Raw genomic sequence first — 141355 nt, 5'->3', positions numbered from 1 at the left:
AGAGGAGGAGAGGGGGTCAGGATGGTTCTTTCTGGCAGGGAGGATTGTACCTTTGTGCTTTGTGCTTTCTGGGCTTAGTATTGCTTAAAGTTTACTCTATTGTGGGTGGTTTCAAGGATTCTTTGAGTTTTCCCCCTACCCCAACTGATGCAAGTTTCTCACCTGTGGTTCTCTTGATATGGCGGAATCTACCTCCTTTCTGATACCTTTCCCAGGCCCTAGGCATCTGGCTACTCACTTTCTACTTCTTTATGCTGAGGTCCCCTGGCCTTCCCAGGCAGCCCGCCTGACATGAAGCTAGTGCAAACCTACACTGGCTTTCTTCCATATGTTGCCTTATCAAATGCCATAGCACAAGCTGTAGTCTCTTGGTTGTGGCCATAGGTCATTTCAGCCAGTGTCCTACCCTTTGTTTCTCTGGTGTGACTCAGACACCTGCTACTATGTCTCCACAAAACCTTGGGGGTGCATAAAAAGCTCTATGGGAGGTATTCTTAAAGCCTTTCTGGTGACTTGGAATTAAAAGAGCACAGCAGTTGGGGCACCTGGGTGACTCCCTCAGTTAAGTGTCTGACTCTTGATTTCAGATCAGGTCATGATCTCATGGTTCTTGATTTTGAGCCCTGCATTGGGTTCTGTGCTGACAGTGCGAAGCCTGCTTAAGATTCTCTCTCTTTCCCTTTCTCTCTCTACCCCCTCATCTCTCTCTCTCAAGGTAAATAAACTTTAAAAAAGAAAATAAAAGAGCACAGCATTCTTTAAAAATGAGAGAGAAAAATGGCCAAAAAGTGGTTGGTGACTCTTAAAACTCTGACTTTTTTAAAGGTAGAAAATGACTAGGAATTTGACATATTTTTTTGCAGGTGATTTTTGAGCACATCTTCTTGAAAGTACAAGTTGATTGGTCTCACATGCTCACTTTAGGGTCTCTCTGAAGGTCTTGGCCAAAACTTTAATTTTAATACCAAGTTACACATTTTTTTTTTAATTTTTTTTTCAACGTTTATTTATTTTTGGGACAGAGAGAGACAGAGCATGAACGGGGGAGGGGCAGAGAGAGAGGAAGACACAGAATCGGAAACAGGCTCCAGGCTCTGAGCCATCAGCCCAGAGCCTGACGTGGGGCTCGAACTCATGGACCGCGAGATCGTGACCTGGCTGAAGTCGGACGCTTAACCGACTGTGCCACCCAGGCGCCCCCAAGTTACACATTTTTAAATAAAAAGTCAAGATATATAAATAAATAATATATACATATATCATATATATATGATATATATATATCATATATATATATATATCATATATATATAAAAAGTCAAGCCAGATAGCCTGATTTCAGCTTTATGTGCACATATAAAAGATAGAATAACATACACCAATATAGTGGGGTTAGTAGAAATATTTCATTGTCTTCTTTGTATTTTTTTGTTTTAAGAATTTTGTAAGCTGGATCTAAATTATCTTCTAATCAAGGGAAGACAGCACATTTTTAAAAACACATTTTCAAAATAATTTTTTTTTCTGCAAAAGGAAGGCACGAAGTGTGAGATGGAGAGAAACCTTTTAGCAAAGCCAGTGTTCAGCTTAGGTGTGTGCCTTTTGCCGAGTGGGTAGAGGCAAGGAGGAATGAATAGACAAAGAGTAAGGAAATTCTATGAGCACGTCTTCTTGCTTCACAACTCTGTTTATACTTCTTGGTCTCCAGCAGCAACTGGAAAGGGGAAAAACATCCTGACAGTGTATATTCAGACACATACGGTCAGCATCATGAAGCTCTGGACGCCTCAACTCATGACATTCCTCTGTATGGTGCTACTGTCTGTGCTGGGAGTGATAAAAGAAAAACACAGCTGTAGGTGACTAGGCTGGGCTGGGGAGTCAAAGGGGTGGGGGGTACTGTGCTTGTTCCTGGATAACTGAAGGGGTATTGTGTCTAGCACATCTGACTCAGGACTCAGGACCTTCCCTGGAACACCTAGTGGAGATTCAGAGACTTTCTTACGCACAGAGTCCAAGAAGTGTCCAGGTTGAGGTCCTTTGATGCTTCCTCTCCAACCTTGAAAGTGGCAATGGGTACCTGTCACCTTTTATGTACATTTCATATGTTATAAGGATATAATATTTTCCCATGTCAGGCTACCATAATTTTTTGTACTTCCAGAAGCTCTGTGTCTTCACTTGTGTGTACTTTACTGAGTCCCATATGGGGATTTCTTAATATATACACTTAGTTTCAGTGGCAGGATCTTTCTGAATATGAAAAGATAGAGAAGAGACATGAGATGTGGCCCTAGTGGGGCAAAGTTGGGGGCCATGTGACGAGAAAATGGAACCAGTCGAGGGTACCAAGAAAATTGAGTGAGAGAGAGAATTTGGTGAGAAGCTGTTCTTAAAGGTGGAGTCAGCAAGGGAGAGAAGAAAAAGAGAAAGAATCTGTTCCTTACTCTCCCTGGTCTGGCTTCCCACACTGGGAATTAAGTATGGTAATAAGGCTAGAGGCTACCTTGGGCCCCTCCTATTACAGAAATGTAGATTTTATAGGACGACACATGAACATGGGGGGTATGAGGAGTCCTGTCTCCAGGATGCTTGATGAGGGCCCAGAGGTCTGTGGGAGCAGAGAAGGCAGAGATCTGTGAAGACACAATGAGGAAGCTCAGCAGGGGGATTTTCTCATAAGGCAGATGGATAGTCAGGTGGGGCTTGGTGGGGCTTTGATTCTAGGAGGGGCTGTTAAGCTCATGAAGGACTTCTCTTCCCACCTTGGCTATGTAGCCCCTGTGAGCCTCTTCCCATCTCATCTCAATTACAGGGGCTGAAATGTTACTTGAGGAGTGCTGGGGACAGCCAAATGTCCTTGAATGCACCAAGAAGTGTTCTGGAACCTTTAAATGTATAAACAAAAATCACACATGCTGCTGGACCTATTGTGGAAACATCTGCTGGAAAAATAAAGTGAGTTGGGAGGTGTGTTTGGGCATGGATCTTCACTGATTCTCAGATGCTGTTATTCATAAACAGAAGACCGAAGCACCCTAAATTCTAGGCACAAAAATAGTGGAAGACAATGTACCCTAAACCTGGACAGCAGTTCACTGGCAAATAAACCAAGATACCAGGTTGGGGCATATTGTTCATTATATAATCAATGCCTATGTTGTTCTCATTATATTGCTCAATTGTTTGCTCTTTTCCTGATTTTTGTCCAAATTTCTAACCATTGCCTCTATAGTCAGACCTTTCTATGAGCCCTTTTGGCTCAGCCCGGCCCCAAATCTCTATGTTTCTCTGTTCAATGAACCAAACCCACCTCCCCACCTCAGAAGTCGACTTTTTCTTGTTACAAAAAGTACTCCTGTCCCAGGGTCTGCCATAGATGGGTAATATTAAGCTTGGGAATGAATGCTTGTTCCTCAGAGTTCCCTAACCTCTGAGTGTATAACCTTTCTGTCTTACAGGAAATCTTTGAAAGACATCTAAAACCCTAATCTCCCAGCTGGACACCAGTCTGTTCTCACTGAGGGCTGGGCAGGAGCAAATCCTTGACAAATAAACTCATTTATCAACAGTGGCTTTTAGCTTTTTCAACTCCATTTCACTACTTTTTTTTTTTAACTTTATTTTTTATTTTTTAAAATGTACATCCAAATTAGTTAGCATATAGTGAAGCAATGATTTCAGGAGTAGATTCCTTAATGCCCCTTACCCATTTAGCCCACCGCCCCAACAGATCTCAATGCCTGGCCTCCCTGGGCCCTCTCCATTGTCTGCAGCCAGGAAACTGTATCCCTTGTAAGTCATGGATTGGGTGAAGCTACCCCCCATAGAATCTACACTCTGAGAACTCAGCAAAGTCTGAGACATCCCGCAGACCCTCTCACTCCCCAGGATTTGTAGGGTCCAGAGAGGAAGATGACCTGTCACCTTCCCCCCTCTCTCCTGTGCCTGTCACTGTGTCCAGGACCCCTGCCCCTTCCCAGAAAATACCACTTGCGCTATTTCCCTTCCGCTGCCACCATCCCGGTCCCTCTGATGAGAACTTCGACTTGACTGTGTACACCCCAAAACTCTCTTTCCCAGGGCCCTTTCTTTCTGTACCCATTCCCATCAATATTACTGGATGTTTACAGGTCACAGAAGTACAGAAATCCAAGAATAGTTGTTTGGTTTCCCCAAGTGATTCTCAGCCCTGATGTACCTTTCACTACTGAGTGTACTGTTTAGTGTCTGGGTACTTGGGATGGAGAGTCAAAAGACATAGTTTCCCCCTCCACTCCCATCAGTGTTCCTGGTGCTACGTAAAGGGGCCAGAGGGCTATCGTTTGGGAAGACCCAGAATCTTCATAGTGCTGTGGTCAGAGTGATGAGGGACCATAAGGCAGGCTGAGGGCCAAGCACAAGCTAGCATTACCCCCCACCCCCAGGTGGGATATGAGATATTCCTCAGACACTCCTAACTGCACAAGTACAAAGGAAAGGACAGAAAACAAATGACTAACTGATAGAGATCACAGTCATACAGGACATGGGTCTCCATCAGTTTACAAATATCTTAGTAAACTAAAATTTAAATAAATTTAAAAAATTTAGCAAATTTATCAATAGCCTAGTCTCTAGAAACCTATAGACTCAGTTTCCTGGAGTCCCTAATATCACCCTCCCCTCCATAGTGATGTGGGGAAGGATTAAAGGCAAGAAGGAAATGGCAGGTAAAATTAAATTTCTTTATAACCTGCAGCCCATCGACAAGTACTTGAGGCAAATATAGAGTAGTACATTTCTCCAGGAACATTTGTCCTAGAAGGCCCTACCGCCTTAATGCTTTGCTAGAGGGAAAAACAACCTTAGCTTGACAATAGCTAGGCCTCCAGTAATCTGTGAGTCTTTAGCTTATGAAAGTCTCTTTGCAAACTTCCCTTTTGACTTTACCTCCCCCAAGTCCATGGTTCTACACAACCCCAGTGAAGCTCTTCCTGCCCACTGGTCCTGTTCCCGTGCTTTAATAAAATCACCTTTTTGCACCAAAGGCATCTTCAAGAATTCTTTCTTGGCTGTCGGCTCCAGACCCCACGAACCCCACCATCACCCCAAAACCTCATCAAGAGCAGAATGTGCTGAAAGGCTCCAATTCCCAGGTCTCCCTCAGAAGGGACACAGCCCCTCCTGGCTCCCTTCCCTCCCCACCCCCTTAGTCCATCACCTATTCTGCATCCTGTTCAGTTTACGGTGCCCTCCCTGGGCCTGTAGCAGCAGCACAGAGAGGAGAAGGATGGGCAGCAGAGCCTGGGTTGGCATGACTCTGGCCAGAAAGGAGAGCTCTCAGTCTGCCACAGGCTTCTCTGGAGAGCTGGGTGGTTATCCTGGGCCCTTCCTGCTTCCACTGGCTGCTCAAGGGGCCTTTTCCCCCATCCCCTATGCCTGTACCTGACCATGGCCTGTTCTCTGGGACTTGGGCTTCTGCAGACAAGTCCTCCTCTCACGTGACTAAACCCCTCCCTTGCAAACAATTATTTTCTACTTTAATTATAGTGCCTTAGAGCTCAGAGTTATCCAAAGCACAAAGACTCAGGGGCTCAGGGCTGGGCTTTGTTTTGACCCTTAGGGATAAGAAGGACTTGGAACTGGAACTGGATTGAGTGAGGGTGGTTATTCCTTCATGACAAAAGAGGTAGAGAAGAACAAAAGGTTAGGGACCCTCAAAGGAAGGATCAGGGAAGGAAAGCATTTTCCTCTTGGATATCCAGGATATTACAGGGGAGGAAAGCAATTTTTCCTCTACCCTTCTGGGTTCTGGTTTGAAACCCCCCTGCAGTAAAAGACAGATTAGCAGGAGAAAAACAAACTGAATTTTCCTAACGTGTATACCTCCAATATACATGGGAGAGACCAGGAAAACTGAGTAACTTCCCCAAGTGGCCCAAATGATCTCCTCAAAACCTGCTTCAGCTGAAGACAAAAGATGTGGAAAGGAAGGGGAAGACCAGTTATGGGAAGTCACCAGGAAAGGCACTATGAACAAAGGTATGGTTATGCAGATTTCTGCTACAGGCTCCATTGATAAAGAATTTCTAGGGGTTGAAAGTCACCCTTCTTTTCCACTTAACAGAGAGGAAGACACGTCTACAAATGGAGACTTTCCTCATATGTGTAAATGTTTCTTATGAGGGGGAGCAAACTTTGCCAACCCAAGATCTGCCTCTATGGCATATTGATTATTTTACGCTGGTTATTTTTAAGAAATAGCAGACACAGGTGAAACTCTGAAAACTGAATAGAAGTTACCATTTTGTAAGAGATTGTTTAATGTAATCCCGGGCCATTGAGAGATGGAAGGGAGAGAAGATGTGTTGCTCCAGGTGAAGTGCTGCTTCAATTTGGAGTTTTGACTTTCTTATTTCCAGACACCTTCTATTTCCCTCCCTTTGAACATCTCAAGGAATTTTGTTCAGTTCATCTGGAGTATTCCAAAAAAGGAAATAACTTTAAGGGAGACAGTTCCTTGACAGTCCGAATATCAGAACTGTATACTTTTTGTCTCCTCCTTCTCTTTCTACTTGAGTGCCCATGTAGCAGGAGAGTAGAGCCAAAGAATGCATGCCCAGCTGTAGATAGTACATCCTAATCATCCTATAAGTAGTTGCTTTTCCTCTGAAGGGGCTCCAGAATTCCTCAGCCTCTGCACCAGCTTGTCTGGTCTCCAGGGCCATACACAGCAGCACCGGGGACTTCACTTCACCATCATGGAGGCACTTCAATTCCTCCCGGAGTAGGAGCCCATTTCCTAGATCCCTCCTCTCCCTTTTTCTTGAGGACCTCATTTTGGTAACATACACTCCACAGGAGCTTCCTGAGAGAGCGTGTGAGAAAGAAGTAAAATAGAGACTTTTAAGCCTCCATTCTACATTACTATATACTTCGGTTGGTATTTCAGTTCAGATTAGTTTTGAGCACATGATGACTACAACAACAAAGAAAATAGTGGCTTAAATAAGATAGGTCAATATTTGTTCACATGGAATATTCAGGATTTAGGTGTCCCAAACAAGTGTGGAGACACCACAAAACGATGGAAGATCCAGGCTGCTTTGCCTCTTTGCTCCATTGTCCTTGGCATGAAGTTTCCATTTCCAAGCTCACCTCATGACCTACCAGGACTAAACAAGATATGAAATATCACCCTCAGCCAAGAATAAAACTCAGACAGTTAATTCAAATGTTAAATCAAAGTAAGAAAATTCAAACCATAGCCAAACTAGATGGAAATGGAATATAGTATTACTCAAAACTGGATGAGGAAAGACTCTGTGGACTTAATAATAAATATGGTGTTGTGGTGCAGCATTTAAAAATTTTTTAACGTTTATTTATCTTTGAGAAAGAGAGAGAGAAACAGAGTGCAAGCAGGGGTGGGGTAGAGAAGGGGGGAGGCACAGAATCCGAAGCAGGCTCTAGGCTCTGAGCTGTCAGCACAGAGCCTGACACGGGGCTCAAACCCACAAATCATGAGATCGTGACCTGAGCTGAAGTTGGAGGCTTAACTGACGAGCCACCCAAGCACCCCCATGGTGCACCATTTTAAAAAAATATTAATCTAGATCCTGTTTTTTCTACTTTGCAATTCCTTATTTTTCCATCAAGGCCTTTGACCACGAAACTAGAACATGAAGCTGAGGTTTATTTCCCCAGGGAGAAGGGATCACAAAATAAACCAGTGAGGATAGTCATGTTCATGGATGTGAGGTCACAAATAGTTTTGAAAGCCATTACTGGTCATTGAGAGAGAAAAGTTGTTTCTCTATGTTTGTCTTGCGTTTGAAATAACAAAGGCTCAGCTTTGGCCATCACGAGTGTGGAGTCATTCCATAACCTCAGAATTCGGGAAAAAGCTAAATAATGTAAGAATAGATCTTGTCCACTGGGAAGGTATAAGCACTTGGAGAGAAAGGTGGACACCAGAAGACTGGGTTAGGATAGAAACAGAAACATCCAGATAGGTTGGAAATCCCAACACAAAAACAGGTCCACCAGGTAAACAGGGTATTTGAATATGAATATTTGTTTCCTATGGCTGCTGTAACAAGTCACCACAAATTTAGGAGCTTAAACCACGCAAATTATTACCTTACAGCTCTGTAGGTCGCAAGTGCCACACAGGTCTCTTCTGATTGCAATCAAAGTGTCAGCAGGGCTGCGCTCCTAAGCATTTCCTCTCTAGATGGAAGGACCCATGTCTGTGTTCATTTATTTATTTAATTTTTAAAAATGTTTATTTATTTTTGAGACAGAGAGAGACAGAGCATGAGTGGGGGAGGGGCAGAGAGAGAGGGAGACACAGAATCCGAGGCAGGCTCCAGGCTTGGAGCCGTCAGCACAGAGCCCCACAAGGGGCTCGAACTCGTTAACCGTGAGATCATGACCTGAGCTGAAGTCGGACGCTCAACCGACTGAGCCACCCATGCACCCCCTGTGTTCATTTAGATCGTGGGCAGAATTGAGGTCCTTGATGTTATGAGACTGAGGTCTCCATTCCCTTGTCTGCTGTCAGCTGAGGGCTGTTTTCAGCTTCTAGAGGCCACTCACATTCCTTGGCATGGGCTGTGTTCCTCTATCTGCAGAGCCAACAAAGGCCAACTGGGTCCTCATGCTTCAGGTCTCACCTTCTTCTGCAGGCCTCTGACTCACTGCAGTCAGGAAACATGCCTGCTTTCAAGGACTCATGGTTATACCTGTCCCATCTGCCTCCCATCTCAAGGTCCCTGCTCTTCACCATGCCAGGTCAGGTTGTCCCAGTTTCCAGGGACTAAGACATGAGCATCTTTAGATGGGCCTTTATCCTGTTTACCTCTGCTTGCACTTAAAACCTCACTAAAATGATGAAGAAGAAAAAAACCCCCACCTTAAGAGGTGAGGAAATGGTAAATGAGCATTTTCAAGGAATTAAAAGCTGGAAAGCAATGGCTAACTAGTAAGTATCTTACTTCATTAGAAAACATAAACCGTCCCTCCCCATATGTTCATCTGTTTTGTTTCTTCAATTTCACATATAAGAGAAATCATATGGTATTTGTCCCTCTCTGATTGACATATTTTGGTTAGCATAATACATTCTAGTTTCATCTACATTGTTGCAAGATTTTATTCTTTTTGGTGGCTGAGTAATTATCTATCTATCTATCTATCTATCTATCATCTGTCCCCCACATCTGCTTTATCCATTCATCAGGAGAGCACTGGTGATGAGCACTGGGTGTTTTATATAAGTGATGAATCACTAAAATCTACTCCTGAAACCAAAACCAAAACAAAAACCAAAACCAAAACCCAACACCAAAACCAAAAACCAAACCCAGATTCCCTGGGGTATATGTCCAGATTCTTAGGAGTTTAGGGCAGGGGCTGGGTGAGGAATGCAAACCCAGCTGATTTAGCCAAAGAATCACAAAATGTCTGAGAACTGAAGCCATCAAGTGTCTGAAGGTGGGGATGTGGATGTGGTTGAAAAAAAGGTTGTTGGAAAACCAGAACAGTCAAAACTTGCCTTTATACATTGTCTTTATCTTCTGTACGTAAATTAAGCAGTCTTTCATTCTTCTCAAATCTCTTGAAACTCTTCTCAACTCTTTGAAATTCACCTTCTTCACAGAACTACCTCCTTTGTCCACTGCCTTCTTCTTGAGATATTTGAGGCTATCCATCACAATTTGCTGTATCAACCCGGTGCTTGACTCCCCCCGCATGGTGATTGTGCTTAGCAATCTACGTATGTATTTTACTAGCATTAAAAAATATCATGCCATGCTCTGGTGACTCACCACAGCTTTCTAGAGCCTACAAAACTTTCATAATTCATTTTCCTGTCCACAGAGGAATCATGTGGTCTTTTATGTGTTCACCATCCTCAAGTGCTGAACACTTAGCAACTTTTTTCCTAATATGGTGGGTTTTTCCAGTCCCCCTTGGCTCATGCCAATCTCATTCATAAGGTTTAATTTGTGTAGAAGATGTCTTCACTTAGTAATGTGCGGAAGATGAATCGATAATGCACAATATGTGTAAATAATGTGAGTGTGGAACAAGCTGAAGTGTGCCGCAGGGACTATATATACTTCCTCTTGCCTGGGTTCACGGAGAACTTAAACATTTTTGCAGGCACAATTCCTTAGAGGATTTGTTTTAAAAATCTGGATAGATATGATGCAGGTAAAGTCAAACTGTGACTTTTAACCTCTCCAATGTGTCCACACTTGGACTGTTTTTTTCCCAACAGTGTGATGGAACATCTCTGTTACACGTCCGGACTTCCACAAAGCTTGTCATTTGTGGGTGATTGTCTAAATAAGGGTTCTCCCCTGGCTCCTGGACTGTGGCCAAGAGGGGAGAGTGCCAGTTCACAGGCCACTTCAGGGTGTCATGCCAAGACCGAGGTCTCTATGCCTATGACCCAACCTATGGGTGAGACTCCTTCACCTCCCTTCATGTACGGAGCTTGATCCCACAGCTTCCACAGAGGTACTTCTGTCTGTGGGTGGATGCCAAATTGTTGTAGGGGGACGATTCAAGCAGGGGTGTCTTATTCAGCCATCTTGCTGATGTTACTCCCTAAAAATACCTTAATGGAATTGAGGGATACAAAGTTAGTGTATCTCCAAAAGTTGTAAATTAAGTATGCTTTAAAAATGAAATGTGCTGTTATCATTTAGGAGCTAATTCTTGAGAAACACAGAAAACGTAGGGGAAATTCAGGCTTAGAAAAAATTGTTCCACTTCAAAGTTTGTGATCAATTTTTAAAAGTCTCTGGTGATCTTTGGGGCGCCTGGGTGGCTCAGTCGGTTGGGTGTTCGACTTCGGCTCAGGTCATGATCTCGCGGCTTGTGGGTTTGGGACCTGCCTTGGGCTCTGTGCTGACAGCTCCGAGCCTGGAGCCTGCTTCAGATTTTGTGTCTTCCTCTCTCTCTCTGCCCCTCCCCATCTCTCACTGTCTCTCAAAAATAAGCATTAAAAAAAATTGTTTTTAAAAGTCACTAGTGATTTTTAAACTTTACTTTCCTTACATTTGATATTCTTTAATGGCTCTTAAAATACAGCAAAATACTTTTACAATAAATACCTGTTTTTTTTTAATTGACACATCAATTCTAAAGTTACCTTTCATGAAAGGCAAATGACCCTATTATCTGACTAGCTAATGGATAGCTTATCGTATCTTATTATTTTTGTTGTACTTTTCTGTGTTTTTCAAATTTCTAAAATAAGAAATGATAAACTTATGAAGAATTCATTTCTTTTTTTTATTTTTTTATTTAAAAAAATTTTTTTTAAACGTTTATTTATTTTTGAGACAGAGAGAGACAGAGCATGAACAGGGGAGGGGCAGAGAGAGAGGGAGACACAGAATCTGAAACAGGCTCCAGGCTCTGAGCTGTCAGCACAGAGCCCGACGTGGGGCTCGAACTCACGGACCGCGAGATCATGACCTGAGCTGAAGTCAGACGCTTAACCGACCAAGCCACCTAGGCGCCCCATGAAGAATTCATTTCTGCAACGAGAGGAGGAGAAAGCATAAGGAGAAGGCAAGTAGCTCAGGAGACACCCGTGCCCAGCCAAGGAGTGGTGCGTGGAGGAGAGGAGGCAGAACCAGAGGGGGCAGTGAGAGACCAGTCACGTGTTTTCCACACCCCAAAGCCCTTCGCTACCCCCAGCAGGACCTGGTGAAATCCTGGGTCTCCTGCCAGGCTCACACTCAGACATCCCGAGTTCACATCATGAAGGGGTTGTTTCTCCAGCTGCTGATACTCTACGGCCTGGTGATCTCGCCAGTGGCAGGAAGTCTTAAAGACAAAACTAAGACTACAACTAAGCCTCCAAAATACAGTAGGTATTCTGGTTGAGCTTCAAAATGAAGAAGGGGTTGAAAGCAGAAGAAATAGGGACTGACTGACATATATGAAGGCATTGGTTCCTTTTATAAGCCAGGATGCTGAGGAAAGTTGAATGTGCACTTCTTAAGTTTGAGGGTCTCCTGATGTTTCATGTAATGATGTTTTTATGTGTGATGCGGGGACTGTGGTGGCTACATGGTGTTTTGTTGAGGAGGACCTTAGCGGTGGAAAGCTCCACAGGGTACAAAGCATGTATGGAGGGTGCCAAGATTGAGCCACCACGAGTTCGTGTCCTCCAGTCGGGAGTTCCAAGGGTGAGTACCACATTGGGAAAAGGTTACTAAGTATTTCTTGAAATATGCCCTTTGCTTGGGGAATTGGATATTTTGGAACATTGGGCATGGGGAGGAGAAATAAAATGTGTGCTGGATTAAGAGAAGTTTGGAATCCTTGGGTAAAAGAATTGAAATCAGCACAATTGAGGAGAGAGTTGTGGTTTCATATCTGGTAGCAAAAGGTTCTGAGGAACAGCTAGGTTTGGAGGGCTGTCTCACCCGGACACAAAAAGTACAAGACAGTTCTTTTTTCTCTGTAATCCATTCTCCCAACCCTGTAAAATGAGAGCAGGTGGCAAGAGGATCTCTTGGGTCTCTTTGTTCTGAGAATTGTGTTTCAGGACTCAGGTCCTGTGATGTTAAATTCCACGGAGATGAGTTCACAATTGCTGGGTTTGTTAGGGGGTGGGAGATGGATTTTGACTCTAGGAATGGAAAAGGCTACCAGATCGCTGTACAGGTAGAAGAGGAAGAGAAACCAATGGAATGGGTCCTGGGGCCTTACAGGGGCTGATAACAGTGAGAAAAAGTCTTCTTCTTGGAGTCATTGCTAATGTGTTCCTTCTCAGTTAAACCAACACTGAAACTATCAATATACATGGAAGTTCCCACCTACTCTAGTTGCCAAAGAAATTGTGAATATTACTCAGAGTGTGGTTTCCGCTATGAATGCTGCTATTCCGGTTATGGAAAAATCTACATGAAAATTCCAAACACTGATAGGATCTAACAAACACCCCTCTCTCGCCATTCAGTTGTCAAAAACTATGCACCCCCTAACTGAAGGGATGGACAGAAGGAGAATATGCCTCCCTCGTCCTGTTAACCAGTCCACCTGGGGACCCCCACTTTTTTATCACACCCCAAGCCCCAGTTCTTTACTTGCAGACTTACCTAATTTAGCCAAACCTCAGAAGGTCTGACATTTATGTGTCTTTGCTCACTGGACTTAAAACATCGGAGAAAAGCCTTGTGTGAGCATCTCCTAAGTCACAGAAAATATTCTTGCCCCCAGGGTTTGGGAAGATGTTACACTTAGAGAATGTATTTCGCCAGACTGTGTGACCACTGACTACCCTCCCCTTCTCTCTTCCAGAGATCAGCACTGAGAATTATGCACCCAACCCTTGGCCGGAAGTTACTATATATCCCATAACCATCCCTGAAAGCCAGGAACAGACACCAGAGGGCCATCAGAATAATACTGCCTGATGTCCAGTGGGACCTTCTTCTTGTTGCAACTGGAAAGCAGGGAGAGGGTGGAGGAGGGTGGGTCCCAGGACAATGTCTCTCCTACTTGACAGCACTCTTCTCTGAACCATTATATCATCAGCCTCAATTCCTTGACAAATAAACTATGGCAGTAACCCAGAACCTCTGTCTCTTGCTCTTTCGTCCAAGGACAATTCACTACCTCCACCTTTAACCTAAGTCCCCAATCCCTGCCTCCCAGTGCATTTCCCACCTTCACAACTTTCAGAAGCTTGTTCTCCTTAGCCAAGACGACTGAACTCTCTTAGTTCATTGATTAACATCCCTGCGGAAAACTGCTTATGTGTGGGATGTTCTTTTGGCTATAGGAAACACTGTCTCTCTGGGTTCCCCATACCTTGGTGCAGCCTTTCTTTCCTTATTTCAGGCCAGTGCTTCTAGAAGGGTCCTACAAGTGGCCTCCCTTTTAACTAATCCAGGGAAGTATAATCTTCCTTAAAGGTGACCATGCCCATGGTTTACAATTGAAAGGAAATGCCATCGGCCTCTCCAAGCTGTTCTCTCTGACCTCATTTGTTACCATTATTTACTCAATCACTTGGAACGTGGAGGAATTTTTTCAAATTTAAATACTCCTAGAGAGCCTACACTGTGCTCAAACTGTGGCAAGGGCCACTCCTCACGAGTGCAGGTGTGACCAACTCTATCTGTTGGCATATAGCCCAAGGAAGGGTTAAGTCTTAGGACAAGGAAGCAGAAACCAGGTGGGGCAGGCAAGAAGGGATGAGGGGGGCATATAGTCGGCGCCTTAAGGTATAAATACCCTGAGGTTGTTACATGTCCAGGTCATGGTGTCAGGTTTCCTGGAAGAGGAGATGCTTGGTCCTACCTTGAGAGATAGAAAAGAATTGGGGTAGCTCAGAATGAAAGTTAGTTTTCCTCCATGACAGGGTTAAATATGGACTTGGGGGGAAAGGAAGGGAACTTGAGGGAAATGAAAGGTTGAAACCCTATCCTCCTCCTGCCCCCAAAACCAACAGGTGAAGTTGCAGACAAGGTTGGATTATGGATTTGGTATTAAGCTCTATGACCCTCGCATATTCAAACTGCCAACTTTTCCTTTTGGGTCCCTGTTGTTATACCCATAAAACCTGCAGAGCACAAGTATTGTTTGCTAAAATTAACAGAGGAAAACAAACAGACACAGACAGGTGGCTGAAACTACTCAGTCTGCTCTGAAGGTTGATGACAAACAGATACGTAGACTTCAGTGTCCCAGTGCCCCTGTACTCAAGTTTCCTGAAATATATACAAGTTAAGGGCCAGAGATGTGCTTAAATAGGGGTTCTAGTGGGGAATAGGGTTTGGAGGGGTACTTTGCAGAAAGACTATTAGCTGAGATGGGTTAAGGAGGACAGGTCTGTAGTGTTCTCCTGGATTAGCAAGGGATGATTGCCTTAAGACAAAACCAATGAACTCTTTCATGCTAAGCAATTAGCAAAAGGGAGCATTTGAAAAAACTCTGGGGCCTCCAGGCAAAGAGGACACTCTTAACCATCAGGTGCATTAAGGAACACACTGAGTCTTTACACTCTGGTGGCTCACTTCAAAGGCCAGAGTTAACCCACACTGAAAGCAGAAGTGGGAGGTGATTAGTATCTAAATGTTTGGTGAGGAGACACCCAAGGGATCTCATTTGGATTTCCTGGAAGGACTGTTCCCAAGGTAATGGGCCTGCCATTTTCAGAAGCATTATGGACCAAGAGACAATTTGAACATGCTTCCCAGTAGCTGATAGGAAGATACTACAAACCAAGGTACAACAAACCCAGTAGCACAAGTTTGAACAACGCAAGTAAGGAGTCTATCGAAAAGAATTCATAAATACTGTGGAACATACATTCTTTACAAGAGCAAATGAAACATTTAAAAAAAGGAAAACTGAGGCTTGGGGCGCATGGCTGGCTCAGTCGGTAGAGCCTGCAACTCCTTATTTCCGGCAAGTGAGTTCAAACCCCATGTTGGGTGTAGAGATTACTTAAAAATAAAATCTTTAAAAAAAAAAAAAAAAAAAAAGAAAGTAAAACTGAGGCTCAGTGAGGTTCAGTGGCTGAGCCAAGGCCACATAGCTGGCAAGCGGGGGATCCACAATGTGAACTCAGGTCCAACCTCAAGCACTGCTTTTGACCATTCCATACCACTCAGGAGTAATCTCACACAATCTCATCTAATTCTCACAGTGACAACAAAGCTGCCAGGTAGGTGTATCATTTCCATTTCCTAGATGAGGAAACTGAGGATCCGCATACAGCTACAACAGTAAGTTACCAAGCCAGGACCCAAAACCAGTTGTCACTGAGTTTGGGGCCATAATTGCCATTCCGAACAGTCCAGGCATTGCTGTAACATTCAGAGAGGATACAGGATTAGAATTCTGGTGGCGGGGGTGGGAAACGATAAATTGCTACAAGTCTTTCCCCTTAGGCAGCCACGTAATATGGTTCAGAAGATCTGGAAAGGACTCCTGGCAAGGTCTGAAGTTCCACCAATAATATAGGCGCATTCTGGGCATGATGACGTTCTCTGTCTCTCTCTTTCTCTCTTCCTGTCTGCCTCCCTCCTCTCTTGCTGTTTTCAAATTGCATTTATGTATTTATTCATTTAATTTCTTTAACTTTATTTATTTATTTTCAGAGAGACAGAGAGAGAGAAAGAGTGAGCACCCACGAGTTGGGGAGGGGCAGAGAGGCAGGGAGAGAGAGAATCCCAAGCAGGATTCTCTCCGCAGACAGCGGGGGACCAATCTCACAAACAGTGAAATCAGGACCTGAGCCAAAATCAAGAGTCAGATGCTCAACCAACTGAGCCAGACAAGTGCCCCTCAAAACGCATCTTAGTTTGAGAGGTAACACTGTATGGCCTTATCAGTTCTTCACATCACAAAATGAAACAGTACATAAGGACCAGGAAGAGACATATGGAAATGGGATTGAATGAGTGGGGGAGGGTCGTCTATTTATGAGGTGCTCTAGGAGTATCAGAAGCTAGGCTTGGATAACAACAGAAAGGAAATGAGGGATCCTTTGGTTAACCCTTGGTCATCTGGGACTTTCTTGCTCCTGGACCCAATGGGACATCTCAGGCCCTCCTGAAAGTCTCCTACCATCAGTTTCTTGCCATCAGTGGAGCAAGAAAAAGGTGTTCTCTCGTGTCTGGGGTTGCCCTGGGAATGACAGTGGGCAGACCAGCCCTGCAACTGTTCCAGACAAATCCCTGTGATCACTGATATGTGACCTCTCATGTAGGAGTAACACAATGGGCGAGGGTCCCGGTGGGACATGGACCAGTGCCGGGACAGAGTGTGGGGCCAACAGGAGGGTTCTGGGCTTGAAGGGCCTGCCGTACTCTCCACGTGACCTCAGACAACCCCCTTCCCCACCGTGTATCTTGATTTCCTCATCTGTGAACTGAGGGAAGTGTGGACCATCTGCATGGTTCTCAGCACACCCTCTGTATCTCTGTCTGGCTTGTGCCTAATCCCCACGCCTCTTGTCACCCCACACAGGCACCTTCCTGTCCACAGTTCAGTCTTCTCCCCAAGGAATGTAGTGTTCCTGCTGCTTCTCTCTCTCTCTTTGGAGGAGACATCTTCATCACCAATGAAAAGAGTCAAAGGTGGGTTGAGGGAAGCTACAGCTGCCCCTTCTTCAGGAGGCCTTCCTGGGACTGAGAGTCAGACAGCAGGCAAGGACTCATGTCGGATGAAGGAACTTCTACTGTGGCTTCAGAGGACTAGCTCTGCTCACCCACCCTCCCCTGCTCCCCTAAATTACTCCTAGAGCACCTAATAAACTGACAGCCCTCTCCCATTCACTCAATCCCGTTTCCATATGTCTCTTCCTGGTCCTTACATACTTTTTCATTTTGTGATGTGAAGAACTGATAAGGCCATACAGTGTTACCTCTCAAACTAAGATGCGTTTTGAGGGGCACTTGTCTGGCTCAGTTGGTTGAACATCTGACTCTTGATTTTGGCTCAGGTCCTGATTTCACTGTTTGTGAGATTGGTCCCCCGCTGTCTGCGGAGAGAATCCTGCTTGGGATTCTCTCTCTCCCCGCCTCTCTGCCCCTCCCCCACTCGTGGGTGCTCACTCTTTCTCTGTCTCTCTGAAAATAAATAAATAAAGTTAAAGAAATTAAATGAATAAATGCATAAATGCAATTTGAAAACAGCAAGAGAGGAGGGAGGCAGACAGGAAGAGAAAGAGAGAGACAGAGAACATCATTATGCCCAGAATGCACCTATATTATTGGTGGAACTTCAGACCTTGCCAGGAGTCCTTTCCAGATCTTCTGAACCATATTACGTGGCTGCCTAAGAGGAAAGACTTGTAGCAATTTATCGTTTCCCACCCCCGCCACCAGAATTCTAATCCTGTATCCTCTCTGAATGTTACAGCAATGCCTGGACTGTTCGGAATGGCAATTATGGTCCCAAACTCAGTGACAACTGGTTTTGGGTCCTGGCTTGGTAACTTACTGTTGTAGCTGTATGCGGATCCTCAGTTTCCTCATCTAGGAAATGGAAATGATACACCTACCTGGCAGCTTTGTTGTCACTGTGAGAATTAGATGAGATTGTGTGAGATTACTCCTGAGTGGTATGGAATGGTCAAAAGCAGTACTTGAGGTTGGACCTGAGTTCACATTGTGGATCCCCCGCTTGCCAGCTATGTGGCCTTGGCTCAGCCACTGAACCTCACTGAGCCTCAGTTTTCCTTTTTTTTTTTTTTTTAAGATTTTATAAAATTTTTTTTGTAAGTTTATTTAGAGAGAAAGAGAGAATGGGGGAGGAGCAGAGAGGGAGAGAAAGAATCCCAAGTAGGCTCCACACTGAGAGTGTGGAGCCCAAATCTAACTCAATGATTTGTGAAATCATGACCTCATCAGAAACCAAGAGCCATTTAACCGACTGAGCCACCCAGGCGCCCTTAAGATTTTATTTTTATGTAATCTCCACATTCTATGTGGGGCTTGAATTCACAAGCCCGAAATCAAGAATCGCATGCTCTACTGACTGATCTAGCCACAAGCCCCAAGCTTCAGTTTTCCTTAAAAGAAATATAACACATCTACTTCATAGACATGAGAATTAACTGGACTATTGTGGAAAGCATGGTGACTAGCATATTAGTACTTAATATATTTTAGTCACTAAACAAATAATTTACTGAATGCAGAAACGTATTTTTAAAATATTTAAAATATATTTTAGCTTTTGAGTTTCCTGTATAAGACTTTGTATATCATTACTTTTGTTCCCCCAAAAGATTAGCCAAGGCCCTAGGATGCCTTAAATTCTTATAATCAAATCACCCTTTTGGTGTGAAGTTTTACACCTGTTAACCCAGTCTTGGGAATTCATTGGTTAGATTAGCCTGTAGTCCGTTAGTAGGAATCAGAGCTCGGGCGGGGGGGGGCGGGTACAGGGCGAGATGCAGACCAAAGGTTGCCAAATATAATACAGCACGTCCGGTTAGAATTTTCATAGAAGTATATCCCATGAAATACAAGGACCATCGTTATACTAAAAATTATTTGGTGTTTATCATTCAGATTTAGTTGGTCAGCTTATATTGTTATTTGCTAAATCTGGCAACTTTATTTTTTTTTATTTTTTTTTAAGTTTATTTATTTTTGAGACAGAGAGAGACAGAGCATGAATGGGGGAGGGTCAGAGAGAGAGGGAGACACAGAATCTGAAACAGGCTCCAGTCTCTGGCTGTCAGCACAGAGCCCGACGCGGGGCTCGAACTCACGGACCGTGAGATCATGACCTGGGCCGAAGTCGGACGTTTAACCAACCGAGCCACCCAGGCGCCCCTAAATCTGGCAACTTTAAAACAGTGGATTCATTTTGATTTGAGGAGGATCTGTTTGGGCAAGAGACTACAAAACATGGGTCCTATGGGGAATGAGCAAATGCGTGTGGGGGACTTGCCCAGTGGCCCTAGGCAACGCGGCAGACGTGGGAGGCATGGGCACTAGGGCGCTGTAGGAACAGCAACGAACCAGGAATGAAGAGACTTTGAAGCCATGCCATTTGGGGCTACTCTTATGTCAGTCTACCCATGTGAAAATGACGAGATTCAACTCAGTCAGTCCTGATCATGCTGGCGCACACGTACCCCTGAGGGCGCAGGAAGGTTTTCCGGAGGGTACACAGGCACGGACAGATTTCAGGACATGATGTCCTGCTTCTCAAATTCCGCATTTACTTCTTCCTGAAGTTGGTCTGCCTGAGAAAGAGCCTGCAGTCTGCCTTTCTCCTTTTCTGTCTCGCACAAAGCCCCGTGCTGCTTCCAAAAAAGGAGGGGTAGGGACCATACTTCTTACCTATTTTTTTGCATGTGTCCAAAGTGTAAAAACTGAGTTACAAACAAAGGAACACTTTGAGAGTGCATTTCCTGAGGACGCTTCCCAAAGAGCAAAGCAAAAATGTGCGGGTAGGCAATACTAAGAGGTTGGTCAGTACCCTGTTTCACTCAGGTGACAAAGTCACAGTAAGTCGTTGTGCCTTTAGCTCCCTCTTCTAGAGTTAGAAATCCCAAGAGTGATGGCACATATCCACAGGGATGTGTATGAAAACATTAATTTCAACTGAAAAATGAAGTCAGCTGTATTGTGGGAGAAAGTGGCCTGATTTGGCCGATTGAGGACTGACTTTGCCAATTAGTGGATTTGTTTAACATTTTCCATAAATAAAGTGAGTTAAATCTGTGGCATAAATTTTTTTAATGCTTATTTGTTTATTTTAAGAGAGAGAGAGAGAGAGAGAGAGCCAGGGGTGGGGTGCAAAGAGAGGAGACAGAGAGAATCCCAGACAGGCTCTGCACTTATAGCTTGTAGCCTGACGTGGGGCTCAATCCCACGAGACCATGACCTGAGCCAGAATTAAGAGTGGGATGCTTAACTGAGTCATCTAGGTGCCCCCCCCCAATTTTAAAATGTATTTAAAGCATGCAATAAGATAAAAGCATTTTATAAAATATATATTATGGAAGGTCTATCAAAGTTAGTAGTATTCAAACTTTCCAACACTTACAGTGCATCAGATTAAACAATGTCTCTACATAAAAGAGTAACAAGTCTAATTAATAACATTATTGATCATTTGGTAAATACTGGTAAAGCCTTTTTGGTACTTTCCAGAAATTGAGAAAGTCATGTGTGATTTGTGATCAGTATCCTAATTCCTAGGAAACAAATTCTTTTCAAGTATAAGGTTTCCAGTTCTATGCCTTGTAAACATAGAAAGGGGATTTAAGTAAGCTTTTATGAATATTTAGATTAGATCATTAAAAATAGTTTTTTATATAATCGATTCTCGGCCTTTTGGCTAAGATCAAGTATAAAAATAGTTTTTTATTATAGAATATTACGTCATTGGGGGGCAATGATCTGGAAGTTACAAGAACCACGTGACATACCTATAACAAAACTTTTGTTCCCATGCACTTACGTATCACCAAGAGATGCATTACCTATAGAATTATGTTTATCAATAAAATTTTGCCAATCGATAATTTCAATGTATTTACTTATATGGTCACTATTATAATGTTATCGAAGTAACAAATGGAATGAAAAATCAGTCCATAAGAAAACATTTTATTCCTAGAGTCTCATGGTCCCAGGAATTGAAAACTTTACATTTTAATATACATACATGTGTTTATGGCATAGCAGTATGAAAAGATCATGATTAAAAGGTTTTTGAGCATAAGATTATATTGCATTAGATTGTGAGTCTGTGGGGCAATAAGAATGGAAATATGAGTTCTACGAGAAGGAGAAGAGTTTTAAAATGTCTAACTTTTCAAGAAATGATTTCCATATATTTTTTCCTCTTTGTTTTTTTAATTTTATTTAATTTTATTTTTTTCAATATATGAAACTTATTGTCAAATTGGTTTCCATACAACACCCAGTGCTCATCCCAACAGGTGCCCTCCTCAATGCCCATCACCCACTTTCCCCTCCCTCCCACCCCCCATCAAGCCTCAGTTTATTCTCAGTTTTTGAGAGTCTCTTATAGTTTGGCTCCCTCTCTCTCTAGCTTTTTTTTTTCCCTTCCCCTCCCCCATATATTTTTTAAGTGGATGATTGTGGGTATCAAATTAGGATGGTATTTTGGCTCCAAAGGATTTATTTTGAAAGTTATGTTGCAGTGTTTAAAATATTAACACTCACAATATGTTTCATAATGCATTTGAGATTCCCTCATGTTGTGTGTTGTCTGGACCTTCTTATTGCTGAGTTATGTTTCATCGTATGGAGGTACCACAGGTTGTTTATCCATTCAGTAGTTAACGCACACTTGGGTTGTTTCCAGTTTGTGGTGATTATGAATTAACTCCCTACAAACAGTTTCATACAGGTTTTTGTATGAACGTAAATTGCCATTTCTCTTGGGTAAGTACCAGGGAGTAGGCTTGTTAGGTTATGTGATAAGTATATGGTTACAAGAACCACCAAAATGTTTTCCAAAGTGGCTGTGCCATCTTGCATTTCCACTAGTAGTACAGGAGAGCTCCACTTGCCTCACTTACTTGCTAGCATTTAAGATCGTAAATGTTTTATTTTAGTCATTCTAATACATGCGTAGTGGTACAGTTGTGAGAAATTTTAAGAGATGAAAGTAATTTGCTTGGATTTCTGGGACCATAAGATTCTAAGTCACTTAAAACGATGGTGGGGATATTTTTCCTATTTCCCAGCTGTCCCTTTGACAATGTTCCAAACCCAGTGGGCTCCTCATTTCTTGAGCCTGGGTAGTCAGAAGCTTCCCCAGAACCCCATCATTGAACCTACCTCTTTGCCCAGCTTCCCCACATGGCAGAGGTTGCTCTTTGCAGTGAATGGAGGAGCGTTTTGCAACTGAAAGGTCTACAGGTGGTCAGGAGCGAGGGGAACAGTTGAATTTCCAGGTTACCATTTTCAGAAACTACAGGTAAGGCCTCACTATGATTCTATCACATCCCATAACCCCCTACTGCTCCCCCCACTCCCAACCCATGCCGGGAGTACACCCAGCCTCAGGTCCCACTTCCATGGCTGAGAGCTCCTTCCTCACATCTTCCTCCTCTCAATGGCACGGCATGTCTCCTGCTTGGCTACTCAACCAACAATGTGCCTTTTGCCTCAGTCACTTGGCAGACCTTGAGGAGGACAATTAGCTCCATGGATCTCCTTCATACACCTTGTCCCACGCTTGGGCAGAGTAAGCAGATGCTTCCTCCAAAGACGTGATCTTCTACATAACTCCTATCCAGTGATCTACATTCTGATACTGAATCTCGCTAAGTGTGGCATGCAGAGCACTGCCTATCTCCACAGTGTGTTGTTTAAATATCTTAAATCTTTGTAATTTTTTGTCTCTTTGACTATCAATAATTCGGAACGGTGTGTGGAGGGCTCTCACTACAACGATTTCTCAATTTATGTCTGTAATTGCATCGGTGTTTGTTTAATAGATCTTGATTCTATTGATTTAGGTAAATGCAAACATTGCTGGTGAATGGAATCTTTTATCATTATACAGTGACTCCTCCTCTATCCTGAGAATAAACTCCTCTTACAGTTCTGTATTTCCTGATATCGATCTAACTATACCATCTCTTTTTTTGTTTGCATTTGCCTCGACTTTTCCCCCTCAGTTTGCTTTCAACCTTTCCATGCACTTGTGTTTCATTTTTCAAACCGTGTAAATCTACAAAAAAAAAAAAAAAAAAAATCAGGTCTGCCAGTCTTTATCTATTAATTGACATTTATGGCCTAATTACATATGTGGGTTCATTTCTACAATCTTATTTTGAGTTATCTATAATCTATGTTTATTTTTTGCAGATATTTGCAGTATTCGCAAATTCATTTTGTGTGTTTGTCAAACAACTCAATAACAAGAAAAAGAATAATCCGATCAATAAATGGACAAAGGACTTGAAAGGACATTTCTCAAAAGAAAACATACAAATGGCCAATTGGTATATGAAAAGATGCTCAACAACACTAATCATCAGGGAAATGAAAACTACAATGAGATATCACCTCATATCTTCTTAGAATGCCTATCATCCAACATTCATAAGAAAACAAGTATTGGCAAGGATGTGGAGAAAAGAGGATTCTAGTGCATGTTTGGTGAGAATTTAAACTGATGCATCCACTGTGGAAAACAGTCTGGAGGTTCCTCAAAAATCAGAAGCAGAACTACCATATGATCCAGCAATCCCACTTCTGGGGATATCATATCCAAAGGAAATGAAAGCGCGATCTTGAGATATCTGCACCCTCATATTCATTGTAGCACTATTCATAAAAGCCAAGACACAGAAACTGTCTAAGTATCCATGGATGGATGAATGGATAAAGAAAATATGATATACATGAATATGATTCAGCCTTAAAAAAAAATCCTGCCGGGGCGCCTGGGTGGCGCAGTCGGTTAAGCGTCCGACTTCAGCCAGGTCACGATCTCACGGTCCGTGAGTTCGAGCCCCGCGTCAGGCTCTGGGCTGATGGCTCGGAGCCTGGAGCCTGTTTCCGATTCTGTGTCTCCCTCTCTCTCTGCCCCTCCCCCGTTCATGCTCTGTCTCTGTCTGTCCCTTAAATAAATAAAAACGTTGAAAAAAATTAAAAAAAAAAAAATCCTGCCATTTGCAACAACATGGATGAATCTGGAGGATATTATGCTAAGTGAAAGAAACCAGGCACAGAAAGGCAAATACTACACGATCTCACTTACATGTGGAATCTCAAAAAGTTGAACTCATAGAAACAAGAGAGTAGAATAGTGGTTTCCAGGCATCAGGGGGTGTATGAAAGGGAAGATGCTGGTCAAAGCAGACAAGCCTTCAGTTAAAAGATGGGTAAGCTCTGGGGATCCAAAGGATAGCATCGTGACTGTAATTAATAATACTGTGTTTAGGAGAGTAGACCTTAAGTGTTCTCAACACACATAAAAAAAAAAAGGTGATTATTTGAAGTGATGAATATGCAAACTAGCTTGATTTTGGTGATCATTTCACAATATGTACCTATATCAAAATTTATGATACCTACCTTTAATATACCCAATTTTTATTGGTCAATCTACCTCAAAAACCTGGACAGAATTTTTTTAAGTTTATTTATTTATTTTGAGAGAGAGCAAGTGGGAGAGGAGCAGAGAGAGAGGGAGAGAGAGAATCTTAAGCAGACTCCATACCCGGTGCAGAGTCAACGTGGGGCTCCCTCTCATAGCCCTGAGATCATGACCTGAGCTCGTATCAAGAGTCTGATGCTTAACTGATTGAGCCACCCAGGTCCCCCTGACAGAATTTTTTAAAAATAAAAAGAAGGGGGGTGTCTGGGTGGCTCAGTCAGTTAAGAGTCTGACTTCAGCTCAGGTTATGATCTCACGGTTCATGGGTTCAAGCCCCACATCAGGCTCTGTGCTGATAGCTCAGAGCCTGGAGCCTGCTTCGGATTCTGTATCTCCCTCCCCTGCTCACGCTCTGTCTCTCTCTGTCTCTCAAAAATAAATACAAAAAAAAAAAAAAAAAACTTAAAAAAAAATAAAAATAAAAAGAAGTTTCCACTGGGTATTCAGAACTGTTTAATTGTTTTAAGCCAGCATGTTGAAAATTTATTTCTACTATCTTTATGCTTTTTTTGCTGCTCTTGAGTAATCCTCAATGATTCAAACAATTTCTTTCTTTTTGCTTTTTATTTCAGTTATATATTTTATTTCTAGATATTCTACTTGGTACTTTTTCAATACTCTGGTGATTTTTTTAAAGATTTTATTTTTTTAAATTTTTTTTTCAACGTTTATTTATTTTTGGGACAGAGAGAGACAGAGCATGAACGGGAGAGGGGCAGAGAGAGAGGGAGACACAGAATCGGAAACAGGCTCCAGGCTCTGAGCCATCAGCCCAGAGCCCGACGCGGGGCTCGAACTCGCGGGGCTCGAACTCACGGACCGCGAGATCGTGACCTAGCTGAAGTCGGACGCTTAACCGACTGCGCCACCCAGGCGCCCCAAGATTTTATTTTTAAGTAATCTCTAGCCCCCAACATGGGGGTTGAACTCACAACCCCAAGATCAAGAGTCACGCTGTCTACCAATTGAGCCAGCCAGGTGTCCCTTAATTCTTGTTCTGCTTCCTAGTCCCTAACAAAATCTATAGTAGTGATGGGCAGCAGGTGGAATAGGATTGGAAGGAGAGAAAACTCAGAGAGGGGAACTCTTTCTCTGTTGGGTCAGCTGTAATTCTAAGAGAGTGGGTGAACCCCTGGTGGGTTGCCCCTGTTTCTCTTTTCTGTCTTTGTTCTCTGCCACTTGGCTCTGGATATGGATATAGTTGCGGAAGGGCCTGGCAATTCAGGGTAAACAAAGCCTAAGCTGTTTGGAACCTTGGAGAAACAGAAGGCACTGGGGAGATCACCAAGGGAAAAACTTGAGAAAGCAAACACATACAGTTGTTTATGTATTCCTGGGTTCACCTCTAAGCTGTGCATACTGACATACTTTGAGAAATGAATCCACAGATACACCACCACCTAGGTCCCAGACTAACCACTTGGTGGTGCATATCCAGGGAGGCAATAAATGAACTACAAACAAAGCTTTGAAAAGCTGAACTGACATTGGAATACAACCCACTCAAGACAGGTTAAGCTCTTCAGCCTGAACCTAATCATTTCAACTACTTTTCAAAACACAATATCAACCTTCTCCATTCGGTGTAAGTAAGACTCAGTCTTATAATTTTCAGAATGTCCAAGATATAATCCAAAACTATGTAGCCTATGAAGGAAAATGAAAATATCAACTCCTGTGGCAAAAAAAAAAAAAAAACTACCAACAGACTCTAGTTTTGGGATGAAATAAATGCTGGAATTATCTTTCAAAGATGTTAAAGCAGCTATTATAACAATTCTGAAGCAAGTAATCATGGTTTCTATCCATTGAAACTGATGGAAAAATAGAATGTCTTGGGAAAGAAACAGAAAACATAAAGAAGAAGGAAAAGGAAACTTAATAAAAACATAATAATTAAGATTAAACACTCACTGGATGGGCTTAATATAAGAATGCACATGACAGAGAGGAGCAGTGACCTTGAAGACTGACCCATGGAAACTATCCAATTTTAATAACAAAAAAATATACTAAAAAAAGATACACAGAGCCTCAGGGACAATAACCAAAGTCCTGACATCTGTCACAGTCATGGAAGGAGAAGAGAACAGTACAAGGCTGAAAAAACATTTGAGGAAATAATGACTGAAAATTTCCGAGTATGTTGGAAGACACAAGCCTATAGACTCAAAAAGCTTGTGATGAACATGTAAGATTGACTCTCTCAGCAACTTGCAAGTATGCACTACACTATTATTATCTATAGTCAACATGCTGTACATAGGTCCCCAGCACCTGTCAGTGAAGAACTGTGGTGGGGGTGGGACCAGGAGTGTGCAGCTGCACAGCTAGAGGGCCATCTATAGATGAGTGCTGTGGTACAGGCCAGTGACCGAAGACAGGGCCTGATCCAGGACCACAAGCAGCTGCAGGGGCCATGGGGGTGAGCATGCCCTCCTGGACTTCACAGTTTCCCCCAGCCATGTGCATTACGTGGTGGCCTGTGACAGCTGGAAAGGCCAGCCCAAGTATGCACCCTTTGGTGGGAGTCAGCCATGGGGGTCTAGACTGGCATCTTGCAATTGCACAGCTGCAGATGTCTGGATCAGCTACCAGTGCAGTTACTGGACTCCAGGAGGGCAGGCAGTAAGGAGTTGGGAGAGACTCAGGTGGTTGATGACAGTGAATGCAAATAATCGTGTGGCAAAAGCTAGTGAAATCTGCAGGAGTCTATTGTGGCCATGCTGGCCATTGGTTTCTTCAGTGGAAAATCTGCTGGGTTTGTTTGCAGGGCAGGTCACTATTTACCACAATCACTGCCACTGTGTGGCTGCTACTGCTTTTCATCCCTGTTCCTAGCTGTCTCTAAATGTCTCAGCTTTGCTGGTCTGTGTGGGGTGAAACTGAAGCCCAACGTTTGTGTGATACCCCAGAAGGCTAGGGGTGGGGGCAGTGACTCACTCTGCTTTCTCCTTCTGTGGTGAGGGGAGCTTTAATGGGAGACTTCCCCTTGGTATGGAGCAAGGCCAGCTGGGGGATGGGATGACATAGGCGAATGTAGCTGCCCTTCCGTCTCTTCGTACGCAATTACTCTCAGGTGTATGTTCCCTGTTTTGCTGAAGTTTCTACATGGACTCCAGAGCTTTCCCAGAACTATTTCTGTTCCTGGATACTTGTGTAATTGTTGATCTTTGTTGGAGGAGAGAGGCTGGGGTCTCATATGTTGTCATTTGGTGGACATCCCTCTGTATGCATATGTTTTGAGATGTCATATTTTCATTTTTGGTTTGAAATATTTTCTATTTCTATCATGATTTCACTTTGGCTCTTGACTCCTTTTAATTGCTTTGCTTAATTTTTAATCATATGGAAATTTTTTCTAGCCATTTTACATTACTTATTTTTATTTACTTCTACCATGATCAGCTTGATTTCAATTTCCTGACATTTGTTGAGACTTTTTAAAAAATGTTCCATTTGCTCTTGTATATTCTGAATTCTTTTTGAGAGAAGTTAGTCCCTTATTATTTGTGTTGTTCAAATCAAACAACATAATTTAGATAATTACTGGGTTTGTTTTATTTTGTTTTGTTTTTTCTTCCTATTATATAAGTTCCTAGGAAGTATGTTCAAATTGCCTGTTGGTCCATAATTCTCCTGGCAATGCCAGTCTAGTTTACTCGGGACCAATCCTTCCAGGAGAGCAAAGAAATCCCTTGTGGGTTACCCAGCCCCATGGCTGGATACAAATAACCTCCCACTTCTGCTTTCAGTGTGGATTAACTGTGGCCTTTGAAGTGAGACACCCAAGTATAAAAGCTCAGTGTGTTCCTTAAGCACCTGTGGCTTAGAGTGTCCTCTCCACCTGGTGTCCCCAGAGTTTCTTTCAATTGCCTTTTTTTTTTTGCTAATTGCTTAGCATGAAACAGTTCATTTGTTTTGTCCTAAGGCAATCACCCCCTGCTAGTCCAACACTACAGACCTGTCCTCCTTAACCCATCTCAGCTAATACTCTTTCTGCAAAGCATCCCTCCCATTCCTATTTCCCACTAGAACCCCTGTTTAAGCACATCTCTGGCCCTTAACTTGTATATATTTCAGGAAACTTGAGTACAGGGGCACTGGGACACTGAAGTCTACGTATCTGTTTGTCATCAACCTTCAGAGCAGACTGAGTAGTTTCAGCCACCTGTCTGTGTCTGTTTGTTTTCCTCTGTTACTTTTAGCAAACAATACTTGTGCTCTGCAGGTTTTATGGGTATAACAACAGGGACCCAAAAGGAAAAGTTGGCAGTTTGAATATGCGAGGGTCATAGAGCTTAATACCAAATCCATAATCCAACCTTGTCTGCAACTTCACCTGTTGGTTTTGGGGGCAGGAGGAGGATAGGGTTTCAACCTTTCATTTCCCTCAAGTTCCCTTCCTTTCCCCCCAAGTCCATATTTAACCCTGTCATGGAGGAAAACTAACTTTCCTTGTGAGTTACCCCAATTCCTCTCTATCCCTCAAGGTAGGACCAAGCATCTCTTCTTCCAGGAAACCTGATATCATGTCCCAGATATGTAAAAACTCCTCTGTATTTATTATACCTTAAGGCACTGACTATATGCCCCCCTCATCCCTTCTTGCATACCCCACCTGGTTTCTGCTTGTTTGGATCATAAGACTTAACCCTTCCTTGGGCTATATGCCAATAGAGAGTTGGTCACACCTGCACTCATGAGGAGTAGCCCTTGCCACAAACCTGAACACATTGTAAGCTCTCTATAACCTCTAAAGGTTGCCTATTCTTTCTAGGAGTATTTACATTTGAAAAAATTTTTCCAGATTCCAAGTGACTGAGTAAATAATGGTAATAAATGAGGCATCATCTGAGAGGACAGTTTGGAGAGGCCAAAGGCATTTCTTTCCAATTGTAGACCATGGATGCTGCCACTTTTAAGGAAGATTGTTAAAAGGGAGGCCACTTGTGGGAACCTGCTAGAATCACAGGCCTGAAATAAGGAAAGAAATGGGGCCCTAGGTGGCTCAGTCAGTTGAGTGTCCGGCTTCAGCCCAGGTCATGATCTCACAGCTCATGAGTTCGAACCCCACGTCGGGCTCTGATGCTGACAGCTCAGAGCCTGGAGCCTGCTTCAGATTCTGTGTTTCCCTCTCTCTCTGCCCCTAACCCACTCGCATTCTGTCTCTGTCTCTCTCAAAAATAAATAAACATTTAAAAAAAAACAAAAAAGGAAAGAAAGGCTGCACCAAGGTATGGGGAACCCAGAGGGATGATGTTTCCTGTAGCCATAAGAATCTCCCACACATAGCAGCCTTCTTCAGGGATGTTGGTCAATGAACCAAGAGAGTCCAAGACTCTTGGCTAAGGAGAATAAGCTTCTGGATGTTGAGAAGGCAGGGAAATCCACTGGGAGGCAGGGGTTTGGGGCTTAGGAAAAATGTGAGGGCAGCGAATGGTCCTGGGATTATAGAAGAGACAGAGGTTCTGGGTTACTGCCACAGTTTATTTGTCAAGGAATTGAGGATACAATGGTTCAGGGAAGAGGGTTGTCAAGTAGGAAGACATTGTCCTGGGACCCCTTTTCTTTTCTCCTCTCATTTTCCAGCTGGGACAAGACAATGGTCCCACTGGACTTCAGCTAGTATTATTCTGATGCCCCTCTGGTGTCTGTCCCACAGCTCTTAGTGGTGGTTATGGGATGACATGTAAGCACTTCCCTAGGGCTGGGTGTATAGTTCTCAGTGCCAGTCTCTGGAAGAGAGAAGGGGTAGGTAGTCAGTGGCCACATGGTGTAGTGAAATACATTTCTCTAAGTGCAACACCCTCCCAAACCCAGGAGGCAGGAATATCTTCTGTGGCTTAGAAGATGCCCAGACAAGGCTTCTCTCTGATGTTTTAAGTCCAGTGAGCAAAGACACATAAATGACAGACCTCCTGAAGTTTGGATAAATCAGATAGGCCTGCAAGTAGAGAATGGGGGTTTGGGCTGGGATGAAGAAATGGGGGTCTCAATGTTGGTTTGGGCACTGGGACTAGGGAGGCATAGTCTCCTTCTGTCTGTCCCCTCACAATTAGGGGGTCCATAGTCTTTGAAAACTGAATGGCAAAAGAGTGGTGCTTTTAAGATCCTACCAGGTTCTGGGTTTTTCATGCAGGTATTTCCACAGATAGAAATGCAGCATTCATAGCCTATATCACAATTTGAGTTAAGCTGGCATTTTCTTCAGCATTTGTAGGCATTAGGAATCCAAGTGGCATTTTCTCAGATTTGCCTTTACCATAACTGAGAAGGAACACATGAGCAATGACTCCAAGAAGAAGACATTTTCCCATTACTATCATCCCCTTTAAGGCCCCAGGACCCATTCCATTGGTTTCTCTTCTCCCTGTCCAGGCATCTGGTGGCCTTTTCCATTCCTCGAGTCAAAATCCAGCTCCTATCTCCTAACGAATCCAGTAACCATGAAGTCACCTCCATGGAACTTAACATCACAGGAATAGAGTCCTGAAACCCAATTCTCAGAACAAAGAGACTCGAGAGATCCTCTTGCCACCTGCTCTCATTTTACAGGGTTGGGAGAATGGATTACAGAGAAAAAAAGAACTGTCTTGTACTTTTTGTGTCTGGGCAAGACAGCCCTCCAAACCTAGCTGTTCCCCAGAAACCTTTGCCATCAGTTATGGATATACAATTTTCCACTTTATTGCTGATTTGAATTCTTTACCCCAAGAATTCCAAATTTCTCTTCAATAAGCATGTGTTTTATTTCTGTACCCCACGCCCAATGTTATAAAATACTCAATTCCCTAAGCAAAGGGCATATTTCAAGAAATACTTAGTACCCTTTTCCCAATGTGGTAGTCACCCTTGGAACTCCTAACTGGAGGACACAAACTCCTGGTGACTCAGTCTAAGCACCTTCCACGTGGGTTTTGAACCCTGTGGAGGTTTCCACTGCTAAGCTCCTTTTTTTTTAAAAATGCCATGTAGGGGCGCCTGGGTGGCACAGTCGGTTAAGTGTCCGACTTCAGCCAGGTCACGATCTCGCGGTCTGTGAGTTCGAGCCCCGCGTCAGGCTCTGGGCTGATGGCTCAGAGCCTGGAGCCTGTTTCCGATTCTGTGTCTCCCTCTCTCTCTGCCCCTCCCCCGTTCATGCTCTGTCTCTCTCTGTACCAAAAATAAATAAACGTTGGGAAAAAAAAATTAAAAAAAAAATAATAAAAAAAATAAAAATGCCATGTAGCCACCACAGTCCCCACAACACACATGAAAACATCATTACATGAAACATCAGGAGACCCTCAAACTTAAGAAGTGCACATTCAACTTTCCTCAGCATCCTGGCTTATAAAAGGAACCAATGCCTTCATATATGTCAGTCAGTCCCTGTTTCTTCTGCTTTCAACCCCTTCTTCATTTTGAAGCTCAACCAGAATACCTACTGTATTTTGGAGGCTTAGTTGTAGTCTTAGTTTTGTCTTTAAGACTTCCTGCCACTGGCGAGATCACCAGGCCGTAGAGTATCAGCAGCTGGAGAAACAACCCCTTCATGATGTGAACTCGGGATGTCTGAGTGTGAGCCTGGCAGGAGACCCAGGATTTCACCAGGTCCTGCTGGGGGTAGCGAAGGGCTTTGGGGTGTGGAAAACACGTGACTGGTCTCTCACTGCCCCCTCTGGTTCTGCCTCCTCTCCTCCACGCACCACTCCTTGGCTGGGCACGGGTGTCTCCTGAGCTACTTGCCTTCTCCTTATGCTTTCTCCTCCTCTCGTTGCAGAAATGAATTCTTCATGGGGCGCCTAGGTGGCTTGGTCGGTTAAGCGTCTGACTTCAGCTCAGGTCATGATCTCGCGGTCCGTGAGTTCGAGCCCCACGTCGGGCTCTGTGCTGACAGCTCAGAGCCTGGAGCCTGTTTCAGATTCTGTGTCTCCCTCTCTCTCTGCCCCTCCCCTGTTCATGCTCTGTCTCTCTCTGTCTCAAAAATAAATAAACGTTTAAAAAAAATTTTTTTAAATAAAAAAATAAAAAAAAGAAATGAATTCTTCATAAGTTTATCATTTCTTATTTTAGAAATTTGAAAAACACAGAAAACTACAAAGAAAAATAATAAGATATGATTAGATATCCATTAGCTAGATAGGTAATAGTGTCATTTGCTTTTCATGAAAGATAGCTTTAGAAATGATGTCCAATAAGAAATATATATATATATATTTATTGCAAACGTATTTTGCTGTATTTTAAGAGCCATTAAAGAATATCAAAATATAAGTAAAGTAAAATTTAAAAATCACCAGAGACTATTTATTTATTTAATATAATTTACAGTCAAATTGGCTTCCATACAACAAAGACTTTTAAAAATTGATCACAAAATTTGAAGTGGAACAACTTTTAGTAAGCCCGAATTTCCCCTACTTTTCCTGTGTTTCTCAAGAATTCACTCCTAAATGATACCAGCCCATTTCATTTTTAAAGCATGCTTAACTTACAATTTTTGGAGATACACTAACTTTCTATCCCTCAATTCCATTAAGGTATTTTTAGGGAGTAGCATCAGCAAGATGGCTGAATAAGTCACCCTTGCTTGAATCGTCCCCCTACAACAATTTGGCATCCACCCACAGACAGAAGTACCTCTGTGGAAGCTGCCGGATCCAACTCCGTACACCAATGAACCCAGAAGGAGTCTCCCCCATGGGTGGGTCATAGACCTAGAGATCTCAGTCTCTGAGATCAGAGACTCTGAAGTGGCCTGTGAGCTGACTGTTTTCTCCCTCAGCCACAATCCAGCGGCCACCGGAGAACCCTCATAGACAATCACCGCAGATGACAGAGTTTTGTGGAAGTCTAGGCATCTAACAGAGATGGAACAGAGGGAATTACAGATAGATGGATGCAGGGAGCTTGAATCAGGCATGGCATGGGGGTTGTTCACCTACGACATTCAGAGAAATTTATTGTGAATGAGAATAAACCTTTACTGTGTTTACTGATATTTTTAAAAATCTCTGCATTTTGCCAGAGTCATGAGTCTACTTACATATGTTAGTACCCATGGTGGGAGGGGGACAACTGTTGATTGTTGTAAAGAGAGAAATTGAACCACAGGAATGAAGTATAAAACAAGGCAGAGTCCTCAGGTTGGTTATCAGTTTATTGGTCAAGGACTCGAGCCTTCTCAGGGTGGGGTGGGGAGGTCAAGGGGAGAACATGAGTCCTCAGTCAGGGCAAGTGAAACCCCAACAGAGAGCCAGGCAGCACTCTTCTTAGACTATATAGGCTTCTTCTCAAGCTTAACAAACCCAAAATCTGGAACCTGAGCTCAAAGTCACAAACAAAATATTTCTATGTATTTTAAGAAAATCCTTTTCTTGAATTCTGGGTCTTTTCACAGGAAGCCATTCTGGCATCACATGACTTCCCTCTTTCTCCATGTCCCTATAGCCCTGCGGGCTTTCAGGCCCTCCTTAAGGTCCCTAAGGTTAAGACCCAGGACAACCTCACCATCATAGGCATCAGAAAGACTATTCTGATAGGATGTTGGATTTCAGGGCCTACAATATTCTGAAACTCTAATTTCCATACCCATGTGCAGACTGGAAAGCGGAGCTGGAAAAGAGGTACTGATCTTTCCCCTTGTGTGTCTTCTTCTGTGCTGATACCACCTAAGCAATCAGCCTCTCCCCAGATTCATATCTTTTACAAAGTTTGGGGGACTTACCTAAGCTTTCCTGCGGAAGCAAGGAAACAACTAGCCGTTCTGAATGAAGAATACACACAAGGGAGACAAAATAATATGATCACATCACACAAGTCATGCCAACAAGCCAACTATTAATATCACGATCAATCCCCCAGAGATGGTTAAGGAAATCGTTAAGGAAAAAAGAGGGAAGCAGAAGATGAAATAGCCTGCTGACAACTGGCAGCTGAGGGGTGGGGGGAAGATAATTACCAGTCAATCTTCCCAGTGCTCTACTGTCTGCCCCCTTTAACCTTTATCTTCTGCTTTGCCGTCCTGAAACCAGAAAGGAAGGAAAACAAAAGAGCCCAAGGAAAGGTCAAAATTCTAATGTTATGATTGCATCGTCACAGGTAATGATTGTCCCTGTCCCTGAAGGTCTTTATATTTGCTCAGAAGTTTTCAACCAAGCAGAAGAGACTCCTCTGCCCTGTGCAGTATGGTGGCCCTTCCCATATGTGACTATTTTAAGTCAACTTAAAATTCAGCTTCCAGTCCTTTCAAGCATTCCATAGCCACACGTAGCTAGTGGCTATTACATTGGGCAGCAGAAACATCAAACATTTCTATCATCACATAAAATGCTACTGAAAAACGCTGCTCTGGACGAATCAACCAAAATGCCTCTGCTCAAAAGCAAGTGTAAGTCATACAGATCATTTAAAAGGTGCGAAATGCTTCCAAGGGGCCTTTGGAAACTTACTCTCCTTTCAGAATAAGTGAAATTTAGAAGCCGGAAAAATGCAAGTTTTAGGCATGTGAATCTTTGGCACGCTGACTTTGAGCAGGTTGGATTTAGGAGACCTGAAGGGAAGAGGAGAGAAGGAGATTGTGGGGAGAAACAAAGGAGAGCAGCTTTAAATGTAAAAGATCAGATGCGGGGGGGGGCTTCCACTCTTAGGTGCTTACATCTGCGCTCCCACATTCTCCATTCAGAAACTGTGTCCCTGCCAGCCTGCCTCAGCACGGCTTGATGAAGGAAAACTGCCAAGTGAAGGCATTGGGGCTCATTTGCCATGGGGCAGTGTTTACCAGAGGATACAACCTGACTGGTGAAGCTCCAGGGCAAAGGCAAACTCTCTTCGAGCACGACAGGTTTCCAGAAATCCTATAAATCACTCACGTTGTTTGCACAAGCACGCCAGCTCAAGGTGGCAGGGTGTCCGATTCCTGAGCCTGGCTCAGACTGTTTCTGTGGTCCTCTGAGGGCATCGGCACACGGCAAGAGAGACACGCGATGCCGACGCTCCGTCCTCCACTTACAGGTGGGGATCTGAGGTAGGAGGTAGCTGGGTGAAGGTGAGCACGCACCGGGGTAGAGCTGGGGTCCTGGAAACTGCCTTTTGCACAAAGAAGGAGGAAGACTGGTGCACAGTAAATCCAAAGCCAGGGGTTCCATGCAGCTATTTATTTGTATCTAAAAATTGCACTCTCGGGGCGCCTGGGTGGCGCAGTCGGTTAAGCGTCCGACTTCAGCCAGGTCACGATCTCGCGGTCCGTGAGTTCGAGCCCCGCGTCAGGCTCTGGGCTGATGGCTCAGAGCCTGGAGCCTGCTTCCGATTCTGTGTCTCCCTCTCTCTCTGCCCCTCCCCCGTTCATGCTCTGTCTCTCTCTGTCCCAAAAATAAACGTTAAAAAAAAAAAAATAGCACTCTCCACCTAAGTTGTCCAGAACTTTGAGATCTGTTCATTGACAAGGCCTTGCCCTTAGTCCAGTTTTCTGCGTTCCTTACTTGCCCTCAAAGGGTGTTGAGGATCCTGGGGGTGTCCTATCCCCTTCTTCGCACACCTCAGGTGCCCTCACTGAGCCAGAGAAGAGAAATAGAATCACGCCCAGGCTGGGCACTACTCACATAGAGAATTCTGGGCGACTCTTTGGGCATGTTTTGAGACAGAGTGTAGGGTGATGACAAGGCCCCTGGGCATCACGAAGACCCAGAACTACTGCTCCCCTCAGAATTCAGGGTCCTCGGCTTTCCAGATAATGTTTAAGAGGAGAAAGTGTTAGATTTAGTTAGAGTCAGCGATACGGGTGTCTTGTTTCACGTCTGCCCCTTTTATTTGTGTGACCTCAGACAGGTATGTCACCTCTCTCCCAATTTTCTTATTGGAACACCAGAGACAACAATCCCCATCTCACAGAAATGGTGTCGACAGCACCTGGGCCGGGAACTCCTCCAAGAAGCCACAAATAAAATGTCATGCGTCAAGACCCTTACCCCCACCTACCTCTGAAGGTGTCTGAGGTGAGTGTCTGCAGTAACTGGCTGAAAGCTCTTTTATGTGACCACTTCCACCCGGGGAGCGGGAGGGGAGGTAGTGGCTTGGAATGGGGGGCAGAGGAGCAGAAAAACAAAGTTCAAAGGCCCGGAACTTAACGGTGATTGGGCTGTGGCAGATCTGTAAGTTCTACCCAGGAACTACACGGTGGCCGTATCACAGACTCTTTCCTCTGATATTCTCCCATTCCAAAGTATCGGATTTTCTTTGATGTGAGCAGCACCTCCTGTAAGCTGGGAGGAACGCTGTGTACCCGAGTCAGCTCTGGCCACCTAAGCAGACCCAAGTCTAGACTCTTTCTGTGGCGCATCTGATTCTACCCAAAGGCGGGGAGTGAAGGGCAGTTTGTACAACTTGCTTTGTGCTAATAAGGTCCCACCCTCCTCTGTATTGATTCTCTTTTGCTATTGCAGGCATCACACTGTCTCCCACCAAATGCCCTGGGGGTCGTATGTGGATACAAAGAGACTGTGTAGGAAGGACTTTAGGAAAGACAGATGACCACCCAGCAAATGAGGGAAGGGAAGTGACGGAATCTATCACGAATCTTGGCAGTTTGTGAGGTGAGGGGCGGGGGGGTCTGCTCACCAAATATCAGAGAGGAGCAGTATATTGGGCACTCGTACCCGTGACTTGGAGCTGATTAGACAAAAGAGGAGAGTCAGGTGGGCAGGTCGGGCCAGGGCTCCCGAGGAGCAGACCTCCTTCTTGCAAACTCTGTCTCCAGGAATATTTCCTACACTGTCTGGAGACACCCATATACAAGCCATGTGCCCCAGGATGTGTCGGGTGCATCGAGCAGTGGGATTCCGGGGACTTGGCTGAGGAGGGTGGACTGTATAGAGACAAAGGGCAGAATTTGGGGACCTGGGTACAAATGTGTGGGAGCAAACTGAAGGGAACTTTGAGGGGGACTGCAAATGGTGCCAAACCTAAAGCTACTGAATTATGGATTCCCAAGGCCTTGCTTTCTATGGTAGGTAAACGATGTTCTGTACAGGGCAATCACAGCCCTGCCCTGGGTCTGGCCCAGGTGTTAGGGGCCCTTCGGGGTCTGTCTGAGGAGCACCGTCGCTGAGAGTGCCAAGGAGCTTCCTCCCAGGATTCTTGCCACTCTTGGTTCCGGATCACGCAGACGGGTGTGCAAAAAAGCTGTGTAGGATTTAGGAAAACAGCAGGCTCTGGCTGTCACTATCCGTATATTTTATACACACAGGCACACACACTCACGGTGGATATACACACACATATATAAACACACACACATTTTTACACACATATATAAACACCCCTCATATACATACACACATGCACACACAGACGTACAAACACACATATGTCTACACACACCCATATGGGCACAGATGTATGTATAGGTACATACACGTTATTATGTATGTATACATATTATTATACGACTATATATACACATATGCACACATATATTACGCCTGTACATAATACTTGCTCATGTATTTCTGATCCATAGTGCGCCTATGTTTTCTTCCACGGCTGCAAGGTTGTGTCGTTGGTGCCTGCTCTCATAGTCTCCGTTCCCGAGCTCTCCGTATATCCTAGAAATCGATTACTCCACATGCATTTGCATTTTCAAATGGATATATAGTTGACATATAACATTATGTTAGTTTCAGGTATACAGAATAATGATTCAAAATTGGTGTAGTGAAATGATCATCACAATAAATCTAGCTAACAGTCATCACCACACTATTACACATTTGTTTTCCTTGTGATGAGAGCTTTTAAGAGCTAGTCTCTTAGGAACTTTTCAGTACTGCTACACAGTATTGTTAACCACGGTCACCGTGCTGCACAGTACATCCCCAGGACTTACTCATTTCATGACTGGAAGTTTGTGCCTTTTGAACACATTTTGTTCACACCCTACCTTCCACCTCTGACAACCACCGAATTCTTCTTCGCACGCGTGAGTTTGGGCTGTCTTTGTTTTCTACTCACATATAAGTGAGATCATACAGCGTTTGCATTTTTAAAGGGATCCAGTCTCCAAAGACAAAAATGGCTGCTCGTGGAAATGTAAGCATCACTTAGGAATTCTTTTTGGATAGGAATCCTTTTTGGATAGTTGGCCTCATGGTAAAGGGTGAGGGTTGAGTGTCTTGGGCTAAAACTATCCCACCCAGGAAATGTTGAAAGAGGACACAGTTTGTGGAGATCTTCCCGCAGCCACTAGGATGAACAAGTAGAGAAGAGGAGGCCGGTGAGAAAGGAAAGGCCGAGGGGCTCCCCCTAAGGGAACAGAATGGGGAGAACAGAATGGAGGTAGATTAAATTTAAGAGGCGGCCCCCTTGGGGTCTCCTACTCTGTGCCTCAGAGTGTAGCCCCATCTACCTCATGTTTAACTTGGCCCTTCTGACTCCAGGCTGAGGAGTGTTCTGGTTAGCACTGGGAGATACCATAAATGAGCAGTTTCTCCCTGGCAGGACTGTTTCAGTGAGCAGATCAACAATGAGGCTGGGCCTCAGGGGCCTGCAGGGGAGCAGGGGCCGATGGGAGAGAAAATAGAGAAGCATGACAAGGGGAGAGAGATCAGAGCCCCGGACTCAGAGAAAGGGTCTGCACTGGGTCCTCAATGCTTACAGGCACAGGGAGTAAAACAGGCAGGTCTGTGAACATTTGTGCTGGTTTATTTGACAGGAACAGGCGGTTCAGACAGGAGGGAGGGTGCATTCCTCTTGACATCCTGGTGCCAGGGATCTGCGGTCCTGGTGTTGGTCTGCCTAGAGGGTTAGGGGAGCAGGGTGCACAGCCCATCCCCCTCACCCACTCCCTAGAGTGCCATGCAGACATTCCCACAGAAGGTTGAACAGCATATGTTATTTGCTTGACAATCTTGGTGATATTCACATGGACGTCTGCACATATATATGTTGGTGTGCTTTTCACAAACCTTGACTTCATTGAACTGCTCTATTTCTGAAACAGAGCAGGAGCAGAGTCAGTGGAACCAGACCCCTAGAGATCCTGTGTCTCAAGCTTAAAGCCTCCCCAAAGACCCCAGTACCCAGGTCCCATTTATGAAGCTCTTGGACTTTTCAAGGCACTCACTTTCTGCCCTTTACACCCAATCCTGGTGATTGGTAGTATCTTAAATCCTATATCCCTCCACTCTAGCCAACAGATCTCAATGCCCGGCCTTCCTGGGCCCTCTGCATTCTCTGCAGCCAGGAACGTGTCTCCCAAGTTAGTCATGGTCTTGGTGAAGTCACCCCCATAGAATCTACACTATAAGAAACTCAGCAAAGTCTGAGACATCCTGCAGAGCCACTCACTCCCCAGAATTTGCAGGGTCCAGAGAGGAAGATGACCTGTCACCTTCCCCCCCTCTCCTGTGCCTGTCACTGTGTCCAGGACCCCTGCCCCTTCCCAGAAAATACCACTTGCACTATTTCCCTTCCACTGCCATCATCCTGGTCCCTCTGATGAGAACTTTGACTTGACCCTGGACACTCCAAAACTTACTTTCCCAGGGCCCTTTCATTCTGTACCCACCCCCATCGATATCTCTGGATGCTTACAGGTCACATATGGGCAGAAATCCAAGAACAGTGGTTCGGTGTCCCCAAGTGATTCTCAGCCCTGATGAGGGTACACTGCTCTGTGTACCATTTGTGTCTGGGTACTTCGAATGGAGAATCAAAAGACAAAGTTTCCCCCTCCACCCCCATCAGTGTTCCCGGTGCTGGGTAAAGGGGCCAGAGGGCTATCGTTTGGAAAGACCCAGAATCTTCATAGTGCTGTGGTCAGAGTAGGGTGTGATTTAAGGTTCCAATTTCCAGGTCCTCCCCAGACGGGACACAGCCTCTCCTGGCCCCTTTCCCTCCCCACCCCCTTAGTCCATCACCTACTCTGCATCCTGTTCAGTGTACGGTGCCCTCCCTGGACCTGTAGCAGCGGCAGCAACACAGAGAGGAGCAGGGTGGGCAGGAGAGCCTGGGTTGGCATGACTCTGGCCGGAGTGGACAGCTCTCAGTTTGGGAGTCTCTGGGTGCTTGTCCTGGGCTCCTCCCTGCTTCCACTGGCCAAACAAGGAGGCTTTACCCTCCTCCTCTTTGCCTGCCCTTACCATGGCCTGTTCTCTGGGACTTAGACTCTTCAGATGACTCCTCCTCTTACGTGATTTACTCTCTCCTTTGCAAACAATATTTCCTACTTTCTAATGATAAGATGATTCACAGAAAGAGGGAAGAAGGTATAATTTTTAAGAATTGTCATAATCTAACTGCAGAGAATTAACCTGTGCCTGTTTGCATTACCATTCTATTTTTTGCATATTTAACATAAAGTATCTATTGTTTTCTCACATTTAGAACAACTGACCTTTTGTTACCCATCTGGTCCCACCCTCATCTAATCAGGAAAACATTCCCCAGTGTGGTTTTCCATAATTACACATGTCTAACTTAAGATAAATATCTATTGTCAGGGTGCCTGGGTGGCTCAGTTGGTTAAGTGTCCGACTTCAGTGTAGGTCATGAACTTACAGTTTTGTGGGTTCGAGCCCCAGGTCGGGCTCTGCGCTGACAGCTCAAAACCTGGATCCTGCTTTGGATCCTTTGTCTCCCTCTCTCTGCCCCTTCCTTGTTCCTGCTCTGTGTCTTTCTCTCAAAAATAAATAAACATTGAAAAATTTTAAAAACTTGTCTATTGTCAAGCATTTGCCTTGTTCTAATTACTGATTATCTAGACAATATTATGTTGGGCATTTTCAACCATAAACCTTTTAGTTTTTAGACTAATATAAGAGAGGTAGAATTTATGGGTGTAAGAGTTAAGTTATTTCAAGTATAAATAAATAAATGCACACATATATACATGTTTACCTGTATAGACACACACATACTTGGAGACACAAACAGAGAGAAGGAGAATGAGATTTGTAACTAAACATGTTTGCATCATGTTGAACTGAACAGAGGATGACTGTCAATTTCCTCAAACTTTGAAAGGCACCACAGCATAAATCAGGAGATATTGTGGGGAATCAGCCCTCTATTGGCTATAAAAAATTGAGTAGCAGGGGAATGTCCTTAGGTTTTGTGCTTGTGCTAAAGCAGATGAGGAGTGGAATCCTGATTCCAATATTTGCCAGCTTTGTAATACTGGGACTATCCGATGACCTTTATAGACTTCGTTTACTCATTATTTCTTGGCACCTCCGCTGTGAGGATGAAATAAAATGGCATCTATAAGCACCTTCATACTACCTGGAACACAGCAAGTGCTCAATGTAACATTAGTCTTCTCTCCATTCTCCCTTCCCAACCACACATAGCAAGCCCCGCACAAACAAGGACCAAAAGAAGTCTCTTACCTCTTAGTTTATACTGGAATTGGACTCTTAGAAGAAAAACCTTTTGGTCCAGGAGTCAGTGGGACTCTCATGCTTATGCGAGCAGATCCGCTGACTCCACGTGGATTGGAGGCATAGCCAGGAGTAGACGTACAGGAACCCCAAAACAGCCATTTCAAATGAACTATGTCTACTCTCTTAAAGAACAGACAATGTGGGGGAATTTGTTCTGATTTTCTGGAGGGAGGAGGTGAAGTCTGCTCCAGGGACCTTTTCTCATCCTATGAGGTTGAGGGTCAATTACTCTACCTTGTCCTTCAACTTATTCCTTCCTGTCGATAGGCTCCACGACCTACTCCCTGAGGGGGAGCCCCTCGGCCTTTCCTTTCTCACCGGCCTCCTCTTCTCTACTTGTTCATCCTAGTGGCTGCGGGAAGATCTCCACAAACTGTGTCCTCTTTCAACATTTCCTGGGTGGGATAGTTTTAGCCCAAGACACTCAACCCTCACCCTTTACCCTGAGGCCAACTATCCAAAAAGGATTCCTATCCAAAAAGAATTCCTAAGTGATGCTTACATTTCCACGAGCAGCCATTTTTGTCTTTGGAGACTGGATCCCTTTAAAAATGCAAATGCTGGGGCGCCTGGGTGGCGCAGTCTGTTAAGCGTCCGACTTCAGCCAGGTCACGATCTCGCGATCCGTGAGTTCGAGCCCCGCGTCGGGCTCTGGGCTGATGGCTCAGAGCCTGGAGCCTGTTTCCGATTCTGTGTCTCCCTCTCTCTCTGCCCCTCCCCCATTCATGCTCTGTCTCTCTCTGTCCCCAAAATAAATAAACGTTGAAAAAAAAAAATGCAAACGCTGTATGATCTCACTTATATGTGAGTAGAAAACAAAGACAGCCCAAACTCACGCGTGCGAAGAAGAATTCGGTGGTTGTCAGAGGTGGAAGGTAGGGTGTGAACAAAATGTGTTCAAAAGGCACAAACTTCCAGTCATGAAATGAGTAAGTCCTGGGGATGTACTGTGCAGCACGGTGACCGTGGTTAACAATACTGTGTAGCAGTACTGAAAAGTTCCTAAGAGACTAGCTCTTAAAAGCTCTCATCACAAGGAAAACAAATGTGTAATAGTGTGGTGATGACTGTTAGCTAGATTTATTGTGATGATCATTTCACGACACCAATTTTGAATCATTATTCTGTATACCTGAAACTAACATAATGTTATATGTCAACTATATATCCATTTGAAAATGCAAATGCATGTGGAGTAATCGATTTCTAGGATATACGGAGAGCTCGGGAACGGGGACTATGAGAGCAGGCACCAACGACACAACCTTGCAGCCGTGGAAGAAAACATAGGCGCACTATGGATCAGAAATACATGAGCAAGTATTATGTACAGGCGTAATATATGTGTGCATATGTGTATATATAGTCGTATAATAATATGTATACATACATAATAACGTGTATGTACCTATACATACATCTGTGCCCATATGGGTGTGTGTAGACATATGTGTGTTTGTACGTCTGTGTGTGCATGTGTGTATGTATATGAGGGGTGTTTATATATGTGTGTAAAAATGTGTGTGTGTTTATATATGTGTGTGTATATCCACCGTGAGTGTGTGTGCCTGTGTGTATAAAATATACGGATAGTGACAGCCAGAGCCTGCTGTTTTCCTAAATCCTACACAGCTTTTTTGCACACCCGTCTGCGTGATCCGGAACCAAGAGTGGCAAGAATCCTGGGAGGAAGCTCCTTGGCACTCTCAGCGACGGTGCTCCTCAGACAGACCCCGAAGGGCCCCTAACACCTGGGCCAGACCCAGGGCAGGGCTGTGATTGCCCTGTACAGAACATCGTTTACCTACCATAGAAAGCAAGGCCTTGGGAATCCATAATTCAGTAGCTTTAGGTTTGGCACCATTTGCAGTCCCCCTCAAAGTTCCCTTCAGTTTGCTCCCACACATTTGTACCCAGGTCCCCAAATTCTGCCCTTTGTCTCTATACAGTCCACCCTCCTCAGCCAAGTCCCCGGAATCCCACTGCTCGATGCACCCGACACATCCTGGGGCACATGGCTTGTATATGGGTGTCTCCAGACAGTGTAGGAAATATTCCTGGAGACAGAGTTTGCAAGAAGGAGGTCTGCTCCTCGGGAGCCCTGGCCCGACCTGCCCACCTGACTCTCCTCTTTTGTCTAATCAGCTCCAAGTCACGGGTACGAGTGCCCAATATACTGCTCCTCTCTGATATTTGGTGAGCAGACCCCCCCGCCCCTCACCTCACAAACTGCCAAGATTCGTGATAGATTCCGTCACTTCCCTTCCCTCATTTGCTGGGTGGTCATCTGTCTTTCCTAAAGTCCTTCCTACACAGTCTCTTTGTATCCACATACGACCCCCAGGGCATTTGGTGGGAGACAGTGTGATGCCTGCAATAGCAAAAGAGAATCAATACAGAGGAGGTGGGACCTTATTAGCACAAAGCAAGTTGTACAAACTGCCCTTCACTCCCCGCCTTTGGGTAGAATCAGATGCGCCACAGAAAGAGTCTAGACTTGGGTCTGCTTAGGTGGCCAGAGCTGACTCGGGTACACAGCGTTCCTCCCAGCTTACAGGAGGTGCTGCTCACATCAAAGAAAATCCGATACTTTGGAATGGGAGAATATCAGAGGAAAGAGTCTGTGATACGGCCACCGTGTAGTTCCTGGGTAGAACTTACAGATCTGCCACAGCCCAATCACCGTTAAGTTCCGGGCCTTTGAACTTTGTTTTTCTGCTCCTCTGCCCCCCATTCCAAGCCACTACCTCCCCTCCCACTCCCCGGGTGGAAGTGGTCACATAAAAGAGCTTTCAGCCAGTTACTGCAGACACTCACCTCAGACACCTTCAGAGGTAGGTGGGGGTAAGGGTCTTGACGCATGACATTTTATTTGTGGCTTCTTGGAGGAGTTCCCGGCCCAGGTGCTGTCGACACCATTTCTGTGAGATGGGGATTGTTGTCTCTGGTGTTCCAATAAGAAAATTGGGAGAGAGGTGACATACCTGTCTGAGGTCACACAAATAAAAGGGGCAGACGTGAAACAAGACACCCGTATCGCTGACTCTAACTAAATCCAACACTTTCTCCTCTTAAACATTATCTGGAAAGCCGAGGACCCTGAATTCTGAGGGGAGCAGTAGTTCTGGGTCTTCGTGATGCCCAGGGGCCTTGTCATCACCCTACACTCTGTCTCAAAACATGCCCAAAGAGTCGCCCAGAATTCTCTATGTGAGTAGTGCCCAGCCTGGGCGTGATTCTATTTCTCTTCTCTGGCTCAGTGAGGGCACCTGAGGTGTGCGAAGAAGGGGATAGGACACCCCCAGGATCCTCAACACCCTTTGAGGGCAAGTAAGGAACGCAGAAAACTGGACTAAGGGCAAGGCCTTGTCAATGAACAGATCTCAAAGTTCTGGACAACTTAGGTGGAGAGTGCTATTTTTTTTTTTTAACGTTTATTTATTTTTGGGACAGAGAGAGACAGAGCATGAACGGGGGAGGGGCAGAGAGAGAGGGAGACACAGAATCGGAAACAGGCTCCAGGCTCTGAGCCATCAGCCCAGAGCCCGACGCGGGGCTCGAACTCACGGACCGCGAGATCGTGACCTGGCTGAAGTCGGACGCTTAACCGACTGCGCCACCCAGGCGCCCCGAGAGTGCAATTTTTAGATACAAATAAATAGCTGCATGGAACCCCTGGCTTTGGATTTACTGTGCACCAGTCTTCCTCCTTCTTTGTGCAAAAGGCAGTTTCCAGGACCCCAGCTCTACCCCGGTGCGTGCTCACCTTCACCCAGCTACCTCCTACCTCAGATCCCCACCTGTAAGTGGAGGACGGAGCGTCGGCATCGCGTGTCTCTCTTGCCGTGTGCCGATGCCCTCAGAGGACCACAGAAACAGTCTGAGCCAGGCTCAGGAATCGGACACCCTGCCACCTTGAGCTGGCGTGCTTGTGCAAACAACGTGAGTGATTTATAGGATTTCTGGAAACCTGTCGTGCTCGAAGAGAGTTTGCCTTTGCCCTGGAGCTTCACCAGTCAGGTTGTATCCTCTGGTAAACACTGCCCCATGGCAAATGAGCCCCAATGCCTTCACTTGGCAGTTTTCCTTCATCAAGCCGTGCTGAGGCAGGCTGGCAGGGACACAGTTTCTGAATGGAGAATGTGGGAGCGCAGATGTAAGCACCTAAGAGTGGAAGCCCCCCCGGCATCTGATCTTTTACATTTAAAGCTGCTCTCCTTTGTTTCTCCCCACAATCTCCTTCTCTCCTCTTCCCTTCAGGTCTCCTAAATCCAACCTGCTCAAAGTCAGCGTGCCAAAGATTCACATGCCTAAAACTTGCATTTTTCCGGCTTCCAAATTTCACTTATTCTGAAAGGAGAGTAAGTTTCCAAAGGCCCCTTGGAAGCATTTCGCACCTTTTAAATGATCTGTATGACTTACACTTGCTTTTGAGCAGAGGCATTTTGGTTGATTCGTCCAGAGCAGCGTTTTTCAGTAGCATTTTATGTGATGATAGAAATGTTTGATGTTTGAGCTGCCCAATGTAATAGCCACTAGCTACGTGTGGCTATGGAATGCTTGAAAGGACTGGAAGCTGAATTTTAAGTTGACTTAAAATAGTCACATATGGGAAGGGCCACCATACTGGACAGGGCAGAGGAGTCTCTTCTGCTTGGTTGAAAACTTCTGAGCAAATATAAAGACCTTCAGGGACAGGAACAATCATTACCTGTGACGATGCAATCATAACATTAGAATTTTGACCTTTCCTTGGGCTCTTTTGTTTTCCTTCCTTTCTGGTTTCAGGACGGCAAAGCAGAAGATAAAGGTTAAAGGGGGCAGACAGTAGAGCACTGGGAAGATTGACTGGTAATTATCTTCCCCCCACCCCTCAGCTGCCAGTTGTCAGCAGGCTATTTCATCTTCTGCTTCACTCTTTTTTCCTTAACGATTTCCTTAACCATCTCTGGGGGATTGATCGTGATATTTATAGTTGGCTTGTTGGCATGACTTGTGTGATGTGATCATATTATTTTGTCTCCCTTGTGTCTATTCTTTATTCAGTATGGCTAGTTGTTTCTTTTCTCTTCCTGGAAGATGTAGGCAGGAGCCCCACCTTTTGTGTGACTGCTCAGTCACAAAACATCTCAACCTAATAGTTAAATGTGCAGGTCCATGTAACGAACCACAACTCCACCAATTGTTGAGAACTGTGAACTCGCTCCTCCCTCAGAAGCTCTAGCTTGGGCTCTTTGTGATTCTGTTCTGTCACCCCCATCTGGCTAAAAAACTTTTCTGCTTCCTAGAGAGTAGAGGCAGGGAGAACCAACAGGAGGAAGTAGGACAGCTCTCACACAGTAGATGCTATCCTAAGCTGGCTTTGTGCTGCTGGCGCCTTTTCGTGGGAGATTCCAAGGGTTCGCTGCAGACACAAAACACTATCTGGCCATTTACAATTTAGATGTGCCCCAACTGCAGCCCTCTTCTCTGCTACTAAAGGCCATTCTGGCCAGATCCCTCACCCTTTAGAGCCTCAATCATGACTCAGATCTATGGTATCCCTACAAACTTCTGGGACACACAGTAAGCTCTATGAGTAGTATCCACAAAGCCTTTTCTCTCAACTTGGAATTAGAAGACAGCTTCCCTGCTTCCCGAGCAGAGCTTTGTACTAATAAAATCGTTGAAGGCCTCTCTACAACTCCTTTAACTTTGGGTCATCTGATTAGATCAACGTTTAAGAGGTCCCTGACCCGTTCTTGGCTGTCAACTTTCTCAAGTCCTACTGAGTAACCCATCTCTCGTAACTCATTTTGAGTTCACTCTGGCACTCTGTCATAGCGTCTAGACTAACACTTCCATTATACTATCCTATTATATATGTTCTGAAGTAAAAAAAAAATATTCAGGACACTTGGTGGGTTCTATTATCCAGGTTCATAAAAATATTGAGGGCAACAAAAAGGATACACATACACTGGTTATCTCTGGGTGGTGCAATTACGAATGCCTATCTATTTCCTTCTTATATTTTTTGTTGTTTGACTAGTTATACAAACTGAAGATTTATCGATTTTTAATCAGAAAACGCAATGCATTTTTATTTTTTATTAAATATAATTTATTGTTGAATTGGTTTCCGTACAACGCCCAGTGCTCATCCCAACAGGTGCCCTCCTCAATGCCCATCACCCACTTTGCCCTCTCCCCCACCCCCCAACAACCCTCAGTTTGTTCTCAGTACTTAAGAGCCTCTTATAGTTTGCCTCCCTCCCTCTCTGTAACTTTTTTTACCCCTTCCCCTTCCTTCCCCATGGTCTTGTTAAGTTTCTCAGGATCCACATATGAGTGAAAACATATAGTATCTGTCTTTCTCTGCCTGACTTATTTCACTTAGCATAATGCCCTCTAGTTCCATCCATGTTGCTACAAATGGCCAGACTTCATTCTTTCTCGCAATGCACTTTTATTTTTAAAAAAAAATTTTTTTTCAACGTTTATTTATTTTTGAAACAGAGAGAGACAGAGCATGAACAGGGGAGGGGCAGAGAGAGAGGGAGACACAGAATCGGAAACAGGCTCCAGGCTCTGAGCCATCAGCCCAGAGCCTGACGCGGGGCTCGAACTCACAGACCGTGAGATCGTGACCTGGCTGAAGTCAGACGCTTAACCGACTGCGCCACCCAGGTGCCCCTCTCGCAATACACTTTTAAATGAAAAAATTTTGCAAAGGAAGTGGCTGTAATGTGAGATGGGGAAGGAGCCTTGGGAAGCCAATGGCTAGTTTGATATGTTGTTGGGTGACAGAGGGTGTAAAGGGACAGTAGGAGAAAGAATAACCCAATATTCATAAGCATGTTCTCTCTCTTTCTGATCCTACTCTCCTTAATTCCTGTTGTACCTCTGGCAGCATTGGGAGAAGACCAGAACTTAACCCAAACACGCATAGAGACTACTACCATGAAGCCCTGGGTTCTCCTACTCAACGTGATCATCTATGGGGTTGTGATGCCTCTGCCTGTGCTGGGAGGCCTCAGGAACAAGACATTTTGTAGGTGGTATGGCAAGGGAGGAGGGGTCTCTGCCCAGGCCCGGGATGTCTGGTGTAGCTGATTCAGGGACCACCTTTCCCGGATCCCAACCCTCCTTAGAGCTGAGACACCCAAGAAAGATTTTGGTTGGATGTTGCCAATCAAGTGCCCCTCCATGCTCCCCCTCTCATCTCTGAAAGCAACAATCATGGGTATATGGAAAGGGAACATAGTTCAGTCCATAAGTCCATTCCATAAGCTTGTGGGAAATGATATTTGACAAAGGTAGACTACCTTAGGTAGGGGAAGCACCAACACAGAGCTTCCCTCTGAGCCCTTCTTTTCGGAATCTCTGTGCCTTTGATGAATACCAAAAGGGCAATATTATTTCCTTGGAATATGAAAACTGGAAAAAACTAATAAGGGATCCTTAGAGTCTAAGTTTGGGGTCAGAGGATAAAATGGGGATAGTAAAAGGAGGGTACTGGGAATCTGGGGAGAGGCTGAGTGCTTAGGTGGTACCAGCAAGGAAGCAAATAGACAAGAGGAAATATAGGTGCCTATTCTCCCCCAGCTCAGTCTTCCATTCTGCAAACTGGGTGTGGAAATTGGAGCTACAGTATATTGCAGGCCCTGAAATCCAACGTCCCATGAGAATAGACTTGGTGAAGTGGTGCCATTAGATGATGAGGTTGTCCTGGGTCCTATCTTTAGGGAGCTTGGGGAGGACCCGAATGCCTGCAGTGCTGTAGGGATGTGGGGAGAGAGGGAAGGCATGGCGTGCAAGAATGGTCTCCTGTGAACAGACACAACTAGAACTCAAGAAAAGGATTTTCTTAAAACGCAGAGAAATGTTTTGTTTGTGACTTCAAGCTCAGGTTCCAGAGCTTGGGGATAGTTAAGCTTGAGAAGGGTTTCTTCTCTAAGTTGTGGGTGGGTGGATCTGCCAACATCTATTGTCTCAGTTTCAGTTGGAAGAACAGTGGTCGAGCAGTGCTGGATACAGCCTCTGTTACAGTACTGTGAGAAGAGGTGCACTAGATTACAGGAGTGTTTATCTCCCAATCATACATGCTGCTGGACCTTCTGTGGAAACATCTGCTTGGACAATGAGTGAGTTGTTTGGAGTGGCAAGGTCGGGCCTAGATATGCTTCCTCACTACTGGTCACCCTCATTCAGAAGGTGGGACCTGGAACGGAAGTCACCCAAATCCCGGACAAAGAAACAGGCAGCATAAGTCAATGCCCTACTATCTCTGTACCTAGGCTGACATTCAGGGCAAAATAAATCAAGACACAAACATGGAGGGCTCCACTTTTCTCCCTTCTCATTCAGTTCCCCCAAAAGGTCACCCATCAGTTATTCATCCCTCCTTTGTCCAAGGCCCCGATTATGGACTCCTTAGTCTGGCCTCTGTGTGGGCCCCTTGTCTCAGGCAGGCCCACGAGGCCCAGTCTCCACCTGTGTGATGAATTGGCAAACTTCTTGGGAGAAATTGCTTAAAAGTGGGTAACCCCTGAATTACAGAACAAATTCCTTTTCCCGTTAACCGGGGCCAGGGGTGTTGTTAAGTTTGGGAATGGGTGTTCCCTGACTTTTAACCACCTGACTTTTCTCTTCCAGAGAACCCTTTAAATCCATGCTAAACCTCTAGGCTCTAGCTGCCCCACCACTGATGTGGGCTAGAGGATGCCTATGTAGTCTAAGAAGAGTGCTGCCTGGCTACCTGTTGAGTTATTCCCTTGCCCTGGCTGAGGACCATTCTATTCTCCCCTTGATCTCTCTGTCCTGAGAAGTTTCAAGTCTCAGCCAAATAAACTGACAACCAACCCGAGGGCTCTGCAGTGTGTTATACTCCATTCCTGTGGTTCCATTTGTCTCTTCACAGTGATCGAACTGTTCTTCCCACCCCACTACGGGTTATAGACAACCCAGTTAGTCTGCCTTCCCAGTTATTCAGTAGACTCACGGCTGTAGCAACAATGCAGAGATTTAGAAAAATGTCAAACACAATTAAAGCTTATTCTCATTCACAATAGATTTCACTGCGGGTGGTTGGCGAACACCCCCATGCCATGCATGATTCAAGCACCATACATCTATCTATAACTCCATCATCTCCCAGAGCCTCCTCTGCATCCAGCCAACAGATGGGAGAAGGTTGCATGGAAGCTCCTGCAGAAGGTTTTTAAGAGCCAGGCCTAGAAGTGGAGCTCTGCTCCATCCACATGCTATTTGCCATAATGTGGTCATGTGGTCCCTTATTTGCAAAGGAGACTGGGAAATATAGTCTCGCTGTATGCCCAAGGAGAACAGAAAGCAGGAGTTGGTGAACACAGGGTGGTCTCTGACCTGTCTACTTAGGCAAAACCAAACTCCTCAAGCAAGACCCAAGACCTTGGCCTCCACATCACTGCAAAATGGAACAAGCGCCCCCTGGAAAGCTGGTGGCTCCTCTCATTAGAGAAGGTGGTCCTGCCGTCAAGACGGGCACTCAGCTTCCAGAATCGTCCCTCCTTCTGCCTCCTTATATCCTCTTATTCCTGCCTGTTGTGTCTGCATGGTAGTTTTACATGGGTAATATGAGTCATATCCTGACATGTCTGGTAATGCCAGGCAGGCTTCCGGGCCATAGTGTTCCCTTAGATTAAATTCGAATATAATATATGTCATATTATATTCTGCCATTAGTATCTTGAAGACCATTTTAATGTTTATTTATTTCAGGGTCAGAGAGGGACAGAGAGAGAGAGAGAGAGAGAGAGAGAGAGAGAGACAATTCCAAGCAGGCTCCCCATTGCCAGCACTGAGCCCAAGGCAGGGCTCGATCTCACGAACCACAAACTCATGACCTGAGCCAAATCAAGAGTTGGACGCTTAAACGACTGAGCCATCCAAGCTCCCCTTGAAGATCATTTAGAGATATAACTTCCCTTGGATGAGGGGATTATAAAGTCCCTAGGATGTATTCATATCCGTGCCTCTTCCTGATCCAGAGGACAGTATATATTCATTTAGAGGGGCTGAGTCAGCAGATCACACTTACCAGCGGTGGAGCCCAAGGAAAGGTTCCACGATGTGATACAGCAAAGACTGAGGCCAGCAAGGATTAAGACCTAACAGAACACTGGTTAGTGCCTTAGAGCTCAGAGTAAGGAAAAGGCACAAGGACTCAGCGGCTCAGGCAAACATCCTTCAGGAGTGGGTCTTCGTCTTGACGTTCAGGGATAAGGGTGACCTGGAGCTCGATTGAGTGAAAGTGGTTATTCCTTCATGACAAAAGAAGTCAAGAAAAACAAGAGGTTAGGGACACCCAACAGAAGGATGAGGGAAGGAAGAAGGTATTGTCCTCTTGGGTATCCAGGATAGTATAGGGAGAAAAAGTGCCTTTTCCTCTCCCCTTCTGGGTTCTTGTCTGAGACCCCCCCCACACCCCCCCCCCCCGCCACTGCAATCAAAGACAGATTAGCAGGAGAAAAACAAACTGAAGTTTCCCAACATGTATACCTCCAGTATACCTGGGAGAGACCAGGAAAACTTAGGAACTCCCCCAAGTGGCCCAAGCCATCTCCTCCAATGACATCTTCAGCTGAAGACAAAAGATGTGGAAAGGGAAGGGAAGGCCCGTTATGGGAAGTCACCAGGAAAGGCACAGTGGACCAAGGCATGGTCGTTATGCAGATTTCTGCTGCAGGCTCCCTTGATAAAGACTTTCTAGGGGCTGAAAGTCATCCTTCTCTTCCACATCCAGAGAGGAGGACAGGCTTACAAATGGAGACTTCCCTCATGCGTGTAAATGTCTCTTACGAAGGGGAGAAAATTTTGCCAACTGGAAGATCTGCCTCTATGGCATATTCGTTATTTTAAACTGGTTATTTTTAAGAAACAGCAGACACAGGTGAAGCTCTGAAAACTGAATACAAGTTACCTTTTTGCAAGAGATTGCTTAATGCAATCCTGAGTCGTGGAGAGGTGGAAGGGAGAGAAGATGTGTTGCCCCAGGCGAGCAGTTGCTTACATGTGGAGCTTTGGCTTTCATCTCCTATTTTCCTCCCTTTGACTACTGGAAGGAATTTCATTCAGTTCATCTGGGGCATTCCAAAAAGGAAAGCCTTTTAAGGGGGACAGTTAGCTCCTTGACAACCAGAATACCAGAACTGTATACTTTTTGTCACCTTTTCCTCTTTCTACTTGGGACAGAATGGGGGCACATCGGGCGGTACAAGGGTAGAGCCCAAGAATGCACCCGCAGCTGAAGCCACTCATCCTAAGCATCCTGGAAGTAGCTGCTTTTCCTCCGTGGAAACTCCGAAAGTCTTCAGCCTCTGCACCAGCATGCTGTGCTCCAGGGCCATACACAGCAGCACTGGGGACTTCTCTTCACCAGCACGGTGGCACTTCAGTTCCTCCAAGATCAGAGCACCCAGTTCCTAGATCCGACCCCTCCCTCTTTCTTAACGACCTCATTTTGGTAACATACAACTCACCAGGCTTCCTGAGAGAGCACGTGAGAAATAAAAAAAATAGAGACTTCTTAAGCCACCATTCTCCATTAATATGCACTTCGGCTGGTGTTTCAGTTCGGATTCGTTTCAAATGCATGATGACAGCAACAACAAAGAAAATAGCGGCTTAAAGTAGGACGGGTCAATATTTGTTCATGTGGAAGACTGAGGATTAGGTGTCCCGAACCAGTGTAGGGACACCACAAACCATAGAAGATCCAGGCCGCTTCACCTCTTTGCTCCATTGTCCTTGACATGAAGTTTCCACTTCCAAGATCACCTCATGACCCACAAGGACTAAGCAAGATATGAAACACCCCCCTCCCCCAAGAATAAAATTCAGACAGTTACTTCAAATGTCAAATCCAAGTAAGAACATTCAAACCATAGCCAAACTAGAGGAAAATGGAATGCTGTGTTGCTCAAAACTGGACGAGGAAAGACTTTGTGGCCTTAATAATAAAATGGTGCTGTGGTGCAGCATTTTGAAAAATATTAACCGAGTCGCAATTTTTCTTCCTCTGCAGTTCCTTGTTTTTCCATCAAGCCCTTTGACCATGAAACCAGAACATGAAGGTGAGGTTTGTTTCCCCAGGGAAAAGAGGTCACAAAATTAACCAGCAAGTACAGAGTCACGCTCATGAATCTGAGGGCTGGAGTATTTTGAAAGCCATTACTGGTCATTGAGAGAGAAAAGTTGTTTCTCCGTGTTTGTCTTGTGTTTGAGATGACAAAGCTTCTGCTTTGGCTCTCATGAGGGTGGAGTTCATTCCACAACCTCAGAATTAGGAATAAAGGTAAATATGTAAGAAGGGCTCTCGTCCACTGTGAATGTATAAACACTTGGAGGGCAAGGTGAACGCTGGAGGAGTGGGTTAGGATAGAAACAGAAACATCCAGATAGGCTGGATATCCCAACACAAAATTGGGTCTGCCAGTTAAACAGGGTATTTGAATATGAATATCTGTTTCCTGTTGCTGCTGTAATAAGTCATGAATTTAGGGGCTTAAACCACACAATTTATTACCTTACAGCTCTGTAGGTCACAAGTGCCACACGGGTCTCTTCCAATTACAATCAAGATGTCAGCAGGGCAGTGCTACTTTTTGCGTTTCCTTTCTAGACGGAAGGACCCAAGACTGTGTCCATTCAGATTGTCGGCAGAATTCAGGTCCTTGATGTTATGAGCCTGAGGTCTTCATTCCCTTGCCAGCTGTCAGCTGAGGGCTGTTTTCAGCTTCTAGAGGCCACTCACATTCCTTGGCGTGGGCCGCATTCTTCCATCTGCAGAGCCAGCAAAGGCCAACTGGGTCCTCATGCTTCACGTCTCACCTTATTCTGTGGGTCTCTAACCCACTGCAGTCAGGAAACATCCGTGCTTTCATCCACTCATGGTCACACTGGACCCACCAGCCTCCCCATCTCAAGGTCACTACCCTTCATCTCATTTGCAAAGCCCCTTCACCACTCCAGGTCAGCTAGTTCCGGTTCTTGGAACTAAGACATAGGCATATTTAGAGGGACCTTTATCCTTTTTCTCTCTGCTTACACTTAAAACCTCACTAGAATGGCATAAAAGAAAAAACTCGCCCTAATATGCAAGGTTGAAGAGGATAGGAGAGGAAATGGGAAATAAGCATTTTCAAGAAACTGAAAGCTGGAAAGCAATAGCTTAACTAGTAAGTATCTTAATTCATCAGAAAAGATAAACCCAAACTGCCTGGAGGATTTGTATGGATTCCTGAGAGTTTGGGCGGGGCTGGGTGAGGAATGTAAATAGAGCTGATTTAGCCAAAGAACCCGAAAGAGAACTGAAGCCATTTTGCCAGCATTCAAAAATATCATGCCATGCTCCGGTGACTCACCTAGCTTTCTAGAGCCTACAAAGCTTTCATAATTTATTTTCTTGTGCACAGAAGAATCATGTGGCCTTTTATGTGCTCATCATTCTCAAATGCTGAACACTTAGCAACTTTTCTTCTAATATGGTGGGCTTTTCCAGTCCCCCTTGGCTCATGCCAACCTCATTCATAAGGTTTAATTTGTGTAGAAGATGTCTTCACTTAGTAATGTGCGGAAGATGAATCGATAATGCACAATATGTGTAAATAATGTGAGCGTGGAACAAGCAGAAGTGTGCCGCAGGGACTATATATACTTCCTCTTGCCTGGGTTCACGGAGGACATGTCAACATTCTTGCAGGCACAATTCCTTAGAGGATTTTTTTAAAAAACCTGGATGGATGTGATGCAGGTAAAGTTAAACTGTGACTTTTAACCTCTCCAATGTGTCCACACTTGGATTGCTTTTTCTCTCCAACAGTGTGATGGGACATCTCTGTTTCACGCCTGGACTTCCACAAAGCTTGTCATGTGTGGGTGATGGTCTAAATGAGGCTTCTCCCCTGGCTCCTGGACTGTGGCCGAGGAGGGAATACAGCCAGTCCACAGGCCACTTCAGAGTCCCTGGTAACAAGACTGAGGTCTCTATGCCTATGACCAAACGCATGGGGGATATTCCTCCCAGGTCCCCTGGTGCAAGGAGCTGGATCCTGAAGCTTCCACGGAGGTACTTTTGTGTGTGGGTGGATGCCAAATGGTTGTAGAGGGAGGATTCAAGCAGGGGGCTCTTATTAGCCATCTTGCTGCTCTCACTCCCCAAAATCACTGTAATGGAATCGAGTGATAGAAAGCTAGTGCATCTACAAAAATTGTAAATTAATTATGCTTTAAATAGGAAATATGCTGGTATCATTAGGACCTAATTCTTATGAAAGACAGGAAATATTCGGGAAATTCAGGCTTAGGAAAAGTTGTTCCACTTCAAATTTTGTGATCAATTTATAAGTCTTGAGATTAAAAAAAATTTTTTACTAATATTTACTGATTTGTTTTTGTTATAATTTTTATGGAGGGGGGTGGGGTAGGGGGAGGGGGAGGGAGAGAGAGATGATATTAAGTGGCTCCATGCCCAGGGTGGGGACTGACTCCCAGCTCAATCTCACATCTCTGAGATCATGACCTGAGCTGAAATCATGAGTGGGACGCTTAACCAACTGAGCCTCCAAGGCATTTCCATGTGCTTATGTTCTTAAATGGCTTTTTTTTTTCAGTCCTTTTATTTATTTATTTTTTAAATATGAAATTTATTGTCAAATTGGTTTCCATACAACACCCCGGTGCTCATCCCAACAGGTGCCCTCCTCAGTGCCCATCACCCACCCTCCCCTCCCTCCCACCCCCCATCAACCCTCAGTTTGTTCTCAATTTTTTTTTTAATTTTTTTTTCAACGTTTATTTATTTTTGGGACAGAGAGAGACAGAACATGAACAGGGGAGGGGCAGAGAGAGAGAGGGAGACACAGAATCGGAAACAGGCTCCAGGCTCTGAGCCATCAGCCCAGAGCCTGACGCGGGGCTCGAACTCACGGACCGCGAGATCGTGACCTGGCTGAAGTCGGACACTTAACCGACTGCGCCACCCAGGCGCCCCAGTTTGTTCTCAATTTTTAAGAGTCTCTTATGTTTTGGCTCCCTCCCTCTCTAACCTCTTTTTTTTTTTTTTCCTTCCCCTCCCCCATGGTCTTCTGTTAAGTTTCTCAGGATCCACATAAGAGTGAAAACATATGATATCTGTCTTCCTCTGTATGACTTATTTCACTTAGCATAACACTCTCCAGTTCCATCCACGTTGCTACAAAAGGCCAGATTTCATTCTTTCTCGTTGCCACATAGTTTAAATGGCTTTTAAAATGCAGTGAAATACTAATACAAGAAATATGTATGATTTTTTTTTATTGAGAGATAAACTCTAAAGCTATCTGTCATGATAAGCTAGATGACTATTATCTATCTAGCTAATAGATAGCTGATCATATCTTAATACTTTTCTTTGTACTTTGCACTGTTTTTCAAATTTTAAAATAAATGATAATGCCATGAAGAATTCATTTCTGCAACGAGAGGAGGAGAAAGCATAAGGAGAAGGCAAGTAGCTCAGGAGACACCCGTGCCCAGCCAAGGAGTGGTGCGTGGAGGAGAGGAGGCAGAAGCAGAGGGGGCAGTGAGAGACCAGTCACGTGTTTTCCACACCCCAAAGCCCTTCGCTACCCCCAGCAGGACCTGGTGAAATCCTGGGTCTCCTGCCAGGCTCACACTCAGACATCCCGAGTTCACACCATGAAGGGGTTGTTTCTCCAGATGTTCACACTGTATTGTGTGGTGATCATCATGTCAGTGGCAGGAACACTGAGAGAAAAATCTGAGACTCAGTCTCCTTATTCAGGTAGGTATTCTGGTTGAGCTTCAAAATGAAGAAGGGGTATAAAACAAAAGGAACAAAGGGACTGACTGGCATATATAAAAGCATTGGTTCCTTTTTAAAGCCAGGATATGAGGAAAGTTGAATGTGCACTTCTCAAGTTTGAGGGTCTCCTGATGTTACAAGTAATGATGTTTTTATGTGTGTTGTGGGGACAGTGGTGGCTACGTGGCATTTTTTTTTAATTTTTTTTTCAATGTTTATTTATTTTTGGGACAGAGAGAGACAGAGCATGAACGGGGGAGGGGCAGAGAGAGAGGGAGACACAGAATCGGAAACAGGCTCCAGGCTCTGAGCCATCAGCCCAGAGCCTGACGCGGGGCTCGAACTCACGGACCGCGAGATCGTGACCTGGCTGAAGTCGGACGCTTAACCAACTGCGCCACCCAGGCGCCCCAAAAGAGGATCTTAGCAGTGGAAACCTCCACAGGTTTCAAAACCCAGGTGGAAGGTGCTTAGACTGAGCCACTAGGAGTTTATGACTCCAGTTAGGAGTTCCAAGCATGAGCACCAAATTGGGAATGGGGTACTAATTATTTCTTGAAATATGCCCTTTGTCAAGGGAATTGGGTATTTTAGACCATTGGGCATGTAGAGGAGAAGTTAAATGTGTGCTTGACCAAGAGAAGTTTGGAATCACTGGGGTAAAAAATTAAAATCAGCAGAATTGAGGGGGGAGTTGTGGGTCCATAACTGGTGGCAGAGGTTTCCGGGGAGCAGCTAGGTTTGGAGGGCTGTCTCAGTGAGACAGGGAAAAGTACAAGACAGTTCTTCCTCTTCTCTGTGATCCATTCCCCTACCCTGTAAATGAGGGCAAGAGACAAGAGGATCTCTTGGGACTCTTTGTTCTGGGAATTGTGTTTCAGGACTCAGGTCCTGTGATGTTAAGTTGCATGCAGGTGATTTTATGGTTGCTGGATTTGTTAGGGGTGGGAGCTGGATTTTGACTCCAGGAACAAAAAAGCCCACCCAGATCCCTGGACACAGAGAAGAAGACGAAAAACCAATGGAGTGAGTCCTGTGGCTTTAAAGGGGTGGATAATAGTGAGAAAAAGTCATCTTCTTGGAGCCACTGCTCATGTGTTCCTTCTCAGTTATAGTAGAACTGAAACCGAGACACTGCCCGAGGCTTCCCAGTAACTACGAGTGCGGCAGAAGGTGCAAGTATGCCTGGCAATGCGGTGTGGGCTACGGATGCTGCTATTCTCTCTGTGGTCCTATCTGCATGAACGTCAGAAAACATGGTAGGACCTCAGAAGCACCCCTCTCTTGCCATTTGGCTTTTAAGACCGTGGACTCCCTACTTAGGGGACAGACAGAATATGTCTTCCTAGTCCTGGTACCCAGTCCAACTTGAGGTACCCCACCCCTTCCTCCCATCCCCAATCCCTGTCCTCCCTCCATTCCAAGTCACTTGCAGGCCTACCTGATTTATCCAAACCCCATCGGTCTGACATTTATGTGTCTTTACTCATTGGGCTTAAAACATCTATAGTGTGCCTGGGTAGCTCATTTGTTTACACATCTAACTTTTAATCTCATCTCAGGTCTTGATCTCAGGGTCGTGAGTTCAAGACCCACACAGGGCTCTGTGCTGAGCATGAGGCTTGCTTAAAGCAAACAAGCAAACAAAAAACATCTTGAGAGAAGCGTGGTGTGCGAATATCCTAAATCACAGAAAATATGCCTACCACCAGAGTTTGGGAGGATCTGTTATACTTAAAGAAATGTTTTTCACCAGACTGTGTGGCCACTGAATACCTACCCATTCTCTCTTCCAGAGGCTGACACTGAGGACTATACACCCGTCACCACCACCACCACGCCAGCATTTACTTTTTCCATGACCACCACCCTGACTGGTTAATAAATGGATATGGGGCATCAGAATAATACTACTTGATGTCCAGTGGGACCATCATCTTGTCCCAGCTGGAAAGTAGGGGGAGGGAGGAAGAGCGGTCCCAGGGCAATGTCTCCTACCTGACAGCCCTCTTCCCTGAACCATTATTTTATCAATCTCAATTCCTTGACAAATAAACTGTGGAAGTAATTCAGAAGCTCTGTCTCTTCTTCTATGATCCCAGGACCATTCACTGTCTCCACCTTTCCCTAAGCCCCCAAACCCTGTCTCCCAGTGCATTTCCCTGATTTCTTAACGTTTGGAAGTTTGTTCTTCTTAGCCAAGACTCCTGGACTCTCTTGGTTCACTGACTAACATACCTGGGGAAAACTGCTTATGTGTGGGATGTTCTTACGGTTACAGGAAACACCATCTCTCTGGGTTCCCCATACCTTGGTGCAGCCTTTCTTTTCTTATTTCTGGCCTGTGATTGTAGCAGGTTCCCACAAGTGGCCTCCCTTTTAACTAATCCAGGGAAGTACAATCTTCCTTAAAGGTGGCAGCACCCATGGTCTGCAATTGGAAAGAAATGCCATTGACCTCTCCAAGCTGTCCTCTCAGACAATGCCTCTTTTGTTATCATTATTTACTCAGTCACTTGGAATCTGGAGGAATTTTTTCAAATATAAATACTCCTAGAAAGAATAGACAAGCTTTAGAGGGTTATAGAGCCTACACTGTGCTCAGGCTGTGGCAAGGGCCACTCCTCATGAGTGCAGGTGTGGCTAACTCTATCTTTTGGCAGATAGTCCAAAGAAGGGTTAAGTCTTATGATCCAAGCAAACAGAAACCAGGATGGGAAAAGGCAAGAAGGGATGAATGAGACAGTGCCTTAAGTTATAAATATAGAGGGGTTGCTACATGTCCATGTCATGCTATCATTTTTCTGGAAGAAGAGATGCTTGGTCCTTGAGGGATAGAGAGGAATTGGGATAGCTCAGAAGGAAAGTTAGTTTTCCTCCATGATGGAATTAAATACAGACTTGGGGAAAAAGAATGAGAACTTGAAGGAAATAAAAGGCTGATATCCTACCTTCTACTGTCCCAACACCAACAGATGAAGTTGCAGACAAGGTTGGATTATCAATTTGGTATTAAGCTCTATGACCCTCGCATATTCTAATTTGCCAACTTTTCCTTTTGGGTCCCTGTTGTTATACCCATAAAACCTGCAGAGCACAAGTATTGTTTGCTAAAATTAACAAAGGAAAACGAACAGGCACAGACAGGTAGCTGAAACTAGCATAGTCCACTCAGCAGGTTATTACAAATAGATATGTAGACTTCATTGTCTAAAAGCCCCTCTGCCAATTTCCTGAAATACATACAAGTTAAGGGCCAGAGATATACTTAAATAGGGGTTCTAGTAGGGAATAGGGTTGGGAGGGGTGCTTTGCAGAAAGAGTATTAGCTGAGATGGATGGAGGAGGACAGGTCTGTAGTTTTCTTCTGGACTAGCAGGGGGTGATTGCCTTAGGACAAAACCAGTGAACTGTTTCCTGCTAAGAAATTAGCATAAAAAAGAGGTTGAGAAAAACTCTGGAACCACCAAGCAATAGGACACTCTTAACCTGCAGGTGCGTTAAGGAACATGATGAGCTTTTGCTTGTGGGTGTCTCACTTCAAAGCCCAGAGCTAACCTACTCTGAAAGCAGAAGTGGGAGGTGATTTGTATCCAAAATGTTGCTGGACAATCCTCAAGGAATCGTATTTTGCTTTCCTGGAAGGATCTCAAGGTCCCAAGTAAACTGGTCTGCCATTGCCAGAAGCATTATGGACCAAGAGACAATTTGAACATACTTCCCAGTAACTTATAGAATAGGAAGAAAAAACAAAACAAAATACAGCAAACCCAGTAACGATCTAAAAGATTTGAACAACACAAATAATAAGTGACTAATGTCTATCAAAAAGAATTCAGAATTACTGTGGAACATACATTCTTAACAAGAGCAAATGGAACATTTTTTTAAAAAAATTCTCAACATTGGGGCGCCTGGGTGGCGCAGTCGGTTAAGCGTCCGACTTCAGCCAGGTCACGATCTCGCGGTCTGTGAGTTCGAGCCCCGCGTCAGGCTCTGGGCTGATGGCTCAGAGCCTGGAGCCTGTTTCCGATTCTGTGTCTCCCTCTCTCTCTGCCCCTCCCCCGTTCATGCTCTGTCTCAAAAATAAATATTGAAAAAAAAAATTAAAAAAAAAAATTCTCAACAAATGTCAAGAAATTGAAATCAAACTGACCACGGTGGAATTAAGCTAGAAATAAATAAAGTAAAATGGCTAGAAAGATTTTACATATGATTAAAAATTAAGCAAAGCAATTCTGAGGGATCATGGATCAAAATGAAATCATGATAGAAAATAGAAAATATTTTGAACCAAAAATGAAAATATGACATTTCAAAACATACGCATACAGAGGGATGTTCACCAAATGACAACATATGAGACCCCAGCCTCTGTCCCACAACAAAGATCAACAATTACACAGGTGTAATTGGGCAAGCTCTGGAGTGCACATAGAAACTTCAGCAAAATGGAACATACACCTGAGAATAATTGCATACGAAGAGAAGAAAGGGCAGCTACATTCGCCTGCATCATCCCATCCCTGCATGCTCCATGCCAAAGGGAAGTCTCCCATTAAAGTCCCCTCACCATGGAAGGAGAGAGCAGGGTGGGTCAGTGCCCCACCAGCTTTCTGGGGTATCACACAAAGGGTGGGCTTCTGTTTCACCCCACACAGACCAACTAAGCTGAAACATATAGAGACAACTACTAACAGGAAATAAAAACAGTAGCAGCCACACAGTGGCATTGACTGTGGCAAACAGTGACCTGCTCTAATGTACAGCATGTTGATTATAGTCAATAATAGTGTAGTGCATATTTACAAGCTGCTGAGTCAATCTTACATGTTCATCACAAGCTTTTTGAGTCTATAGGCTTGTGTCTTCTGACATACTTGGAAATTTCAAGTCATTATTTCCTCAAATGTTTTTTCAGCCTTGTACCCTTCTCTTCTCTTTCCATGACTGTGACAGATGTCAGGACTTTGGTTATTGTTCCTGAGGCTCTGTGTATCTTTTTCAAGTATATTTTTTGTTGCTGTTGTTCAAATTAGATAATTTCCATGGGTCAGTCTTCAAGGTCACTGCTCCTCTTTCTGTCATGTGCATTCTGATATCAAGCCCATCCAGTGAGTGTTTAATTTCAGTTGTTATGTTCTTACCAAATTTCCTTTTCCTTCTTCTTTATGTCTTCTGTTTCTTTGCCAAGACATTCTATTTTTCCATCAGTTTCAAGGGTGTTCATGATAACTTGCTTCAGAATTGTTATATGGGCACCTGGGTGGCTCAGTTGGTTAAGCATCCAACTCCGGCTCAGGTCATGACCTCACAGTTTGTGAGTTCGAGCCCTGTGTCACACTCTGTGTTAACAGCTCACAGCCTAGAGCCTGCTTCAGGTTCTGTGTCTCCTTCTCTCTGCCCCTCCCCAGCTCACACTCTGTCTCTCTGTCTCTCTCTCTCTCTCACAAAAATAAGTATTAAAAAAAAAGAATTGTTATAATAGTTGCTTTAACATCTTTGAAAGATAATTCCAACATTTATTTCATCTCAAAACTGGAGTCTGTTGGTAGCTTTTTGCCATAGGTTGATATTTTGCCATAGGAGTTGATGTTTTCCTTTTCCTTCATAGGCTACATAATTTTGGATTATATCCTGGACATTATGAAACTTACAAGACTCTAGGTCTTGCTTACACCGAATGGAGAAGGTTGATATTGTGTTTTGAAAAGTAGTTTAAATGATTAGGTTCAGGCTGAAAAGTTCAATCTGTCTTGGGTGGGTTGTGTTCCAATGTCAGTTTAGCTTTTCAAAGCCTCTGTTTGCAGTTCATTTAGTGCCTCCTTGCATAGGCACCACCAAGTGACTAGTCTGGGACCTAGGTCATGGTGTATCTGTTCATTTCTCGATGCATGTCAGCATGCACAGCTTGGAGGTGAACCCAGGAATACATAAACAACTGTATGTGTTTGCTTTCTCAACTCCTTCCCTTGGTGATCTCCCCAGTGCCTTCTGTTTTCCCCAAGTCTCCAAACAACTTAGGCTTTGTTTACCCTGCATTGCCAGGCCCTTCCGCAACTTCAGCTCCATATCCAGAGCCAAGTGGCGGAGAACAAACCAAAGAGAGAAAAGAGAAACAAGGACAACAGGGGTCCACCGACTCTCTTAGAATTACAGGTTGACCCCCTGGATGGCTCGGTCAGTGAAGGGTCCGACTTTGGCTCAGGTCATGATATCATCGTTCTTGGGCTCAAGCCCTACATCGGGCTCTGTGTTGACAGCTCAGAACCTGGAGCCTGCTTCAGATTCTGTGTCTCCCCCTCTCTCTACCCCACCACCACTTGTGCTCTGTCTCTCAAAAATGAATAAACGTGAAAAAATAAGAAATAAAAAAAAGAATTACAGCTGACCCAACAGAGGAAGATTTCACTTCTCTCAGAGTTTTGGCTCCTTCCAATCTTATTCCAGCTGCTGCCCATCACTACTATAGATTTTGTTAGGGACTGGGAAGCAGAAGAATTTAAGAGGCACCTGGCTGGCTCAGTTGGTAGAAAGTATGACTCTTGATCTTGAGGTTGTGAGTTCAAGCCCCATGTCGGGTGTAGAGATTACTTAAAAATAAAATCTAAAAAAATAAAAAAAAAAATCACCAGAATATTGAAAAAGTACCAAGTAGAATATCTAGAAATACAACATATACCTGAAGTAAAAAGCAAAAAGAAAGAGATTGTTTGACTCACCGAGGATTACTCAAGAGTAGCACCAGAAGCATAGCGAGAGTAGAAATAAATTTTTAGGGGTGCTTGGGTGACTCAGTTGGTTAAGTGTCTGACTTCAGCTCAGGTCATGATCTCACAGTTTGTGAGTTCAAGGCCCGTGTTGGGCTCTGTGGGCTCAGTACCTGGAGCCTGCTTCGTATTCTGTGTCTCCTTCTCTCTCTCTGCCCCTCCCTTGCTCATACTCTGTCTCTCTCTCTCAAAAACAAATAAACATTAAAAAATTTTTTTCAACATGCTGGCTTAAAGCAATTAATCTAGTTCTGAATACCCAGTGGAACCTTCTTTTTATTTAAAAAAAATCTGTAAGCTTTTATTGAGGTACATTGATGTGTAAAAGTTGTGTATATTGAAGGTGGGTATAATAAATTTTGATATAGGTACATATTGTGAAATGATCAACATAATCAAGCTAGTTAGCATATTTATCACCTCAAATAGTCACCCCTTTTTTTTTAATTTTTTTTTTTTAACGTTTATTATTTTTGGGACAGAGAGAGACAGAGCATGAACGGGGGAGGGGCAGAGAGAGAGGGAGACACAGAATCGGAAACAGGCTCCAGGCTCCGAGCCATCAGCCCAGAGCCTGACGCGGGGCTCGAACTCACGAACCGCGAGATCGTGACCTGGCTGAAGTCGGACGCTTAACCGACTGCGCCACCCAGGCGCCCCAAGTCACCCCTTTTTATGTGTGGTGAGAACACTTATGGCCTACTCTCTTAGAAAATTCCAAGTACACAACACAGTATTATTAATTATAGTCACTATGCTATCCATTGGATCCCCAGAACTTACCCATCTTTCAACAGAAGACTTAGACATCCCCTAGTCTCTGGCAACCACTATTCTACTCTCTGCTACTATGAGTTCCACTTTTTGAGATCTTGCAGTAGTTGCCTTTCTGTGTCTGGCTTCTTTCACGTAGCATAATATCCTCCAGATTCATCCATGTTGTTGCAAATGGTAGGATTTTTTTTTAAGGCTGAATAATATTCATGTATATCACATTTTCTTTATCCATTCATCTATCCATGGACACTTAGATGGTTTCCATATCTTGGCTATCGTGACTAATGGTACAGTGAACATGGGGGTGCAGATATCTCTTCAATATTGCTTTCATTTCCTTTGGATATAGTATACCCAGAAGTGGGATTGCTTGATCATATAGTAGTTTTGTTTCTTATTTTTTTGAGGAACTTCCAGACTGTTTTCCACAGTGGCTGCACCAATTTAAATTCCCACCGAACACACACAAGACTCCTCATTCTCCACATCCTTGCCAGCACTTGTTATCTTATGACTTTTGGATGATAGGCATTCTAAGAAGACATGAGGTGATATCTCATTGTAGTTTTGGTGTTTACTTCCCTGATGATTAGTGGTGTTGACATCTTTTCATATATGGTTGGTAATTTGTATGTTTTCTTTTGAGAAAAGTCCACTCAAGTCCTTTGTTCATTTATTAATCAGGTTATTTGTTTTCTTGTTATTGAATTGTTTGACAAACACACAAAACCAATTTGCAAATACAGAATCTCCAAATAATAAGGATAATAGAAAACTCAAAATAAGATTGTAGAAATGGACCCACATGTCATTAAATCCCATAAATATCAATTAATAGGTAAAGATTGTAGATTTTTAAATGTAGATTTTTTATTTTTATTTTTTTTAATTTTTTTTTCAACGTTTATTTATTTTTGGGAGAGAGAGAGACAGAGCATGAACGGGGGAGGGGCAGAGAGAGAGGGAGACACAGAATCGGAAACAGGCTCCAGGCTCTGAGCCATCAGCCCAGAGCCTGACGCGGGGCTCGAACTCCCGGACCGCGAGATCGTGACCTGGCTGAAGTCGGACGCTTAACCGACTGCGCCACCCAGGCGCCCCAAATGTAGATTTTTTAAATGTAGATTTACACTGTTTCAAAAATGAAACACAAGTGCATGGAAAGGTTGAAGCAAAATGAAGGAAAAGTCGAGGCAAATGCAAACAAAAAAAGAGATGGTATAGTTAGATCGATATCAGGAAATACAGAACTGTAAGAGGAGTTTATTCTCAGGATAGAGGAGGAGTCACTGTATAATGATAAAAGATTCCATTCACCAGCAATGTTTGCATTTACCTAAATCAATAGAATCAAGATCTATTAAACAAACACCGATGCAATTACAGACATAAATTGAGAAATCGTTGTAGTGAGAGCCCTCCACACACCGTTCCGAATTATTGATAGTCAAAGAGACAAAAAATTACAAAGATTTAAGATATTTAAACAACACACTGTGGAGATAGGCAGTGCTCTGCATGCCACACTTAGCGAGATTCAGTATCAGAATGTAGATCACTGGATAGGAGTTATGTAGAAGATCACGTCTTTGGAGGAAGCATCTGCTTACTCTGCCCAAGCGTGGGACAAGGTGTATGAAGGAGATCCATGGAGCTAATTGTCCTCCTCAAGGTCTGCCAAGTGACTGAGGCAAAAGGCACATTGTTGGTTGAGTAGCCAAGCAGGAGACATGCCGTGCCATTGAGAGGAGGAAGATGTGAGGAAGGAGCTCTCAGCCATGGAAGTGGGACCTGAGGCTGGGTGTACTCCCGGCATGGGTTGGGAGTGGGGGGAGCAGTAGGGGGTTATGGGATGTGATAGAATCATAGTGAGGCCTTACCTGTAGTTTCTGAAAATGGTAACCTGGAAATTCAACTGTTCCCCTCGCTCCTGACCACCTGTAGACCTTTCAGTTGCAAAACGCTCCTCCATTCACTGCAAAGAGCAACCTCTGCCATGTGGGGAAGCTGGGCAAAGAGGTAGGTTCAATGATGGGGTTCTGGGGAAGCTTCTGACTACCCAGGCTCAAGAAATGAGGAGCCCACTGGGTTTGGAACATTGTCAAAGGGACAGCTGGGAAATAGGAAAAATATCCCCACCATCGTTTTAAGTGACTTAGAATCTTATGGTCCCAGAAATCCAAGCAAATTACTTTCATCTCTTAAAATTTCTCACAATTGTACCACTATGCATGTATTAGAATGACTAAAATAAAACATTTACGATCTTAAATGCTAGCAAGTAAGTGAGGCAAGTGGAGCTCTCCTGTACTACTAGTGGAAATGCAAGATGGCACAGCCACTTTGGAAAACATTTTGGTGGTTCTTGTAACCATATACTTATCACATAACCTAACAAGCCTACTCCCTGGTACTTACCCAAGAGAAATGGCAATTTACGTTCATACAAAAACCTGTATGAAACTGTTTGTAGGGAGTTAATTCATAATCACCACAAACTGGAAACAACCCAAGTGCGCGTTAACTAGTGAATGGATAAACAACCCGTGGTGCCTCCATATGATGAAACATAACTCAGCAATAAGAAGGTCCAGACAACACACAACAACATGAGGGAATCTCAAATGCATTATGAAAACATGTTGTGAATGTTAATATTTTAAACACTGCAACATAACTTTTATTTTATTTTATTTTAATGTTTATTTTTGAGACAGAGAGAGAGAGAGAGAGAGCATGAATGGGGGAGGGGCAGAGAGAGAGGGAGACACAGAATCTGAAACAGGCTCCAGGCTCTGAGCTGTCAGCACAGAGCCCGACGCGGGGCTGGAACTCACGGACCGCGAGATCGTGACCTGAGCTGAAGTCGGACGCTTAACCGACTGAGCCACCCAGGCGCCCCTGCAACATAACTTTTAAAACAAATCCAAAATACCATCCTAATTTGATACTCACAATCATCCACTTAAAAAGTATATGGGGGAGGGGCGCCTGGGTGCCTCAGTCGGTTAAATGGCTGACTTCGGCTCAGGTCATGATCTTGCGGTCCGTGGGTTCGAGCCCCGCGTCGGGCTCTGTGCTGACAGCTCAGAGCCTGGAGCCTGTTTCGGATTCTGTGTCTCCCTCTCTCTGACCCTCCCCTGTTCATGCTCTCCCTGTCTCAAAAATAAATAAAACATTAAAAAATTTAAAAAAAAAAAAAAAAAAAATATATATATATATATATATATATATATATATATATTATATATATGGGGAGGGGAAGGGAAATAAAAGCTAGAGAGAGAGGGAGCCAAACTATAACAGACTCTCAAAAACTGAGAATAAACTGAGGATTGATGGGGGGTGGGAGGGAGGGGAAAGTGGGTGATGGGTATTGAGGAGGGCAACTGTTGGGATGAGCACTGGGTGTTGTATGGAAACCAATTTGACAATAAATTTCATATCAAATATATATATATATATATATATATATATATATATATATATATATATATAATCTCCTGAAATCATTGTTGTACTATATGATAACTAATTTGGATGTAAATTTAAAAAAATAAAATTTAAAAAACAAAGAGGAAAAAAATATGGAAAGCATTTCTTTAAGAGTTGGACATTTCAAAACACTTCTCCTTCTCGTAGAACTCATATTTCCATTCTTATTGCCCCACAGACTCACAATCTAATGCAATATAATCTTATGCTCAAAAGCCTTTTAATCACGACCTTTTCATACTGCTATGCCATAAACACATGTATATAGATTAAAATGTAAAGTTTTCAATTCCTGGGACCATAAGACTCTAGGAATAAAATGTTTTCTTATGGACTGATTTTTCATTCCATTTGTTACTTCGATAACATTATAATAGTGACCATATAAGTAAATACATTGAAATTATCGATTGGCAAAATTTTATTGATAAACAAAATTCTATAGGTAATGCATCTCTTGGTGATACGTAAGTGCATGGGAACAAAAGTTTTGTTATAGGTATGTCACGTGGTTCTTGTAACTTCCAGATCATTGCCCCCCAATGACGTAATATTCTATAATAAAAAACTATTTTTAATGATCTAATCTAAATATTCATATAAGTTTACTTAAATCCCCTTTCTATGTTTACAAGGCATAGAACTGGAAACCTTATACTTGAAAAGAATTTGTTTCCTAGGAATTAGGATACTGATCACAAATCACACATGACTTTCTCAATTTCTGGAAAGTACCAAAAAGGCTTTACCAGTATTTACCAAATGATCAATAATGTTATTAATTAGACTTGTTACTCTTTTATGTAGACATATTGTTTAATCTGATACACTGTAAGCACTGGAAAGTTTGAATACTACTAGCTTTGATAGACTTTCCGTAATATATATTTTATAAAATGCTTTTATCTTATTGCATGCTTTAAATACATTTTAAAGTTGGGGGAAGCAGCTAGTGGCTCAGTTAAGCATCCCACTCTTGATTCTGTCTCAGGCCATGGTCGCGTGGGATTGAGCCCCATGTCAGGCTCCAAGCTATAAGTGCAGAGCCTGTCTGGGATTCTCTCTGTCTCCTCTCTTTGCACCCCACCCCTGGCTCTCTCTCTCTCTCTCTCTCTCTCTCTCTCTTAAAATAAACAAATAAGCATTAAAAAAATTTATGCCACAGATTTAACTCACTTTATTTATGGAAAATGTTAAACAAATCCACTAATTGGCAAAGTCAGTCCTCAATCGGCCAAATCAGGCCACTTTCTCCCACAATACAGCTGACTTCATTTTTCAGTTGAAATTAATGTTTTCATACACATCCCTGTGGATATGTGCCATCACTCTTGGGATTTCTAACTCTAGAAGAGGGAGCTAAAGGCACAACGACTTACTGTGACTTTGTCACCTGAGTGAAATAGGGTACTGACCAACCTCTTAGTATTGCCTACCCACACATTTTTGCTTTGCTCTTTGGGAAGCGTCCTCAGGAAAAATGCACTCTCAAAGTGTTCCTTTGTTTGTAACTCAGTTTTTACACTTTGGACACATGCAAAAAAATAGGTAAGAAGTATGGTCCCTACCCCTCCTTTTTTGGAAGCAGCACGGGGCTTTGTGCGAGACAGAAAAGGAGAAAGGCAGACTGCAGGCTCTTTCTCAGGCAGACCAACTTCAGGAAGAAGTAAATGCGGAATTTGAGAAGCAGGACATCATGTCCTGAAATCTGTCCGTGCCTGTGTACCCTCCGGAAAACCTTCCTGCGCCCTCAGGGGTACGTGTGCGCCAGCATGATCAGGACTGACTGAGTTGAATCTCGTCATTTTCACATGGGTAGACTGACATAAGAGTAGCCCCAAATGGCATGGCTTCAAAGTCTCTTCATTCCTGGTTCGTTGCTGTTCCTACAGCGCTCTAGTAGTGCCCATGCCACCGATGTCTGTCCTGTTGCCTAGGGCCACTGGGCAAGTCCCCCACACGCATTTGCTCATTCCCCATAGGACCCATGTTTTGTAGTCTCTTGCCCAAACAGATCCTCCTCAAATCAAAATGAATCCACTCTGTTTTAAAGTTGCCAGATTTAGCAAATAACAATATAAGCTGACCAACTAAATTTGAATGATAAACACCAAATAATTTTTAGTATAACGATGGTCCTTGTATTTCATGGGATATACTTCAATGAGAAATTCTAACCGGACGCTGTATTATATTTGGCAACCTTTGGTCTGCATCTCGCCCTGCACCCCTACCCTGGGAGCTCTGATTCCTACTAACTGACTACAGGCTAATCTAACCAATGAATTCCCAAGACTGGGTTAACAGGTATAAAACTTCACACCAAAAGGGTGATTTGATTACAAGAATTTAAGGCACCCTACGGCCTTGGCTAATCTTTTGGGGGAATAAAAGCAATGATATACACAGTCTTACAGGACACTCAAAAGCTGAAAAGGTAATAACTTTTTTTTTCATTCAGTGAATTATTTTTTTATTGACTAAAATATATTAAGCACTATATGCCAGTCACCATGCTTTCCACATGCTTCAATTTGTTCTAATGTGTATGAAGTAGTTGTGTTACTATTTCCTTTAAAGAAAACGAAGGCTTGAGGGCGCATGGCTGGTTTGGTCAGCAGAACGAGCGACTCTTGATTTCAGGCTTGTGAGTTCAAGCCCAGCATTGGGTGAGACTTAAAAATAAAATCAAGAAAGAAAGAAAGAAAGAAAGAAAGAAAGAAAGAAAGAAAGAAAGAAAGAAAGGAAGGAAGGAAGGAAGAAAGAAAAGTAAAACTGAGGCTCAGTGAGGTTCAGTGGCTGAGCCAAGGCCACATAGCTGGCAAGCGGGGGATCCACAATGTGAACTCAGGTCCAACCTCAAGCACTGCTTTTGACCATTCCATACCACTCAGGAGTAATCTTCACACAATCTCATCTAATTCTCACAGTGACAACAAAGCTGCCAGGTAGGTGTATCATTTCCATTTCCTAGATGAGGAAACTGAGGATCCGCATACAGCTACAACAGTAAGTTACCAAGCCAGGACCCAAAACCAGTTGTCACTGAGTTTGGGGCCATAATTGCCATTCCGAACAGTCCAGGCATTGCTGTAACATTCAGAGAGGATACAGGATTAGAATTCTGGTGGCGGGGGTGGGAAACGATAAATTGCTACAAGTCTTTCCCCTTAGGCAGCCACGTAATATGGTTCAGAAGATCTGGAAAGGACTCCTGGCAAGGTCTGAAGTTCCACCAATAATATAGGCGCATTCTGGGCATGATGACGTTCTCTGTCTCTCTCTTTCTCTCTTCCTGTCTGCCTCCCTCCTCTCTTGCTGTTTTCAAATTGCATTTATGTATTTATTAATTTAATTTCTTTAACTTTATTTATTTATTTTCAGAGAGACAGAGAGAGAGAAAGAGTGAGCACCCACGAGTTGGGGAGGGGCAGAGAGGCAGGGAGAGAGAGAATCCCAAGCAGGATTCTCTCCGCAGACAGCGGGGGACCAATCTCACAAACAGTGAAATCAGGACCTGAGCCAAAATCAAGAGTCAGATGCTCAACCAACTGAGCCAGACAAGTGCCCCTCAAAACGCATCTTAGTTTGAGAGGTAACACTGTATGGCCTTATCAGTTCTTCACATCACAAAATGAAACAGTACATAAGGACCAGGAAGAGACATATGGAAATGGGATTGAATGAGTGGGGGAGGGTCGTCTATTTATGAGGTGCTGTAGGAGTATCAGAAGCTAGGCTTGGATAACAACAGAAAGGAAATGAGGGATCCTTTGGTTAACCCTTGGTCATCTGGGACTTTCTTGCTCCTGGACCCAATGGGACATCTCAGGCCCTCCTGAAAGTCTCCTACCATCAGTTTCTTGCCATCAGTGGAGCAAGAAAAAGGTGTTCTCTCGTGTCTGGGGTTGCCCTGGGAATGACAGTGGGCAGACCAGCCCTGCAACTGTTCCAGACAAATCCCTGTGATCACTGATATGTGACCTCTCGTGTAGGAGTAACACAATGGGCGAGGGTCCCGGTGGGACATGGACCAGTGCCGGGACAGAGTGTGGGGCCAACAGGAGGGTTCTGGGCTTGAAGGGCCTGCCGTACTCTCCACGTGACCTCAGACAACCCCCTTCCCCACCGTGTATCTTGATTTCCTCATCTGTGAACTGAGGGAAGTGTGGACCATCTGCATGGTTCTCAGCACACCCTCTGTATCTCTGTCTGGCTTGTGCCTAATCCCCACGCCTCTTGTCACCCCACACAGGCACCTTCCTGTCCACAGTTCAGTCTTCTCCCCAAGGAATGTAGTGTTCCTGCTGCTTCTGTCTCTCTCTTTGGAGGAGACATCTTCATCGCCAATGAAAAGAGTCAAAGGTGGGTTGAGGGAAGCTACGGCTGCCCCTTCTTCAGGAGGCCTTCCTGGGATTGAGAGTCAGACAGCAGGCAAGGACTCATGTCGGATGAAGGAACTTCTACTGTGGCTTCAGAGGACTAGCCCTGCTCACCCACCCTGGGACCTTTGAATCCTTCCCTGACTGGAGCCCCCAAATTATTTCCTTAACTTTGCCTCATTTGTATCTTTTCCAAGTTAATATTTTGGAGGTGAATCAGACACTGGGGAGGACCTGAGGTCAGAGGACAGTGAGGAGGAGGTGGCACAAGTGGAAGAGAGACATGGGCGGAGGTCGGGAGCTGTCTTGGAAGTGGTGGCCAAGAGGGGAAGCCATGGGACTTGGAGAGAGATTAGGAGGAGGAACTGACCCGAGTCCATGTCTGACAGCATGCTGGGGTGACAGAGAGGGAGGAGTGAATCTCAGGGTTCTCTTGATAGCCTGGGGGCATATTGATGCCAATATAAAGATGGGAGCAGAGAGAAGGAGGCACTGCTAAGGCATAGGGAGATGCTAGTTCAGTTTTGTACATGTGGGAAAAGAGGTCTTATGAGATACCCAGGTGTATGTTGCCAGGTGGTTGGATATGTGTCTTAGCTGGGAAGTGGGGATAGGTCAGGAGGAAGGCATGGGAACCACAGAAAGCATCGTGGGAATGGATGTGGTCTGTGGGAAGTATGTGTCAAGGAATGACAGCAGAGAGCAAGACCCAAACTTTGGGGAGCATTCCCAGTAGCTGCAGAGGAATCCCCAGTTTGTGTGCTTCAGGGGAGACCACATGGACAAGCTAAGTGGCTGGAGAAGGCTGGCTGGGAGGGAGGAGGATTCTAAGTGGGAGCTGAAGCTGACAGAGGGGGAAGGAGCTAAAGTGTAGAACCCAAAAAAGGTTTAAATGCCCCCAGAAGCAGGAGAGAGGTGGGCCTGGGTAAAGTCCACCCTAGTGAGGAGACATTTGTCTTTATAATTCCAAGATTTCTGTGCCTTTTTACCTCTTTGGATGTGTCCCTCTTTGATTTGCTTTGCTCTCGCTGTGCCCAAACCTCGAACAGGGATTCCCAAGTAGTAGCCTACATCATGATGCCTAACTGCTTCGGTGTCACCAGTGGCACTTTTAAAAAGTTGAGTCCCTCAGCTTCACTTTCTTGAGATTCTGATTCAGGACATGGTCTATATTTTCTAAAAGATGCACAGGTGTTTTCAATACACAACTCGACATTAGGAACCATATACTCAGCCTCAGGGCATCCTTGGAGGGTGCATGAAGGGTGGTATGAAGGCTAAGAAATATAACTGGAAAGTACTAACAATTTCAATTCATCCTTCATCCACTATATTTTCTCATCTGACCTCATATTTTTTAACCTAAGAAAGTAAGAGGGTGATACTAATGATAAATATGGTCTTTCCAATGCTAAACTTCTATAATTCCAAGTCAGTGGTATCCAAAAGGATCATGCTTCTCCAGTAGATCTCACTGGAGGGATGCTCAGTTTAGAGCCTCATTGCCCCCGGCACAGGGTAGTGGCTATCTCTGGCTGTGTAACACACTACCTGTAGTTCAGAAGTCTGGTGTGGTGTGTCTGGCTCAGGTTCTGTCTCTGTTCAGGTTGTCACCAGGCTGACATCCAGGTGTCAGCCAAAGCTGCAGTTTCCATCTGGGACCCAGGGTCCTCGTCCATGCTTACTAGCTGTAGCAGTTGCACTATTGAGGTTGCTTCCAGAGGCCACCCTTAGTCCAGGGCAATTAGCTTCTTCCATCCTCAAAGCTACTAATAGCATGTTAGATTCCTCTCACCCTTCGAATCTCTCTTACCTCTTCTCTGTTAATCAGGGGAAAACCCCTCCTTTTTAAAGGACTCGACAGCTTCGGTCTGGCCCACTCAGATAATCTCTGTATTTTAAGGTCAATTAATTTGGGACTTTGCTCCCATCTATGAAATTTCTCCACAGCAGTACCTAAATTCATGTTTAATTCAATAACCAGAGGATGGGAATCTGGGGGGTGCAACTTTAAGATTCTGCCTCCTACCGGGATGGATATGAGGCAGCCATGTTTAACCCTACAAAGGGAGGAAGCAATCCCATATCTGCCACGCTGTTCCCATGTGCCAGGTACTGTGATGAGTGCATTACGGACATCATCTTCCTTAATTCTTATAAGCAGACTGTAAGGAAGAGATTGAAATTCTCATTTTATAGGTGGAAAGCTTAGGACTCAGAAGGAAGACTTTTTTCTCCAAGATAACTTAGCTAGTCATGTTGGAGTCAGGCTCCCATGCCAGGTCTGTCTTATAGTGCTCCTCTCGCTGCACCATTCCTGCCCACTTTAAAGATAACTGTGAAGTTACATAGTGGAACTCAGGCTGTTCTCGAGCTCACAAGGAGTCAGGGGCCCAAATCGGGTATCGCGACCACAATATTCCTATTTCCATGATATTTACACCACTCCTCACTAATTTCCCTGTCAACTGAGATACTGGAGGCAGAGGGATTAGACAGTAAAATATTAAGTTTTAAGAGGAGAGAGAAGTTCCCAAACTTAAGGTAAGGCTCCTGGTCCCTATTTAACTCCCTGCTGTAGAATCTGAGATGCTTCCCTTCCCTTTCCTTCTTCCAGGAAACACAGTTTCCTGATTCAGATCAATCTAAATGAGCTACAAGTGGTGAGAGGCAGACCCAGCCCATAAGATAAGCAAAGCAAGCACTGAGGATGGAAGGTAGAGGAGAGGGCTGAGGGAATGTCACTATTCCCCTTTGCCAATGTGGGGGGGGGGGGGAGAGCTGAAACTCTCAAGGGATGTGAATGTGGACATTGTTCTCTTGCAGAGAAACCAGGAGTGTGCCCCCATGAGAGGATCACCTGTGAAACTAAAGTTCCAGATTGGTGCCAAACTGATGGGCACTGCGTGGAACAGATGAAGTGCTGCTCATTTGCCTGTGGGAAGAAGTGCATGGATCCACTCCAAGGTAGTGGCACCAAGGCTGAGGGCCTTTTGAGGTGTCTTACTTCCTGCCCCGTCTAGAACTTGCTGAATGATTCCCTTGAATGGTAGGACAAAGAGGCCAGGGCTCATGATTTTCTCTTTTTCTAATTATATTCCAACCCTCAAGTACAAACAATGAGTCTAAGCATGGTGGATGGCAACTGGATAATATTGATGTTAGTCTTCTTGGTTCAACATTCAAGCATTCACAAATAACTAACACTTGTCGTATGCTTCCTGTGTGTCAAGAGGCTATTGTTGCCACTGTGGTAAATGTAAACCCCAGTCAGGTTAGATGCTGGTCTTATTTTTGGACTCTTTGGCCTTCAAAGAGGTTTTCTGGTAACTCAAAGTATAGAGCATCTCATAAGAGGAAATTGTGCATTATAGATATAGATATCCATTTATTCACTCAAAAAATATCCACTGTTAGTGTCCTTTGGCCAAAGACCACCAGGAACACATCTGTGTTTGAACAAGTTGGATTTACTACTCATTGCAGTGAGGGAGAATGTTCACCATAGACAACCTGAGAGATCTCAGTAAGAAGCGGTTGGAAAGAATCTACTATGGGGTTGAGGCTTTGACTGAGTAATTTGCAGGGGTGGATTTGGTCTGTATGGGGTGTTGTCAGAAAGTGGGGCAATTTTATGATTATCTCATGTGATCTTATCTACAGAGAAGGGAGGCTAGACTGAGGATAAAGCCATAATGTAGAGAAACATAAATCACTCATAGATGTTGGGTATTCTGTGGCTTTCACAATTACTGTTTTTGCTCTCCCTTTATCATGGTCCCAGAGTGACCTTGTTTGATGTAGCTGTCTGGTGAGCTGGTTAATATCTGACAGGGGCACACCATGGCTCAGCTGTGAGCTCTGATCAATTTCCAAACATGAAAGATTGGTTTTTTTTTTTTCCTTCTTGATGTTTCATTCTATCTGTGTGCCAGGCACTTTGTTAGGCACTTTGGATATAGTCATTGAACAAGTCTTGTCCTCCCAAAGCTCAGGCAGTAGAGAAGAAAGATCAGCTCCAAAGCACCTCATATGCTTTTCACTATGACTTTTGAAAGGTGTGAATGATGCTCAGAGATTCAATGCAACATAGAGTATTTGTAGTAGAGCTAGGCTAGAAATTTTATTGATGATGGTCTCCTAATCACTTGGATCTAATACCAAGAACTGCACAAAGGTGAGGGCCTGAACTCTTCTTTGTTTTTGCTACCCTTTATGTTCTTCCCTCTTTGTTTCCTGCCCTCAGAACCCTGCATGCTACCCTCAGACCAAGGAAACTGTAACAGTAATATCATGCACTGGTATTTTGACAATAAACATCACCTCTGCAAACCCTTTACCTATGGAGGCTGCTATGGGAATGCTAACAACTTCATCAGCAAGGAACACTGCATAATGGCTTGCACATTAATTGGTAAGACTTATATGCCTGGCCATCTGAGGGCCTAGTGTAACTGGAAATAGTACATCAGAATATTCATATGCTCAGGCTTTAAGGTTAAAATGTTTTGTTCAACTCTTAGCTCAATCATTCACTGAACAGGTGGTCTTGGGTCAGTTTCCTGTTTCCATGAGCTTCAGTTTTCTTGTCTACAAAATGGGGGGTCATGATAGTATTGACCTGATGGAGTTGTTGTGCCAGGAAACTGAGATAGTGTTACCTAAGTACTTACTCAAAAATGAAACATAAGCAGGTCAGCTCTGGTTTCCCAAGAAGTAGGGATACAGCATGGAATAGGTGAAGAATAGGGTGGAGTGAAGGTGAGGGCTGTGGATTAATTCCTTACTATAATGACCATTAGCAGTAATGTTGGGAGACAGTGTCTTACAGAGCTTAAGTGACAAATGATGTAGATAAAAATTCCCCTTTTCTCACTTACTGCAAATTTCTTCACCTGTTTGAGTTTCAGTTCCCTCCCCCATAATACTGGAATAACAAAAGTCATTGCTGAGTTGTTGGTATGATTATATGTGATCAGGACACAAATATTTGACATGATGGCTGTTCAGTAGTGTCGGTTTGCTAAATGGTAATAATTGAGGTGGTGGTCGTTGATGTTCAAAATGCACAGCACTGAGTGACTTTACAAAGCAGCACTAGAACTTTGACCTCAGATTCTGCAATGCAGGCTGAAATGTATACCATCACCCCCATTTTACAGACAAGAAAACAGAGAGGTAAATTTTGTTGCCCAAGGATTCACAGTGGGTCAGGGGTAGATCTGAAATTTTAATTCTATAGGCCTAGTGAGCCTGAATGGCCAAGGCAACCTTGTGGCCTGACCCTTTGTGGGAGGCTGTAAGGAATTATGGCACTATAAACTAGACATTGGCTCTCTCTCAGAAACCAGAAGAGGCCAGGGAAATTGGTTTAAGCTGGTTTGGGGGAAATTTATGTTTAGACCTCAGAAAGAACCTAACAATAGTTTTGAGAGTCAAACACACCATGGTCTGTTAGAATCTGACCTGAGGAAGAAGAAGAAGGACGAGGAGGAGAAGGAAAAAGGGGAGAAGGGGGAGAAGAAGAAGAAGGAGAAAGAGAAGAAAGAGGAGGAGGAGGAAGATAAGCAGTAGGAGGAAGAAGAAGAAGAGGGAGGAGAAGGAAAACAGGAAGAGGAAGAAGAGGTAGAAAGAGAAGGAAAGAGAAGAAGGTGGAGGGGAAGGAGAAAGGAAGCACCTCCTACCCTCATAGAATTTGCAATCAGATAAGGACAACAGAAAACATGAACAAAATTCTAAAGAATTCATTTCAATACCATCTCTACCCTAGTGACTCACACAGTTGTATCTCCAGCCTGAATCTGACTCCCAAACTCCAACTGTCTTGTCTTCTCCTCCATCAGGATCTCAAAAACATCTCACACTTCATTTGTTTAAGAACCACTCATCTTTGCTCTCCCATCTCAAACCTGCTCTGTCCATACTTCTCTCCAGCTTGGTTGAAAAAACAAAACAAAACAAAACAAACTTCTAAGTCACCCTTGATGAATCAGCATTGCGCTTTCTCAATCCACATCCATTGCATTAGGAAATCATTTTAGATCTACCTTGAAAATAGATCCAGAATCTGACCACTTCTTACCACATCAACAGCTGCCACCCTGGTCTGGGGAGTCATCTTCTCACCTGGGGCTTCAAACACCCAGCCTTACTCTCTTTCTACTACATCCCAGGAGATGGTGAGGCATTACATTCCTTCACAGCCTACCAGAGGTCATCAGGGTAGAGTGAACCAAGTGACAGAAAGAGATACTAGTTTGGAGGGGAAGGGAAAGCTGTTTAAAACAGTGAGATGGGCTGGGGTTTGAGAGAACTCACATCTGCTCTTGTTTTAGTCAAGAAAGGACATTGCCCACTCTTCCCTTTCAAGAACCGTATGGAGTGTTCATCTCTGTGTAAGAGTGACATCGATTGCCCCCAAAGTGACAAATGTTGTGAATCCATGTGTGGCTTTGTTTGTGCCATGGCCTGGACAGGTGAGGACTGGGGGTATACCTCCCAGAGTCTCCGGGGCATATGCTAAGGATGTCATGTTGTCCCATGGAATAGGAGATACCCCTTCAGTTGACCTTAGGGGTCCCTTGGGAACTTTTCCTTTTTTAATGCCCAATCACTGCTCTTGTGTTGTCGTGCTGACCTCAGGAAACTTATTTACTAGGCTTCAAAGACAATCATGCATAGTATCACTCCCTATTTTTCCCCATGAGAACTTATTTATTCTAAGTCGCATCTTCAATGGCTGACAGGTGACAATACCCACTTATTTGTACAAAAAGAAATGATAACCATTAGGTACATTCCTAATAAGCCCTTATGTCTGCGCAGAACTTCAGAGCATGTAGAGCATATCCACATCCTGTAGGTATGCTGGAGTAATGATTGGCAGCAAAATTTTGTTGGGGCAGAAGTGAACTCTGTAGTTTCTGAGGTTAGGTCTCACTCCTTCATGTAGTGCTGAGTTAGTATAGTCTTGTCCCAGAGATTGCTAGTGTTTTGAGGTACAGCACAGTATGGTGGAAGACATCCAAGTCCTTTCAACTGACTTCAACTCTTCTACTCATTTTCATTATGGCCGTAGACAACTCATTTTCCCTACATGATCCTCAATTTGTACAGTTTATATTTAAAAAGGAAGTTCTGGGTGCTCTCCCATATTCCTTTTATCTCTGGTAATCTGGGATCAGATAACCCAAATAAATCCATTAGCTCTTTGAGGGCCAGCAGGAATCCTATCAGATTTTGTAACTCAGAGATGTCAAGCCTTTTTGATACTCCGCAAATTATTAGCCATAGAAAGTTGATACTCTGCCTTGTACAATCTATTGTTACTCTAGGGGGAAGGGTAAGAGACTTCATCAGAAGAAAGCCCTGTTTAGGGTTCCCCAAATCTCCCAACTTTGTCTCAAACTATAATCAAGTATTTCAAGATCAAGTGTCTTATTTTATCCCATAAAGCCAAATCAGGTTTCTGCCCACACAAGCCTGTGGTGTGTTCCACATTTGATAGACCCAAGTGCCTTCAGGATAATGATTGCCCAGTGTCACAGAAGTGCTGTTCACATTGTGGATTGAAGTGCCTGGAACCTCAAAAATGAATAGTAAGTGGAAACCTTGCCAAGCTGTCTTAAGAAGTATAACAATATTTTATTCCATTGATCTATGTGTCTGTTTTTGTGCCAGTACCATACTGTCTTGATGATTACAGCTTTGTAATACAGCTTGAAGTCTGGAACTGCGATGCCTCCAGCTTTGGTTTTCTTCAATAATACTTTGGATATTTGGGGTCTTTTCTTGTTCCATACAAATTTTAGAATTGTTTGTTCTACCTCTGTGAAGAATGCTGATGTTATTTTGATAGAGATTGCATTGAATATGTTGATTGCTTTGAGTAGTATTGACAATTTAATAATATTTGTTCTTCCAACTCAAGAGCATGGAATGTTTTCCTATTTATTTTGCATCTTCAATTTCTTTCATAAGCTTTCTAGTTTTTCATGTATAGATCTTTTACCTCTTAGGTTTATTCCTAGGTATTTTATGGGTTTTGGTGTAACTGTAAATGGGATTGATTCCTAGATTTCTCTTTCTGCTGCTTCATTATTGGTGTATATAAATGCAACTGATTTTTGTGTGTTGATTTTATATCCTACAACTTTGCTGAGTTCATGTAATCAGTTCTAGCAGTTTTTTGGTGGAGTCTTTTGGGTTTTCCATGTAGAGTATCATGTTGTCTGTGAAAAATGAAGGTTTGACTTCCTCCTTGCTAATTTGGATGCCTTTTGTTTCTTTTTGTTGTTTGTTGCTGAGGCTAGGACTTCCAACACTATGTTGAATAACAGTGGTGGGAATGAACATCCTCGTCATGTTCCTGACCTTAGGGGAAAGCTCTCCCTTTCCCCCCATTGAGGGTGATATTAACTGTGGGTCTTTCATTTATGGCCTTTATGATCTTGATGTATGTTCCTTCTATCCCTACTTTCTTGAGGGTTTTTATCAAGAAAGATGCTCTATCTTGTCAAATGCTTTTTCTGTATCTATTGAGAGGATCATGTAGTCCTTATCCTTTCTTTTATTAATGTGATGTATCACATTGATTGATTTGTGGATACTGCACCAGCCCTGAATCCCAGGAATAAATCCCACTTTATTGTGGTGAATAATTCTTTTAATGTATTATTGGACCTGGTTTGGTAATATCTTGTTGGGAATTTTTGCATCCAGAAATGGACCCACAAATATCTGGCCAACTAATCTTTGACAAAACAGGAAAGAATATCCAATGGAAAAAAGACAGTCTCTTCAGCAAATGGTGTTGGGACAACTGGACAGACGTGCAGAAGAATGAACCTGGACCACTTTCTTATACCATACACAAAAATAAACTCAAATGGATGAAAGACCTAAATTTAAGACAGGAAACCATCAAAATCCTAGAGGAGAACACAGGCAGCAAATTCTTTGACCTCAGCCGCAGCAATTTCTTACTTGAAATGTCTTCAGAGGCAAGGGAAACAAAAGCAAAAATGAACTATTGGTGCCTCATCAAGATAAAAAGCTTCTGCACAGTGAAGGAAACAATCAGCAAAACTATAAGGCAACTGACAGAATGGGAGAAGATATTTGCAAAAGACATATCAGGTAAAGGGTTAGTATCCAAAATCTATAAAGAAATTACCAAACTCAACACCCCTCCCCCCAAAAAACAAATAATCCAGCTAAGACATGGGCAGAAGACATGAGTAGACACTTTTCCAAACAAGACATTCAGGGGCACTTGGGTGGCTTGGTCGGTTGAGCGTCCAACTTTGGCTCAGGTTATGATCTCACAGCTCTTGAGTTCGAGTCCTGCGTCAGGCTCTGTGCTGACAGCTCAGAGCCTGGAGCCTGCTTCTGCTTCTGTGTCTCCCTCTCTCTCTGCCCCTAACCCACTCGCATTCTGTCTCTGTCTCTCTCAAAAATAAATCAACGTTAAAAAAATTTTTAAGAAGACATTCAAATGGCTAACAGACACATAAAAAGATGCTCAACATCACTCATCACCAGAGAAATACAAATCAAAACCACAATGAGATGCCACCTCACGCCAGTCAGAATGGCTAACATTAACAACTCAGAAAACAACCATGTTGGTGAGAATGTTAAGAAAGGGGAACTCTTTTGCACTGCTGATGGGAATGCAAACTGGTGCAGCCACTCTGGAAAATAATATGGGGGTTCCTCAAAAAGTTAAAAATAGAACTACCCTACAACCTAACAATTGCACTGCTAGGTATTTATCCAAAGGATACAAAAGTGCTGATTCTAAGGAGCACATGCACCTTAATGTTTATAGCAGCACTATCAACAATAGCCAAATTATGAAAAGAGCCCAAATGTCCACCAACTGATGAATGGATAAAGAAGATGTGGTATTCATAGATACACATACAAGTGGTGTATGTACACACACACACACTGTAATATTACTTGGTGATCAAAAAGAATGAAATCTTGCCATTTGCAACAATGTGATGGAACTAGAGTGTATTAATCTAAGTGAAATAAGTCAGAAAAAGATATCATATGATTTCACTCATATATGGAATTTAAGAAACAAAAGGGATGAACATAGAGGAAGGGAAGCAAAAATAAGTTTGAAAAAAAGAGAGGGAAACAAACCATAAGAGACTCTTAAATACAGAAAAGAAACTGAGGGTTGCTGGAGGGATGTTGGGTAGGCGGATGGGCTAAACGGGTGATGGACTTTAAGGAGAGCACTTGCTGGGATGAGCTCTGGGTGTTACATGTAAGTGATGAATCACTAAATTCTATTCATGAAATCATTATTAGACTACATGTTAACTAACTTGGACTTAAATAAAAAAATAAAAACAAATAAATAAATGAGGTTGGATTAAAATATGAAGAATGGATTCAGAAATATCATTTGTGAAGCAAAAACAATAGTATATTTAGAAGCAATGAAATGGAAAAAAAACACGACAGGTTCTAAGAAAATATTCTTGATTAAAACAAAGCATTTGAGACAATTTTAAAAATTGTTGTTGGGAAAAAAAAGAAGTATAACAATATTTAATGAGTTTACTTATATTTTATATATAATCATATCTGAAAATGATGAGTAATTTGACTCTCATTTCCCAATGTCATGACTTTGTTTTCTTGTCTCTTTGTATCATGTAGAGCCTCTGAAATAATGTTGAAAATAAAGGTAATGACATCTATCCCTGTCTGGTTCTTTATCTTAAAATCAGTGTCTCCTGCAGTATGAAATGTCATTTGTTGTGGGCTTTGGGATAAATAGATTTTACTGCACTTGGATGGTTTTCTTTTTATACATTTACTATTGTTATTGGATATTACTGTGGAATTTTATCAAATACACTTTAAGCATCTAATCATGTAATAATTTTCTCTTCTGATTTGTTAGTATAAGAACTTATATTATTAAATTTCCATATGTTGAACCATCCTTGCATTCCAGGACTGACCTTAATCATATTGAGTGTATACTTCTATTAATACACCGAAGGTACTTTAAGCAAATAGTTTATTCAGAAATTTCACATCAACAATCAAGAGAAAAATAGGCCTATTACTTTTGTATGTTTTGCTATTGGAATCATATTACTTTCAACAAACTAGCATGGAAAACTAATTGGGAGGTTACTTATTTTTCCTATGATTTGTAATATTTTAATATCTCAATTTATTTTTATTTTCTTTCAAGTAATATATATGCCCAAAATGTGGGGCATGAATTCATGACCCTGAAATCAAGAGTTGCACACTCTACCTACTGAGCAGCCAGGCACCACCTATGGTCTGTAATATTTTAAATAAAAATTTCCATAATAATATTTTAATAATATTCTCTATTTTTTAGGGCTACACAAAATTGAGCTCCAAAAGCAACTAGGTAAGGTTTCTTCTATAGTGGTATATTTGAAATAATTTTTTATAAATTTTTAATGTTTATTTCTTTATTTTGAGAGAGAGAGTGAGCACAAGCAGGGGAAAGGCAGAGAGAGAGAGAGAGGAAGAGAGAGAGAGGGAGAATCCCTAGCAGGCTCCACACTCAGCCTGGAGCCCAACACAGGGCTTGATCCCACAAACTGTGAGATCATGACCTGAACCAAAATCAAGAGTCAGGTGTTGAACCAACTGAGCCACCTGGGCAACCCTATTTTTACAAATTTTTTTCTTGTACTTTACCTTACAGTGTATATAGGCTCTCTACCTCCTCCTCCGTAAATTTCGATCTTTTATATGTTGCTAAAATTGATCCATTTTCTCTCTATTTTCAAATGTATTACCTTAAAGTAGTATAACTGATTTTGTACATAATTCTTTTTTTGTCTTTAACTTTGTTTAATGTTTTCTTCAATATACTCATGTTTCCACCCCACCCACACTATCCACCAATCATTCAAAGCATTTACCACCTATCCATCCGCTCACCTAGCTTGCATTGAAATACCTTTAAACTTATTGATCTTTCCACCCATTCTCTCACTCATATATCCACCCACTTACCCTTCTCACCCACCTTCTTTCTACGTATCCAGCTGCCTGTTTTATATCTAGCCTTTACTCATCTTTCATACAAACATATTCTCTCATACCTGTCAACATAGGTCTCCATCATTTCTACACCCATCTCCCCTCCATCCACCTAACAATTCACTCATTTACCTGCCAGAGTTTCCATCAATTACCCGTTTGTCCCATTACTAACCTATCCATCCTTATGTTCAATCCAATCCATTCATCCCCCCAGCCATGTTCAGGCATTCATGCACCCAAATATCCATGATACCCTCACCCATCCTTTGTATTCTTCCAACTGTATTCCCATTCATCATACTATGAGCCACCCATCTATCCACATAGCTACCTCGCTCATCTAGTAGTCTGCACCGAGTGTTTATTCTGGCCCTATTAATGTTCTAAACACTAGGTCCTAGACACAGACCTGTTCAGTGGAGCTCAGGGTTTATTTGAGGAAACAAACACGAAACTCACTAACACACTTAGAGGCACAGAAAACAACACAGAAAGCCAAGCACAGGAAGCTTGATCAACGTCTTGGCCTAATTACAAGCAGAAATCTCCAGGTAGAGGCCATCTACCTTGGTACCCCTTGGAGTCCCTCATTCTGACCAGCAGATTGGTGCTAGAATAGAAGTGTGGCTGAGGTAGAGGGAGGGCACCATGACTGACCATCGGTGAGAGGAGATAAGGGAAGGAGGGCAAAGATCCACATGGATCCTTACTCAGCCTTCTTCAAGAAACTGAGTAAGGAAGGGGCAAAAGAGGTCATTCATCCTAGGCCCCCAAGACATAAATTTCATCTCATCTGCTTGAAAAGTGAGACCCTTGGGTGGGACTTGAAATTAGGCAAGGCAGAATAGATAGAACAACTAGAAATTCTGAGTTTTCATTTACTTTCAAGAAAATTTAGAGAAGAATTCAGCCTTCCCTGGGGCACTGGGAGCCATTTGGACATTTAGTCTCTGTGGGTCCCTAGCTTCTGTCCCCACTATGGACATCACCTTCATCCCCTTTGTGTGCACTATTCCTCCCTACCTGCAGCTCCATAGTAAGATATATTCACACCAATGTCAGAAGCTTCCATAGCGACCTCTGACAAGAACTCAGATACTCCTTTCCCTCTTACCTTTATCTCAGACACTCACTCACTCGGTGACATGGAGTCATAATTTGCACTCCTCTGGGCCTTATGACCCCTCTAAGATGAAGAAATGGACGTGTGCCCTCAGAGTCCTTGCACCAGGTGGTTCAGCTTTGTATTCTCTCCTGGCCTGAGTATGGGAGGGACATAGAATAAGAGGGGAGGGACAGCACTGCTCAAGACATCTTGGTGGTTCATTAGAAATTCTATTCCCATGGGGCGCCTGGGTGGCGCAGTCGGTTAAGCGTCCGACTTCAGCCAGGTCACGATCTCGCGCTCCGTGAGTTCGAGCCCCGCGTCGGGCTCTGGGCTGATGGCTCAGAGCCTGGAGCCTGTTTCCGATTCTGTGTCTCCCTCTCTCTCTGCCCCTCCCCCTTTCATGCTCTGTCTCTCTCTGTCCCCAAAAAAATAAACGTTGAAAAAACATTAAAAAAAAAAAAAAAAAGAAATTCTATTCCCTGCTCCCTTTGTGGGGTTCAGTGGGATCTAGAAACTGATGGGATTGGACTGTGTGGTATAAGTGCCTGATATGCAGCTTTTTTATTTTAATGTAAGTGCCTGACACTAAGCTTTTGAGTGCTGAGGCATCCATTTCGAAGACATCCATATCGAATAAATGCAGCGCCAGCTGTATAACACAGATATTAACAACACAGCTAGATAAGGAACCAGGCTGTCCTCACCCATGAAGTTCCCCCTTTGCAAAGGCCTCGAGGATCCCAGATAACAGACCACCCGAGTGACCCTGCTTCTCCCTCCCCACACCCTGATTCCCACTTTTATATGCTTTAAATTCGCCAATAAAAAGTGAATCCATGAAACCCTAGACATTCCACCCTTGGACCTTAATAAAGGCAGAGAGCCCCAGGTCCACACTTCCTACCCTTCTCTTTGTCCACAACCTTCTGTGTGGCCTTCTGGCATGCCATATACCCTCCAGGGCTTGTGAGTAATAATAAATTGTGTGCTCTGAAGTTCCCTGATGGTGTGGCAGAGGTAAGTCCTGTGATAACAATAAGAACCACAAAGGCTGTTCCAACCACAATGCTTTCCCGTGGTGGTGGAGGCATGTCTGTCAAGGGAATGCCTGTGGGCCTCACTTTGAGTAAATATGCCCCCAAGAGTGTCTCGGGCCTTCCTAGCTGAGAATATCACTGTCAATAGGCTGAGACACACACCACAGATTCCCACAGGGGGCTCTGTCTGTGATCCTAAATTTTGTGACCATATAGTCACTCACTGATGATACAGCTGGCTTTGTCTGGCTTCTGCCCATCATGTAGGACAAATGGAGAACAACTTGACCCAAAGTGAAACAGCTAGTTGAAGAAAGAAACAGGGACCCTACAGACAACATTTACTCTCTAAGGAGAGTCTCTCCCTCTCCCGGGACTGACTGGCTGGCTGGCAGGCATTGTGGAGTCCATGTAGGAATGCTGCCAAATTCTCCAGCACTCTCTCCAGGGCCCTTTCACCAGTCCAGTCAGAAGCCAGCAACTCTACTGTCTATGCACTTTCACTGGGGTGTGGTCTCTCAGGCAGGCCTCCCCATTTTACAGTTCCTCCTCAGACAACAAGATGCACCAGATGGAGGACACTCACTATAAGCTCTGCTGACATTTTCCACTGCTCTCAAAGCAATATGACCTTGACAAACAGTATCTGAAAATTCTGCTGACAGGCTCCTCCTCCCTCACACTCCACTCTGTGGTAACATATTTACTCTTTGGCCTTTGTCAAAGAATATGAACTACCCAAAGAGAAAAGGGAGAAGGTTGGATGAAATGGTGGGAGAGGGAGAAAGAGACACAGAGACCATGAGAAGCCCACAGAAAAAGAGAATAAGGCAGACACCAACACAGAGAAGCACATCTAAACAAAGACATACCAAGACATCCATAGAGATACATTGTCAGAGATAAACAAAAGGGGCATAGCAGTTAGTGTGCAGATAAAGTGGAAAATGAATGGAGAATGAGGACATTCCAGAACTCTCAAAGTTATCAAGACCCCTTATGGTGGCATGTACTCCTAAGTTCACATGGAAAGTGAGATAAGCTTTGCCCACACCCCACGGTGGACCAGAGGGCCTAGCCTAGCCCGGGCTGTTGAGCATCATGAACCATCCAAGAAAAGACTCTTCCCCAGAGCTGTGGGCTGTAGATGCCAGCTGGCCACATTGACGATCTCAGGAACTTGGCGTTCCCAGCAGGATAAGAGGTGTCTGGCTTGACTCCGGTTCTCACATCCAAGATACTGACTACTGAAGAAATAGGCTGGCCAGACATTTTCATATTCTGGAACCACTGAACAGGCCAGCTCTTCTTCAGAATGGCGTCTTCTAGACTTTTGAGCATCCTGGTCTTATCCGCCTTTCTAGTGAATGTCCAGGGTTTCAGTGACTGGATCTTTCCCAGTAAGTAGTGGGGCCTCAGCCTTCGCGCTGAAGAGAGGGAGGGTGCTGGGAGAATGAAACAAGGAACAGGTGCTAAGACTTGAGTTGCTTCCCACCATGTTAGCCCTGGTCCAAGGTTGGGAGGTATTTGGAATATTTCTTCCAATTTCCCCCTTTATGGAAATGCCCTCTCTGAATGCAAGAATCTGGACCTGAGGCAACCCCCAATTTCAGCCCCTTTGAAGTAGAGGGTCGATTGGGGGTGGAAGGAAGAGTCACAGGATCTTGCATTTATGGGAGGGGCTTTAAGAATCTGGGAGGTCTAGGGGATCTTCCCCTTACCCCACAAAAAATAGCCTCCTTTCTCAGGATATTATCTCTATCAACTCCTGATTCTTTCAAATGTAGTCTTATAAAGTATTCCTGCATCCCCAGGGGTTCCCTACCTTTGGGATAAAAGACAGTATCCAGAAGTTTCTTTGAACTGAAGACAGTAATCCTCCATGACTATAGAGTAATAATGACAATTGGTTACCATTTAGTCAACACTCAGAAAGTAGGGAGTTAGAGAGATCTGGAGTCAGACATGGTGGGTCCAAACTCTGGTTTCACTGTTCAGTAGCCATAAACTAGGGCAAGTTAGTTAGATTCCATGTGCTTCAGTCTCCTCCTGCACAAAATGTGGATGTCAGTAGAACTGACCTCTTAGAGGTATTAGGAGGATTATGGGAGATAGCATTTAAATTTTTTTTTTAAGTTTATTTTTGAGAGAGAAAGTGTGAACAGGAGTAGGAGAGGGACAGAGAGAGAGGGAAAGACAGAATCCCAAGCAGACTCTGCACTGTCAGAACAGAGCCCGATGCAGGGCTCGAACTCACCAACTGTGAGACCATGACCTAAGCTGAAATCAAAAGTTGGACACTTAACCTACTGAGACACCCAAGCGCCCTGAGATAGCATTTAAAATGCACAGAAAAGTCCTTGGTGTATGGTAAACAGTGGATAAACGTTAGTTAACATTGCTATGCATCAGTTCCTATGATTGTAACTTTACGCACTTTGTCTCATTTCCTCCTCAACAACTTTGTAAGGCTAAAACAAGTTTACAAGTGAAGAAACCAAGGTTCAGAGAGGTGAGTGGTAAACCAAGATGTAGAATTTAAAAACCCAACTCTCTGACGCCAGGGTGAGTGTTATTAATCATTGTGCAATAGCGCCCCTGGGAGGAACTCCAAAACACTGACTCCTCAACTAGGCCAAAATGACCAGATTAATTTAGACCAGTGGATTTCAATGGGCAATTTTGCCTTCCAGGGGACATTTGCAATATCTGCAGATATTTTGGATTGTTAAACTGGAGAGTGCTATTGGCTTCTGGTGGATAGGGGCCCGAGACGCTGAACACCCTACTGATAGGGGCCCGAGACGCTGAACACCCACAGGACAGCCCTCCTCCTCCCATAAATAATGATCATAAAGACTGGCAAGTTTGAGAAATCCTGCATTAGAGGGGATGGGGCTAAGGGGTGGAACTAGGGATGGGGTAAGAAGGTAGAGAGTGGTCAGAAGGGAAGTCAGTGTAGGCAGTGCTTGGAAATACATGAGAGCACCCTAAGGAAAAGGACTCCTGTGGATGAGCAAAGAGAAAGCAAACATCCCTGACTTTACAGAGTTGCCTTGGGTTGGGAGAAGAGTGGACACTGTGCCCTCTAAGATTCACGGTTGTAAAACTGTCCTTTCCTTTAGGGAGATGCCCCAGAATCCAAGAGAAATGTGAATTCAAAGAAAGGGATGAATGTACGAAGGACAGACAATGTCTGGACAACAAGAAGTGTTGCATCTTCAGCTGTGGAAAAAAGTGTTTAGACCTCCACCAAGGTAATACTAGGAGCCTCAGAATAACCAGCCCCTCTGCCCACACCCTCACCTTCTGCCCACCTGTGTAGCATCATCCCTGCTTTACTAAGGGCTGGTCTTTCAGCAAGATTGCTGGACGGGGAGACCTGTAATTTACATCCATCACTGCCCCTAATATTATGTGTGACATTAGGTAGTATCTTCATCCAATCTGGTCTTTGATTTCCCCAAACAGAATGTGAGTGTAGGATTGAAGCAGATAGTCTCTTGGCTGCTTTCACTCTTATGGTTTTCTTTTTTTGTTTATTTCTAACTCATGATTTTCTTAGTCTCCATGTGGCCATTGTTGGCACATTGTAGCTGCAAGTGATAAGTAAGCTATTGGTATTTACCAGCTTTTTGTTGCTGAGGGGCTGCCTCTCTGCTTCTCTAAGTTCAATTTAGCACCAGGAAACATCCCTTGACTACTGCAGACCAGAGGGTTTTTCCTTTGTTCCTGTGATCTTAACTCCATGCCCATCTTCTTGGGCTCCAAAAAGACTATCAAAGATTCTTTACTCATTTATTTAACAAATATGTATTGAGTATCTCTGAGAGTCATAATGGGATTTGACTCGTGTGGTCAGGGAGGTAAGGAAGGCTTCCCTGAGAAAGCAAACCTGAAGTTGAGTTCAGAAGGATGGGTAGGAAATTTAGGCAAAGAGTGGATGGGAGGGATTTCAAGGCACAGAGAATAACATGCACAAAGGCTCAATGGTGGGGCTTAGAGAGGCCAGACAGCAAGAATGTGTATGAGCACGGCAGGAGGAAAAGGATCTGGTGAGATAGGGTCTGGTGGGCTGGCATCTCACTTTGATCCCAAGAGCAATGAAAATCCACTGAGGTGGACAGTGATGCGATCAGGGTTTTATCACTAACAGAGGAGAAACAGAATGTCTTGAAGGATTTCAGGAAAAGAGGATATGGTAGCTTGGACCAGAGAGGTAGCTGAGGGGATGGAGAAGAGTGGGCTGTGTTTGAAAGATGTCTAGGCAGTAAAGTAAGCAGGACTTGACAATGGACAATGGGGCAGAGTGGGCAAGAGGATGGTGAGTTGTTCATTTGCCTAAAGGTGAGGGTTTTTGAATCTAGGTTTTCTGAGTTCAAGTCTTAGTCTGTCACCAGCCTGGGCAAATTAACAACTTTCCCCTGTTGTTCCTCACTTTCCCCAGATAAGAAAAGAACCAATGTTAAAGGCTATTTGGAGGATCAAACAAGATGATGCACAGGAAGTGCTTAGAGCAATTCCTGGACACAATTTAGCCAAGTGACACATATTAGCTTAAGTTATTTGTTTAGGGAGTTCCTAAAAAGCAGAGGCCATGCCTTTTGTCTCTTAAAGCATCTTGAGGGGCACATGAGTGGCTCAGTGAGTTGAGTGTCACACTCTTGGTTTCAGCTCAGGTCACGATCTCGAGGTTCATGAGTTCGAGCCCCACATGGGGTTCTGTGCTGATGGTGTGGAGCCTGCTTGGGATTCTCTGTCTCCTTCTTTCTTTGCCCTTCCCCTGCTCATGTTGGCACTTTCTGTCTGTCTCTCTCTCAAAAATAAATAAATATTTATTTTAAAAGGCATCTTGCACATAGTAGGTGCTCAATGAATGGCTTATTTGGTTCAGGTCAGGGTGCATTTTGTTTTACCCTCAACGTTCTGCAAGATCCTATTCTATGCCAGACCACCTGCTAGGAATGGGGCTCCAAGATGGAATCAGACACAATCTCTGCTCCCTTGGAAGCTCATGACCTCATGGAGAAGACTGAGGAGGGAATCCATTGACAACCACGCACAAGAGATTCAGAAACATGGTGGAACAATGAAGGATCGGTCCAGGAAGCTATGGGGGTGTGGGGTTTAGACTGGAGTCAGTGACATCACAGAGGAGCTGATGTCTGAGGAAGGTTTTGAAGGGAGAGTGGGACTGTCGCTAATGAACAACAGCGGGGTGGACAGAGGAAATGAAAGCGAAAGGTGTGGAGGTGTGGGATACCATGGGGTGTTGAAGGTTGCAGGAGCATGTACCTCAAATGGTACTGTGGTGTCAGGTGGTGGTGCAGAACCACAAGCGGGAGCCAGACTACAAAAGGCTTGTGGGTCAGTGGAAGACTTTGCCATGAAGTAAAGGTCCTAGCTGTGGAATGACATGATCAGCTTTTTTCAGGTCCAGTAGGTGCTTCCCTCTGGCAGGCAGAATGAAGGACTGATTAGAAGGGCCAGAGACAGGGCCAGGAAGATCAGTTCCAGGCTATCCCAACAGCCCAGGCACGAGACACCAAGATTTAAAGAGAGTGTCAGAGAGGTGAGCTAAGAGGAGGATAAAAATCAGCAGGACTTGGGGCACCTGGGTGGCGCAGTCGGTTAAGCGTCCGACTTCAGCCAGGTCACGATCTTGCGGTCCGTGAGTTCAAGCCCCGCGTCGGGCTCTGGACTGATGGCTCAGAGCCTGGAGCCTGTTTCCGATTCTGTGTCTCCCTCTCTCTCTGCCCCTCCCCCATTCATGCTCTGTCTCTCTCTCCCAAAAATAAATAAATGTTGAAAAAAAAAATTAAAAAAAAAAATCAGCAGGACTTGCCTGTTCAGCTATGGGAAGTTTTCCCTCATGGAACTCAGAGTTGAGTTCAGATCTACATTCATTTGCTAGGGCTGCAGCAACAAAGGACCACAAACTGGGTGGCTTAAACAACAATATATTGTCTCACAGTTCTACAGGCTACAAGTCCAAGGTCAAGTGTTGGCAAAGCAGGTTCTTTCTCAGGTTGTGAGGGGGAGAATCTGTTCCATGCTTTTCCTCTAATTCCTGATGGTTTGCTGGCAATATTTGGCAATCCTGGGCTTGTAGACTTCTGCCTTCAGCTTCATCTCTCTCTCTCTCTCTCTCTCTCTCTCTCTCTCTCTCTCTCTCTCTCTGTGTGTGTGTGTGTGTGTGTCCAAATTTCCCCTTTCTATAAAGAAACCAGCCCTGTTGGATTAGGGATGCATCCTACCCCAGTATAACTCATCTGAACTAATTACATTTGCCACAACTCTATTTCCAAATAGGGTCACATTCTGAAATCCTGAGGATTAAGATTCAACATACAAATGGGGGTGGGGTGAGTAGGGAGAGACACAATCCAACCCATAACAGGACTGAAGCTAACTGAGGGAAGAAAGGTGCTGGACCATCTAAAATACTAGTCCCTGGCTTCCCTGAGTGGACTTCCCCTTTACTCATGATCCCATATTCTCTCTTCCTGGCATGGTTTAGGGGGCAGAGTATGTGGTTTATAATTTGCCATTTCCAAGGCACTTCCATATCTTTAATCCATTCAGGATGTATTTACTGAGCAGCTACTCTATGCCAGGCACTGCTAGAAGCTGCATATTCAGATATAATCAAGGAGTTCACAACCTCGAGTGCCATGAAGGCAGTCTCACTTGTACCTCAGGATGGCTCTGTGCCACAAGCAGGGTGAGATTTTGCATTCCCATTGTACAGAAGAGGATGTCAAGGACAAGACAGGTAATGTGGGAGGTCAATACACACACTGATTTGGGAGCAGAGCCTTCAAATTAGTCTCCTCACTCTCAGGAAGATAACAGGGACAGTGACCAGAAGGAATGGGAGAGACCGATGTTCTCCGGGGATGCAGACACCCAAACAGCTCCACTCTGGGGTCTCCCTACAATGTGCACAATATACCAATGGGTCTGGGCTCCTGAGGTGTGAAAAGGTGAAAGGAGCCTGCTCAGTTTCATCTCTGGTGGTGTCCAGGGGTAACAATAACAGCTCCTTTTTTGAGGGGTGGGCACTCTTATTTCTCAACTCTGGGGTCTCCCTACAGACATATGTGATATGCCCAAAGAAACTGGCCCCTGCATGGCCTTTTTTCATCGTTGGTGGTATGACAAGGAAAAGGGTACCTGCTCCAGGTTCATCTATGGTGGCTGCAAAGGAAACAATAACAACTTCCAAACCAAAGACATGTGCCAGAACATGTGCTCCAAAAAACGTGAGTCCCTGGGGCTTCCCAACCCCATTAGGGCCATGCTGAAAGGTCTGGGTGTTGGTTGCTTTGTTCCGGGTTGGCTATGTCCTTGGCAGACCAGTGCTGGCAGAGCCAGCTCCACTTGGGGGGTAAGTATGCACCTGGCAGAGGGTTGGATAGCAGCTTTCTGGGAATTGAGTTTGGGAAGGGACATGGTCATGAATCAAAGCTGGCATGTATGAGGGATGGAAGGAGGATGCAGACATGATGAAATCCCAGAGACCAACTTCAGAGAGGTCACAAGACGTCCAGATTAGTGCTGGATTGCCATCAATCTGCTCCCAACCACATCCAATTCCGCTTTTAAGGAGGAAGCCATAGCTCCCCAAAGCAAACCCACTTTGTTTTAATCTGCTGTGCAAAGATATATGAGCATAACTTCAAGACTTGTTCTGAAGATAAGCTGAGCCCAAGTGCTTAACTGGTCCTGTCCTACATTCTCTCCAGGCTTATAATCCTCATTGCATTAAGGATGTACCTGAACAACCACCAGGATTTGGCTCATGATCCAAGGCTCTGTCTGTGTGCCTGACCAATGGTCCACGCTGGTTTCCACTGTTCTACTCTCACATTCCAAGACCTCAGCTCTTCCCCTTACAGAGCCCCAGGATCTGCATTCGCCTTCCTCTATCTCAGACTCTTAAACATGGTATCATTCTGTTTTGACCCATCTCTATGCTTCTTTTCTTTATGTCCAATGTCTAGAGCCCCCTGCATAGCTCCCAATTTACCCCAATAAAGTACTTTGTGTAGTCCTGTGCCTCTGAGACTGAATAATTCACATCTGTTGGTACATTACACTTTGCAGAGAATAAAGGGTCACTGAGGCCTCTTGTGACACAATGAAAGGGAGGGGAAACAGTCAGCTCTCGAGAGCTGAGAGCTCCAGGGACATTGTCCTCCTCTGTTTCTTCAAAAAATTGTAAGACCCTTTTAAGACAAAGGTCTTTGGGCATTACCTTAGTTTGGATCCCCCAGAAACTAATCCTGGGACAAGGACATGCGTGAAAGCAGTTTACTTGGGAGATCTCTCAAGACACACAAGGTGGGGATCGGGTAAATGATACAGGCAAGAGAGGAGTCGACTATAAGCTGGTTACTGTGGGGGGAAACTGCAGCTTATTCTCCCAGGGGCCTTCTAAGGAATGCTGTAAAACATGTGTCCAAATGTCTGCATTCGTCTCCAGTGACGGGGCAGTTGAGTCATTTATTCATTGATTCCCATTCCTTCCTGGATGCCTGGGGGTATTAAAGCCCTTGCTCTTCCAGACTGTTCCACATGCAAGCTTAGCAAGATGTCAGGGAGCCAGAGAAAACCCATAGCACAGAAGTAGACTCTGACACTTGAAGTTGGAAGCTGTCTCTAAGCATTGGGTGTCATTCGGCCACAAAAGGAGCAAAACACTAATATATGCCACAAAAACCGAAAACGTTACTCTAAGCAAAAAAAGTCATACACAAAAGGTCACCTACAGTATGAATCCATTTTTATGAAGTATCCAGAATAGGTAGATCCATAGCCATAGAAAGTAGGTTAGTGGTTGCCAGGGATGGGATTGGGCTGGGGGGAAATAGCAACTGCTAGTAGGTATAAGGTTTTCTTTTGGTTTTGCTTTCGTTTTTTAAGTTTCATTTATTTAAGTAATCTTTACACCTGACGTGGGGCTTGAACTCACAACCCCGAGATCAAGAGTCACATGCTCTTCCAATTGAGGCAGCAAGGTGCCTTCTTTTGGAGTGATAAAAATATTTTGGAACTAACAACGGTGGTGGTTACAGAACATTGTAAAGGTACTAAAAAGCCACTGATCTGTCCTCTTAAAAATGGTTAATCTTATCTGATGTGAATCCCACCTCAATTTTTCTAAAAGTGGGTTAGGAAAAACAAAAATGTGCCCCAGGTCTGTCTCCTGTAGCTACAGGTGAAATCAGAGGCAAGCCAAGAACATGCCTTATTAAACCTTCAAACCTTAAGTTGGAGAACCCAATGGAAGAATCTTCATGCCCCATAGCTGCTGGTTCTGATGTCATAACTGATAGTTACTATTTCCCTCCTGCATCAACCATTCCAAATAGAGGCTTTCTGTTAGTGCTGGCATCCTCTCCTGCTCTCAAAGCAGCATGATCTTGACAAATACTTTCTGAAGATTTGGTCCAACCTGAGATAAACCTGTCTCCTTCCCCACATGCTACACATGGTAATACCTTTACTTTTTGACGATGGTTTAAGAAAAGGGATGGCTCAAAAAGAAGAAAAAGGAGAAGGACAGAAGGGAAATGAAGGGCAGGGAGAAAGAGACCCGGAGGGAGACTCACAGGAAAAGAGAAAAAGGCAGGCACACAGCAAAAGGAGGAAGCACAGAAAGAAGAAAAATAGGAGCGCCTAGGTGGCTCAGTTGGTTGAGTGTCCAGCTTCGGCTTGGGTCATGATCTCGTGGTTTGTGAGTTCGAGCCCTGCGTCGGGCTCTGTGCTGACAACCTAGAGCCTGCTTCAGATTCTGTGTCTCCTTCTCTTTCTGCCCATCCCCCGCTTGTGCTCTGTCTCTCTCTCTCTCTGTCTCTCAAAAATAAATACATAAATGTAAGGAAAATTAAAAAAAAAAGAAAGAAGAAAAATAAAGTGTGAGAAAAATAAGGAGACAAATAGACATGTCAGGAGAAGGGTAAGACTGGAAAGAAAACTGGAATATTCTTGATCTCTAAACTCCACTGGAAAATGGAAGATGCTGGAATTGAACTTCCCTTTATCCAAGGGAGTCTAGAAGTCCCAGACAATCTTTGCCTCTCTCCCTGGTTGACCAGAGAGCCAGAGAGCCGCAGCGAGCTGAGGAGTAGGAGCTGCTTTTCTTTCTTTTTTTTTTTTTTTTTTTAATTTTTTTTTTTCAACGTTTATTTATTTTTGGGACAGAGAGAGACAGAGCATGAACGGGGGAGGGGCAGAGAGAGAGGGAGACACAGAATCGGAAACAGGCTCCAGGCTCTGAGCCATCAGCCCAGAGCCTGACGCGGGGCTCGAACTCCCGGACCGCGAGATCGTGACCTGGCTGAAGTCGGACGCTTAACCGACTGCGCCACCCAGGCGCCCCGAGGAGCTGCTTTTCAAGAGTTCCTTCCCCCAGGGTTGGTGCTGTGGGTGCCAGCTACTCCCACCGGTGGCCTCGGGGACTTGGCGTTCCCCGGCACAGGAAGTGTGGCTCCTGTGCCAGGACAGCCAAAGATCAGAAGCAGGAGCTACTGCGGAGCAGTTCCTAATTTTCGTGCCAGCAGCCAGGCCAGTAGCTCTTAAAATGGGGCCCTTGGGACTTGTGCCAGTCCTGGTACTATTCATCCTCCTGGGGAGAGTTCAGGAGCCTGAGCTGGTTGAGGGGTTGCTTGGCAGTAAGTATCAGGGACTAGCCCTCCCAGCGGAAAAACGGAAGTTTCTGGGAGGGAGAAACAAAGAATTCTACAGAGGAGGAACACTTCCACCTTCAGCCTGGGACCCTGGGCAGGAGAAATGGGAGATGTTCTCAGTCCTTCTCTCAGACCCCAAACTCCTGGTCAGATGCATTCCACGAGCACAGGGACCTGAGTCTGTAGCAACGGACTCCCCACTGTCATTATGAGAGGGATTCCTTCTAGACCAGGGGGCCATAAGATGGACTAAAAAGGTGCTGGAACCTTATGGACCTTTCCTATAAGAAAGATCCCCCCCCCACCCCAGCACCGCCCTTAGCAGCTTTAAATCTCCCAGTTGCAGCCCCAAAAGTCTCCCCATACCCACACCCCCAGAAGGTCCTTGCTTTTGGAGTAAAGAATGGTCTCTGGAAGTCCCTTGAAATGCGGAAATATGAAGATCCCTTAAGTAGCAGCTAAAATACACTGAGCACTCAGCAGTGAAGCCATACATTGCAGGTTCAAATCCTGGTTCCTCTCCTCAGTAGCTGTGTGTGACCTTGGAAAGGTTCACATAACCTGCCTGTGCTGCAGATTCCTCTGTTTATAAAATGTGGATATTGATAGGACTCACCCATAGAGGTGTCATGAGAATTAAGGAGAAAAGGACAAGGGCACAGTAAGCATCTCGTTAATATTAGTTATCAGTATTATGCCCCAGGCAGCTTGACGATGGCTTACAAGATTTGTCGCCTAATCCTCAAACCAACTCTATAGGCAGATGAAAGAGGCAAGGTCCAGAGATGATGCCTGTCATACTAAGGGTTGCACAGAATTCAAAGTCCAGACACTTGACTCCACAAATGGAGATCTCAGTCACCTGGAGGAGCTACAGCACTCTTGCCCCCACCCAGGGAACATCCAAATACAAGAAAGCCAAGTGACCAGAGTAGTCCTAGTGGAGAGCATCCTATGAGTGGTGGGGTTGGGGGTAGGGCTGGGTGTAGGTACTACATGGTGAGTCGTTATCGGGTTGGGAGTGGGGACAGTGATGTGAAAATCCTGAGCCATCTAAAGGTCACTACCTTCTGGGGACGATGAAGTGAAAAAAGGCTTCTCTAACTCTGCAGTGGTGCTCTGGGCCTGGCAATGGAGGGTTCTGGCCTCCCTTCTTCCCTTGTTTTCTCCCTCAGAGAAGTGTCCCGAAAACAAACCACCATGCAGTTTCAAAGAAATCGACCACTGTGGGAGGAAAAAACGTTGCTCGGGGAAGATGAAGTGTTGCAAGTTTAACTGTGCGAAGAAATGTGTAGACCCCGATGAAGGTAACACACAAACTCCCTGAACTATCCAGTGCCCTCACTTCTGACCTGCACTCTCTGCCCATCAGCACTGGCATTGCTGGACCCCTCTCCTTGAATGATGGCTGGTCTCTGACCAAGAGTCTGGATGCATCTTCTGCCTGACACAAATCCTAGCAGTGCTGGACTGGGATGGAGTTTATTTCTTTTCTCCCCTATTTAGGTATGTGGTGTGAGTAACAGAAATTTTCCTTTATGGGCCTTAGTTTCCCCATGTGTAAGAAAGATATAGGCATTAGACCACATGGTCTCTTGGCTATTCTTCTGCGATCCTCTGAGATGTCAAGGAACCACGGAGGTCCTATCAAATGCCAACATGGCATCAGGAGATATGATAGCTCTAAGAAACAAGTATCTTTCCAGGCCTGTTTGTCTATATAAATCCAGGATGCCTTCCCTAACCATTTTTGACCTCCTACACTCTTTCTGCTGTGCCCATATGATTGAGCTCTAAAGAGGACCGTCAAGGACTATTCATTCATTCATTCTTTCTTTCAACAAGTATTTGCTGGTGCCTCTTACACCCATGATGGTCTCTGCTTACTCAATATAACCCAGGGAAGCAAGAAGGTTTTCGTGGGAAAAGATCCAAGATATAAGATCAGAAAAATGGGTTGTAAGTAGGCAAAAATTGGAGGGAAGAGCTTTCAGGCACAGGTAATAGTATGTGCGAAGGTCCTGTGTGAGGAGATAGCATGCTCAAGTCTAGAAAGTCTAGAGACCAGAGAGCAAGCGTGCCCATGATAAGAGAGAGAAATATGAGGATGGTAAAGCCAGGCTAGGTAGGCAAGACTCTGACAACGTTGGTTTTTGCCAGCCAGAGTAAGGGATCTTGTCTTGATCCTACAAGCAATAGAGTATTTATGTTCAAATCCCTATGTCATCTTCCTTAGGGAAGTTACTTAGCCTCTATGAGCCTCAGTTTCCTCATCTGCAAAATGAGGACCATAAGAGGACCTACCTCATAAGGTCATAGGTTAATATGTGTCAAGTGCTAAGAACTTTAATAAATACTGTTGTTGTTATGCTTTAGACGATGAGGTTCTAAAGAACTCTATTTGTACTTTGTAGTATTATGAACAAAATGGTTACTCAATAAGTATTTCTTGAAGTGCAAGATATATATTCCTAAAGCATCCTCTCAGTGCCAGATTATCTGCCAGGAACTGGTGTGCCAAAATAACATAAGGTGCAAACCTCACATTCTGATGGAGGAGTCAGAAAATATGAACAAATAATTACACAGAAGTGATCAATGTGTGTGCAAGATTGAAAACAAGAAGAGCAAAAATTTAAATTTAAAAAAAGCAATAAAGAAAAGCAAAGAGTGAGGAACAGGGCCAGGAAAGACATCAAAGAGTTTGACGTCTAGGGATGCTTTTGAGGAATGAATAAGATTGCACCTAGTAAGCAAAAGAGGGATGGACACTCCAGGCATGTGCAAAAGCATGGAGGAGTATAGCAGCATAATATTTTTTAGCATGTTCATGTAGCTCTAAAAATATCATGCCTTACATTGTTCCAAGCCTATCCACAAGCCTGGAATATTCTCTAGCAAGGCAGAACCCAAAGAGTACTGTTCTGGAATCTCCCTGCAGACGTATGCAGTTTGCCCAAGGAAGTTGGCCTCTGCCTGGCCCTCATTCCACGCTGGTGGTACAACAAGGAAACCAAACGTTGCTCCAAATTCACCTATGGTGGTTGTGCTGGAAACAACAACAACTTCCAGTCTGAAGCTGTCTGCAGGTCCATCTGCCCAGATGTGTGTAAGTCCCAGGGGTCCCATCTCCCAAGCTCACTTGCACCAGTGGGAGGTCTGGGTGTTAACTGGTCCATTCCAGGAAGTTGGCAGGCCTGGAGCTGACAGAATCAGTCCAATCATGAGATAAGAATGCACCTTGCAAAGGGTAAATAGAGGACGTTTTGGGAAAGAGAAGGTGGGAATAGAAGCAGTAGTCAAAGGGAAGTTGGCAAGTAGGAGATGGAAACGGGGTGCAGAAAGTGGAAGCACAGGGGGTGGAGTGCCCAAGACCATGTCAGAAGGAGGCCCAGTGAGCCAGCCCAGAGCCCAGGGCTGGCCACCATGCACCATCACCCGTCCTCTTCATTTTCCTTTTTAAGGTGATTATAGCTAGGACAACCACATGCTTTATTGACCAAACAGAGAAATTTGACAGTGAAAGGGGATGCCATTCGTTACTACATTGGGATAACAGGCTTAAACTGGGTCTTGACAGGAAAAGACGGAGCACATGATCACCCTATGAGCCCCCAAAATCACTCCACTTCTGTTTTCTCTTCCTGTGAAAAGATATAAATATGACCCCATCTCCTTCTTTCCATTAACTATAGGATTTGGTTCCTAAGGTGAGTATGGCCCAAGCATCTCATCCTTTTCTATTCTGTTATCTTGCAGAGTCACCAACTCCCTGGGCAGGATAAAGAGAAGTAGAACAACCTCCAGAACTTGGTTGTAATCCAGGGCTCTCTCCATGTGTGCCTGACTGATGCTTCTTATTGGCTTCCTCAGCTGCCAAGACATTGGCTGCTCCAAAACCGAACCCCCGCATTTGCTTACTCTCTTTCCTCCAGCTCAGCTTCTTTCCAAACATAATGCCCTTTACCCTTTGGCCCTTTCTCAGTGTGAGATCCTATCTCTTCAACTCTCGGGGCCCCCATGTATCTTTCGGAAGCCACCAGTTTCCGCAATAAAGTTTTCTGTGAGGTCTGGTGTCTGTGAGAATGAATAATTCACATCTACTCCTGTGCAGTGTTCGGAGAACAAGAAGTCATTGGGTCCTCCAGGAACACCAAAAGAAAGAGAGAGGAGTATGGAAATCCTGCAAAATGGGAACTCTGGTGACCCTGTGGCCCTGGTAAAATTGTCATAAGATGCTTAGGAATGGAAGTAGGTTTGCTCAGATGAGGGATCATGAGGCTTGAGCTCCATCAACCTCATGGTAGATCCATCTCCAAAAAGGCTCATAGACTCGTTCCCTGAGCTTTCAATAAAGGATACACTTCCAGAGTCCAGCACAGTCACTACAAATAGAAGGTAACTGGGGAGAGGCATGAGAGGAAGACTTAGGGAAAGCAAAGCAAAGATGCAGAGGAAGGAGGAAGAGAGGAGGGATGAAGGAGGGAAAGACAGTCTGAAAGCAGGGACTCACAATTCTTTCACATACTTCAGTCTAGAGGTAGAGTCCACATCCTGTCCCTTTGAGTCCAGGCAAATGCTGGGACTGTTTTGACCAGGAGAGTAAAGCCAGATGATGCTGTGTGACTTCCAAGGATAGGCCAGGAAAAGTGCTCTCGATCCTCTCTGGATGCTTGTTGGGGGTGTGTGTGAAGCAGCTTCCATGTAAGAGGTTCAGCTACTCTGAGACAACCATGCTGGGGAGGCCCAATCATACACTCTGGCCGAAAGCCCCAGAAAAGCTCTACCTGAGAATCAGTGTCACGTCCCAGCCACATGAATGAGCTTCCACCAAGCAGAGCTTCAGGTGATTGTGGTCCCAGCAGATATCTGGCTACAACCAGGTGAACACCCCAGGAGAGCACCACTGGGCTGATTCCCTCCCAAAGTACCCACCCACAAAATAGTGAGAAATAGAAAATGTTTTGGGAAATTTCGTTCTCTGCAATAGGTAGATAACTGGAACATATGGAAAGGAAGTAGAAGGAGGAGGAAGGATAAGGAGGGGAGGGATGGGGGAGAGGAAACGCATGGGGAAGAAGGACAGGGGTCCCCAAAGGACTGGGCAAGATAAGAAGTGCCAGGCTTGAGGATTGAGCCCCACAGCAGGAGGTTTGGCCACCACCGCACACCAAAACCTGGATGTATCTTTTGAGTAAGTGCATTGTTTTGTACAACTTGAATCAAGAGGCTCTAATGAAAGTCTGGGGTCCACTTACTGTTCAGTAATTCCTTTCCTCTCCACATCGCTCATTTCACCCTCTTTAAAAAGGGCTGGTTAAACTGTTGGGTATTTCTGAAAATGCTACTGACAAACACTTACATTAGGTCATTTGGGGTAGGCAGGGGCTGTCTAAAATACAGGTCCTTCAGGCCTTGCAGACACCATCCAGCCACAATTGACCCCACCGTGTTCTTCGATATCAAGGTGGAATGCAACCCTTTGGGCCACATGTCCTTCCAGCTGTTTGCAGACACAGTACCAAAGATAGCAGAGAACTTTTGTGCTCTGAACACTGGGGAGGAAAAAAATAGGTGATCAAGTTTTCTTCTCTCACTGGATTATTTTGGGACTATTGGCCAGGGTGGAGACTTTACTTCACATGCCATAATGGCACTGGCAGCTAGTCTGTCTATAAGGGGAGAAATCTGATGGTTAGAATTTCATCCTGAAGCACACAGGTCCTGGCATCTCATCCGTGGCAAATGCTGGACCCAACACAAACAATACCCAGTTTTCCATCTGCACTGCCAAGACTGAGTGGTTAGATGGCAAGCATGTGATCTTTGGCAAGGTGAAAGAAGGCATGAATATTGTGAAAGCCATGGGGCGCTTTAGGGCCAGGAATGGCACAAACAGCAAGAAGGTCACTGTTGCTGACTGTGGACAAATCTAATAAATTTGACTTGTGTTTTATCTTAACTACCAGACCATTCCTTCTTTAGATCAGGAGAGCATCCCCTCACCCCCATCTTCTTGAAATATCCTATAAGCTTTTTGTTCTTTTGTTGCAGTTCTATGGGTTCCGTATTTTCCTTACTCTCCTCCAAGTCTAGCTGGGTTGCAGAGTTAAGTTTATGATTATGAAATAAAAACTAAACAACAACAACAACAAAATAAAAATTGGGTCCTCAAGACACCATAAATATGCATTTTTAACAAGTAGTGCCAAGTGATTTTAAAGTTTCAGAATTTGTGGATTGGATGATAGTTAAGGGCCAATCCACTGATAGGGGGCGGGAAAAGGGCTTAAGAAGTATCTTGGTGCTTGCTCCTTTTACAGAAGGAGATCAGGAGAAAATATTAAAATCATTAGATGAATGTTATAATCATTAAAAGTGGGAGCATTGGGGAAAGATTGTGTGGAAGACCCCCAAAGCCCAAAGCCCTGCTAATCTGGCAGTTTTGCAGAGTGACCATCTAGCCAAATGGCTCCTGTGTGTGGCATCTCCCACATTTACGTGGCCCTTGCCTGCACACATCTGTGAGAGTTAGTCTCCTTTCCTGGGAAACCTCTTTGTACATCTTTATGATTCAGACCAAATTTTCAAGTCATCACTGGTCGACATCCTGTGGGAAGAACACTTATCTTGGAATAAAAATATCCAAATACAAATCCCAACTTTGCCCCTGGTTGAATGTATGACCTGGTTGAGACAGGGTAGGGTGGAGGGATGCTCCTCTCAGGACCTCAGTTTCCTGTCCATGAGTCGAGGGTGATGGATTAATAATGTCAAAGAGTACTTCTCAATTTGAAGAACTATGGCTGTTCAGGTACCTAGCCAAATCTGATAAGGACCTGAAGTTTGTCCATCCCATTAGTACCTCTCAGTTCTTGATTACGTTTACATACATGAATGACTGGAACAAAATAATTCTGCCCTAGAAGGTCCATGGACCAGAGCAGTCCTTGGAAATGGCCAGAGTGTGCTTTGCAGTTGACAGTGTCTTCTCACCTGCTGTCCTCAGGAATGAACTCAAAGCCCTCAGGGGCTGAGCGGAGGGAACATTCTACCTTACAAGGTCCTCATTGGAAGATGCTGTGTTTTTTTGTTATCAACTATTTTCTCATTACTCTGCCCATTAGAACCCAGAGGACACCTCAAAATAGAATCTTCGAGTGTTTCTCATGGTGTCATGCAGACCCAGGACCCCTTATCTTCCCTCTCTTTATTCTCTCTTGGAAGCTGTCTCCAGAGCCAGAAATGCCCAGAGGAAGCTGGAGATGATTTGGAAACTCAGGAAATGTTGAGTTCCGCAGCCCCAATAACTTTCCTTTTTATTTTTACACGTGTACAAATGGAAGCTTCTAGTAGGAAATAGACTCGTCTAAGACCTCACAGCAAATCAATAGCAAAACTGAAGTTAAAATCCAGGTTTGAAGAGTAACAAGGTGTTGCCAGATTTTACGGCCTAGTTGGAAATCAGGATGTCTATAATGGCTCTTTGTTAGCCATTCCTACATCTTAATCCCATTCCTAAGTTGAAGAAGTCCCTACAGGGAGTCTTGATATGAGGTAAAACCAGAATTCCACTATAAAAGTTGAAAGAGCTAGACTCCCTATCAGTCAAGGTTCAGTAAAGGTCACAGAAACTATACTCAGTGTCTCAAACAGAGAGGATTTAATGCTGAGAATTTGTTCTACGAGCACTGGCAGTGGTAGGGAGTGCGTCCACGACTCCAAGATTTGAGAGAATAAATTATTTGGGAATCTCAGACCTAGGCGCTCATCAAAGGGGCCCAGGCACAGCTGGAGCTCACGCCTCTGGCAGGACAGAGAGATGGGGGCTGTGTGGCTGGGACTCAGTCTTCTAAAATGCACTGTGACCGGCGTTCAGACCTCCGAGGGGAACCTGGCTGAGATAGTGCTGGGCCCACTGGGTTGGGAGGTGCATCCAGCTGGTGCTGGCGTGTCTGGGGAGGTGCAATGCATGTGGCTTGAAAACTGCCAAAAGGATCCAGAAGCTGGAGGCGTAACTGTTTTTTGCTGTTGGAGACATGCTGACTGGAGCCAGAAACAGGAAGAAAAATCCCATTTCCCCTCATTTCTTTTTTTCTTTTTTTTAAACCAGGTAAAATTTATTTATTTATTTGTTTGTTTGTTTGTTTAAAAAATTTATTTTCAAGTTAGCTAACATACAGTGTACTCGTGACTTCAGGAGTAGAACCCAGTGATTCATCTCTTACATGTGACACCCAGTGCTCATCCCAAAAAGTGCCCTCTTTAATGCCCATCACCCATTTAATCCAGGCCCCCACCCCAGAAACCCTCACTTTATTCTCTGTATTTAAGAGTCTCTTATGGTTTGCCTTAGCTCTATTTTTATCTTATTTTTCCTTCCCTTCCCCTATACTCATCTGCTGGGTTTCTCAAATTCCACATATGAGTGAAATCACATGATAACTGTTTCTCTGATTGGCTTATTTCATTTAGCATAATACACTCCAGTTCCATCCACGTCATTGCAAATGGCAAGATTTCATTATTTTTGATCGCTGAGTAGTATTCTATTGTGTGTATATATACCACTTCTTTTGTATCCATTCATCAGTCAATGGACATTTGGGTTCTTTCCATAATTTGGCTCTTGTGGATAGCGCTGCTATAAACATTGGAGTGTATGTGCCCCTTCAGGTCTCATCTTTGCATCCTTTGGATACCTAGTAGTACAATGGCTGGTTCTTAGGGTAGTTCTATTTTCAATTGTGATTGATTCTTTGATGTCTCTTTCTGTTGCCTCATCTCCCCTCATTTTACTTTTTCCCTCAGTTTCTTCTATGTGTCTCCCACGCAGAGTCTAACTAGACGCAACTGGCAGAAGAATGAGGGAGAACTCAGTTTTCACAGTCCCACCGGCTGCATCACAGAGAAGAGTGTGAAAGGATGGGCTTACAGCCGAGAGACAGTAGGTAGTTACTAGCATAGGCACTCTCCCTTGAAGCCTCTCTTGCAGCTACGAAGTAGGTACTTATCGTGGGCTCAGCCAATCAGACACTCCCACATTGAGCACACACTGAACTAGGAGCCAGTAGGCAAGGAAGCAAGGCCAATGGAGAATTCGTTCTGATGGCAACAGTGACAACAGCCAGCCTCATCCTTTTTCTGGGAACAGTACTGGCAGGGATGATGGTGATGGCATTGATGGGGCAAGACAGTACAAGTGCTCAGTGTTCTGTTCACCATGGCTTCAACTTTGCAGCCTTCCTTGTTCCCAGCCATTCTCCTAGTCTTATTTTCCAGTCCTGATGGTGATCCTGTGAACTACCCAAATTTTTTAAAAATAAATTTCCTTCCTGCTCAAAATAACCAGAGTTGCATTTGCAATTAGAAATGCTGATGGATACGGTGAAGATGGTACCTGGAGGGGACTTTGAGCCTAAAAGTCTGAATGAGCACAAGAGACTTTTTTTCTTGCCAGAGAGTTTGTCACCCTTATGTGATGTGTCCAATGGAGTCCTTCCCCATTATTGGTTCCTGAAGCTTGTCATCATATGCTGTGGACCCCATATTCCTCTGAGTTAAATTTTACCTTGGAAGAGGTGCCCTTTAGAACATGGATGTCCAGAAGTGTGCAACACCGAGGTCATTTACTATCTTACTTTCTCATTGGAAGGATCTAATTATCAGAAAGAATTGGAGCTTGAGTGAGAAACAGAGAGAACATTCTCTCCAAAATAACAGCGTAAAGCTAGACTAGTTCCATAAACAGTAGAAAAGTTTGGGGCTTGAGGAACTCTTCTGTAAAGCTGACCCCAGCCCTTATTTTCTGTGCAATAACGAGCCAATCAGTCTCTTCTCTGGGCCCCAGTTACCACACCTGAACCACTGGGAAAGACAAAGAAAGGATCTACCCCCATAGACTCACCTGAGGATCTCATCCTTCCCACCTCCAGTGATGTTCAAAAACATATTAGTGGTAGTATTGATGGGAGAAGGGTGGATCTGTGCAGAGCCACAGAGGAGTCAGTAAAACATACTGTCGACCACACACCTCCCAGGAAGACCTGAGGCTCCAAGCCCTTGTTCTACGTCTTCCTCTCACCAAATGAGTTGCACTCCGTGGGGATAACATATCGGGAAGGATCAACAGAGTCCATATAACTGTCATTGTCTCCTAAATCTTCCTCTTGGATTTCTTAAGACATAAATTGACTCTAAAAGTGATTAACCTTATTTTTGCCCTCTGGACATTTATTTGGGACATAAATAAGGTAAAAATAGAAATCAACTCATTTGGTATGTGCATGCTTATGATAAATGTATTCATTATATGTACAAGCATGTCTTCTCTCTAAGCCTTGGTTCCCCTGTTCTATAAAATGAGTGTGGCAGTAAAATATATTCCAAGGACTTTTTATGAGAATGTGATAAGACAAGGTAGAAATCTCCCTGACATATAGTTAGTGCTCAAGTGATGTTAGTCTCCCTTCCTTTCTAGATAAGAGAAAGGTTATATGGAGGTTAGAATATAAATGGGGAAACTTCATTCTTCTAAAATTCCATCCAGTTTACTTCCCCTATCCCCATACCACCCAAATCAAATGGGTCTCAGTCAAAAGTAATTTAATTAATTATTTACACACATACAGACATACACATACACACATGCATGCATGCACATATAGTTGATGTGGGGTTAGTAAGAGTCCTTTGATAAGTATAAGAGGTGGATAACCAGCAAGAACCTGCCAGCTTCTCTAATGTGCACTTAATAAATCTTAAACTTGCCCTCCATCTTCTGGAATCACAGTAACCCTGCACCCAATCACCTGAGGAAGGGCCACGTTACTGAGTCATGGTCAAAGATCCCCCAGGACAAGCAGGTACAGTGTGCCTGGTTTTCAAAGTCCAGTGCCTCCCACACCCACCCACAAAGGCTGTACAGCAAAAAAATTACAGGTACACCTTGTCAAGTACTGCCCTCACTGCATGGAGTTCTTATCATGCTGCTAATGTTAGAAATGTTTTTTAATTTAAAAAGTACTTACGTCCATAATTCTTCTGCAGGGTTTCCTAACCTTGGCAGTACTGATATTGGGGCACAGACAATTCTGTGTGGTAGGGCTGTTCTGTACATTGGATGATGTTTAGTAGCATGCCTGGCCTTTACCAGTAGGTCCCTTCCCACCCCGGAGTTGTGTCAACCAAAAGTCTCTAGACATCACCAAGTGTCCCTGGAGGGAGCAGAATTGCCCCTCCCCAGATGAAAACTGCTCTTCTGTATAGTATGTTAAAAGACCAATTCTTACTTCTAGGCCAGCTACTCTAGAAGTGGGAGCACCCTGGTAAGTTCTCACAAAGGAGCAATCCAGCCTTTCCTCTGCCTGAATGGCGAATGCCAGTCTGTGCACTCCCTGGGCGCCTCCTTCTGCCATTATTTTGGTTTCTGATGAACTGACTTAACCACCTGAGAGAGCTAAGGAAAGAGATCCCAGGAACAATGCTGGCGAACCACCAAAGTACAAAAGAAGATGAATCCCAGAGATGTTGCTATGTAGATATGCATCTCCTCTGAAGAGGAGATAAATAGGAAATAAAGGTAGAGGAAGCAGTGAAAATCGGCAGGTGGAGGGAGTTTACCAACCATTTTGTAAACTACAGTTGGGAGAAGCAGTGCCCAAAGGATGAGTATCATAGCTTCAGCGCATTTCAAGAGAAGGAAGAGCTACTAGTGATAAGAAAAATGTGTTAACACTTGTCTTTAGGGACCAAGCATGGTCCTGATCTGGTTAGCACCTCATTTCCAGAAAGGCTTCATGACCCCACACACACACCTGCAAATGGCATGTGCCTTTGTGTGCATTTACAATGAATGATGCAATTACATTTGCAAGTTCATTGAACACTTGTGCCAGATTCTGGGAAGCAAGCCAAACCAGCATAATTCACTTCAATTTATATGTGAGAAAACTGAGGGTCAGAGAGGTTAAATAATTTGCCCAAGTTCAAGAGCCTCTGGACTCAAAAGCACAACCTCAGACTTCAAATCCAAGGCTCATTAAATCCCACTAAAGCATGCCAGCTTTGTCTTCTGAAAAATCAAATCTCCGGAGGATCCAGGAAAGGAGGTGGGTGGGGAATGTGCTGGACTCTGGTGATTGGACATGTGGTTAGACAAATGATTCTCTAACCCAAACAAAGTTGGGCCCTCTTTGCACACTGTGCTTTTGATATTTCTGTTTAGATATACTGAGTCTGCATCTTCTCCAGGTAAGTGATTGTTTCTGACCTCTGGACAATGTATGTGTTGTTCCAACAATTCCTTGACATCCCCAGAGGGAAGGGAGAGAGCACCTAAGACTATGCCTGGCACATTATGGGAGCTCAATAGGTGTCTGTTGAATGAATGATACAAGAACATTGGAGCTGGACAGGCCAGGGTCCCAGTCCTGACTGTGAAACCTGCTATCCATGTGACAACAAAGTAGTTTAACCTCTCCTTGTGTGTAAGATGGGTTTTAAGCTTTGTGGGAATCCTATGTTGATTCAAGGGAGGTAATGTGTGAAAAGTATTCTATATGGTCCCTGGAAAGATAAGGCACTCAACAAATGGTAGCAGTTGTTTTATTGTTGTTAAAGGGGCTTCCACCCTGAAGTGTAGTAAAGTGACCTTAGATAAAATCGGATCAGATAAGGCCTAAGGAGAAAGGCAGAGCTGTGCTTTGGCTGGACACTATGTTCTAGGGGTGGCCCAACCTTGTAAATAGCAGAAGTTAGGGGTAAATTAGCTGAACATGGAGCTAGGCTACTCCCATTTGGTCCCCTTTCTCCTTAAAATGCCAGGTAGGGCCACAGGCTGGGTGGCAGCTTGCAGCTCCAGGTCTCTCTCCCATTCCTCCTGCTTCTCACCCTCTGCCAAGAACCTCGATCAGCATTAGGACAAAGTTGGTACGGAATGTTAGAGCTTCAAGAATAGCCTCAGAAGGGGGTTGGGGAAAATGAGTGATGGGCATTAGAGGGCATGTGTTGGGATGAGCACTGGGTGTTATATGTAAGTGATGAATCACTGGAATCTACTCCCGAAGCCAAGACTACACTGTATGTCAGCGAACTTGAGGCAAAAAAAAAAAAAAAAAAAAAAAAAAGAATAGCCTGGGAATAGGGCAGGGGTCCAGCATCACAGAGAGAGTCCATTTCTTAACGTATAGGATAGGGAGTCAATTCAATTCACTTCATCAAATATATGTTCATCAAATATATGTGTACACTATGCCAGGCACTGTCCTAGGTGCTGAGGCTAAAGCAATGAGCAAAACAAAGACCCTGCCTTTGTGGAATTCATATTTCAGTGGGAGAGAAACAGACAATACATAATACACATAATAGATGGTAAATGTGCTATAGAGAAAAGAACAAGTAGAATAGGGTGAGGGGTATTCAAGTCCGGAATGGGGTTGGTGGCAAGCAATATGAGATGAAGAAGGGGGAGATAGGAGTCAAAATTTGAAGGTGAGGGGCTTAGCCAAGTCAGACCTACTTGTAGCAGAATGCTCCTTTCTGGACGTTCAGAATGCTTCTTTGCTGAATCTTAAAATCTGCAAATGGAACTGAGGGAGATGAAATGCACTCTATCCAAGATCACTGGAAATGAGGACAGTTAGCAGTAGTTTCCAAGATTTTTGAGCAGCCAGTAAGATTCCCTTTAAAAACTCTTATAATGTTTACAGCAGCACATCAACAGTAGCCAAAGTATGGAAAGAGCCCAAATTTCCATTGATGGATGAATGGATAAAGAAGATGTGGTATATATATACAATGGAATATTACTCAGCAATCAAAAATAATGAAATCTTGCCATTTGCAATAACATGGATGGAACTGGAGGGTATTATGCTAAGTAAATTAGTCAGAGAAAGACAAAAATCCTATGACTTCACTCATATGAGGACTTTAAGAGACAAAACAGATGAACACAGGGAAGGGAAACAAAAATAATATAAAAACAGGGAGGGGGACAAAACAGAAGAGACTCATAAATATGGAGAGCAGAGGGTTCAGGAGGGGTTGTGGGAGGGGGGATGGGCTAAATGGGTAAGGGGCACTAAGGAATCTACTCCTGAAATCATTGTTGCACTATATGCTAACTAATTTAGATGTAAATTTAAAAAAATAAAAAAATCTTATTATAATAAATCATTATAAAAGTAATGCCTACATTTTATAGAAAATTCAAACATACAAAACTCTAAGGGAGAACATTAAAAATTCAAAGTCAAAATATTATCTTCCAGGAGAGGAGCCAAGATGGCGGAACAGCATGGAAGTTTTTTGTATGTCTCGTGTTCCTGAAATACAGCCAGACCAACACTAAACCATCCTACACACCTAGAAAACTGATTGGCGGATTAACACAACAATCTGCACAACCTGAACCACAGAATTCAGCAGGTACGCAGCACGGAGAGGTGCATTTGGGGAGCGAGAAGCTGCAAAAGGTAGGAAACGCTTTTGCAGGCGGAGAGAGGACGGACACTGGGTGGGGGAGAATACGGGAAAAGCACCCTTCCCCAAAAGCAGCTGGAGAGAAAGTGGAAAATTAGAAACAGCCGCAGGGACTAAACTAAAAAAGGGAGAAAGGAGAGGGTTTAAATTCCATTAAGACTGTAAACAAGGGGAGCGCAAAGGCTGCAACTCCACAGCTCGATACCTGGCAGTGTTCTGGTGGGAAGGGCGAATTCCCAGGAAGAGAGTCGGGTCTGGGAGGTTCTCGGGCCACACGGGGAAAAGTGGTTCCACGGCTGGAAGGACATTTGGTAGAGACTGTTGAAGCCACTTGGTCCCAGCAGACCCCGGAAGGCAGCCACATTTGCTGGTGCTGGGGCAAGGTCGTTAAGGGTGAAGCCTGGTGCCAGATTTGTGTTGTGATTTTCCATAATCCCTGAAACGCTGCTGCTACAGTCTTGCGAACTTTTTCTGGGCCGGGCTGGCACCTGGCCACAGTCTCAGGGCACCGGCAGCAGCAGGGTCCAGCAAGCGTTCCTGGGTGCAGCCGACATTCGGCCATTGCTTGGTAAGTCCCTCCCACAGAGGGGCAGAACGGGTGAAAGCCACAGTCCTTCAGAAGTAAGGGGCCGGGGAAAACAGCTGCATCTGAGACAAAACTCGGGAGAGAGGTACTGCCTGGGGCCTGGTCACGGACAGTGAAAAAGTGGGGAGTGGATGAGAGCTGAAGACAGGACGGGTGCGCGATTGTTGATCCGGGAGAACAGAAATTTCTGGGTGGCGCCATTTCACCACTTCCACGCATGCGCATACGCACCTCCAAGCGCGGCAACAATCCACCCCAGTAGGCTAGCAGCACCATCTAGTGGAGAGCGGAGCTGTTACACTGAGCCCCGCCCAACTGGGCCAACTTCGCTCCTCAAGAACACAAGTCTCACTGCCAGCTTAGTTTATGGACTAAAAAGCGCTACATAGACTGACTTCTAGGGGAAAACGAAGCAATTTCAGTCCTACTTCAATCTGTTAGCAGGTTCATCTATTCAATTTCTTTCTTTTTTTTTTTCTTTTTCTCTTTTACACTTCTCTTTCTTGAATACAGGAAGAGAAAAAATTCATTTTTATTTTCAATTTTTATTAAAATATTTTTCTTTAATTTTTATTACTATATTTTTTACTTTTATGTAAATTTTTTCAAATCCTATTTTACTTCCATCACTTTTAGTCTACTTCATTGTACTCACCTTTTCAAATTTTCAAACAATTTCCTTTTTTCTTTCTTTTTCTTTTTTCTCTTTTTTGTTTCTTTTCTTTTTCTTGAATGCAGAAAGAGAAAAACTTCATTTTTACTTTCAATTTCTATTGAAAATATTTTAATTTAATTTTTAACTATAGTTTTGCTTTTATGTAGATTTTTTCAAATTCTATTTTACTTCCATCATTTTATTTTAGTCTACTACAGTGTATTCACTTTTTCAAATTTTCAAACGATTTCTTTTTTTCTTTTTTTTTATCTTTTCTCTTTTTTGTTTCTTTTCTTTTTTCTTAAATACAGAAAAAGCAAAAATTCATATTTATTTTTAATTTTTATTAAAAATATTTTTCTTTAATGTTTTTTTCTACTATATTCCTTACTTTTGTGTATATTTTTTCAAATTCTATTTTACCCCATCATCTCATTTTAGACTACTTCAGTATATCCATTTTTTAAAATTCTCAAACAATTTCCTTTTTTTCCTTCCCCCCACTTTTTTTCTCTAATCTGTCAAACCACTTTCAACACCCAGACCAAAACACACCTAGGATATAGCATCATCTATTTGATTTGTGTGTGTGTGTGTGTTTACTTTTTAATTTTAATTTTTTTAATTTCAATTTTTCTACCTCATTAATTCCTTTTCTCCCTTCAAAATGACAAAACAAAGGAATTCACCCCAAAAGAAAGAGCACCAAAAAACGACAGCCAGGGACTTAACCAACGCAGATACAAGCAAGATGTCTGAACCAGAATTTAGAATCACAATAATAAGAATACTAGCTGGAGTCGAAAATAGACTAGAATCCCTTTCTGTGGAGATAAAAGAAGTAAAAGCTAGTCAGGATGAAATAAAAAATGCTATAACTGAGCTGCAATCATGGATGGATGCCGCAGTGGCAAGGATGGATGAGGCAGAGCAGAGAATCAGTAACATAGAGGACAAACTTATGGAGAATAATGAGGCAGAAAAAAAGAGGGAGACTAAGGCAAAAGAGCACGATTTAAGAATTAGAGAAATCTGGGGCGCCTGGGTGGCGCAGTCGGTTAAGCGTCCGACTTCAGCCAGGTCACGATCTCACGGTCTGTGAGTTCGAGCCCCGCGTCGGGCTCTGGGCTGATGGCTCGGAGCCTGGAGCCTGTTTCCGATTCTGTGTCTCCCTCTCTCTCTGCCCCTCCCCCGTTCATGCTCTGTCTCTCTCTGTCCCAAAAATAAATAAACGTTGAAAAAAAAAAAAAAAAAATTTTTTAAAAAAAAAAAAGAATTAGAGAAATCAGTGACTCATTAAAAAGGAAGAACATCAGAATCATAGGGTCCCAGAAGAGGAAGAGAGAGAAATAGGGGTAGAAGGGTTATGTGAGCAAATCATAGTGGAAACATTTCCTAACCTGAGGAAAGACACAGACATCAAAATCCAGGAAGCACAGAGGACCCCCATTAGATTCAACAAAAACCGGCCATCAACAAGGCGTATCATAATCAAATTCACAAAATACTCAGGCAAGGAAAGAATCATGAAAGCAGAAAGGGAAAAAAAAGTCCCTAACCTACAAGGGAAGACAGATCAGGTCTGCAGCAGACCTATCCACAGAAACTTGGCAGGCCAGAAAGCAGTGGCAGGATATAGTCAACGTGCCGAATCAGAAAAATATGCAGCCAAGAATTCTTTATCCAGCAAGGCTGTCATTCAAAATAGGAGAGAAAAAAAGTTTCCCAGACAAACAAAAATTAAAGGAGTTTGTGACCACTAAACCAGCCCTGCGAGAAATATTAAGGGGGACTCTCTGAGGCGAGAAAAGATGAAAAAAAAATATATGTAAATAAATAAATACCCAAAGCCACAAAGATTAGAAAAGACCAGAGGACACCACCAGAAATTCCAACTCTACAAGCATCATAACGGCAATAAATTCATATCTTTCAGTACTCACGCTAAACGTCAATGGACTCAATGCTCCAATCAAAAGACATAGGGTAGCAGAATGGATAAGAAAACAGGATCCATCTATATGCTGTTTACAAGAGACCCACTTTAGACCTAAAGACACCTTCAGATTGAAAATGAGGGGATGGGGGGCGCCTGGGTGGCTCAGTCGGTTGAACGTCCGACTTCGGCTCAGGTCATGATCTCTCAGTTTGTGAGTTCAAGCCCCGCATCGGGCTCTGTGCTAACAAACAGCTCAGAGCCTGGAGCCTGCTTCGGATTCTGTGTCTCCCTCTCTCTCTCTCCCCCTCCCCTGCTCATGCTCTGTCTCTCAAAAATAAATAAATGTTAAAAAAATTAAAAAAAAAAAAAGAAAATGAGGGGATGGAAATCCATCTATTATGCTAATGGTCAACAAATGAAAGCCAGAGTAGGCATACTTATATCAGACAATATAGACTTTAAAATAAAGACTGTTTCAAGAGATACAGAAGGGCATTATATCATAATCAAGGGGTCTATCCACCAAGAAGACCTAACAATTGTAAACATTTATGTGTCAAATGTGGAAGCACCCAAATATATAAAGCAATTAATCATAAACATAAAGAAACTCATTGATAGTAATACCATAATAGTAGAAGACTTCAACACCCCATTCACAGCAAAGGACAGATCATCTAATCAAAAAATCAACAAGGAAACAATGACTTTGAATGACACACTGGACCAGATGGACTTAACAGATACATTCAGAACATTTCATCCTAAAGCAGCGGAATATACATTCTTCTCCGATGCACATGGAATGTTCTCCAGAATACACCACATACCGGGACACAAATCAGCCCTAAGTAAGTACAAAAAGATTGAGATCATACCGTGCATATTTTCAGACCACAACGCTGTGGAACTCGAAAACAACCACAAGAAGAAATTTGGCAAGGTAACAAATACTTGGAGACTATAGAACATCCTACTAAAGAATGAATGGGCTATAACCAAGAAGTTAAAGAGGAAACTAAAACTAACCCTAACCCATAAGAAACTGCAGGCTTTGGATTGCTCATCTGATGAAAAATTTCCAGAGGGGTGCTTAAGGTATGAGGGGCACAAACACTGGGGACAGAGCAGCTCAAGGGGTCCCATCTTTGTGTGTAATGAGCTCACCCCAATAGGTCTGGTCTGGCTGGGCCTGGGGGTTGATGTCTCTGCTGCAGGGGAAATACAGAGACTTCTGAGTTTAGGACCTCTTCTCTCTGCAGGCAGGACCTACCAATGCCAAGTTGCTCTGTGGCTGAGGGGGTCGCGGCAGTTCGCCTAAGTACCACCTTTCAGAGCTGAGCAAACCAAGACCCTCACCAACACGCTGTGGCACTGAATGGAGGGTTGGCATTCTGTCAGCTGTCATTCTGTTCTTAAGCTTCCTCACCCTCTCACTTTTGCCATGACTCTGTGGTAGAATTATCAGCTGGGGCAGGAGGTGGGTATTTGTTGTGTTTGCAATGTGATTATTTCACGAGTTAGTTTCCCGAAGATGCATCCACGGGCAGAAGGCAGAGGGATCCAGGCAGCAGCCACAGAAGACAGCACAGCTGGTACATCCCCAGCTGTTGAAGCATCGGTCGGCAGTTGCACGGGGGGGGGGGGGGGGGGGGGATGGGGGGGGTGTGGGGGGGGAACTCAAGACACTAGGTGAAGACGCAGGAACAAAAAGGCATTTCTTCCCTGCCCTGTGGCGGTAGTGTAACCGCTCTCCCTGCTCCCACATCGCCCTCTAGAGTCTATTCTTAACGTAACAACCTGAAAGATCGTTTCAAACACAAGTCAGATCAGGGCACATCTCTGCTCAGACCCCTCCCGTGGCTCGTAAATTCCCTAGAATAAAAGGCAAAGTCTTTGCAGTGACCACAGCACCCTCCATAATCTGTGCCTGCGCTACCTCCCTGAGCTCATCTCCCCTCGTGCCCCTGACCCCTCATTTACTCCAACCACGTTAGCCTTCTGGACCATCCTCAAATACTGAGAGCACACTCTGACCTCAGGTCCTTAGTCCTGGAAGTTTCCTGGGTCTGGACCGCTCTTCCCATGGATTGTCACATGGCTCATACCCTCCTTCACTCAACTCAGTACTTGAATGATGCTTAATGAAAGACCTTCCCTGAACACCCTCTGCAAAGAAACCACACCCACCTCAACCCCCACCTTGGGGTTCACCAGTCCTCTTACCCATCTTTGAGTTATCACTTGACATGATATACATGGTAAACATGAGTTCATTCACACACACACACATGAACACACATACACATGCACACACACGTACACACAGACACAGATACACACACACACGCACACAACCTCCTTGGTACCAACCTCCCACCATCTATACATAGTAGGCACTCAATAAATATTTCCTGGGTGAGCAAATGCCTCTGCTTATGTTGTTCCTCAGTCAGGGCTATCCTCTACTGGCCTGTTTTTAGAACTTCAGTTTTTTGTGTGTAACCTCCTATTATCCATCCAACCCAAAGCCTGCGCTTTCCTGCCAAACAGATGCTTGTTTCCGCAGAACAGCCCTTGGGACTGGAGATGGGGCGCAGAGGCATCAGCAAAGCAGTTTGCTGTTGGAAGTAAGAGAAAGTAAAGGTGGGAAGAAACTCTTCCCTGAACTCTGGGGGTGGGGGGGGGTCAACAGGACTGAGGGGTTCTGGGAGGTTCCACGAGAGTGACAGTCCCATCTGGAGCCAGCAATTTATCAGGACTCCTGGCCCTGGGAGCCACCACCACCCTGCGCCCCCCCCCCCCGCCCCCCCAGCCAAACTAAGCATGGCTGTGGTCTGGCTACATAATACATAGCTCATCGAGACCTGGAAGAGGGGAGGAAGGGGCCAGTTCAGAGCAGTCCCCCCTTCTTTCCTCTTCACACCCCTCAACCAAAGACCCTCAGAGTCCCTGGCCTGCAGCAGCCACTCGGCAGCAAAAGTTGATCAGAAGAATGTCCTAGGCTGGGGGCTCCTCCAAACCCACCCATTTTCTCACGTGACCCACTCTACCCCTTAACCCTCTTTTTCCAGCAGAGTTCTTCCTGTTCATCACTGGGATCCTTGGTAACTCCAGGAACCCTGGTTCTCCCCACCTCATCTTCCCCAGGAGGCCCGTGGGCCAGGACCCCCTTGAAAAAGTCCCACCCCCACTTAAGTTTCTGGTGGAGGCCCTGAGGGTCCATCTCCCTCAGACCCCAACTCAGGGTGGCCCCGGGCAGCCTTCTCATGAAGTAAAATCTCGGTCACCAGGTCTGATATGCTGTTGGTGGCACTTCATTTGAGTTAAATCGGGAGCAGCAAATTTGCCCGCTGGCCCCGGTCAGTGGGGAACTGGTAGCAGCTGCCTGGAGCCCTGGGTTAGGGAAAGGAGGCGCATGAGCGAAGCAGGTTTGCAGAGTGGGTGCCGGAGGGGAAAGATGGCATGCATACAAAAGGCATACCTCTGCCATCCCTGGGTTGGACAGGACCCTGCCTAGGGCTCTCTCCCCGTACAAACCTGGGGAAAGTGAGGAGAGAGTGGCGGGGGTGGCAGCCACACATTTGGTCCCATCATGGGGCTTCTACCGAGCCCATCTCTGGATGCCTTTGCTGCTGCCCGCAAGGGCTCAGGCGACTCAAGCCTGGGCAGGGACAGAAATCAGAAAAGAGAAGGCTACACTGCCATCTATCGCCAAGGGACAGCCTTATGCACTGAGCACCCACAGGTCCATGTTCACCTTGCATCCCTAACGGGGTGGATGGAGAAGCCCTGGGTCTTTCCTGGTTCATGGCCTGGGGCAGGGACTCACAAGAGGATGAGAAGGATAAGACTGGCCAAACACCAAACCACCAAGCTCTTCTGTCTCCAGACAATTGCCCTCAAGCTGCCCTGATCTCTCACATCCAATGGTGGGTAGAGCAGAGAAGGAGATAAAAGCTGTCCTGGGGTGGGCAGAGGAACATTGAAAGAAGGGGATAAAGAGAGAGGGGCATGGAGGGGGAACAGAAAAAAAAAAAAAGGCAATGCGGAAACAGAAAGGGGCAGAGGGAGAGCAAGGGGAAGAGAGAGAAAAGAGAAAGGGATGGTGAGGAAAACAGGGAAAGAGAAAGAGAGAGAGAGGGAAAGAAAAGGGGCAGAGAGGGTGAGGACTGAGACAGGGCTAGGTCTCTGAAAGAACACAGAAGAAACCGCTAGAATTGGTGCCTCCACAGGGCACGGGGCAGGGGGAGGAGGTCAAGGGTGAAAGACCCTTTTTGTTGTTGTCGTTTTCACCTTTTGGATTTTGGTCCATGTGACTGCATTACTTGTACGAAATAATGGTTTGATTTAAAAAAACCAGTTAAGGGGCGCCTGGGTGGCTCAGTCAATTAAGCATCTGACTCTTGATTTCGGCTCAGATCGTGATCTCACGTTTCGTGAGTTCAAGCCCAGTGTCAGGCTCTGTGCTGGCGGCATGGAGCCTGCTTGGGATTCTCTCCTTCTCCTCTCTGCCCCTCCCCCCTCTCAAAATAAATAAACATTACAATAAATAAATAAACAAACAGATAGATAATGAAAAACAATCAAAGAACCAATCAAAGGACCCCAGTTTTGCCAATTTCTGTCCATGTGGCCGCAAGCAAGTCACTTGCTAGACTCCTGGTCTAGAACACGGGACTGTCATTAGCTACATTGAGGGTTGTTTTGTGGCTCCAGGAGATCTTGCAAACAAGTCTCCCAGCCCTGGGTCCGGGGCACAGAGAAGTGTTGCAGGCCCCAGCAATGAATGGGAGTGACTTTGGAAGCATTCCATCCCATCTCTCTGAGCCTGTTCTCTCTTCCACGTCCCTCCCGCCGAAAGGACAACCACCAACCTCCCAAAGAAAACGCTATTATACGAGTAGTACACGAGCCAAGCCCTGAGTGTATGTTCACTGTCTCACAGTTGATCCCTCCCTGGACTTCATGCCAGGATGACCGGGTCGCCACCACCCCCTCCCCCACCCCACCCCACCCCCCATCAATCCAGAGTCAGGAGAAACAGGGACAGAAAGGTTAAGAATGGAGGCCATGGCCCTTCCCCCAGTGCTGGAAACGGTCACTTTATTGGTTGGAAAAGACAAAAGCTGTGCTCAGCTCTGGAGGGAGTGCAGAGGCCAGAAAGAGGGGAGCCCAGCTGGGCTGGAGCCAGGCAGGGCCGGGCAGAAACTTCCACTCCCCCACTCCTCGGGTGGTGGTGGCTAGAGCTGGAGGAAGAAAACCATAATAATATATCAACAGCAATACGCAAAATACTAGACAAGAAGACAGAGCTTAAATTCTGGACCAAAACCCCCCCGACTCCCCCCTTCCAACACACACGCACAGCAAAGCCTCACCTTCCTGAGGCCCTGGGGCTCTGCCTGCACTTCTCTGCAGGTCCTGGACTCACCTCTTCTGCTTCAGACCTGCCCGGGACATACCTGGGTAACCGTGGCCCAATTGACCGCTGGGGCCTTCCTGAGGGACAGCCATCATTTATCTCCCTCAAAGCCCTTCTGCCACCAGGAAGTTAGAATGTCTCCATTCCTTGGGTTAAGCTGGGATTCGCTGGTCAAGGAGATCTTATTGAGCTCATTTTACAAGCAAAATAATTGCAGCCCCGGGAGGTAAAAAGGCTAGTGAAGTGAAATCCACACCCGGGTCTTCCTGGCCACCAAGTCCAGCCACCTACTGGCAGTCAGGGAGGCAGGAGATGACTGGCATCACTGGAGAGCTCTGGGCCCTTGGAGACCGTGGTTCCCTCCCAGGCACTGAAGGGACACCTTGAAATAGCACCCACAGGGCCTCGGGCACACCCTCCCCTCTCTGTAGCCTCAGTCCTCTCACCTGGGCAATACCGGGCCCCACCAGTGACCTGTCAATCCCCCGGGGTGAGGGCTTATCAAGGCTGCCCCACCATCAATACTGAGATGTCAACCAAAGGGCACTTCCAGGTTCTTGCTCCCCCTGCACCTCACCCCACAACTGACCTTCCAGTCGTCCCTGAGGACTGGCCAGGATCATCCCTCTGCACAGCCTGCTCCTTCCCACCACCACGCCACCTCCCACCCCATGAGGCTTTCTCCTCTGTTCCCCCAGCGCTCAACCCTTCCCTCAGTGCAGCACTGATGACAGGCTCTCCGAGTGTCCGTCCATCCGTCTGCCTCAGCCACGGGGCTGCAAGCCCTGTGACGAAGGGCAGTGGACACCTTCTGCCCCAGCACCTGGCACAGAGACCTGGTCACAGTGCCCGACGTCCCCAAGGGCCAACCAAACACGAGCTTGGGGTCTTGTATTTACTCCCTCACACTTACTCTAGGACTTGATATTGTTTTATTTTTAGTTGTTACTAGAGGAAGAGAGGCTCCACAATCCTTTCCTTACATGGGCAGAGCCACCAGAGGTGGCCAGATGTGGCCCCGGCCTGCTACAGAGCAAGTGCCCCTCACACTTCAAATATACATTTGATGTCTGCCGTGTGTGTCCTGAGAAGCCACGCTTTGGGCGAAACTAAGGATCAGCCTTTGGCCTCCCACTGGCCACATGCAAAGAGCCTCTCACCTCCCCACCTGCTCCTGACACTGTCCACTGTCCTCTCTCCCAGGGCACAGCTGCTCCCCCAACTGCTGACTTTCTAAGTGCATGCTAAGGCAACAGAGGAAATCTCTTTCCCTCACAGCCCAATTCATCAGCTGTCCCCTCTGCCTCCACATACGTCCCAAACATAGCCACCTGCCTCCCCTGGTCTATCACCTCCCAGCTGACTCCCGCAGGAGCCTCCTAGCTGGTCTCCTGCTTCTGCCACTGCCCCTCTACAGCCTAGTCTCCACCCGGCAGTCGGAGCAATCATTTCCAAATCTGAGTCAGAGCACGTCCATTTCCACGGCGGCCACATCTCCGGGTCAAGACTAAAGTCCTGTAATGACCTATCAGGCCCCTAAGACATGCTCCACTTACCCCTGACCGACCTTCCTCTTCCTGTGCCCTCCTCGCTCTCACCCAGCCTCCTGGCTTTTCATGAAACACCAGGGATGCTCCTGCTTTTTGCACCTGCTGCCCCTTGCCTGTGACACTCCCCCCAGATATCCTCACGCTCCCTCCCTCAAGTTCTGGCCAGTCTTTGTTCAAGTGCTGCCTTCTGGGTGGGACCTTCCCTGAGCATTCCTGTGGGGGGAAAAAAAAAAAAAACGGCAACCCCACTTCCTGCCCACCCTGCCCCACCCCTACTCCCCTTCTGTTTCTTTTTTCCTCCGGGGTACTTTTCTCCCTCGAACATTCTACAGAATCTACTTCCTTATTTATTTTTCTTTGTTGCCCATTAGCACATAAAACCCGTCAGAGTTTTTGTCTGATTTGCTCACTCATGGGCCGCCCTCAGTACCCAGAGCCGTGCACGGCACATGACAGACAACAGATACTTGCTGACTGGATGAAAGCAAGTAAATGGACAGACATGAACAGAGCTGTGTTCGCCAGGTCCTCCTTTTCAACCATCTTTACCCATAGGCTTCGGTGCACTTCCTTCCCCCCCCCCCCGCCCCCCCCCCCCCACCTACCTCAGAAGACGGGAGTGATGCAAGACACCTTCCCGCAACCATTGTAGCAGCATTTCAACAGGCCAGGACACTGGCTGTCCACCTTGCACTGGTCCTGGCAGAGGCCGAGCTGGGGGAAGTCAGTGTTCACGTGGGGGCAGGAACCTTGCTTTTCTGGGGAGAAAAAGGAGCAACGGGAAGTGGGCAGAGGGGATGCCGGGAGATGAACACCCCTCCCGGCACCCCCCCACCCCGCCCCCGTGTCACAAACAGTAAAGCTGCCCGCCTGTCTGAGTTGATCCCAGAGTCGCCTAAGCAAGACCGTCTGCAGACCTCTCCTCCTCCTGCTCCCTCCACCCTCGATTTTCAAATCACAGGACGTGAGGTGGAGGCCCAGCTCTGCCTTTTCCTATCTCTGCGGCCTAACGTGGAGAGCAGAAATGTCCCAGAGCCGCTGTGCCTTCGGGTGCTACGTGAAATCAGCGCTGCCCACATCATGGGGTTGTTGTGAAGCCATGGGGGCCATGCACATGCACTCCTCACTGAGAACCAAACTGCTTTGCCACAGTGATGAGAATGAGCACTGCTGAGTTAGCACTTGCTTAGCTCCTACCGTGTGCCAGGCATTATTCTCTGCACTCGACATATATTAACCCCTCTAATCCTCACAATAATTCTACAAGAGGGAGAGGTACTGTTAATATTTCCTCAGGTTACAGATGAGGAAACTGAGGCACCAAGAGGTTAAGTAATTTGTCTATTACTCCACCCATGGAGGCAGGACTGGAAACCCAGGAATCGGGCTTCAGAGTCTGCGCACCAGACACCCTGCTGCTTTGTAAGCTGTGCACGTGTGACGGTTTGCACACCCACTGTCTCTTCACTCACTCCACGCCCCCCACCCCCCATATACTCTCCCATCCGTGGCTCACTCACAGACAACACCGCAGAGAAGTGCTGCTTACAGTGTTCTTGGTGTAGATCCATTACCTCCTCTAATCCTCACATCAAGTATTTCCTCTGTCGGGGCTGTTTCTAACCCTGCTCCTATCTCAGACCAGGAAAGTGAGGCACAGACAGGTGCCACGAACACCACACCGCTGGTAAGAAGCAAAACCAACACCTGAGCCCAGCCTGTCACCACCCATTTACACACACATACACACACACACACACACTCACCCTATGCTCAACTTCCTGGGTCAAGGAGAAGGGAGCTGGGCTCAATTCCCAGAAGCCCCAGGAGCAAGCCCAGCCAAAAGTCAAACACAGGCACAGAAGTGGCTGATTAGCTGCGGAGGACAGGAGTGGCTGATTTCCTAGCACAAAGAAATCCATTCCCTTGCAAAGGGCAGGAGATCTGGATACTGGGCTTCTCTGGGACAAAAGGGAGTCGGGAAACGGTTACCGATAAATTGCGCCACTGTGTATAGAGTATCTACTCTCCACAAACACATCTTCAGTGTGTTATTTCATTTAGCCCTCATGTTAATCCTACAGGGTTTGGGATTATTATCCCCAGTTTGCTGAAGAGAAAGCAGAGGCTTGGAGAGGTAAAGCGACTTTCTCAGGATCACATGACTAGCAGATGGCAGAACTAAGATCCTAGTCGAGGAGGCCATCTGGCTCCGTCCCTCTTCCTGCCTCAGTCTGTCCATCTGAGACAAGGGACCAGAGAAGATGGCACCTAACAGTCAGGCACTCCTTCTGTCCCCAAGGACCTCTCTCATCTGTCTGTCTGTGTGTCTGCCTCGTGCTTCCTCTCTCTCAAGCTCCACCTCTCCTGCTGGTCCTCCTCTCTGTGCTCCAGGTTAGAGGCCTCCAGACCCAGGAGCTGCTGATGGGCAGCTGATCAGCCAGCTGATGGGCCAGTCGTCCCTCCACCTCTCCGCTTCCTTGCTCATAAATGTGAGGTCTCTAATTATAAACAGTCCCAGCCACTACTGGTATCTTGGGAGAAATAACAGAGCATGAAGATACAAGGGCTGTATCCTGGATAAAGACCAGTAATCACAATACCTGGGTACCCCAGGTCATATCCCTGCTTCTAGCCCTCGGTTTTCCCTCTGAGAAGTGAGAAGCTTGGATTCCACCTTGTCTAAGCCCATTCCCTGCTCTGATGACCATCCCCATAGCCTGGTGGGAGGGTAAGCTCTAGCAAGGACCTTTTGTGGACCCCCCAGGTCTTCACATAATTCCCTCTCTCTCCTTACAGTGGAAGAGATTGTTTTAAAGAGGAGGAAGGGGGAAGGGGTGCTCTGGGAGGAGTCCCAACTTCCTTCAAACCAGCTTTCCAAGAAGAGGCAAAAGTTGAACTTCGCTATGACTCTTGCGGAGCTACGGAGTGACGGTGCGGCCTGGGCAAGAGCCTTTCTCTGACGCTCACAACCACATCTTTAAGATGGGCTCGGCGCTCCGCTAATTCTGTAAAGTGTCTTTCCGTCTGGACAGGGGAAGCCAGGGGAGTCTTGCCAGGCCAGGCGCTCCAAGTCCTTCCGCCAGAGCTGGGGGACGCCCCAGGGGAGGGACTCCGAGAGGCCTGAGCGCCCCAGGTGTTGGGACCCAGCCCACTCGCCTGCCCCGGGCTTCCCTGCGGCTCCATCCAACCAGCCGCGGAGGAAACTGCGAACCGGGTGCCCTGACCTCCGGAAACACCTTCCAGCCTGTGCTTGCCCGGAAATCCGTCACGCACCGGGGAATGGAATCCGGCCAGGGGTGGGGGACCTCCCTTCCCCCGCTCCCCCGCTGCGCTTCAGCGACGCCTTTGTCCCCCCCCTCCCGGGGCCCCGAGAGGGAGCGCACGGCGGATCGGGTTCCATCCGTCTCCACTCTGCAGGGGTCCCTGGGTGCGGCGGGAGCGTCCCCCTGCCCCGATCGCGGCGCTCTGCCTCCTCCAGCGCACGGCGCCCTTCCCCGCCCCGCACGGGGCGCCCCGGGGTTACCGTCGGGCAGGTGGCAGATGGTGGCGCAGCCGGCCTGGCAGCACTTGAGGTTGTCGGCGCATTGGGCGTCAGATTGGCACTCCTGCGTACAGTTCAGGTCCGCCTGCAGCTGGGGGCACACGCCCGTTTTCTCCGCTTCTCTGCCTGGGAGGCCGACGGTCAGTGGGGCCAGGAGCCCTAGTCCCGGAAGACGCCCACCTGGGGCCCCAGATCGCCAGCTCCTAGGAATTAAGTCTCTGGCCCTAGGCGCCCCCCTTACAGCCTTCAGAGGGCCCCACCTCCAGGCCCGGGGTCCCCGAACTTGTGAGTACAGGGTTTACCTAACCCTTGTCCTCAGAGCCCTCAATCCTCGGGGGACCCCCCCCCCCCGCACAGCTGAGCATCTAGAAGCTTCCGATGTGTCGGCAGAGGGTCCCCCCACCCGCCACTAAGTCTCCACCTTCGGCACAGAGCCTCTGCCCCAAATTTCAGTCTTCGTTGGTCTCCCCCACCTCCAGCACATTGGACCCCACACCTTCAGCTCCAAGGGTCACCACCTTCAGGCACCAGGGAATCCTCAAATTTTGGTCTTCACGGGTGTCCCCACTTCCGCCCCCAGGAATCCCCATTCCTCCAGCTCTCAGAGAGGCTACGTGCAGCTAGCCCCGGACCTGTCCTGGCGCTCCGGGAGCGGCCCCTCTGGGCGCCGGGGTACCCCCGCCCGGCTCACCTGGGACAGGGGAGAGGCCGAGCAGCAGCAGGCCGAGGAGGAGGGGGACGGCGTGAAGGCCGGGGCGGCAGGCAGGCATGGTGCTGCGCCGGGCGGGGTGCAGGTGTGAGCCGCCGCCCGGATGCGGGGATTTAACGACGCGCGCGGGGAGGAGTGGGGCAGGGGTGGGGCGACGCCGGCGGGGGGGAGAGGGCTCAGCGGCCACCGCGGGCGGGCTGCCACCTCACTCCGTTTCACAATCCCCCAGGATCAGATGTCACTCTTGGCCCCGGTGGGAACCAGGAACCTGAGCAGCTTCCAGGCCTGGCGCAGCTAGAGACCAGCTGCGGCCAGACCCTTGTCCCGCTCCTCCCTTCCCTCCTACCCCCTGGGGCCTGAGCACCGGGCTGCGGTGGCGAGGGCCGGGCCCCTGACTCCTGAGTCTCCCTGTAATGCCCGGAGAGGGAAGGGCAGGGCCCACAGGAAAAAGCAGTAGAGCCTGGGGATTAAGTGGTTAGATTTGGGGCAGCTAGATCAGCGTGTTGAAGGGGTGAAGGGTTAGTGATGGAGGGCTAGTGTAGTGATACAGAGCACACGGTAGGGGCTACAGAAAAAGCAGTTGTTTTAAATAAATGAACCCATTTGGCACAGAAACTGAGGCCCATGAAGGTGAAACCCCTTTTAAGAGCCTCACACCATTTTGGACATGTTTCTTTCTCCCTCACCTTGTCTTGTCCTGTCTGTTCTTTTCTTTCTTTCTTTCTTTCTTTCTTTCTTTCTTTCTTTCTTTCTTTCTTTCTTTCTTTCTTTCTTTTCTCCATCTCTTTTCCACACCAACACTCTGTCAGGGCTGACTGTGTGCCAGGCTCAGTACTCATGGTCTCATGGAGTCTCATCCATCTTCCCAGCAGAGCTATGAATCGAGAATTACTATTATCATCAGCTGTATATGCCAGTCAGAGATTTCGACCTTTCCCTCAAGGTCCCATGCAAAGCTCTAGAGACAAGGTTCTGGACCCACATCTCCTTCCCTTCAAGCCCTTGTGTTTTTTCCCATTCCATCATAAATATTCACTAGGTGCCTACCACATGACACATATCGGGCAAGACAGTTGGTGCAGAGAAATGGAAGGAGCCATCTGGCGTTGACTGCGCGGTGGTGGGGTCTGGGTATGATTTCATCTTCATTATGTCCCAGCTGAGGAAACTTGAATGAATCACCTCCCTGTTCTGAGCTTCCACTCTGTCATCCACAAAGATGGCGACCGTATAAGAATTCAGGGAGAACATGAATGTAATGTTACTGCCATGGACCCGCTGTGTACTCACTGAGGGCTGGGTCCCCTTGATTGACATAGGAACTCCAGCCTGGACACAGAGCACGTTGTAGATCAGCGAGTGTGAGAGCTCGATAAATGGTGTCTCCTGTAACCAACGAACCTGATAAGTATATATCCAAGCTTTAGAATCCAGGCTGGCAAAGGTTAGGGTTAGCCAGGGCATTAGACAAGACCCTTCCTGCACCAACAATCTGAGGCTCTGTAAGCCCCAGGAGGTCTTTGCTGCTGGAGGCTAGAGGGTATTTGGGGCACCGACCATTGGGATGACCGGTGAGTAGGGCTTTGGTGACATGAATATATCAGGCCACTGTCCCCACAGATGGCTCCTGCTAAAAGAGGCCGAGAATGCCTCCCCCAGCTTCCCATGCCCGTCCTGGGGAATAGAGATGTGCCATGGTTGCAAGGGGCCAGGGCTGTTTACTGAGGTCGGAGAACAGTCAGCAGCAATGAGGCAGGAGCCAGGTGGGGGACAGCACTAAGCTCACTCCTGAAACTCAGTCTAGGGCATACAAAAGGCTAAAAGCCTTTGGACCCAGTTGGCTACTGGGCTGTATTCAGCCTTGGGCACAGCTTCTTTCTTACACAGCTACCCAGGCAGGGAAACTGCCCAGCCATGCTCCTCCCCAGCCTTTACACCCCCCACCTCCCAACCCCGCCCCACATTCCCTACTGGCTGGCTCCGGCTTTTTGCAGGAATGCCACTTAGTCTGAAGCTGAGGGGGTTGGGCAGGCCAGAAGATGGAGAAGAGTTTCCTCTGCCAATGGCCGACAGCATGAAAAGATGTTTCACTTTTGTGATCTTAGGCTCTGTGCTAAGAACATGCATATATATATTTCCCTTCTCCATAAAAGGTAATAAGGGCAGAGGCTTTAGAACCAATACATTTGGGTCTGAGTCAGGGATTGGCCACTTCCTGGTGTTAAATAACACAAGTTAAATGGAGTAAATTTTAAAGACCTAATTAGCTTTGCTAATTGATTCATGAATGGGGCAGCATTCCATCCAGCAAGTAGAGGGGAGCTCCAAAGGGGGCTACAGAAAAGGAAAGGTTTTTAAAGGTAAAGAAGGAGCAGAAAAAAGGAAATCATTAACAAAGTATCTATTGTCTTGGGCAAGGGTCACCCTCCTAAGAGAAATAGAAGGGGTGAATGGGTCAGTTTCCTAGGGCTGAGCAGGAAATTCCCATGTTGACTAGTGAAAAGTTACATTTCTAGGGGGTTGAGACTGCAGTCAGGTTGGGTGTTAAGTCTTGGTTTACTGACTTGGGGCCTGAACCTAGGTGAAGCCACTTGGGGCCTGTGGTTTTCTTTTTAAAATCACTCCCTTTTGACCAGAATCTCAGCTTAACTGAGAGATGGGCTCAAAATTTAAGGCATTAGCTCTACTCTCGGCTACTCTATAGTTCTTGCAGCTTCTGCTGATCCCTTGGGTGGTATCACAGGTCATGATGTTTTTGGTCAATCGCTATGATATTCACAGGTTATGACTTCAGGTTCACATGCTTTCAATTGGTCATCTTTGTTCCTTTTTTGACATTTCAGTCTCAGAGAGATCATTTACTTGGTGGTTAGTGGCTATGAACACACATTTAAAGCTTTTGAGAGAGTATGATTATGATTACTATAAACGGGATAATTCCCAATATTTGGTCTGCCCTTCGAAGCCATGGTCCCCAAGACTCAAGCCAATCAAAATTAAATAAGTGAAAGAAAGACCCCACTGAAGGAATCGCTCTTTCAAGCCAAGTAGCTTACTCAGTGATCTTATGTAATTGAATTTCAACTTCCCCAGTAGTGTTAATCCAGGTATAGCAGGTGGTGTCGGCCACAGCAGACATCCCCTGGTTCAGATAAAACATAATCAAGGGCTATTTTATTATCAAGAACAACTTTGGCCAGAGAGTCTAAGGGATCTTCATTGGGCAGCTGTTGCTTTAGCAGCAGATTTTGCAACAATTTCAAGAATTAATACGTTCCTGATCACAGCCTCATTTATATTTATCCTTAACCAGGGAGGTAGGAACCTACCAAAAGGAGTGAGTCCTGAATCATGAAAGCCTCTTGGTAGGTCCTTGTAACTCATGATGTAAATTTAGGGAATGTCTCATTTTGCTTATGAAACATTAGGAGCACAGTTAGATTTTCTGCTATCCTGAGATAAAAACTAGATACTAATCCCCTTAGCAGTGACCTGGGAGATACAGATGAGGGCATTACTTTCCAGGCCAATGCCAGAGCAAAGGAAAGGAAAAGAAGGAGAAAGAGTGTCGCGTTTAATTAAAGTATGAAGTCGATCAGTCATCTTGGGAGGAAGTAGTCTACCTAGAAGTCAGTTACTTCTCTTCCTCTGCCAACCTGATTTGGAGATCTCCGGTGTCTGCACAGGATCAGGTGACAGGTGGAGCCTCATTTAGCTGTGTAATGTGGACTCAAGGGTCAATGCCTTCTAGTTTTGCAATAGTGTTAGTCATCAGGAACACTTGGTAGGGTCTTTTCCAACAGGGCTCGAGGGCTGTCTTCCTCTGATGACATTTCTAAAATACCCAGTTACCAGGCTTTAGAATGTGACCAGCAATTTCTTTTGCATTGGGATCTGGGAAGTCTCCCTTAACCTGTTGATGATAGGCTTGAGCATAAGACTTTAGAAGCTTACAGCAGCTGGGCATACTAGCATGAGACAAGGGATTGGCAGAAGGTTATACACTGATGGGATTCCAAGAAGTCTGCAAGATTTTCATTAAGGGTTGTATGATTTGTCCAATGAAGTAGGTGCTCCAATCACTGGAGATTATAGAAGGTATATCCCAAGTGGGAAACACATTTTTAACAGTTTTCTCCCTACACAGTGAGGGCATCAGCCTTGCAAGAGGGAAAAGTTTCAACCCATCCAGAAAACATACAAACAATGACAAAAAACGCATCGGTAACCCATACTTGGCAGCAGTTAAAAAGAAATCCAGCTGTAGGTATTCAAAGTGTCTGGAAGAAGGAGGTCTGAGGTCTCTGGAGACAAAGAGAGTTTTTCCAGGATTATGGACCCGACAAATCAGACATTGCTGGTAGACTATTTTTTGCTATATTATACAAGTCTCTGCACCAACGTCCATTCATAATTTGAGTCATCTTAAAGGGCCTCTGATGGGTGAAGGAATGCAAACACCAAAAAAAGAAGTTTGTCAGAAAGCTAGGAAGAACCAAGCAGTTGTCTGGGTTTTCCCATAGCCCTGTCTGCTTAATTTTACAGCCATTGTTTCCCCACCTCAATTTCTCTGCTTGGGTTGCTGACTATTGCCATGTTACCAGGACATCAGGATGTCCAAAGGTCTGGCAATGAGGGACCATCATTATAGAAGCAGAATGGAGGTGCCACAATCTTACAAATACAACGTAAAGAAAACTTAGTGTCACTTCTTATTGGACAAAGCTCCCCAAGCAATTGAACACGACAAGTAAGCCTAATGAGTTTAGCAAATCTTTTGGAATGTTTGAGGTCGAAAAGACTTACGCAGACCACAAGTCTAAAAAAAAAACAACCAAAACCAAAAAACACTGTCCTTTTAACAGAGAGAAAACCAAATTCTAATGTTGCACCAGCTTACTTTTGATATTAAAACTCAGCTCATTCCAAAAGAAATTGTGCAAAGGATACAAATAAGCAATTCACCAGTAAGTAATGTAAAAAAACACAAAAAACAAAAAAAAACAACCAAACAAAACCCTCAAAACCCCCACCTTATTCATTCCAATCTTCCTCAGTTCTGACCACACATAAAATTCCTTCCCAACGATTTTTTTTCATGAAACTTCTACAACTTTCTTTTTTCATATCCGGATGTTGTCTTCAACTTTCTCTCTTTAAATAAGAGCCTCACTTCAGGACAAAATTACTTTCTTTTTCCTCAACAAAAATGAATTTCTATTCCTCATACTTTTTTATCAAAAACACACATCTTACTTTCTTGCATAGAGAGCTGTTTCCCTTATTAGAATTTTTAACTCTTAGAAACTTTCATTTCTAGTGAAAGCTAATAAGTAAGCAGCTGTGACCTGTATACCAGCATTCTGAAGATTGGCAAATTGATGAATACATTTCATAATTTTTAGACATGTACTTTTTCATAGTATAGTCTTATTTTATTTTTAAGTTTATTTATTTATTTTGCAAGAGAGAGAGAAAGTGTGCACAGGGGAGAAGCAGAGAGAGAGAGAGAGAGAGAAGAGAGAGAGAGAGAGAGAGAGAGAGAGAGAGAGAGAGAATCCCAAGCAGGCTCCATGCTGTTAGCACAGAGCCTGATGTGGGGCTCAGTCTCACAAACCGTGAGATCATGACCTGAACTGAAGTCGAGAGTCAGACGCTCAACCTACTGAGCCACCCAGGTGCCCCATATAGTCTTTTAATAAAGCACAAAACATGTTTACTAACAGACCCAAGTTTATCTTTAGTTTCCTTGTAATAAGGAAGCCGAAAGTAGATAAACTTAGGTTCAGTAATTAATGTTGCAGCATTTCATCTTATTTGGAAATGATCTAGATATTTAGTGAATTTAACTTAACTTATCGCTTAACCTAACTCAGCAAAACTTGAAGGTGTTAGGTTACCAAAAAGATTTGGGAGATTATTTAAAGTTTACTTAAAAATTGTTTTATTTGATTTACCCCTACATACTTGTTACTAACAATTGTGCTTAGATTACCCATAGAAACTTTATAAGACATCAAAGTCCGTCATTTTCCCAAGCTATTTAAAACAAATTTTTTTTTTGGGGGGTAACAGAGATCATATCAACTTATTTAACTTAAGTAAACCCAGGCAGAATAAAAGTTTTAATTTTGATGCTGATAACTCTGAAGACATGTCTATTTTTTAACTTTATTTTTTTTTTAGTAATCTCTACATTAACATGGGGCTCGAACTCACAACCCCAAGATCAAGAGTCTGTATGCTCCCCTGACTGAGCCAGCCAGGCTTAAGCCATGTCTATTTTATTTTATTTTATTTTATTTTATTTTATTTTATTTTATTTTATTTTATTTCATTTCATTTTATTTTATTTTATTTTATTTTATTTTATTTTATTTTATTTTTTAATTTTTTAATGTTTATTTATTATTGAGAGACAGAGAGACGTAAACATGAGCAGGGGAGGGGCAGAGAGAGGGAGACACAAAATCTGAAGCAGGCTCCAGGCTCTGAGCTGTCAGCACAGAGCCCAACATGGGGCTTGAACCCACGAACCGTGAGATCATGACCTGAGCTGAAGTTGGTTGCCCAACCAACTGAGCCACCCAGGCACCCTGGGCCATGTCTACTTTAACTAAACAAACAATCAAAATGTTTTCCCAGATCAGGTGAACTTGAAAAAAAAAAAATAGGGGTTAGTTTCTATTTTTCTGAGAGTTTTAGAATGTCCAATCCTTACAAGTGCTTACTTTCGAACATACTAAATAGGGCTCTTTTACAAATTAATTTTAGCAATACCGTCCCAAAGTAGAACAGTATCTCACATGTACAACACGCACATGAACACACTGATTTAAAGTCCTTGTAGTTACTAATATTTGTGAAGAAGATTTTTAAAATTTGTACTTGTCCCTAAAATTCTTCTTAAAGAGATATATATAGGAGAATTTGGACACAAGAGACCTTTTAGCAGTTCGTGTTTTCAAAAGGCCTCTTCCCCTCCCCTCCCTTTCTTTTCCTCCGGTCTCCAGTGATTGTGAGCTGTGTTCACATTTCAGAAAACATGATAAGATGTATCATTTTAAGGGACAGAGAAAGAATGCAAGTTTTTCTAAGGACTTTGGTTTTCTAAAGCCTGTAACTTACAAGCTGAAAGTTCAAGACAAATGGGGCAAGTTCAGGGATTGGGAAGGGAAAAGGGGAACCCTAAATTGCCTTCAGACCTGTATTTCCAGTTTTGTAAAATTTGTAAAATGTGGAAAATTGCTTTCAACCCTCAAAGAACTGGTTTGTAACTTAAATGCCATCGTGAGTTGATCCATCTCTTCCAGCTCCAATCTCCTCACCTTGCTTCTTTCCCTTTGAGAACATAGTTGTCATTTTAAATATTTCTGGCAGTGTTGAATAGCCCCCCCCCTTTGGCGTCAGAAGGGTCCCCAAAGGAGAGTGCAGAGAGTATTACCTTTCTGAAATCCAGAGTCAGTCCCAATGACAGCCAAAAGAAAGAACCAGGCACCTGTCCGTCCCAGACAGGCAGGCAGAAAGCCAAGCCCAGTGACAACGAGGCAAGAAGACAGTAGCTATCTCTTGGAGACAAAAAATCAATAGCCAGTGGGTCTGGATTTGGAAAGAAGGGACAGTGTGAAATTTTCTTTTCCTCCCTCGAATGGGCACTACGAACAGAAAGAAAAAAAAAGTTTAAATTCCCGACACAGTCCTCTTTGAGTGGGAGACAGTCCTTTTTCACACATCTAGATCTTTTCAGAAATGGTGGAAATCGGCAGCTGGGGTACTTTCGGTCTAGACTGATACTCATCACACCTCAGATCTAATGCAGAATGTTATATAGTTGTACTTTACAAATGATGGCTAAATGGAACGGTTCAAGCCATGTTTATAGTTGTGCCTCACAATATAACTGAAATAAGGACTCTCTCAAAATACTTCTTCAGTAAAACATGTATAGTTGGCTGCCCAGGATGAGCAAATCATGAGTATTTATCACCGGCTTGATCTGAATGATTCGCATGCGATCCAATGCCCATATTGTGCCATATCACTTCTCACCAGTGCTGTTTTCACCCTTGTGGAGTGAGTCGTGTGCAGAGCCGTTCATCAGTCTGCCTTACCCTTCATCTGTTCATGGATATTTATCTACCAACTATTTTTAAAAGAGTCATGGGGTAAGAAATGAAGTGTTTGTTCACCATTTCCTAAGGGATTGTAAACTTGAGTTTTTCAACAAGATAAAATTCCATTGTTTAAAAAAAAAAAAAAAAAAAGTCTAAAGTAAATCCAAAAACCCTAAGGCAGGAACATGCCTGATGAATGCCAAGAGCAGTAAGAAAACCAGTGTAGCTGGAGCAGAGACAAAATTGTGCAGGGCCCTGTGATCCAGGATGTCTTCTCAGCACAATGGGAAGTCATGGGCTAGCTTCAGCTAGGAGGTAGGGGGATGAGATCATCTGATTTATAATTCAGGAAAATCACTCCAGCTGCTCTCAACAAATGGATTGTCAGAGGGCAGCTGTGGAAACTGGAGATACAGTGTGAGGTTTTTTGTTCGTTTTGTTTTATTTTGTTTGCAGTCGACTGAGCAAAGTATCAATGGTAATTGTTCCTTATACTAGGCAAAGGATCCTGAATCACTTGGTGGTGGCCAGTCCGTCCAGAACATCCAGAACACATGGCTGATTTATTAGACTTGTCACCCTAAAGGAAGATAAAGCCACAGAGAGGTGCTGTGTGGTGACCGATTCATCTGCTGGGATGCCCGTTATTTGTCTGAGCCCCTCCAAGCTGCTATCACAAAGTACCACAAACAAAAAAAATTATTTCTCACTGTTCTGGAGGCTGGAAGCCCAAGATTAGGACACCAGCACAACCAGGTTCTGGTGAGGACACTCTTCCAGGTTGTAGACCGCCAACTTCTCATTCTAGCCTCATGTGGTAGAAAGAGCTAGCTAGCTCTCTGGCCTCTCCTTAGAAGGGCACTAATCCCATTCATGAAAGCTCCCACCGTCATGACCAAGTTACCCCCCAAAAGCCCAACCTCCAATTTCATCACACTGGGATCAGACTTCCAACATATGAATTTGGGGGAGACATAAACAATCAATCTATTGCTCTTTCTGGGCCCTCCTGGGACAGAAAGGATGGAGATCCACATAATTGTCATGCATGTCATGGGCATCCCAAATGGAAGCATGTTGGAGAACCATGAAATATTCCTACCTCGAGACTAAGAGTAACGTGGCAATGTTTAGACACAACTGCAACATTTTTGACACTCCTTGTAACTCCTTGTTTTGAGAAGTGAGGGTCTATGTCCCCTTCCCTTGAATCTTGGCAGGCTTGTGATTGCTTCAATCAATAGTCTAATAGAAGTGATACTATGGACTTCTGGGGCTAGGTCATAAAATGTCATGCAGTTTCTACCTTTTCTCCTGGAAGTTTCTATCGGAATACTAGCTCATGGAGCTCTGAGCTGCCGTGGAAGAGGTCTGACTATCCTGAGGCTGCCATGTTGTAAGGAACCCTAAGGCACATGGAGAGACCACATGTAAGCACTCTGGGCCACCATCCCAGCTAGCCCAGCCTTACTGTAATCTGAGCCCAGACACATGAGTGAAGAAGCCTCTACCACATGATTCCAGCCCCAGTATGGAGTCACCTCCAGCCGTTTGAGTTTTCCCAGCTGAGGCCCGAAGCGTTATGGAACAGAGACACCATTCCCGCTGTGCCCTGTCCAAAATCCTGACCCATGGAATCCATGAACGTAGTAAAATGATTGTTATTTTACACTAGCTTTAGGATTGTTTACCATGCCAATAGGTAACTGAGCAGGTGAAAAATGTTGGTAGGGTTTTTTATAATCCTATTGGCCTTGTCGGTGAACTATGTAGAATTAGAATAGGCTCTCTGTCAGTTACTGAAGTTAACCCACAGAAATCATTCTGCAGCAGAAGTGAAGAAGAGACACCCAGCAAGTAGGCTCATCATCGGCAAATGGCCATCTACTCCCCATCCCTTGAGAATAGTTAAGAGCCGGCCATTTGGAGTCAAGAAGATCTGGTTTGAAGTCCAAATCTACCACTTCCTCGCTCTGTGACCTTGGGCAAGTTCTGTAACCTCTCTGGGCCTCAGTTCCTTCATTTTAAGGTGAAGATGATAGTTCTAGCCTCATAAGGTCAACATGGATTAAGGGATAGTTTTTTGCAAAGCAACCAAGATAGCACCAACATGTGAGCAATAGCTCTTGTCAAAATGCCATGTAGGTGCCCTGGGCTCTTTATAGCTGGCTCTGCTTCATCCCCTCGGGCTCCAATGTTATCTTCCGTCACACTCAGACAGCCTCAAGTTCTGGACCAAGATACTCTGTGCACTCACTCCGCACTAGGTCACGACACCTAAAAATTGTTTGCCTTCGCAACATCCATGATGTGAAGTAGAAAGAGAGGAAGAAGGAAACCCTCCCTTCCTCCCCTCAACATCTTTCCCCAGGGTTTATCTAATCATATCTTCCATGTATTCCTGGGAGGTGGGCAGGGCAGGTTTTATCACACCCACTTCATAGAGGAGAGAACTAAGGAGGAATTGGCATCTCGAGGTCAGGCAGCACCACACAGGTCCTGAGGGCAGCCTACATACACAGCCACTAGTCCAGGAATCAGTGGGGGAGGCTTCACAGAATCGTCTAAGGAAGGAGCAGACATGTACAGCATATTTTCATGGTGGTTGTTCTTCATGTTATTTCATGGGGGCACCTAGCACCACCCTCCACAGTAAATAGACCCGTCTCCAGGGTCACCTGACAAGGCAAGAACAGGGCTGCCTTCTCCCTGTTGTTGCTGTTGTTCAACTCAGTCCCCAGGCCATATCATCGGCCCCTGTTACACCGTCTTCCATCTAGAAGAATCTCCAATATTCACCTCTAACCCAGACCTCTCTCCATTCTTGGTGCATTATATTCTCTTCCTGGTGGCCAGTGGGTGACTTGGAAAAAATTAAATCAGGCCATGACACTTCCATGCTCCAAGCCCTTCAGTGGTTGCCCACCACACCTGGAATCACAATCTAACGTGGTGCCACAGGCTGTGAGCGAGCCCCTGCCTACTTCTGTATTTTCTCTATGCAAGCCTTTGTGTTCTTCGACCATCCTGGATCTTTGCATTCCTTCTCCCACCCGCATCCCCCCAGTACTCACATGGTTCCTCCCTCACTCCATCCAGAACCACCTGGACTAATGTAGCCCTCTTGGCCCTGTACTCCGTGTCCCTTTCTTCCTAGCAGCTATCACTATCTGAAACGTATCTTGCTCATTATCATTTACTTGTGTACCATCCCCCAGCCCCACCTAGAAGGGCAGCTCCATGGCTATGACCCAGAGCCTAGAACAGTGCCTGGCACACACAGTGGGCACTCAGTTAGGACACGGTTATTGAGTCCTTCCTGAGTGTAGACACTGACGTCTTTACATGAATTAACTCCCTGGGTCCTCACTAAGAACCAAAGAGGTAGGTAATCTTACTACCCGTCCTGCTTTGCAGGTGAATCAGACGATGACAGAGAAGTGAAGTGGTTTATTTGCTCGCACAGCTAGTGAGTTGGCAGAGCCAGAGTTTGAGGCCATGGAGTCTGGTCTTTGCTTTCAATTACCACATATACTCTCCCTAATAAACATTTGCTGAACGAGTGAATGGTTGAATCAACATCGACTCAACATCTTCGCCTCAATGCTCTACAGGCACCATGGACTCAACATTTACAAGACTGAACTCACATCCTTCCCCCAAAGACCTGCTTCCCCATTCTCCCAGAAAGCAGACTCTTGTCCTTGATTCTTCCTTTTCCTAACCTCCCCTGTGAGAAATCCATCAGTAAAGCCTGTTGACTGTACTTCTCACCATCTCCTCCCCAGGCCATTGCTCTCTGCTGAGTGCAGGCCACTCTCCTCTGCTGTCTAGACAACTGTCATGCCCCCACACTACAGGCCCCACCCTTCCTCCCATCCAGCCAACAGGTTCTGAGATGCCCAGGCCCTTTCTCTGGCCTTTGGATAAAGCCCCAAACTCTTAGTTTGTTTTGCAAGACTCCTTGGGTCCCTACTTTTACTCCCATTACCATCTCATCCTGGCCTCCTGCTTATTCTCACAGTGTCTTCTCTTCTGCAAGCCACCTCTTGCTTTCCCATCTGCTTAGAACACTCTCCCCCTTCACACACACCTTCCTCCAAGTAACTCTTGCTCACCCCTTGGGTCTCAGCTGCAAGTTCACGTCCCCAGGGCATCTCTCCCATCCACCACTACAGCCTCCACACTTGACCAGGTCCCTTGCTAACTTTTCCGTCACACCTTGCCCTTCCCCTTCACAAATGGTCACCACATTCATTGTTAATCACTTGTTCAATGTCTCACGGGAATTCCTGCTCGAAGGTGAAGACCGTGAGAGTAGAGATTGTCCTGCATGCAGATGCACAACAAGTATTGTATATTAATTATTCCTACTAATTTATGATTTATGAACTCACTTTCTCTACAAAAAAACACACTTTTTTTAAAGCAGATACCAAAAGAGCTAAATCTTCCCTGTCACGGGGGAGGGGCGGCACTTCCTCCTGCTGCCACCAGGGGGCAGGCAGAGCTTTCCTCAAAGAGAGGTTCCTACCCGCTGAAGACGAGGTGTCCTTGATCCCAAAGAAAATCAGAGGTATCTTCCATCTCCTGCTCACACTTTTGAGAGACCGGAAAGTCAAATTAAAGGCAAGGTGGGGTGAGCGCGAGAATGGACCTGGGTGAGGCCTATCACTGAAGCAAGAGGGCTTTAGTTACCCCTGAGGAAGCCTGGGACCCATTTGGAAGAGAGATTGTGACATTCCTTGGGCACCGGAGGGACTTTCCAAGGGCAGACTTCCGGGAGGTGACACTACGGAAAAAAAAAAAAGTTTATTTGTTCCTTTCTTAAATGCCACCAATGGCACATTTAACAAGCAGTCAAGAACCAAAGAAACTAAACACATATGTGCTTTTGGGTAAGTTGTTTTGGTGTGTGGTGTCCAGAGCACTTCGGCACCATAATCATCATAGTCCTCAAAAATAATCAAACTTGCGGGGCGCCTGGGTGGCTCAGTCAGTTAAGCGTTCAACTTTGGCTCAGGTCATGATCTCACGGCTCATGAATTCAAGCCCCTGGAGCCAGGCTCTGTGCTGAAAACTCAGAGCCTGGAACCTGCTTCAGATTCTGTGTCTCCCTCTCTCTGCCCCTCCCCTGCTCGTGCTCTCTCTATCTCTGAAAAAATTAATAAACGTTAAAATTTTTTTTAATTAAAAAAAAAAAATAACCAAACTCATGAATGTCTGAAAGCAGACACCACCACCCTGTTTGACAAAGAAAGTAACTGTGGCTCAGAGAGGTGAAGCAACTTGCCCAAGATCACACAGCAACATCCAGAGCTACTCCTCGTTAGTATCAAATCTGTTTTTTATTACACAGCTTTAAATTAGCAATTAAGTAATGCATTTATTAATAGCAGTATTATTGCTGTTATCAGAGCTCTCGTACTCTGCCAGCCACTTGTACAAAGCATTTTACAAACGGCATATCATTTTAATCCTCCCCATAATTCTATGAGATTGATACAAGACAGAACAAAGCAGCCCCTGGCTTACTTCTGAGAGCTGACCTGGCACTCACAGTTGACCTTTGATGTTCTCCTGCTGAACACAAACAATTTCACAGAACGTCAGCATCAGACAAGGCCCTTCTGTGCCTGTGGTGGACCAAGACAAAAACAAGGCCCTCTGTGATCTTGGTTGAACAAAGAGTGAGCACTGCACAAGCCACAAAAATAAGCAAGCATCCCCTATCGTAGCCAATCTGGAGGACGGTTCCTTCTTTATCAACTATGGCTGTAACGTCTACCTAGCATTCCCTTCTTATTGTTGGGGTTAAGATACCCAGTCAGAGAACCGCCCCACTTCCTGACAACATCCGATCCAGAGCAGAGCCAGCTTCCTTGAACCTGTCCCCAAATCACCCGACATAAGCCCAAATCCCGTAAGTCCTTTCTAACATCCTCTTAATGAGATGTGTGTGCGCGCTCTCCCTTGCCGCAACGAGTAATAAACCCAACTCGTTCCAGCAGAAACAGGAATGTTTCTAGTGATCTTTGGATGGAGACATCAAAAGATATTCTCATTACCCTTGTTTTATAAATAAGGAAAGTGAAACTTGGAAAGGTTGAGAAATTTGCCCAAGACTACAAGGTA

General features: G+C 44.8%; 8 protein-coding genes and 1 pseudogene across 11 annotated transcripts; 6 read left to right on the top strand and 3 right to left on the bottom strand.

Annotated features, from left to right (window-relative positions):
* Positions 1–1336: 1336 nt before the first annotated feature.
* WFDC11 (WAP four-disulfide core domain 11) lies at positions 1337–5029 on the top strand. 2 transcript variants are annotated; one of them, XM_086702334.1, is made up of 3 exons: positions 1337–1855; positions 2816–2958; positions 3462–5029. In XM_086702334.1, the coding sequence occupies exons 1-3, from the start codon at positions 1630–1632 to the stop codon at positions 3489–3491; spliced, it is 399 nt and encodes a 132-aa protein (XP_086558460.1). In that variant the 5' UTR covers positions 1337–1629; the 3' UTR covers positions 3492–5029. The 2 variants fall into 2 exon arrangements, with proteins under 2 accessions (XP_086558460.1, XP_086558459.1); XM_086702333.1 differs by having other exon boundaries at positions 2816–5029.
* A 33913-nt stretch (positions 5030–38942) lies between these two features.
* Positions 38943–42016, bottom strand: WFDC10A (WAP four-disulfide core domain 10A). Its single transcript, XM_025932824.2, has 2 exons — positions 40540–42016; positions 38943–39607 (listed from the first exon to the last, which is right to left on the bottom strand). Exons 1-2 carry the CDS (start codon positions 40634–40636, stop codon positions 39462–39464), a joined length of 243 nt encoding a protein of 80 aa, XP_025788609.1. The 5' UTR covers positions 40637–42016; the 3' UTR covers positions 38943–39461.
* Positions 42017–48741: 6725 nt separating this feature from the next.
* Positions 48742–50907, top strand: WFDC9 (WAP four-disulfide core domain 9). The gene is made up of 2 exons (XM_086702331.1): positions 48742–49092; positions 50038–50907. The coding sequence occupies exons 1-2, from the start codon at positions 48897–48899 to the stop codon at positions 50187–50189; spliced, it is 348 nt and encodes a 115-aa protein (XP_086558457.1). The 5' UTR covers positions 48742–48896; the 3' UTR covers positions 50190–50907.
* Positions 50908–55464: 4557 nt separating this feature from the next.
* LOC147582763 (uncharacterized) lies at positions 55465–113766 on the bottom strand. 2 transcript variants are annotated; one of them, XR_015249492.1, is made up of 2 exons: positions 112904–113766; positions 55465–56246 (listed from the first exon to the last, which is right to left on the bottom strand). XR_015249492.1 is itself a non-coding variant. In XM_086702330.1 (2 exons), exons 1-2 carry the CDS (start codon positions 113558–113560, stop codon positions 88936–88938), a joined length of 687 nt encoding a protein of 228 aa, XP_086558456.1. In that variant the 5' UTR covers positions 113561–113766; the 3' UTR covers positions 88815–88935. The 2 variants fall into 2 exon arrangements, 1 of the variants encoding a protein (XP_086558456.1); XM_086702330.1 differs by lacking the exon at positions 55465–56246 and adding an exon at positions 88815–88965.
* On the top strand, positions 67301–81101 carry WFDC8 (WAP four-disulfide core domain 8). Its single transcript, XM_025932623.2, has 6 exons — positions 67301–67451; positions 73183–73292; positions 76136–76276; positions 77556–77723; positions 79645–79785; positions 80765–81101. The coding sequence occupies exons 1-6, from the start codon at positions 67429–67431 to the stop codon at positions 80902–80904; spliced, it is 723 nt and encodes a 240-aa protein (XP_025788408.2). The 5' UTR covers positions 67301–67428; the 3' UTR covers positions 80905–81101.
* Positions 88784–95581, top strand: LOC112868849 (eppin-like). Its single transcript, XM_025931828.2, has 4 exons — positions 88784–88920; positions 90646–90777; positions 94618–94785; positions 95269–95581. Exons 1-4 carry the CDS (start codon positions 88836–88838, stop codon positions 95274–95276), a joined length of 393 nt encoding a protein of 130 aa, XP_025787613.1. The 5' UTR covers positions 88784–88835; the 3' UTR covers positions 95277–95581.
* Positions 97947–102289, top strand: LOC112869484 (WAP four-disulfide core domain protein 6B-like). Its single transcript, XM_086702329.1, has 4 exons — positions 97947–98199; positions 99390–99521; positions 101156–101323; positions 101974–102289. Coding segments are annotated over exons 1-4 (393 nt in total). The 5' UTR covers positions 97947–98108; the 3' UTR covers positions 101976–102289.
* LOC147582764 (peptidyl-prolyl cis-trans isomerase A pseudogene) lies at positions 103266–104204 on the top strand (annotated as a pseudogene).
* A 7201-nt stretch (positions 113767–120967) lies between the features above and the next one.
* On the bottom strand, positions 120968–127374 carry WFDC2 (WAP four-disulfide core domain 2). 2 transcript variants are annotated; one of them, XM_086702327.1, is made up of 4 exons: positions 127089–127374; positions 126380–126556; positions 123459–123611; positions 120968–121127 (listed from the first exon to the last, which is right to left on the bottom strand). In XM_086702327.1, the coding sequence occupies exons 1-3, from the start codon at positions 127165–127167 to the stop codon at positions 123460–123462; spliced, it is 408 nt and encodes a 135-aa protein (XP_086558453.1). In that variant the 5' UTR covers positions 127168–127374; the 3' UTR covers positions 120968–121127; position 123459. The 2 variants fall into 2 exon arrangements, with proteins under 2 accessions (XP_086558453.1, XP_086558454.1); XM_086702328.1 differs by having other exon boundaries at positions 126380–126523; positions 127089–127353.
* Positions 127375–141355: the final 13981 nt, after the last annotated feature.

Source organism: Puma concolor, chromosome A3 (assembly GCF_028749965.1).
Source record: "Puma concolor isolate L17-30 chromosome A3, mPumCon1.1.hap2, whole genome shotgun sequence".
In the NCBI taxonomy this organism is placed as follows: domain Eukaryota; kingdom Metazoa; phylum Chordata; class Mammalia; order Carnivora; family Felidae; genus Puma; species Puma concolor.
This window is presented reverse-complemented; position numbering and strand designations above follow the sequence as displayed.

Coding starts and splice junctions, on each gene's coding strand:
- WFDC11 (XM_086702333.1), top strand. CDS start 1,630: ATGAATAGACAAAGAGTAAGGAAATTCTATGAGCACGTCTTCTTGCTT. Junction 1,856..2,815: donor GATAAAAGAAAAACACAGCT/GTAGGTGACTAG, acceptor TCTCAATTACAG/GGGCTGAAATGTTACTTGAG.
- WFDC10A (XM_025932824.2), bottom strand. CDS start 40,636: ATGCCAACCCAGGCTCTCCTGCCCACCCTGCTCCTCTCTGTGTTGCTG. Junction 39,608..40,539: donor TACACTGAACAGGATGCAGA/GTAGGTGATGGA, acceptor GCTCTGTTTCAG/AAATAGAGCAGTTCAATGAA.
- WFDC9 (XM_086702331.1), top strand. CDS start 48,897: ATGTTCTCTCTCTTTCTGATCCTACTCTCCTTAATTCCTGTTGTACCT. Junction 49,093..50,037: donor CCTCAGGAACAAGACATTTT/GTAGGTGGTATG, acceptor CTATTGTCTCAG/TTTCAGTTGGAAGAACAGTG.
- WFDC8 (XM_025932623.2), top strand. CDS start 67,429: ATGTGGGGAAGCTGGGCAAAGAG. Junction 76,277..77,555: donor GTGCATGGATCCACTCCAAG/GTAGTGGCACCA, acceptor TCCTGCCCTCAG/AACCCTGCATGCTACCCTCA. Junction 77,724..79,644: donor AATGGCTTGCACATTAATTG/GTAAGACTTATA, acceptor CTCTTGTTTTAG/TCAAGAAAGGACATTGCCCA.
- LOC112868849 (XM_025931828.2), top strand. CDS start 88,836: ATGGCGTCTTCTAGACTTTTGAGCATCCTGGTCTTATCCGCCTTTCTA. Junction 88,921..90,645: donor CAGTGACTGGATCTTTCCCA/GTAAGTAGTGGG, acceptor CCTTTCCTTTAG/GGAGATGCCCCAGAATCCAA. Junction 90,778..94,617: donor GTGTTTAGACCTCCACCAAG/GTAATACTAGGA, acceptor GTCTCCCTACAG/ACATATGTGATATGCCCAAA.
- LOC112869484 (XM_086702329.1), top strand. CDS start 98,109: ATGGGGCCCTTGGGACTTGTGCCAGTCCTGGTACTATTCATCCTCCTG. Junction 98,200..99,389: donor GGTTGAGGGGTTGCTTGGCA/GTAAGTATCAGG, acceptor TTTCTCCCTCAG/AGAAGTGTCCCGAAAACAAA. Junction 99,522..101,155: donor ATGTGTAGACCCCGATGAAG/GTAACACACAAA, acceptor ATCTCCCTGCAG/ACGTATGCAGTTTGCCCAAG.
- LOC147582763 (XM_086702330.1), bottom strand. CDS start 113,560: ATGGTGCTGCTAGCCTACTGGGGTGGATTGTTGCCGCGCTTGGAGGTG. Junction 88,966..112,903: donor TCCCACCAGAACACTGCCAG/GTATCGAGCTGT, acceptor TCATTCTCCCAG/CACCCTCCCTCTCTTCAGCG.
- WFDC2 (XM_086702327.1), bottom strand. CDS start 127,167: ATGCCTGCCTGCCGCCCCGGCCTTCACGCCGTCCCCCTCCTCCTCGGC. Junction 126,557..127,088: donor CGGCCTCTCCCCTGTCCCAG/GTGAGCCGGGCG, acceptor TTCCGGGACTAG/GGCTCCTGGCCCCACTGACC. Junction 123,612..126,379: donor CATCTGCCACCTGCCCGACG/GTAACCCCGGGG, acceptor TTTTCTCCCCAG/AAAAGCAAGGTTCCTGCCCC.